The 144179-nt window shown below is 38.4% G+C and overlaps 2 protein-coding genes across 2 annotated transcripts; one reads left to right on the top strand and one right to left on the bottom strand.

Moving 5' to 3' along the window:
- The first annotated feature begins 34016 nt into the window (after positions 1 to 34016).
- Positions 34017 to 108193, top strand: ENPP1 (ectonucleotide pyrophosphatase/phosphodiesterase 1). The gene is made up of 25 exons (XM_031456337.2): positions 34017 to 34262; positions 67705 to 67777; positions 70192 to 70308; positions 71073 to 71198; positions 72029 to 72089; positions 74040 to 74137; positions 76066 to 76145; positions 77041 to 77160; positions 78220 to 78329; positions 79697 to 79762; positions 80175 to 80247; positions 82315 to 82423; positions 83362 to 83493; positions 85333 to 85364; positions 86118 to 86245; positions 87483 to 87552; positions 88256 to 88343; positions 90015 to 90184; positions 90995 to 91046; positions 92358 to 92512; positions 94052 to 94181; positions 95221 to 95301; positions 96164 to 96296; positions 97448 to 97610; positions 100500 to 108193. The coding sequence occupies exons 1-25, from the start codon at positions 34023 to 34025 to the stop codon at positions 100668 to 100670; spliced, it is 2778 nt and encodes a 925-aa protein (XP_031312197.2). The 5' UTR covers positions 34017 to 34022; the 3' UTR covers positions 100671 to 108193.
- A 27951-nt stretch (positions 108194 to 136144) lies between these two features.
- Positions 136145 to 139267, bottom strand: CCN2 (cellular communication network factor 2). The gene is made up of 5 exons (XM_031456339.2): positions 139156 to 139267; positions 138789 to 139011; positions 138217 to 138468; positions 137874 to 138085; positions 136145 to 137491 (listed from the first exon to the last, which is right to left on the bottom strand). Exons 1-5 carry the CDS (start codon positions 139219 to 139221, stop codon positions 137195 to 137197), a joined length of 1050 nt encoding a protein of 349 aa, XP_031312199.1. The 5' UTR covers positions 139222 to 139267; the 3' UTR covers positions 136145 to 137194.
- Positions 139268 to 144179: the final 4912 nt, after the last annotated feature.

Raw genomic sequence — 144179 nt, 5'->3', positions numbered from 1 at the left:
TCTAGCGTTAACAAGCTGTGCACTATTTTATCATGTTTAAATTTCTTAACAGACACACTGCCTATTTGGGAAACGTGAAAACTTTTTTCCAAATGAAATTGTTAAAGGCAAAATCTTTGAACTATGAGTCACCTACCAGACTTCCAAGAAACCAATACTCCTGGGTTTCCTTACATACGGTGATTCACTCTTCCAGGATATTTAAGCAGATCTCCAAGAAGGTGGGTGGCAAAGGGGAGAAATTAAGAGCAGGAACAAGAATTGAAGAATAGAGTGTGTCTTATTTTGCACAAAGATGTTTCCCACCTGAATGTATATTCCTTGTATTTTCACCCATTTGGGGGAACTTCTTGATCTTTTATTTTTTTACTTCTATTCTATGGTCATTCATCTTGAGATGAAAGTTATCAGGAAAAAATGGGACCACTGTGGGGCTGAATCTTTTTTTAAATTATTTTTAATTTTTAATTGAAGTATAGATTATTTACAATGTGTTAGTTTCAGGTGTACAGCAAAGTGATTCAGTATTTTTTTCCATATGGTTTATTATAAGGTATTGAATATAGTTCTCTGTGCTATACAGTAGGTCCTTGTTGTTTATCTATTTTATATATAGTAGTGTGTCTCTGTTAATCCCAAATTCCTAATTTATCCTTCCCCTCTTTTCTCTTTTGCAAAAGTTTGTTTGCAATATCTGTGAGTCTGTTTCTGTTTTGTAAATAAGTTCATTTGTATCATTTTTGAGTCTTTAGCTAAATTTTCCATGTGCCTGGAGATTTACCGTTAAGAAACAATATTTAAAACCCTGCAACCATACTTGAAGGACTACGCTACAAAATGTATTGAAGGGGCCTTTCCTGCCCCTTTAAATAAGCTATTCTAAACATAACCAAATATTTCCCTAAAGACTCCATTCATTTTCATGAACAGTGGTGCAGTCTGCCCTTTGGTCGGTATCCTTTTTTTTGATATTTTGTGTATGTTCTTCATTGAGTTCTTCCCCCACCTCTCTGCCCCTTACATCTGCCCTGTTCTCAACCTCGGTTTCAGGCAGTTGACTGTCATTTCTCTCTCTGCTCTTGCGTGACAACTTTCTCATTTGCATGACAGATTGTATTATAGGCTGAATTGCGTTTCCCCCAAATCTACATGTTGAAATCCTAATCCCCAATATTTCAGAATATAATTTTATTTTGAAATAGGGTCTTTGAAGGTGTAATTAAGTCAAGATGAGGTGGGCGCTATTCCAATATGACTGGGGTCCATATATGCAGAGAAAATTTGGACACAGGCACTTACAAAGGGAAGATGGGTTAGAGATACAGAAAGAAGATGGCCATCTGCAAGTAAGGAGAGAGGTCTGGAATAGCTCCTTCCCACATGGCCCTCAAGAAAGAACCGACCCTGCTGATACCCTATTTAGGACTTCTGGTCTCCAGGAAGGCAGGAAAGGAAATTCCTGTTGTTTAAGCCAGAGTCTGCGGTGCATTGTCACAGCAGTCCTAGCAAGCCAACACGGGTCAACTTGGAAATCATGTAACTGAATTAACTAATACCATGACAACAACCTATAAATAGTCTATGGAGAGAGTTCCAGAATGTATCTCCTGTGAATAGCTCTTACGAACATTATGGTATGGACATTGGCCACCCCGAGTCCTAGTCACTTTATGTTGCCTTCTTAGATGCTAACACTTACTCATCCAATTATTTACTCAATCCATGAATATTTATTTAACCCTTTATGTGTACCAGACATTGTGCCAGCTTACAAGTCTCAGAAAGGGAGCCAAGCATGTAAGAAACTAGCTACAGTAGAATACTGCAGGTGCATAGGACGCTGGTGAGATTCAAAGGAAGAAGTGATTTATTTTACCTGAAATCTGTTTATGGAAATGGTGATTCCTGAGCACACAGAATGGAAAAGAGGGCATTATACTTGGGGCATGATATGGACTGAACTAGGTCTCCCTAAAATGCATATGTGAAGCCCTCATCCCTAATGTGATGGGATTTAGAGGTGCAGGCTACGGAGGATACTAGGTTTAGATGAGGTTAAAAGGTGAAGCACTCATGATGGGAAGTGGCCTTTAAGAAGAGACATTAGAGAGCTTGCTCACTGTCTCTCCTCCCATGTGAGGATTCAGTGGGAAGGTAACCATCTATAAGCCAAGAAGAGAGAAGAGAGCTCTCACCAAAAACTGACCATGCTGGCACCTTGATCTTGGACTTCTAGCCTCCAGAACTGTGGGAAAATGAATTTCTATTGTTTAAACCTCCCCGTTTAAGGTATTTTGTATGGCAGCCCAAACTGACTAAGACAGGGCATGAAGAACAGGACATAAGCAAAGAGTCAAAAGAAACTCATGACAAGAGGGCTTAACTACTCATTCATTTATTCATTCACTCTCCCATTTATTCATTTGCTCTGAACACCAGCTATGTGTCAGGAACTGTATCAAACCTTGGGAATACAGTGATGAACAAGCAAACTCTTTGATCTCATGGAACTTAGATTCGAATGAATAGATAATAAACGAATAAGCAAATAAACAAGATACTTTCAGATTGTGAGAGTGCTATCAAGAAAAGAAAAAAGAATGAGATGCAGACAGGCTACTATGGATACAATGCCCAGAGAAAGTATCTCTGAAGAAGTGACATTTAGCTAAGAGTGTAGGGGTGTTTGTGTGAGATGTGTGTGTGGGTGTGTGTTTGTATTGAAACTGAGGGTGATTTGGTAGTTGTGTAGAACACCCCGGGGCAGGTTCATTCACAGAGGTGAACATATGAGTAAATAAATGAAAGGTGGCCTTAATTTTGTCTGTCAGCTTCAGACACAAAAGAAGCCAGAAGACTTGAAATGTGGTGAAATTTAAGAATAGTTCTGTGGGGACACAGAAGACAAACTAATGGTTACCAAGGAGGAAGAAGGTGGGGGGAAGGATAAATTAGGAGTTTGGGATTAGCAGATACATGCTACTATATACAAAATAGATGAACAACAAGATCTTCCTGTATAGCACAGGGAATAACCTATAATGAAAAGAATATGAAAATATATATAACTGAATCACTACGCTGTACACCAGAAACTAGCACAACATTGTAAAACAACTATACTTCAATTTTTAAAAAATTTAAAAAACTTTAAAAAAAGAATAGTTTTGTGTGGCTTGGAAAAGAAAGTCGACAGTGGTGAGCAGATAGATAGATAGACCAGGTAGTTTTGAGCTCTGGAAAGTGAGTTCACCAGATGGTTGAATTCAAAACACAAGAAATATCATGGTGTGTGTCTGTGTGTGTGTCTAGATATTTATCTATCTTCATAACTACCTATGGCTTCCACATCAGCTCACTCCCTCACATTTTTCCTTAGTTTCAGTGTCTGTTGCGAACCTGTGGAGGAAAGAAGATAGGAGGGAGTGGGGAAGTAGTTACGAGACATGTTTCATGTCCTGCCTCAGTTATGAATCCACCTGAGTGACCACAGACAAGTCACTTAGCCTCTTAAGCTCCAGTACCTTCCAAAGTGGTTGTTCTCGGGGTTAAATGAGATGAACTAGGTCACAGGGCTTTGGAAAGTGTAAGGCCTTAAATAGTAGTCCAGTTATGATTTACTGAAGAAAAAGTTGAATCTGCCCAGAAAAATAAACAGTTAAAATTAACAAATGGCAAAGGAAACCAGGGCTAAATCGGGTATGGGGAACATGTTATCTAAAATTATTTTAGTTATTTTAGGTATTAAGTGGCTTTTTGTGCACAAAGTTCAGTCTTTGTTGTCTTTACTGTGGCAATGCCAGTTAAACGGTGCTTCTTGCGCGACGGGGAAATTGAGTATTTACCACCCTGTATATGTGGGAGCAGCTGGGGATGCTCTTAGCACCATCAGGGACATGCTATGATAGGCAACCTTACTTTGTGCTTAGACATGCAGACTGTCTCCCAGCAAGTTACTTCACCTCCATGTAAAAAAACGAGGCTGACAGTGTTATCGGCTTTATTATAGGGTTTTTATGAGATTTAATGATTAGAGACTTATAAAGTGCTTCAGGTGGCTGGCACATAATACATGCTGTGTAAGTGTTTGATTAATAAATAAGTTCTGCACCTCGGAAGCGTCAACTTTTATCAACTGCTGCCAAAGGGCGTCTCACTGAATGCTGGCTTTTGCTCTTTTTCTTAACATCACTGCATACAGAAGCACTCTCTTCCCAGCAGGCCCCCAGGACTCTCCATTGTTCTGGATAATGATCTAACTCTGCCGCTATCTCATCTTACAGGTTTGGGATGGGGGTAACAGAGTGACAACCGTTCACATTATCTTCGTGACTGTAGGAAGCCCAGGGGAGGTGCTCTTGGCAAGGCAGTGGGACCCTTTCATCCCTTTTCTATGACTATTTTGGGACCATTGGTTTGCTCTGCTCTTTAAGAAAACTGTATGGCACTTTTCACACATCGCTTGTGAACTGTTGCTGGATGGCACCTTTCTAGAAAACAATGTCTCAGAAACCTTAGTAAATGGACTTGTCTGAGCTTTGGTGATTTATTTTGAAGTAATATTTGGCAAGTGCTCAAAAATTTGAGAATGAGCCTGTTCTGTTGTTGCTTAAAATAATCGTGAGAAATGAGGAACTACCTAAATGTTTGACCACATTGAACAAATTAATAAATGACAGTAGGCTCATCTATGGCAATCTACATAGAGGGTAATAAAATAAGAGAAATTTTCATTTTTATATATTTCATATAAGATGCTAAGAAAAACTGCTAAGAAAAAAGCAAGTTACGAAACCGTGTGTAGAATTTGAATTTTTTTTAAAGAGTTAACTTTTATATGTTTATATTTGAATAGGAAAAGCTTGGAAGAATTGGCACAAAATTATTAATGGTAATTCCCTCTGGGTAATGGTATTTTGAGCGGTTTTAATTTACCTATTTTCTTTTTGTTTATCTACATTTTCTAAATTTTCTTCAATGATCATGAATAGACTGCATGAGTGCAGAAAAGGAGAAAAATATTTTAAAGAGGCATTTTATCACTCTGGTTAGCTTGAGTCATCAAATTATTTGGGGAAAAAAGTTCCTATGCATTTCATTACAAGAAGGGCTAAAGGGAGGAAAAACTTTCTTCTTACCCTCCTGGGGTCTGTGGACTTAAACAGACAGAAGACAGAGTCACAGGAGAAAATCACACAAATTTTATTTATTATCTTATATGTTCAAGTGTCTTCAAAAGGAAACTCAGAAACAGAAGAAGCCATTGGGACCCAAAGCTTGTATGCTTTTTTAAACAAAGACGGATAACTTCTGGGGGTGAGATAAGACAAAGGGTTTTGAGCTGGGGGCAGTCAATTGTGAGACAGTGATAACAAATCGATGAGGGAACTGATGCAAGATAAGGGTTAGTTTAGTAAGTTCGTTTATACAACAGTCTCCAGTGATAAGAATGTTCTTCTCTTCGTAGTATGGGGAAGGCAACTTGCTGAAGGGAAATTTTTTGATCTGCTTTTAGGTAGAAAGGTGATGGTCGGAAAGCCCTTCTAACACCTGCTGTTTTTCAGGTGACTTCTGCTCAAAATAATCAATATGTCAAAGCAGTATATTCTGAACCCCTTCAGGCCTATCACTGACTTTAGGAATTCTGTGTTTTTTCCCTGATGCTACTGGTATGGGCCACATGCCTGTGGGTTAAGTGAAGGCTGATGGTGTAAACGCGAGTGCTGAGAAGTGGTACAATGGACTTGGACTTCTTCCTGCCTCCCTCCCCTTCCTCCCCACATTATTCTCAGTGGGAAAGAGGATCTCTGCTGCACAAGGTCAAAAGTATTTTATTATCTAAGCTCTCAGGAGGGAAAAAAAGGAGAGAACAATCTTTATCTCGACCTAGTAATCAATGGTGAGCTCTCCAAACCACAATGGCTCCCTTTTGCAAAACTAATTATCTTGGTTGAAAGAGTATCTCTGAGCTCCTCCCAATGGACCAGCCTCAGTGATGAGGAGAGGATTTGGAAGCTTTTGGCTAACAACTCCTAGGGGTGCTGCCAGCAGGTCTCCTAAGGCTTCTCACAGGCTTTCTGGCTAATTCCCAAAGCCCAGAAACCTGAAAAAATAAAAATGAAAACAAACAGAAAAAGACTCGATTCTTTTCTCAGGGGGGAGGCAGCCAGCCTTGAGCTCTCCTTCCAAGCTGTGGCTGGGGGAGAACCAGCCAGAATAACTGATCTCACACGTGATGGTCTCTGGTACTCCTGCCAGGGGTCTCTTTTTCTAGTGATCAGAGATTCCACTTTCCACTAACTCATTTCCTAGCTGGGATTTTCCTTTTCAAGAGAACACTTCTGATTCAACTTAGGCATCCCATGGACCCATCCTAAGTGGAAGGAACGAGGCAGAGAGAGGCATTTTGGGGTTACGGTGAAGGACTAGGGCTCTGAGCCTGAGTAACCACTCACCAGCCGATACTGTTTAAGCAGAGTTTCTAAGCCTCAGTCTCTGTCTTTGTGAAATGGGAATTAAAATGTTACCAAATTAAATCATATGGACCCTGCTTGGACACCAGCCTAGCCAAGGCTCTGTGCCTCAGTAGGGGAGGATTCTTTTTCCTTTGGGACCTTTGACACAGTGCAAACTTTATTCAGCAGCCAAAGAATGGAAAAGTGGGAACTAAATTCACAGATCAACTCCTGGCCCATTTGTGAGAGGGATTTAATTTTAAAGATTAAAGACAAAGGGAGGAGGAGATGGGGCTTTAGTCTACTGGGGAAAAGGCAGGGCTTTTTCTGAAGGAGGGAGCAGGGTGCCATCTCCTTTTTATTCTTTTTTAGTCCTTAATGTCTGGTCACGGCCAGCGGAAGGTGTGGCATTTAATATGCTACTGTAGTCATATCAGCATATAATGAGACTCAGGGTCTGTTGGAGATCAGATTTGTGGCCGTCTTGGTCCCATTGATTCTATCTGACTTTTTTGTTTGTAGCTTCCTTTCTTATCTCTGGACCCTTTAACTTAAAGATTTCTGCTAACTCCTGCTAAAGGTGGGGGTTTGGCAGGTTGTGAGCAAAGACCTGGAGCAGCTCTGACAATAAAATCAGTACCCATTTCAAGAGATTACTGTGAGGATTACATTCAATTGTGTCCTTAAAAGCCTGGAATATAGTGAGTATTTAATAAAAGTCAACATTAGCAAAGAACAGCTGCGGGGGAGTTAAGGACTGGCCTGATTCTGGCTTGAGAGGTGGTAGAAGGACAGACTGGACTGAGTTTACGACCAGAATCCATCCCACTGGGGACTGTGACCGCCCCTGCCGCCCCCTCCAGTGGAGTCATCCAGGCAGTTACTTCCTCAGTAAAAGCACTTCTTTCTATTCCAAAACCCCAAACCATATTATTGCAAACAGCACTACTGTTTCATGGAGTTAATGTTTTGGATGTCTGTTTTCTCAAATAGTTCTTAAAATTTATACCTATAAATCTATGCCCTTTAACCACAAAACTTCAGATGTGCAGAAATCTGCTGGGAATGTTACCAGGGGAAAAGAATGCTCCTTCTCATGCTCAGTTTCCTTGTAAAGGGAATACCAGAAAGCTCAGAATATTTAGGTTATTTAAGAATAGTAGGAAAAAGTGAAGTATTAAATACTAAAAATAAAGAAAAGCCATTGAATCTACTTAAACTGATCACTGCAGCTGGCAGCAGCTCATTGAAAGTCAGTTTCAAAATGTGATAGCTTTCAAAGAACCTTTTCATATACTTTCTGAGGTTTCCCTGAAAGGATTCCTTTCTTCGTGAACATTGCTGTTAAGGAGGGCGTCAATAAACCAAAAGAAATTTGAAGGTAAGCATAGCTCTTAAAGGAATAGAAGCCCGATTCAGAAATGTTTATCAAACCAGAGAAATGCAACCGACTTCCCATCCAGGCATACCAGTTTTTCTCATTTTCAAAACAGACCCCATATTTTAAAATCCGAAGGCCCCATTTAGGAAACCTGCCAACAGCTCTGTGTGCACAGGCTCGTGCTATGTGCCAGGATAGTTTTCTGTGAGATTAGGCTCCAACAAGTGACATTTCAGGCAACACATACCATCCGTGTCCTTTCAGATGACAAAGTTACTTTTGATGGCTGGAGTGGTTTCTTTACCTGCACTTCTCAGTGCAACATTTGCCCCTTGGTCTAAAATACTTTTCTCTCTCTCTCTCTCTCTTTGGAATCTTCACTGACTTTAAATGCTCGGAACTTTTACAAACAATGAGAATGTGTTAATATAAGACAGTAATTCAGCGTCTCGGAAGAAGAGATTGGACGTACAGAACTGATGGCTTTCGGTGATCCTGACGCACTTGGGGAGAGATGTTATGCTCTTGCCTTCGTCAGCAATCAGGCACTTTCTTGGTAAGCGTGAGGATTCAAAGAGATATTGCACCAGAGGAATGCCTGACTCAGAGATAGGTCACAAACACTACCTTCTCCTCAAATTCCACCCCAACAGGCAGCACCCTTTCTCTAATAGAGGCAGCTGTTCTGTGTCCCCTGAATTTTCTTTTTCCTCAAGGCAAACACTTGGGTTTTTTTCTTTTCAGTTGCTCCTCGTATGAGTCTCTGTACCCCCTCAACGTCTTTGTATTGTCCGCAGATCAGCAATACTCATTTTCATTTCAATTATGGTGCCTGGAACTGAATGAATACTTCAGGTGAGGTGACCGCAGAAGGGAGTGGCCTTTCTGTCCTCTCTGAACACGGTTTCTCTCACACAGCAGACCAAAGCCACTGTCCTGGTTCACTCAATGTGCAACTGATTTACATCAAATCTATTTCATCATTCATTGGTTGGGAACTCATTTTTCAGTCTGTTGCAAAGATAACTGTGTTGCTAGTATCCCATAAAAGTCTACCCAGTGCTTTCTAACAATGAGCTATACCCTCCCCGACGGCCCAGAGAAATCTTAAAAAGCAGTTTCTCTGGGTGCCCACCACTGTAAAGTCTGGGGATGAATTGGCCCAGAATAGTGTCCCTTTCTCTCGCACAGCCTCACACATCTCCTACATCTATGTCCTCTCACTGATGTTTGCTCTACCACTTTGGGTCTGAAGTCCATTCTTCCTGAAAGAAAGCCAAAAAGCAAAATCAAACACATTTTTATTCCTGCTTTCTCTCTGTAATCTGATAACACTTCACTCTTTGCCACGAGAAATGGACCTCTTTTCTCCTGTCTTCTAACTCTGAATACTATTAATAAGATTGTTTTGTTGTCCTTAGGTGTTTGTGGCTTAAGAAACCCCATGTGTCTTTCAGCTGTTGTTACCTTTGTCAGGGAGGAAGAAATTTTCACCTACCCTTCTGAGTTCTTCTGGCTGGTCTAAGAATTAAATTGATACGAGACTGATTAACAGGAGGAAATCAAGCAAAAGTTTAATATCATATGTACAGGGGAAAGACCCAGAAAGACTAACTCACAAAAACGGCGTAGCCCTCACCTTAAGTACCTTCAGCTAAGGACAAAAGGGCGTAGTGGTTTGGAGCCTCAAGGAGGAAGGAAATTCGCAGGGAGATGGAAAAGCAAATGTTTGGTAAACAGATATTTGCTGGGCCACTCAGAGACAATGAGACACTGAAGGATATTTTAATAGACTTTGTTCTGTTCCTCCCTCTCTACACAGCTGGTTCACACTGTGGATATGTGTGGTGACAGCTCCCTTCCTGGGACAGGTCCTCCATCTACATTCTTTGGGAGGAAGATCAAAGTCTCTTCCTAGGACTTTTGGGCCTTGATTTTGGCTAGAAATATCCCACATGCCAAAGAGACATTTTGTTCCCCTACGCCTTCCACTAACTAACTGAACTGCTGAAATTCTTACGAGAAACCAGGGAGAACTTATGCTATTAATGAACATTTTGAGTAGTACCTACAGTGTCAAAATGAGCGAGAATTTTTAAGTATTTGAGTTATAGTTATGATTCATAGAACATTGTTTGAAAAAATACAACATTAAATCTTTTGTTAACTATTTCATATAAAAATATTGTAATCAGTAATTACTACACCTATAAAACCTATGTCACATTGGGTGCTTCATGTGTGATTCTTATAATGACCCTCTTGTTTACATTTTTATACTGGCAGGGACTGAAACTTCAGAGTATGTACTAACTCACTCAGCTAGAAAGTGCAGTCAGGGCTAGAACTCAGGTTTGCTTCCTCAAGGCTGGTGCTCTTCCACAAAATGATCCTGCCTATTGACTTCCATTTACCTATTGAAAAATATTTATCAAGTGCATACTATATGCCAGGCACTGTTAAGAGTGCTTAGGATACATCAGTGAATAAAGACAAAGCTTCTCGTCCTATGAGTTTTGGATTCCAGTGGGAAAGATAGGCAAAAGAAACAACATACTTTTAAATAAAATTACACACATGTTAACAGGTGCGAAGTACTCAGGCAAAAAGAAAAAGGGGAGCAGAATCAGAGGTATCAAGCATGCTGGGCGGTAGGGGCCAGGTTGCCATGTTAAATCAAGGGTGAACCTCATTGGAAAGAGGTCATTTGAGCAAAGATTTGAAGGTGAGGAAGGAATGAGCCATGCAGATTTGTGAGGAGAGGATTTCCAGGCAGGGGGAACAGCTGGAGCAAAGGCTCTGGAGAGGGCATGTGCCCAGCCAGTCCAAGAACCAGCAAGGAGGCCAAGATGGTGCAGCAGATGGAGTCAGAGGCAGAAGAGCAGAAGGTTAGGTCAGAGGGGAGACGAGTTCTGACGTAGGGCTGGGAATTTAACGGGTGGGTAGGAGGCACTGGAACGCTTTGAGCTGAAGTGTGATACATTCTGCCTTAACTTTGAGCAGGGTCACTACATCAGCCACACTGAGAACAGATTCTCAACAGGGAAAATGCAGAAGTGAGGGCAGACCATTTAGGAGGTATTGCAAAACCCAGGCAAGATTTAATCTTACTTGGATTCTAATAATCCAGACGTCAGTGGGATCAGTGGAGGGATTGAGAAGTGGACAGACTCTGCATGTGTTTTAAGGGTAGAGCCGCAGATTTGCTGAAGGATTAGATAAAAAGATTGAAGTAGAGAGAAGTCAAGATGACACCAAGTTTTTTGTCCTAAACAACTGAAAGGATAAAGTTGATATCAGCTGAAACAGAAAAAGCTAGAGAGAAGATGAGGAACTTGGTTTTGACACCTCGAGGTTTAGATGTCTGTATACATATATTTTTATTGAAGCATAGTCAGTTTCTGATGTGTCAATTTCTGGTGTGCAGCGCAATGCTTCAGTCGTGCGTGAACACACATGTAGACACGGATTAGACATCTAAATGCAGTAATTGAATAACCAGCTGGGCACTTCTCAATCAATTTCTATGCATCCTAACTCACTTTATTGATAGAAGTTATTTTCCAGACAAATGATTTGAATTGTTGGTAAGCCCTGGATATCTTTCCCTCATAGTCCTGATTTGGTCATAATTATATTGTTGGTGTGATTAATTGATTAGCACCTTCATTAGACTCTAAAATCCACAGGGGCAGGGATCTCCTTTGTTGGTGCTCATTTCATTACTCTATTTCCGTTGCTTAGCAGTAGTGCCTGGCAGGTGACAGGTTTCCAGGCTCATGTCAACCACCCAGTTAAGTGTTTGTTCAATGAATTGATATTTCTTAAAAGAATGATTTTCTTTTTAATTTAGAAGAGGGATGTTGATCTTCAAATATTTGGAGATAAGAAAAAAAAATCGTTTTTGAATTTTTCAAATATTATTACCATGCTGTTTTACCAGAAGTATCTACCAACTTTAACTCAGGATTAAAAAAAAAACAATTTTACCAGCAATTATATTTGTCTTAAATATGAGATTTCAAAACGTTTGAGGCATCAGGATGTGTGACTATTAATATAGCTTATAAAATAATATATGTATATTAAATGTATGCATATATAAACATATCAATTAAGAAGATGTATGTATATGTATAAATAGGCCTGAAATGACAATGTATCCCCAGGAAGAGCATTAAAAAGGTTTATAAAAATTGCAAATGAGTAAATCAAACCGTTTCTAGAATGTTGCAAGCTCCTACCAAAGAGACTCACTTTATGTAAATGCTATAGGTTTAAGTAGATGACAATGAAATAAAAGAACCGGGAAATGGTGGGGGGAAGTGGACAGAGGCTCTTGATGCAAATACCATGGGGAGTTTGGATTCTGAGATACTTGGCATTCTGTGTGTTCCTGAGTAACCCAGCCATGAGGAAAGTAAGCACAGTGTCCTTGGAGCCACCAGTATCCCCACTGGGGAGCTTTCTTGAGTCTGAGAGCCACTTCTCTGTCTGCTGAGGCTAAGGAAAGGAATGGCCAACACCCTTTGAGTACATCCTACTTATTTCACTTCTTGGAGACCTTTCTGGGTTTCTCATCCCGAGATAAGGAAGAGACAGCTGAATCACAGAGGAGCAGGGCTGCACAAACTCCAGCAGGACCAGTGGTGTAGCTGGGAGTGCCTCTGTTCATTTAGCTTATTTCCATGATTTTTTCCTGGAGCACACAATTCTGCCCTCCTTGGTTGGACTTGGATATGGAAGAAGTGAGATCATGCATCTGTATCTATTTTTACAAGGTTTTCAGGCCAACTGGTGGGCCTGTAAAACCTGAAAGGCCAGGACCAGGATTTCTTACAGCTTTTCTCACCTACACCCAGCTTCTTAAGGGATTGTATCCCTCATCCATCAGAGAAATCCATCAGGGAATAAATTAGGTTAAATATCACAAACAGATCTAGTGATATCAGTCTGCGTATTGCTTCTTAAGATTTGAATACATTTTGCCAGTTCTCCAGGCCTTGCTCTGCAGAGTAAGTGAAAATGTGTGCCTCTGGCAGCTACACATAGCAATGCCATGAAAACTTCTGAAACTCTCTAGGCATCATTTTTTGCATCTATAAAATGATATAACACTAGAATACATCAGTGATTTTTTTATTGGTTAAGACGTGTGAAGAATTAATATGTGCTTATGATAGCATCAGGTACAGAATAAATGTTCTAAATAATTGCTTTTAATACCGAGACATTGTATGAAACACAACTGTGATTATAAAAGAGTAGGATGGCATTAGAATCCAAAGTCAGTTAATCTCCATTGACTGCTACATGCTTCCTAGCCTCGGATTCAATCTGGAACTTTTCTTAAAAGGCATCTCTTCCTTAAAAAATTATAATGACACCTGGACACTATGAAATATAAAATAGTTCAAAATAGTTCAAATGACTACAAACCTTAACTATCAAAGTATTACTAGTTTGCTGAGAAGCAGGCATTTATTCAAAGGAAGAAGACTGAGGTGATGTAAGCACTGGGGACACCTTGAAACAGAGGCAGGCCAGCCGTGTCCCCTTTAGAATGCATCACTGCCTCTCCCATATTCTGAAGGTTATTATCTTATCTCAACATTCTTAGTGATGTGGCTGAAAAACACCTGTATCTCTGATTGTGAATCCTGCTGTATACTTCCTCTGATCGTGAGTTAATTGAAAATCCAACAGCAAACAAATCTCCACAAATTTCTATCTCTGTTGAAACTGAGAGCCAACACAGTTCCTGATGAAACCCATCAATGTAACTGCCACTGAAGGAGCAGAGAAATACGTAAGAATCTTGCCGTAAATGGCAGAGGTTCCAAACAGAGGGCATAATACCCATCTAGAGGGATTCGGGGAATCCTCTGATGGCTCTCAGAAAGGATATGACATCCCAGCGGAAGCTTTTGAGAGGAACGTCCCACATACTCTGCATTTGTGGGATTAGGGGATTCTCAGGCCCATCCTCTCTACCTCTTCCAGCCCATCTGTCCTGATCTTCCCTCACTAACTCTGCTCCGGCCACATTGGCCCCCTCGGGGACATTCCTCGGACAGGCCAGGCAGGCTCTGGCCTCAGAGCTGTGCACTCACTGGGTCCTGCTTTTTTCAACACTCTTCCCAGGTTCCCTCCCTCACCTCTTTCAGGTCATTACCTAGTTGTCACCTCCTCAGTGAGGCCTTCTCTGGCCACCATGATTAAAATTGCAGCCACCTCTCCTTCCTGCCTATTTATCTCCATAGAACTTACCACTGGCTGATCTACTGTATGTCTTATTTATTTTCCCTGCTATCTGCATCTCCCCACTAAAGTCTAAGTGCCAGGAAGGGAGGGATTTGTGTCTCTTTCAGTCACCGCTCCATTCCCAGTGCCAGCCATGTAGCAAGTTCCGTTTCTCTCTGTCTGATACACGGATGAATGCCTATTAAAAATGGGCATAAGTGTCTTGATGGTGGTAGCGTTGGTGGTGGCAGAGATTTCAAATGGTTTCAAAGGTAGTCAGGTGGGCAGGTTGACCATGAGATGGGAAGACTGAGGGACTGAGACGATCTGCTGGGCCTGGAGAGATTAAACCCATTTCTGACCTGCTAGCTCTACATTGAAAGCAGATTGGACCTCTGGTGGGGAATCTTGGGCCACCATGTCACTGCTATAAGTAAGAGCTGCATTTCCTGAAAACAGAACCCTGAGGAAGACAACCCAGGAACCCAAGTGTCATGGGAGTGGAGGACATTAGAGGCTGTTAGAGTTTGGATGTGACAGACTTAAGAGGGTACGAGAGAGAGAGGACACTGAGATGTGGCAGAAACCAGGGCAACCTGAATACTTTGGGAACATGATCATTATTTCATGCCAAGTCTGTGTGTGTTCTTAGACCTTTTCCACACATGCCTTCTGTAACCTCTTCTCCAGGTGGGCCTGGCCACTTAACTGTGGATTTTTTCACCCCTGTTGACCAAGGGGTGTTCCGTTTGGTTCCACTTGCCTCATTGGATGCGGGATCCTAGTTTGTTTCTTCACTAGTTTCTTCTTTTTCTTTTATGCAAATAGCCTATGCTATCCTGAAGGGGGATGCTGCCAGGGGTAAGGTTCAATAAAGCAAGGCTGGAACATAAATAAGCAAACTGATTTCAGAGCCTCTGTGTGGTCACTTTTGTCACAGTTCACGGTCATTTCAGATGCCCTGTGCCCTCATCCTCTCTCTCTTCTTCCCCATCAGAACCAGCTGTTGAGATGTCATAAACCTTTCTCCATTAAGGATATAAATGCTAGATAAAATATACTCTATCATCCCTGTCAAAAATATTTGCATTTTGGTAAATAAAAGTAAATAAAATGTTAATATAGGTAAACAAAGCATTAAGCTAATCAAGGGCCTTCCTAACGCAGTCATTGTGTAATTTTGGCACTTGCTGGTTGGTGGTAGGATACTGCCTGAAACCTGGAGGCTTTGGTTTCTGAAATCAGAGTCCAAGTCAGTGAGCAGCACACAGACAAGACGCAGTCAGCCTCGCTCAACACCTTCAGATCTGTGCTTTCTAAGGCTGGGGATCGTCGAGGCCCTTGAAACACTGATCTTTGTACAATGGCTGCTCCATTTTTGATGTAGAGGCTGTAAAATCTTTAGACTTCACTCTTCTGGAATCAGCATTGATCAAGAAGAAATGTAAATATTCAGTGAAGCTAGCCAAGTCATCATTTTTTGGTCAATTCCCACTGGTCACTCTGTATGGTGAACTGACTTCCATCCTTATTTCTCTGTAAGAAATGGGCACCATCACAACGTGCAAGTGTGAACCTTTCCTGATTCCAGCATGTGTGATTGCAGCTTTGTTCATGGGTTTCTGAGCACACTTAGTGCATTCTGACCAGCAGAGCAATATTCTAGGAGTTGGAGATGAAGAAGAAATCAATCATGAAAAATATTTTCCAGTTGTAGTAATGAAGTCTGGTTTCAATGTATTTTCCTATGGTTACTTAGCAAAAGGCTTAAGTAAGCCCATACTGACAAAAGGGGGCCAGATTTCCCCTCCTCCTCTTCCATCCTACTTCTCTCCCAGGATATTGGTGGGGAGAAAACTGCTCTGCCTGGCACGGCGACTCTCCTTGAATTCGAGCTCTCATCCAGAGCTCCATCAACTCTGTCTTCAGGCACATAACTCAAGCCTCACGCTTGATCCTTGGCATTGGGCTTACAGCTCCTACAGGAAGGCTGACTGAGGAAGAAAAGGGTGCAAGAGACACCAGGTGTTTGTGTTCTGGGCTGGGGAGCCAATGGAGCCTGGATTTCTCTCTCTCACACCCTGGGAAACTGGTGGTTTCGCTGACACTTACTTTTAGCGCAGATCTTGGCTCTGGCACAAAAGTCAGGCAGAGTCTCATAGAGAGCAGAAAGGAGGAAAAAGTGTGAACAGCATTCCAACGTTTCAAAATTTGTGCCCCCTTTGGAAAACCACATTAACAATAAATGATTTGAAATTTCAAAATAAGCATTTTTATTTGGTTTTCCAAATATAAAATTATATCATAGTATTGATTTTTTTTCCAAAACACACCTACCTCCCTGAAAGTCTAGTATACTCCATAGAAGATCTTTGATTAAATTATGTGTGATCTCACCAGGGATCCTGGTTATTCCTGGGACTTGGGAGTGGGGACTGGCAGGTAGGGAATCGCTGGAATTGCCCAGTTTCCTACTCTATAGGGGGCTCATTTTTATAAAAACTGGTATTTTGGTTCCTTTAGGAGTGTGTGGAATGCTGCCCAAGGGAATAGATTTGGCAGTTATCCTAGTGATTTGGTTAAGGGGAACAGTCAACTGGAATAATTCAATTTGATAAGCATATTTTCCTTCGTCCATTCTAGTTTGCCTGCTGTTGATGGAATAAAGTGGATGGTTCCCAAATTTAAAACTTATTCACAGATTGGTTCTAATACTGGTGGAAATTTTAGAAACATAGAATGCTGTGCAAGCCAGATGATTATTTTTTATGTGCTAAATTCTTTCCCATTGTAAGCTGGTTATACACGCAGAAGAATCATTTAAAAGTGCTTTATCTCTAACAGGATGATATCTTTCAGAGACCTCTTTCTACTATTAGCCAACGAATAATTTAAAATCAGCAAAATCTTCAGTTACTCATGCTAATAATAATAATAATAATAAAAATCTTTATTATGTCTAATTACATATAATTAGATACTTATTTCATATAATAATAACACATCCTTGGCAAGCAAGCAACAGGAGATACTGAAAGTAGGGGGAAAGGATCAAGGAGTACCCAGAATCCTCCTCATGAAAGGGTATTTGAATGCTGCTGATTACCTGAAAACTGCTGTCACCTTGGAATCACAGACTCAAGGGCATAAGAATAGGCCAGGATGGGGTAAAAAAAAAGTAATATTAAGCAGCAAACAAATCTTATGTTATTTCTTTGGAAATGAAAGTCATTACAGCCAGGGGAGGGGAGGGGAAAGGCAGGTCTGTTGTTCTCACCACAGATCTTATTAAAAAAGAAAAAAAGCACACTGACTTTTATTTTTAAGCTCAAATTTTACTTTGACATAAAAGGTCATTTTCTTGCATAGTTCTGTATATTTAGAAATTTACTTTGGACCCTCAAACATGTCTACAAATTTATTCATTTATCACCTCAGGATAGGATGTCCTTTGGAGCAACTAAGAAAAACTAATTTGCCTTCTCTGTGGTTATAACCTGTAGACATTTTTGCAGAGTGAAAAAATTGTTTTTCAAAAGTCATGGTATGAAATTCAAAATGAACATTAATTTAAAACATATAATGTTTACAAGTTATGTTTGACAACACTTACTTAGTTCGAAACTAAAAAAATTAAATCCTAGGAATTTTAGACAAAACAAAACGCCACCCCAAAGAGGCAAATTCATGGTTTAGAAATAGTTTGCCTTTAGTTTACAACTACTCCAGAGTAATTAGCAGTAGGAACAGCATCACCAACCCTCGTGGTTCCTTAAAATGTACAAAGTGCTTTTATGTCCAGAATCTTAATTAGTATTTCAAGCAGCCCTTTTTGAGATTAGCAGAACAGGTGATATTATTATGCTTATTTTTAAACTGGAAACCAGAGCAGAAAGGAGTGAAATGACTTGCCTAGGGTCATCCAACCATTGACTAGAGAAACAAGGACTTCAGCAAAGGCATTCTGATTCCAAAGCTTTTCTCACCACGAATGACACTGACAAACAGCTTCAGACCCTTCAAAACAAGGATATTTTAGTGCAGTTCAGTTGGGATTCATGGATATTGGGCACAACCTCGTCATGCACTTCCCTGCCTGCCACTACCTCCCTTTCTCTGCACCTACTCTTTACACAAAAATCTTCTAATAAAATATCTGCAACGGATGAAAATTGTCTGAGTAAATATATTTAGGAATCAGATTTTCCAAACACATTGGGGTCTGAGAAACAATCATTTTTGACAGATCTTGTGACTACCCTGGGTTGCACACTGTTGAGTCCTTAGGATGCATTTAGCACGTTATAGAAATGATACCATGAAAACAACAAAAAAAGTATGTGAGATACTGAAGCAATGATACAAGCATCCTGAGTCAGCAATAACTTTCTCTTCTGTTGCTTCAAAGATGTAATAAATGTAGCTTCCCCCTCTTCCTGGAGATGAACAGGAAAGTTAAGCAGCAATTTTTAATCTGATGTGTCTATATTCTGCTTTGGGTCCATGCCCACTCTCTCAGAAGAATTTATCTTACCACCTTTCAAAAGCTACCTGTTCTCTGCTGGGAAACAGGACTCTGAACTGACAGAATGAGCTCACTCTTCATTTTTAAAGGTAGTACTCCCACCTTGAAGATGACACTGAAGTCTTGTGAGAAAACACAAGCCCACCTTAGGATGTAACTTCCCCTGCCACCTGCTCACCAGATCCATAACTAAAATCAAGTCACAACTTGGGGAAATTTGATAGTCAGCTGGGCAGGTACTTGACCTGCTGGGAAAGAAAGGGACTTCACACCAGATGAGATGTGGAATCTAGCCAACATATACAAGTAGTCTCTCTAAAGAGAAATTTTGGGAGTGTGACAAATCAAGTGGGGTGGAATATAACATATAAAATATAATATTTAATATAATAAGATAAGTTTGTTGATAAAGGAACCCCCTCTCTTGACACAGGACTTAACCCTGGTAGGGGCCATTGAAGATGATGCTAATACATTGCTAGATTGGCTTTGGAAACTTTGAGGAATAGTGGCTCACACTGATTTAAGTAGAAATTCCAGAACTCCCTGGTAAGTGGTTGAGCAAGGGGTCAACAGGCTCACAGAAGTGGGCATGCTAGAGTGAATACTCCAGATAAGGCCAGAAAGTCCACTGCTGTCCACCAGAAGAATGCAATTTACTAAACCCATCAAAGATGCACTGGTGAGGGGTCACCAGTGACGTTCTTTTCTGGATGCCAGGGCTGAGGAGAGGAACAGCTTTACAGAACAGGGCCCCCTGAAAGCCACGGTGATAATGGAAGCCAGGCAATGGCATTTAACCTTCAGAAGCAAAAGTGGGTGTGATTATCGTCATGAGCAGCAAGTAGAGGAGCCTGAATTGCCCAGGGCTATGGAGATCGTTAATGGAGCATGACGTTCCTGGGACAAGATAGCTGGGCAGACAACAAGGGTATTGCTCACTGTAAACCACAAAGTAAATCAAGGATAGATAATTGGGAGGGTGAGGGCAAACAGCCCACTGAAATGTCACAAGTTTCCCTAGCCTAGTTTCCCCAGCTGAGCCTGCTTTCGGACTCGTACCACGTTGGGGGTACCCCATGAATGGGGCAGCACCACTGCAGGCAGATGCCTTAGTGGTTCCTTCCAGTTCTTTTCCGAAGGGATCTACAACCATTTACTAGGTAACTACACTCTGGGAAAAGGGATGCACACGGACATTTTGAGAACTGTTGAATCTAAGATCTGACTGAGTCCAGGAGCTGAAGCCTCCTCCCGGCCTCTCTAGCAGAGTAAGGGCACATGTTGGCCAAGCAATAAATGGAGTCCTGCCTCACGTGCAGCTCATGTGGGGCCCATGGACTGACAGAGTGTCCGGTTCCTCAGTCCTTGATTGTATAATTGGAATGGATGTACTTTGTAGTTGTCAGAAAGCTCATTTTGTTCCTTGGCTGGTGGGTAAGAGCTATCACATCGTGGGAAGGCCAAGTACAATCCTCTAAAACTGCTTCCCCCTGCCAAAATAGTGATCCTGAAACAATTTCACTTCCCAAGGGAAATGGCAGAAATTTGTGCAACCCTTAAAGACCTAAAGGATTCCCGGGTGGTGGTCTTTTCCATGTCCACATGCAGTTTACTGACCAATTACATGCATGGCCCCTTCCTAAACCAGACAGATCCTGGCAGATGAGAGTGGACTGCGGCAAATGTAAACAGGTCAGAATCCCAGTTACAGCCACCGTTTACGTGTGGGAGTGAGAAGTGGGGACCGCTTTAGTTGGTTCGAAGGGAGTTGATAAAGATTAGCACAGAGATGTCTTCAAGTTCATTGAACGATGCTAAGGATCCAGCTAAAGTTGAAGGCCATGAATGAATGGTGGCGTCCACTCTCTGATTATGTGAGTTTTAATGCTCAGAAACCTACATACAGGGTCTAACTTCCTGTATTTGTTTCCTAAGGCTTCTGTAACAAAGTACCATAAACTGGGTGGCTGAAAACAATAGGAATTTATTCTCTCAGTTCTAAAGTCTCAAAGTATCAGGAGGGCCATGTTCTCTCTGAAGGCTCTGGAGGACGATGCCTCCTTGCCTTTTCCTAGTTTCTGGTGGCACGTGGCAATCGCTGGTGTTCCTTGGCTTGCATTACCTGACCCCAATCTCCATCTTTACAAGGTGGTCTTCCCTCTGTGTCTTCACATCGTCTTCTCTCTGCGTGTTTAAGTAGGAAAAACCACACTCCTCCTCCCAGTTTTTCTCCTGTGCTCTCCCACCACTGTTGTACTCACAGCACTTCTGACATCACATGTGTGTGGGTTTTCTCCACACCAGGCAATTCGGTGACACCAGCTGGGTGTCCTACAACTTAACTCATGTCAGACACTATCTATTTGGAGATAGTGTGAGATCTCCCAGGTTAAGGGCTAAAGATTCATCCCACCCTGCTTTAGAGGCCAGTTGCAGGTAGTAGGTTCCCGAGTTACCCACAACCTCTGTCTGACTTGGTTACAAATTGAAGATTCCCCAGACCCCGTCTCGGATAAGATTCATTGGCTACAGCGGCTCACAAAACTCAGGAAAACACCTACTGAGGTTTCCCAGTTTACTAAAGGATATGATAAAGGATACAGATGAACAGCCAGATAAATGGCTACATAGGACGAGGTCTGAGAGGATCCTGAGTGCAGGAGCTTCTGCCCTGTGGAGTTGGGGTATATCACCACCCTCTGGTACAAGGGTGTGTTCACTAGCTTGGAAGCTCCCCAAACCTTGTACTGTGGGGACCAGACATAGGGCTCCAAAAATCCCAGTAAATTCCTAAGTGATAAGAACACTAGGAGCATCCCTTGTTCTAATGGGCTGACTCTGTGTAGGCGGCTGGGTGTGGGCTGGTCCCAGGAGAACCAAACCAAAATTAGAAGCTTGGAATTTTCAGCCCCGCCCTCCTCACTTCTCCAGAGAGGGGAGAGGGGCTGAAAATGAAGTTAATAATTGATCATGCCTACATGAAGCCCTGTGCCCAGAAACTGGAGGCAGAGACCAAAAAAAAAAACAAAAACATATATATATATATATATATATAATATATTATATATATATATAATATACATATATAATATAATATACATATCTCACAGGCTGAAAATTGGGTCAAAGAGTGAAATGCAAAAACTTAACAATGTTACTAGGGTAACATTGGAGAAGTTAAAAAAAACTTAGAAGGAAGATTTTTCTAAGTGTGATATAAAATCCTGAATTTATAAAAAGAAAGGTAAATAAATCTGACTGTATAAAAATATGTTGCCTGGAGAAAAAATCGTAAGAGTCTTAAGTAAAGTCAAAAGATCTTGACTGTATGATGGGTCAGTAAGAAAAAAGACTAACAACCCAGTAGAGGAGGGGCCCAAAGAAAGAAAGAAGTGGCCAACTCACAGAAGAAAAAAAAAAAAACCCCGAAAATTCTTATAAAAAGAAGGTCAATAAATCTCATTATCTGAGAAATGCAAATTTCCTCACCTGTGAAATGGTGATGATAACAATAGTACTTATCTCTTAGGATTTTGTGAGGATTGAGTGACTTAATGTATGTAAGCCATTTGAAACAGTGTCTGGGGGGAGGCTGTAGCTCAGTGGTAGAGTGCCTGTGTAGCATGCACAAGGTCCTGAGTTCAATTCCCAGCATCTCTGTTAAAAAAATAAATAAAATAGTAAATAAGTAAGCTTAATTATCTTCCTCCACCCCAAAAAATTTAAAAAATAAAAATTAAACAAAATAGTGTCCAGAATTAGAGCAGGCATCAATAAAGAATTGCTATTATTATTGCAAAATGGAGAGTTTGGGGTGGGGACAGGAATGTTTCTGCATTGCTTGGGGGAGAGTAAATTCATTCACTCCATGTAAAGGGCCATTTGCCAGGATCTTTAGAAACTAAAAGAAGTGACGATCCAGCATTTCCATGTGTTTATATGCACACTGCACATGTGGTCACACAGGTGGGAAACACAGTACATGCGAAGGTATTCATGGTAACACTGTTTGTAGTAGCAAGATTAGAAACAGCCTAATATCCCACTCCATCCACAGGAATTGGTTTAAATATGTGTTTCCTTGGTACAGTGGAATATTGTGAAACTATTGAAAACATTTTAGTGTCCTCACTAAGCAGAGTAAACAGAGATGATGGATGAGAACTACCTGGTGCACAGGGAGGTGGGGGCACAGCATTCTAGCTGTCACTGTTCTGTAAACAATGAAGAGAAGGGAGCACAGACTCTGTCAGTTACACAGCTCAGTGCCTAGCATCTTGTAAATGCTCCCAAAGTGGTAACTGGGATTACATTATTAGTTGTCATCATTTATTTTCTCCTTATAATAGAGTCACATTGCAACAAAAGCTCCACAAGGCACCTAGAGTTGTTTGTATCAATGCCTATCAGAGATATCATTGGCTTTAAGCCTTTGCTCGAAAAGAAAAAGCAACTCCATCTCTCAGCTGCTCGCCAGACGGGTCTGTCACCAGCAGCTGTTTGCAGCCAGTCCCAGTCATGGCTTACAGCCTGCGAGCAGGAGAGCATGCTTGAGTGAGTCCTTAAAGCCCTTTTCATCTCTGCCTGGGATTGCTTCCCTCGTGTTTGCAGTACAGCCACGGCCAGACAGGAGGGCTGCCCATTTTGCTCACGTGGCAGCCTCAGCTCCAGTCTGGGAAGCCAATTGCTTCCTTGTGGACAGACAGACAAAAGGCCTAACATCGTGACCCACAGAGTCCACGTTGCTTCTGCTTTGAAAGACACATAATAATTTAGTGAAATAAAATTTTGATACATTTTACAATTTGTGACTCATGAGGTTCAAATATCTCTATTCTGAAGAGACTGTAAAAATAACCCATCTTTATGTTGCATTTTTTTCAGTTTGCCAAGCACTCAATCCTATGAAATATCTTTGCAAGTTTAACTTTATATGATTGAAGAGAAGAAGCACAAGACATTCAATTTCCTTATAACCTATTATAGGTCACTTGTCACAGGGTCTCAGAACTTAAAAAGAATTTTGTCTTTCCTGATTTCCTTCCTCAACATCATTCTGTGACTTGTTTTCTTTTTGGATTTCCTTTCAGATGTTTAATTTATTTGCTGGGATGCCCCATATTTTCAAAATATATATTTGAATCTATTTTCAAGTATATATTTTACCTCATTTACTGTTTCCTATGTTTAAAGTGTATATATCTGAATCACATTTTCAAATGCATATTATTATCATCCCTCTCAAGATTTTTTTTAACTTGCCAATTTCAGTGTTCCTCTGTTCTGTGGATCCCAAAACTATTTCTGGCAATGTTGAGAGGCTTTTGAGTTGTTCTCATGTATGAAACGGAACCCATAAAATTAGTGGATTAATTTGTAGATACACACTACTATTTACAAAACAGATAAACAACAAGGTCCTACTGTATAGCACAAGGCACTATATTCAATACCTTGTAATGGCCTAGAATGAAAAAGAATAGGAAAATGAATATATATATATATGAATCACTATGCTATACACCAGAAATTAACACATTATAAATTGACTATACTTCAATAATTTTTTTTCAATTTCTAAAAAGAACTGATGTGTGAATAGTTTCCAGTTCATGACTCATGGTCAAGCTATCTCACTTTTTCCCATACACAGATCTTACACAACCAACAAAAGCCATGTTTCAAAATCATCTGGGTCTTCTGTCTTATTTCCACTTCCTCTTTACCTTTCAAATCTCAGTTCAAGCATCCCTTCTTCAGGGAATCTTTTGCTGACTACATCCTACTCCTACCACAGATTGGTTCAGAAATTCCAGTTATATATTCTGCCGTCTTACATTTTTTCACCATAGTATTTATTGCTATTGTTTATTATAATTCTTGGCACTCATTTGATTAATATCTAGCTCCCTTCATTAGGCTCTTAAACTCCTTAAGGAAACATATCCTCTTACCTATGTATCTTGAGCCAAGACTAACGCTTGACTCATAGTAGGGATTCAAAAAATATTTAGTGAATAAATAAATGATTGAATAAAGAGGTGAAAAAATGAATGAATGACTAAGATCCCCAGAACCATGACCAGTATATGGTGGCATTCAATAAAATGACAGTTAATATTATTATTGTTAGTCTTCATTCCAGATCAAATCAATTTGCTGAGTATTTCAGTTTCTTGAAAACCTGCTTGTGGTTTCAGAGACTGAGAGTTATGTGCTCCTTCATACATGTTTTTTATAGTTGAGTTCTTTTCTATAGTTGTGCAATAGACAAATATGTAGAGATAGAAAGATACATGTGTGTATATGTGTGAATATATATTAATGAAGAATAAATCAGAACCTTTTAATGAAAAATATATGAAATAATTTTTCAATTTAGTAATTGTACATATTAAAATGTTTATTCACCTTAATTTCATTTTATTAAAATGGTACAACTTTTAGGATAAGTTTTATCAATCCTTATCAGGATTTCCACAATCAGGAAATATATGACCAAAAGTAAACAAACTTAATTATTCATACATTTTGGGGAAAGTCCAATTTTCTTCCTTTTAATTTCAACACTTTAATAAAATTTGCAAATTCAAGGCTTTCTTTTTTCTTTAGAATAAAGTATGATAATCTCAATAATATGGGGTTTTCTGGATAATTAATTTTTCTATTATAACAAAGTTTTGATTATCAATTTATTGATAGCACGGACTCAGAATTACTTGATGACAGATCCACATGGGAACTTCAAGACCTGTGATTAATTACCATTCCATTATTACATTTAATTTCTTAAAATGAATTTACTTCTAGCTCATAGACAATGAAGATATTTTGAAAGCATTTTTCCCTACTGAAATAATTTTCTAAATAGAATAATTATACATAGCAATACTTTTGTAAATTCTCCTCCTGGAACCAGAATATCAGAACTCATTCTGTATTTTAATTAGCTTGCCAAACTTTCCAAACTTTCCAGTAAACTTGTTCATCTGTTTTTGAACTTCAGAAACAAATTTTTCAAGACATGGGTGAGCTTTTAGTTTACCCATCACCTTATTCATTCAGTGCCTAGGTACCATCACCTTATTCATTCAGTGCCTAGGTACTATCACCTTATTCATTCAGTGCCTAGGTACCAGTTGCCCATTCCTGTTCTCTCTCTCTCACTGTGATGTGCTCCAGCTCTACTCAAGTGTTTGCATTGCAAGTACACTTTCTTGTGCCTGTCAGTCTTCCTGTGGGCTGCTCCTTCATCCTGAAATACCATCTTTCTCATTCTTTGCCTGTCTAACTCTTACTGGTCCTTGGAAGTAGCAGACTAATAACAAGGAGTCTTCCATGACCCCTGTTCTAGTCCTTTTGTATGAAAGGAAAGAAACCCACCAAAATCAGATCATGGCAAAAAGGAGGGGCATTCTTTTGAGGATACAACAACAGGTAAAATCCAAAGACAGTAAGCAAGGTAGAGCTGAGCCACACAGATCCCAGGTGGGGGCGGTGAAAATCTGGAGTTCACCTCACGTTTTCTCCTGATCCTGCTTCTCTCCAAGCGCCTGCTTCATGCTCCCCTTTCTGTCTCTACCGGAGTCCTCTGTGGACTCAGCTTTCACGGAGTCCAATGTGGTCTCCCTCAGTCACTCTTTCCACATCATAACTTTTCAACTGTACCTGATTGCAAAATTCTCAAGCGAGAGCAAACCTCAGCGCTCAAGCCCGAGAAAACCCCAATCACGGCAGAGTCAATGGATGGGCATCTGTGAGGCATCTGATCAAATCAGTTGTGATCACAGGAGCAGGGCCATGTCCCAGGATATGCAGGGATGCCCTTCCCAGTGGTGCCCGGGAGAATAGGTTTTCTAACATGGACCACAGGAGGTATAAGCAATGATGGTCAGGAGGACTGCGGCCCTCCAATTAGGGCTTAATACTCTCCTGTGGACTCCCCTTCGTGGCTCTCAACATACTGTATCACAATTAACCGTTCATATTCCTGGCTTCCACCCTGGGCTAGGAGCTTCTGGTGAGGATGCATCATTCTTATTTTTCTTTTTTATCCTCTGTTTCTAGTACAGTCCTTGGTATACAGTAGGTAATCAATAACTGTGTGTTCCAGAGAGCTGGTGGATCAGCCTTCAGTATGCAACCTCTCTTTCACACTGAACATATTTTCTGGTAATTATACAGTAATTAACCAAATATGTTAATATGATAATTTCTTGCCTTTCAATCCTGGAGTCCTAGAGTCCAAAGGCTGTTTTATTTTTTCCACAGAATAAACCTCTGGTTTTCTGCTGACAAAGTGGAAAGAGCTAGTCACCAGCTGCATGGAACTGGGGAAAAGATCTGGCCCTCTGAATGTGTCTCCAATAGACTTTGGACCAGTTCTCCCGTTTTCTAATCCTATCATCACACCCTCCAACAGGAGTACATAGTGCAGCCCATATTACATGTAAATCTGGTTGCATCTTGGTTTTCTTCACTTCTGGTTTAAGATTAAGCTTTCTTCGATCTGCTAAAGCATTTACCAGGGGTCTATCTGTTTTTCCATCTATACGGTGTTATTCTAGTCATCTTTTGCCAATTCTTTGTCCTTGTGGATTTATGCTTTTTTTTTTTTAAGAAAAAACATTCCTTTTAGTGTTGTCTTAGGAGAAAGTGAAAGTAAACGTGTATGTTTGATCCATCATCTTTTCCCAGAAGTGCCTGTTCACATTATTTCATTTTTAATTTTTAAAAAAATCAGCTTTATTGAGGTACATTTTATATATAGTAAAGTTCTTTGATTTTATGTCTACTATTCAATGAGTTTTGACAGATATATACAGTCGTGCAACCCCCACTGTCATGATATCGAGCATTTCTATCCATGCAACAAGCCCCCCTGTACCCACTCATAGTATCTCTCTCCCACCCTGATCCTGGCAAAACACAGACCTGCTTTCTGTCACTGTTGTTTTACCTTTTTAGAATTTCACATAAAATTATTTACAATATTCCTTTATCGTCTTAATGTTTGTAGAATCTGTAGTTTTTGTGCCACCTGTTTCATAATATTGGCATATACATTTCATAATTTCATAATAATTTGTGACTGCTGTCTTTTTCCTGATGAGTCTAACTAGCAGCTTATCAATTTTATTAAGCTTTTCAAAGAAATATCTTCTGGTGTCATTGAATTTCCCTATTTCTTTCTGTTTTCAATTTCATTATTTTCTATTCTCCACTTTGTTTCTCTTTTATAAAAGATAGCAGTCCTTAGTTACCTCTTATTAATATGATAAAAAAATCGTAATACATTTTGTCTAATTTTATTACATTACATATAATATTCCTTTGATTGGCAGTTCGCCTATTATTAGTGAGGGCATTGCTTTGAATGTTTTCTTGGCCATATGCTTTTCTATTTCTGCTAAATTGCTCCTTTACTTTTATAAAAAGAGTTGGATTATTTGTCATTTTTTTAAAAAGTTTAAACATTTCAAAATATCATTAACTTTAAAAGATTATAAAGTTCCTTGCATATGAAGAAAGGTCATATTTTATCTCTTTTATTCATTCATTCTTTCAAAAAATATTTGTTTGAAAAGCCAGGAGCTATGAGGAAATTTTCGATAATCACCTATGTATTTTTTTCATATGCATTTGTGAGTTTTTTTGGAGTAAGAGTTTACATTTTTATCTTTTAGAAGTTTATTTTGGAATATAATGTGGCATATAATCCTTTTTTTTGCACTGCTTTTCCATTATTTTGGTTTCAGGTGGCTTAGGGTATAAAGAAATACAAAGCTTCTTATCCCCTAATGTCCGTATTATAAGAATTAACAAATCCATCCTACGCTGAGCTAGACCTCAGCATCCAATGTTCTGGATGATGTCACCAGCACAACGAGAAAGAGGACATTCTTACTGTTTGGGGCCCACAGCTACAACATTCCTCCCTGTCTCCCGAGATCTTAGGCTACCCTACAACAGTGGCACCTCTGCAGCAAATGTTCTCTCAGATGGGTGAGGAGGAAGGCCGTGTGCTTGTCTCAGGCTTGGCCCTCTGTATCCCATGATCACACCTAACTCACTCTGAGGAACATGTCAACAGAAAAAAATGGGATGCCCCGTATTGATGAATTTTGGAAGTTTCTGGATTGTTCAGATATATGTATTATATGTGATTACACACTTGTAGGGGATAAGTGGATAATAATTTTGAAAAGAATGATGAGTTAAAAAAATTTTTTTTCTTGTGTGACTGATTTGATTGAAACTAGAATTATCCACCTGCCCCAGGGCTGGGAAAGGATGATAAGGTAGGCAGCCTTGGCTTTATTATGCCAAATATACAAAGATAAAGGAATTGTTATCAGTTTTCAACTACAAAAAAAAATTGTTAGTACTTTCTGTCTGTGAGTCTGTTTCTGTTTTGTAAATAAGTTCATTTGAATTATTTTTTAGATTCCACATATGAGTGATATCATATGATATTTGCCTTTGTCTGATTTATTTCACTTAGTATGATAGTCTCTAGGTCCATGCATATTGCTGCAAATGGCATTATTTCATTCTTTTTTATGGCTGAGTATTGTTCCACTGTGTATATACCAGCCATCTTCTTTATCCAATCATCTGTCAATGGACATTTAGGTTACTTCCAAGTCTTGGCTACTGTGAATAGTGGAGAAGCATTTATTCTTGAAAAACTACTAGATCTGGATAAGAACAGTGGGAATTTGCAGCCTTTAGCCATCAGAGGGTGGACTTGATTTGGTGAGGTGGTGGTGCATTGGTAAAGTGGCAAACTTTGTAGAAAAGAGCAGGAAAAATCTGTAATTTTAAGTCCAGGTGACTACTGAAAGAAAAAAATTCTCAGAAAGATAATCAGAATCCAGAGTTGCTACAACATATTACCCAAGTCCAATTTTCAACCAAAAAATTTCAGTACTTGAAAGGAAACAAGAAAATTTGACTTGTATTCAGGAAAAAAAAAATCAGTGTGTGTGTGTGTGTATACTCTGCTTTTTAAATTTCTTTAAAAAAACCTAAGGCTTAAAACCATGACTGTGACACTGCATTGTTGACTTTATAACATATAGATTAATATATATGACAATAATGGCAGAAAAGAAGAAAGAGAAAATGAAGGTAAATTACAAGAAAAATGGTATATTTCATCAGAATTGTCAGTATTAATCTGAAGTAGATGGTAAATTAAAGATGCACATTACAACTTCTAGAGCAACTACCAAGAAAATAACTTTTTAGGAAAGCTAAAATTCAACAGAGGAATTAACATGGGATAACAAAAAACATTTTAAAACACAATTTTAAAGAAGTGAGGGAGGAACAGGACAAAAAAAAAAAGACATGTAGCATATAGAAAACATGTAGCAAAATGGCAGGCATAAATTCAGACAATTTGGCAACCCTAGATGTTGCTCGAAATGAGGTATAAGAGACAATTGTGGGGGGGGTGGGTGGCAGAGACAGTGGACAACCAAAAAGTGAAGACTGGACCTGGAGATTGTCATACTAAGTGAAATAAGCCAGAGAAAGAAAGAAAAATACCATATGATATGAATTATATGTGGAATCTAAAAAAATGATACAAATGAATTTATTTATGAAACACAAACAGACTCAGACACAGAAAACAAACTCATGGTTACAGGGTGGTGGGGAAAAAGGAGGGGGAAGGATAAACTGGGAGTCTGGGGTTTGCAGATACTACCTACTATATATAAAATAGATAAACAACAAGGTCCTGCTGTAAAGCACAGGGGACTATATTCAATATCTTGTAATAACCTAAAATTAAAAAGAATATAAAAGAAATATTATATATATAACTGAATCACTATGTTGTACACCAGAAATTAACACAACATTGTGAATTGACTATATTTCAATAAAATGTTTTTAAAAAGAGAAGTTTGGACAGCAGCTCCCTTTAGATGGAGTCTGTATTTTCCATTTTTCAAAGTTTCCATTACTCCCAATTACATCTTACACTTCGGCGTTCATTCACTTCACTCATCTTGTTACCTGACTGATAATGAGGCATCTTTCCTCCGTCCCAGAGGGACCAGTATCCCTTCCTGACTACATGGGATCTCCCTTTGTAGATGCATGTCCAACGGGAGCTCTCAAACTTTCCCAGAAATCATATATAAATCATGCATAGTTTATGTAAACACTATATCATTTAATTCTCTTTCTTAGGGGCATGGATTGGATGATATAAATATAGAAAGGACAGATTTAAATTTTTACATAAATTTGGGGGAATGTAAAACATTTTGTTGACATTTAGAGGTAGTAGGGTAATTTTACGGTATTATTTCTAACATCATTTTATAAATGAAGAAACCAACTCTCAGAGAGTTCTTGTACTTTGTACAAGGTCACATAGTTATCCAACCTTCTTCCAGGGGGCATATTTTTGTGCTCACAAAAAAGAAAGAGACATCAGGATGTCATACAAAATCTTAAAAATAAATTAATATTCTGGAAAAAAATTTTTTTCTAGATCTCATAAAGATGAGAGAAACTTGTGTTTTTTTTTTTAAAAAAAAAAAAAAAAGTTAGACCAGGCAAGATGTCTTCCGTGTTTCACTGGAGAATTGGAGAAATTTCAACTACAGAAGCTCTGGAGCAGCTGCTAAAATAATTACTTTAGTGCATATTTCATTTTTTTTAAAGATAAGAAGAGTTGTTTCTCAATTTTGAGAAGTCATCGTTCAAACACAGATCAAAAGTCGGTTATGTCTGGTGTTTTGGCCTTATCCACATCTAAGGTTTCAGGCACCAAGGGAGAAGTGTTTGCATGTTTACGTATTTCTGTGCAGTACAATGTAAGGAAGCTTGTAAAATGTTACACTCTCACCTTTACTGCTCTACTAGATTAGAGACCTCAGTCACAAAAGGCAGAATGGTTTAGGATGAAGGACGACACATTCATTGTTCACTTTCACACTAACAGGAGAAGTTTTGTTTGTTTGTTTGTTTGTTTGTTTGTTTGTTTTGAAAGCACACGTTTCGCTACTATTGTTCATTTTATGAGGGGGAGGTAATTAGGTTTATTCACTGATTTCTGCTTGGAGCAGGTACAGGGGATGGAACCCAGGACTTCTTGTGTGCTGAGCATGCGCTCTACCACATGAGCGTGCCCTTTATGTTTCTTGACCTTACTGTACTTTGGAGTGTGAAGCTGTCCCTCAGACCATTTCAAATATAAACAAGATAGCAGCAAGATCTGTCTGTAGCTAAGTCTATGGCTAAACAGTATGAGTGGCCTACTCGATCCATTTTTATTCTTCCGATTTTAGAGTTCCAATTGGATTTTTATAGTCACCCATAAAAGCCTCAACAGGCCGAGGGCAAGCCTCAGCATAAGGCAGAGGCCACATCCTGGTAGCCTGTGTGCCAGGTCCACCCTGCAGATGTGCTGCATTTTGTTTGGCCTTTAAAGTGTTTAAAGAAATTGTTTTCCTGGATTTTGTAGACAAAATTTTGCAATCTGGAGAATTTACACAAACATCTAAATTTCCTGTTTCTCTTAAAAATCTATCTGGCCACAGTGGGCACACACTTCCGCTGAGTAAATGCTGTAGCCTTTCACAGGGCACATGCTCACCTACAGGGGGCTGCCTTACTCTTTTATGGTTCCTGCTGGTCCCTGGATGTTTGAGGTTGTGAACCTGCAGACTATATACATTGGCTTTTCCAATAGGTAGAGTCTTTAAAATGTTTTCTTGACTTGGCATATAGATAATACACTTATTCCATGTGTTTTCTCAGGTTCAAAGTCACTTTGGAATATCTCTGTTGAGTTGCTTTTAGAAGGTTTGACATTCATTTGACCAATCTCTATGGAGCAAATCTTAGTCCTTAAATCTGATTTTTGGAAACAGTTAAAGGAAAATTTAGAGCCAAGTTTGGGGTAAAAAATATGTGACTATGAAATAGTGAGAACCTGTTTCTCTTGGGTGGTTTGTAAGCTGACTCAAAGGTAATTAAGGGAAAAAAAAGAGGAGCTCAGTAATGCTCTGAAGTATGGCCTTTACTTCCTCCAGACATCAGTTACCCTTTCCACTATGCTCTCATAACATCCTATGTGTGACTCTATTATGCATGTATGACTTGGGTTTTAATTTTCTGCTTGCTGCCCTCACTCAGTTTGATCAGACTGAGAGCCACTCAGGAAAGATATATTTTTGTTCATCTTTGATATGGTATGCATTGTTGGAGGCCAAGAGATTGAATTGTAGGATTCATTATTGAATGGATGAATGAACCAATCAATCAACATAAATGGAAAGCCTCCCAAGTTAACTAATTTGAAGGGGACAATGCACACTTTATATGTTAAGCATCTGTTCTCATTTTTAAAAATATTGGTGTATATTGATATTGCTTTATGTAACTTTCCTTGGTCACTAAAGTCAGTTCCAAGTATGGCAAAGCAGTTGAAAGTCTGTTTTCCCCTTGACAAGCAAGACTCACTTCACTGTACACTTGTGGTTTTTCTAACTGATGAGCAAGGAAATGTAAAAGTTGTAGAATCAAAGGTGAATCAAAACCCATCAGGAATTATAGCCTACTGTTCGTGTCCTAGTTCAAAAACAAAGTATTCCAAATTGTGTTACAATTTTTCATAGTGCTAACCAAGTATCATCAGCAACCTCAGGCTACTTTGAACCTTGCAATATAGAATGTCTAAAAAACTAACAAATAAATATATTGAAGCAAGAGCAAGCCCCCAAACACAGAAACCACAGAAAACTAAAAGCTCTTATATGCGTGTGTATTTGTAAGATCAAGTATTTTAAGGATGGATAGTGCTCTCTCTCTCAGCAGCGTGGCTTTGAGGGAATCCTTATTTGTTTCTACAAAGGAGAAAAAGAAGTTCGCCGTTCCCCACGTTTGACACCATAGTCTATCCATCCAGAAACACAGGTCTGTCTCGACTCCACTCTCCCGCCTTTGAAAAGCTGCACGGGCCGGGTGGCTGCATCCATCCTCTCTCTCCTCCCGCTCTATTTTGAGGCCCCATGATCTCATGCCCCGTGCAGACCACACTCTGCAATTCCAGTCCAGCCCGCGCGCCGCGAGGCCACGCAGGGCGATTCCTGCAAGTGTTCGGATGGTGCCCGGGGCGCGGGGAGGGGAAGGCTTGTGGGGGAAGTTCAAGACCCGCCCACGTAAAGGACCCAAAATAACCGACACGCAGAGTGCCCGAAATCAGACAGGAAGCCAAATAATCCGGGGCGTTGAGTTGCTTTCCCTTCACTCGGAGCGCTGGGCGGCGGGCGCCGAGCCCGAGGTCTGGCGGCGAGGGGCGGGCGCGGCGGTGGGCGGGGCGGGGCCGGCGCGGAGCCTATTAAAGGCGCTGCGGGGCGGCGGGGCCCGAGCGCCCGGGGCCACGATGGAGCGCGACGGCTGCGCGGGGGGCGGGAGCCGCGGCGGCGAAGGCGGGCGCGGCCCCCGGGAGAGCCCGGCGGGGAACGGCCGCGACCCGGGCCGCGGCCACGCCGCCGAGGGGCCCGGGGAGCCGCAGGCGGCCGCGTCCTTGCTGGCCCCCATGGACCTGGGGGAGGAGCCGCTGGAGAAGGCGGCGCGCGCCCGCACTGCCAAGGACCCCAACACCTATAAAGTGCTCTCGCTGGTAGGTCCCGGCCGGCGCGCGGGAGGGCGGGAAGGGCGGGGAGGGCGGCACCGGCCCCTGCGCTCCGAGCGCGCGCTCAGCACCCGGTGCCGGGAGGGAGGCGCTGCTCCTCTTCGCCTTCTCGCTCTCCTCTGCGGGCTTTATTCCTGCTCATCACCACTGATCCTTCTCTTTCCCTTGAGGGACTAATTCACTCTCACTTGTATTACTGATGCTCAGGAGGGCCTGTTACGAAACCAGGCTGTTAAAAATTGTAATCTTTAGGAGTACCACCTCTTCCCTCGAGAGAGTACGAGGTTTTTAGTTGGGGGGTGGGGGTGGGAAATGGCCCACCCTAAAGTTGTTGGTCTTAAGAAGGACGGACAAGGTAGTGGTTGTTTATGGGGTTTTTTGGGTTTGTTTTTCTTTTAAATTTTAATTTAATCTTTTACCTCTGAATTTAAGTTTTTACCTCTGTTTGCTTTTTTAAAAAATTTTAATTTAACCTTTTACCTCTTCTGGGTGCAGTATTGTGGACTTTCCTTGCATTAACTGATACCACTTGGAAAGATTTAACAGAGCTCTTTAAGTCGTATGGGGAACTTTAAAAATACTTTATATTTTGGCTCTGCTTAGGAATTTCCTTGCAGCTGTTCAGAAATTGCATCAATATTCATGTTATGTGAATGCGAAGAAACGTTTATGATTCTTTGCCCACTCTTTGAACTGTAGGTTACACAGTTTTTGTTGCCAACAAAAGTACCCACTCTTCCTCTGCTGTTTTGTTATGACAGTTGCAGGATCCACCTGAGATGTGGGGTGGGTTTTCGTTCTACATGTATGGCAGGAAGTGCTGGACGGAGAATCAGAAGCCTTGGATTCTTGCTTTCGTGGCCGTTATTAATTGCTGGGGCCTCCCATAAGTCTCCTCAAACCTCAGTTTCTTCTGTTAAAATGAGGACAGCATCACCCCACGGGCATCACATAGGATTATTGTGAGGGTCGAGTGGAACAGTGTGTGTGGGGAAGTAAATTTGAAAACTACACGGAGATATAATCATTTTATTGTATTAAATGGAAGTGACATTTTTATGTTTAGTGTACTCTACATTTTTTTTATGGGGGGAGGTAATTAGGTTTATTTATTTATTTTAATGGAGGTACTGGACATTGAACCCAAGACCTCATGCATGGTAGGCATGGACTCTATCACTGAGCTATACCCTCCCCACTACTGGACCTTAAAATATATGGTCACTTACATATGATTGAACAATAAGATGTGGAGGATATATTTTCTGATTTTTGAAATCTTTTCTTTTGTAAGCATTTCCATTTTCACTATATTTTGGTATCATGGAGATGGTACAATACTTGGAGGAACCAACATTCCTAGACTAAAGAGATGGTGTCATATAATTAGTACTTAAATAAGCCTAAGGTTCAAAGAGCAAGTGTCCCAAACTGCATAATGTTTGTATCTCAAGTATATTTTTGCATCAGAGATTACTTTTTGAGTCAAGAACATCTGATATTGATGAGAAGTTGTAGTCTTTCAAGTCACCTTTTTGTTTTAGTCAATGGGAGACCTTAGCTTTTACAACACAATCGCTTAACTTTCTTAGTATCAGTACTTTCGGGTGTTGAGCACACTATGAGATATTCTAGAGGCATTCGATAATTATACATTGATTCTGTACGCAACCCCAATGTGAAATCATTTCTACATGCTTGTAGTCTTGAAAGTTTGCTGAAGTACCGATTGCTGAATTCAGTTTTAAAATCTTTCCTACTCATTTACTTACAGGTCCACAATAGGTATCAGCAAAGATCCACCTTTGGTACGTACGCTTCAGTCTGACACCTGTAGTCAGCTGGTCAAACAGCATTCTGTTGCTCTCTGGTGTTGCAGCTCTGGGCATTTGACATGGCGTATCTTTAGTACTTCTTCAAGTAGGACAGTCATGAATATTTTTCATACCATTGGGTGGAGTCTTCTGCTGTCACACATGTTGAATTGGAAGGAATTCTTCATGTCTTTTGATGAAATACAGTGGGCCATTAATATACACCAAAACTCACCTTTGTATTTTTGAAACTCTTAGTTAATGATTTCAGCTGAAAGCGAAACCTCTTACTCATTCTTCTTTCACTACTTCAATACCTTTCTTCCCTCTAGACTTTCCCAAATGATGCACTTCTAAAAGAAAAAGTCTCCAAAAGGAATCTGATGGTTGTCTCAAAGAGCTTGGGGCATGTCTTCTAGAAAGAAGCTGCAACTATAGGGTTCCCTTTTTCAGGTTAAAGATCAGCACACTTTTCATAAAGCTGAAGAAATGGGATGACTAATTGCATCTGGGGTTGAGATTAGAAGAATCCAACTACTGATGTGTTCAGTTTATGTGCTCAGCTGCACAGTTTTTATTTTGCAGGATAGACTCAAGAATTGCCTTGCAGAGATAAGCAGTAGCAACATGACTGTTGCATTTTTCTGAAAATATTACATATAAACTTAAATGCTCAAGGTATGTGAGAGTGGATGCAGAAGAGACCATCCTGCCCTCCCCTTGCTGCTTCTCCCCATTCGAATCCTGGGAAGACCAGCAGGCTCTGCTCTGGAGGCTTTGGCCCTGGCCTCCGAAAGTACTCATATCCAGGCACTGAGCTAGACTATGGAAAATTCCAAGAGGGCAAATAAATACATGCTTCAGGAGATATGTTAAATTCTAGATGCCTTTCCTTGGTTCCAAATTAAGTTTTGAACTGGAATGTCAACTTCCACTGAGGTTGGTCTTGGACGTTTATTGGAAATGACTTTCCTGTTCCCTGGCAGGTAATTTTCAACCACGTTGTGGTACATTTCTCCACTCTCCAGTTGGCTCTTCCCCAGCATCATTTTGTGCTTGTGACCTCCTGCTGTACTTATGAAGACATCCCTGTGTGTGTGTTCATAAGGCGCCTTGTGTGTGGGTGGTGGTGAGTGGAGAGAGACAAAGTTCACCTTTTGATGAAAGAGTTCTTTGTAAATGGCAGAAGTTGCCCTTGTGTATCAGAAACTTGGGTGTGAAGGTTATTAGTCCTGTTAGCTTCTCTCTCTTTCTTCTTGCAACATCATCTTATCTCTGGAATACAGAATGGTGAATATTCAAGATTGTTCTCTGCTCTTAATCCACCTTGAAATTGACCTTACTCTTTGGTTTTCATATCTGTCCAGCCAGAGTTGAGCATTTTATTTCAGAATGACCAGAACATCTTAGAGGCCAAAGACACCTCCTGTTTGCCCGTATGGTGTTTGTTTCACATGTTCTAATAAAATGTATCTAAGGTTTCTAGGAACCCAGCAAGACTGCTTTGTTTACTATTGGCTCTCACACTCAGTGTCAGCTTTTTTGGTTGAATGAATGCAGTGTGTTTTGACTTAGACCAAGTAACATTTTGACTTGGAAAAGGGCAAAATAGGAAGACTGAATACACAGCCACATATCCCTATGGCCAGTTGAAAATCAGGAATCCAAATATAAATCCACTAACAGAGATGACATTAGGGTATAAATTCAGGGATAAGGTCAAACTGGGGCATCATTTGATTCACACATACAGAGATGGAAGAGGCAGTGAATGAATGAAAAACAAAAGTTCCCAACTAAGGTCAGTGTACCTAAGAGGCCAACAGGGCCTCTGGGATAACTTGGATTCAGAATCAGTATCTAGCTATTGGACATGCCCTCAGAAGGAATAAACCCAAGTGTGGCCATTTTGCAGGTACAAGTTAAGTTTCCCTCGCTGATACCAAGGCCTCTTCTGTTTTGGTGACTTTGCTGTCACACCCAGATCCAGTCTTTGTGGCTCAGCTGTTTTCTTTAGCATTGCTTTCTATGACTTCCTTTCTTGTGCTTTGAGACATATACTGGCCTTTCTTTCTCTCACCACTTATTTCTGCTTCACGCCGTCTCTGAGGAATGCACAGGCACCCTTTAACGCTTTTCCTTTTTTCTGTTCTTTTCCACTTTTCAGTTACCTCTGGACACTCAGTTTTGTCATCTCCTGCCCTATCATATCCTGATCATGACTCTGAAGAGAATCCCCAGGGTCGTGTTGAGAGCCCGTATGCATTTTGTATAATAAAGAACTGGGGACCATACACCTTTCTAGAATATTTACAGAAATTTTTATCTATCAGCTTCTCATCTTCCTCCATCTCACTTTTTTCTCAGCTATCAGTACTAAAGGCAAATGAAAATAGTTTTAAATTCAGTTTTGTTTTTGAGTTAAATTCCACTGTAAAATATCTCTGTGACTTTTAAGACATAGCAAATATACTTAATCACTATTATGGACTTTTTAGACAAGCCAGAGAACTTAATCATAATTCATAACTTTTTTTTTTTTTTTTGGTAGGGGAAAGGCATTTCAAGTTTCAAACAACTTAGGAACAAATAAGCTTTTGGAATATAACTTATAATTAGAGATCTGCCTCTGGTTAAAATAAACATACCTCCATCAACCATGAAATATCCCCCAAACAACAAAAAATAAACAAGAAGCCTTTTAGCAAATGAGCCCAACGCAGAACATAGAATACTCTTCCAAGCTTCAGTCCTGTGTGACAGGAACTGATATTCAGAATGCTGACCCAGCATGAAAACCCTTTGGCATCAAATAAAAGCTAAGTTATGCATTTACCAGGGAAAGAAAGTGTAATAATATATTTAAATGGCCTTTTCAAAAGAGCAACCAGAATGTTCAGCTAAATATTAACTAGAACACTCTGTTTGCTGAGTATTTTGGTTATCTGAGGTTTTGATTATAAAATTAAGATAACATCTATAATATTTTTCATTTATCTTCCCACTTTCAGTTTTTAGAATAATGTTTAGTGGAAATGTAGGTTGTGAAAGTTTAAATGATTATTATTCACATGGCCCTTTGCACTTTCAGAGGCATTTTCTCGTATAGTTTTAATTGATCCTTGACATATCAGCAACTCTGAAATAGGAAAGTATGGTGACTATCAATCCTAATTTACAGATAAGGAAACTGAGGCTGGCAGGGGTGCAGTCAGTTTTCTAAAACTTTAGGGTGCATAGGAACCAGCTGGAAATTGTTGGAACCCTAACCCACCAGTGTGATGATATCTGGAAGTGGGGCCTTTCAGAGGTAATTAGATTTAGATTAGGTCATGAGGATGTAACTCTCACGGTGGGATGAGTGGCCTTATGAAAAGGGGAAGAGAGAGAAGAGATCTGTGTATGCTTCTCTCTTGGTGCACCCCTGGAGGAAAGACCATATGAAGACATAGTGAGAAGGCAGCCATCTGCAAGCCAGGAAGGAGCCCTCACCGGGAAGCAAATTGGTCAGCCCCTGGATCTTGGACTTCTGAGCCACTAGAACCGTGTGAAGTAAATTTCTGTTAGTTAAGCCACCCAGTCTATGGCATTTTGTTTTAGCAGCTTGAGCAGATTAAGATAGGAATGGACCCAGAGAATCTGCATGTTTTAAACAAATACCTCAAGTTCTTCAGATGTAGTTGGTTCGTTTACTCCACTTCTAAAAATAATGGGTTAAGTTTACGGGCAAAAGGCTCATGATTTGTTAAGTAGAGGACTATGATAACTGAAAGGACTTTTAACTACAGATTTTTATTCTGGACTAACGGCTCCTATTTGTTTTCCTTTTGTCGGTGTGAAGTCAATAATCATGTCATTGTGAGCTTCCAGCGTAAACAGAATTTTAGGAAAGTGACTTTCTTCTTAATTTGAATTTCCTTCTTAATACATTTTAAAATATGTTAGAATAGGAAAATAGATTTATGATAGCCATTTTGGAGGGAATGAGATTTCACAAGCATATCTCGTTTGTGGGGCGATCATTTTCTTACCATAGCTTAGCACTTCACACAGGTTTAGGTGGCAAACATCTTATCATTGATGTGGTTTGAGACCCTTAAAGGTCATTCTGTCTTGGTTTTCAGGAAAGATTCCTGAGAAAGTAGTTTGTTCCTAGACCTGATTTCTTTCCTTTGATGAGCTTTTTGGGATTAGCAAGCATCTGGAGTTTTTGGTCTCATGGAGAGAGAGAACTGAAAAGAAACTCAAGTATTTTTTTTTTTTATGCTGCTGTTATGCAATAAAATGTATTTGTCATTATGAGGTTTTTTTCCAAATAAGAGTTGCATATTACTCCAGAGTACCTTAATGTGATCTTGGATAAATATGTTTATAAGCAAAAGGCAGCACAGGTAGAACAAAGGTTCAACCAAAATATTTCAAGCAGCAGTTCTTGAAGTGTGGTCTCTGGCTCCCTTTCAGGGGGGCCATGCAGTCCAAACCATTTGAGCAATAATAGACATTATTTTCCCTTTTCACTGTGCTGCCATTTACACTGACGATATTAGAGCTTTGGTGGGTCAAACTGCCTGCCCCTCAGCAGGAATCAGGGCAGTGGCTCCAATTATACAAGTAGTCATGAATTTGCAATTAAAACAAAACAAAACAAAAGCCAGTTTCACTTAATGAAACAGTAAAAATGTCCTCAATGAAGCAGATTTTTATTAACTTGCAACCTAAATTACCTGCCTGTTTAATATTCTGTGCTACAAAATTGGAAGTCTGCATTTAGTACATCTGCTGCATACTGAAGTCCTGTTATTTTCTGGAGGAAAAGCTGTTGAGTTGTTGTTTGAGTTGTGAGCAGAACTAGCTGCATTTTTTTTGCATGGAACACCAGTTTTATTTGAAAGGACAACTGACAAACTGATTATTCAGACTTGGGTATTTGGCACATGCTTTCTCAATAATGAGTAGTGCTAGCTTGTCACTTCAAGGAAAACAAAGTAAGGTAACTGCTGCCTGTGATAAAATCTGATCTTCTAGGTAAAAATTTAAATTTTGGAGTATTTATATATGCCATTGTAAGCTCGACATCCTCCCAATCTTTAAAGACTTTCCTGATGAAATTGATGGAGATAGTAGGAGTGTGATTTTTTTTTCATATGGTATAGACATGTGTCAACATTTAGAAGAAATACGTAGTTCAGTGAACCAGTATTTTCCAAAGGACCAATGGATGACTTAACAAAAATTATGCATGGGTTTAAGTTCCAATCAAAGTGCAAGATAGACTAGTGAGTGTTAACATTAACAGTATGAAAACTTCATTAATATTGTTTCAAGTTTTCTGTTACATTTTGCCTTTAAGAAATGAACAGCTTATAGAATTTTGGTGTAGTTTTAAAGAAGAATGTGCACAATTATCTGAAAAAGCTTCTTAGGTCCTCAGTAATTTTTAAAAGTATTCTGAGACCAAAAGTTGTGAGAATATCTGCTTTAAGGAAAGGTGTACATTCAATACTGTTTTAAGAACTAGGGAGAGAGGGAAAGGAAATTAAGACATATAAAAAGAATCAGTTACAACAATTGTGTCTTTGTTTAGGTAAGGTCCTTTATTGATTTAAAAATACTTTTACAGCTACCGCCTGGTTGGGTCCAGACCACAGCTCTGCCATTTATCCCCATGTTAGAGATGAAAAAATCATGCTCAGAGAAATTTGGGGGACTTTATAAGATCACAAAACTTATAATCCTCTTAATCTCATTGCTATAGCTTATTGACAAATGAAGTCAGACAGAATTGGGTTTAAATTCTGGTACTGTTATGAGTTGTTTGAATGTAGGCAAATAACTTAAGTTTCCTGAATATTAGCTTCCACAACCATAACATAGAATGGATAAAGCCATGTTAGGTGTTGTTAGAATTAAATTAAATAACGTATACAAAGTGGCACATAGTTTGCCCTGAATAAGTGTTTATTTTTCTTATCATTACCGATAAGCTTCAGTGTTATTGAATTTTAAAAATTTTTCCTTAGAAGATATGTTACATCTTTGCTCTTCAAAGTGTGGTCTGCAGACTAGCATATCAGTGTCATCTCCTTGGAACCTGTATAAAATGCAGAATCCTGGGCTCCCCTCTAGACCTGCCGTACCAGAATCTGCATTTTCAAAATCCCCAGGGATCTATCTGCACATTAAAGCTTGAGGAACAGCAATCCATAGGGCTATGAGGTGGTCTAGAAGATTTCTTTAGCTGGGGGTAGCATTCAACCCTGTCTTGCCATTGTCTTCATATATGATGCTATGATAAAATAAAAAATATACTGAATGTTCCTTAATGACTTCAACTGTGTTGGCGTTGGGTGGACATGGTGCTCCTGCTGGTTGCCTTTGTCCCTTTTCCTTCCTTGAACTTGAGGCACATTGATTGAAGTAGCCCCATTGCTCTTGTCGTGTGTACAGGACGCTGTATACACAGCCTTTTACCTCCCTTCGTGTGTGCAGTTTCCTTCTCCCAGGAGCCTACCTGTACTCTTATTTGTTTCTTTAATTGTCTTTCCTTACTCCGCCCTGGCTTGTCCTTTAATTATTCTTTATTGCTCTTAGCTCTGCCAATCTTCTCCCTTTGTTGTGATCTGATAACATTCCAGTGTTCTTTCCAGTTCACCCATCCATCAGAATATCAGGTAGATTTCACTTTACATCACACTATCAATAGCACTCTTCAATTCAAAGTTTCCACTTCAGTACCTTCTCAACAATCAACAATGTACTTGACACAAAACCAAAATGGAGGAAACTTAGACCAGAGCTTTTTCAGGTGGTATTGAGTCAGGTTAGATGTCCTTGGCATGGAGTTTATTCCATACTACTTCATCATCCAAACACACTGTCTTCCTGTGAAGTACCACCCACACCATTTAGATTAGAATCTTCCGGAGACCAGGGGAAATAGGTGAATGAAGTATATTCAGGTGGGAAGGGTGTAGCTTAGGAGCACTGTGAGTAGACTGTTGATCTTATCTCTTTTTGGATTAACCAGAGAAATAACTGCTTGCACACTGTTTAAATACCTAACTGATCAGCTCAAAGGAAGTCAATGTGAAGAATGCTGACATATGCCTTTGCCATTTCTTGGAAACTTTCAAAGAAAAAGAGAACACTAATTTTTCTGGGATGATTCAGGCAAAGGTCTTGAGAGAGGGGTCATACAAAGAGTCCTGAATGTGAAGTCACAAGAATGATTTGCTGTGTGACTGTTGGACAGTTGTTTTGCCTCCTCTGACTGAGGGGCTTGGATAAGGTGGCTTTCTTCTAGGTCTACAATCTTTGTACAGAGAGCTTATACGATTTTCCCCCTTGTTATAAAGATACTGCATATTACAGAAAGTGTTCAGAAAATGCAAAAAAAAAAGTATAAAGGAGAAAATAAAGATTGGGTACTTATTATCTGCTATTAATATTTTGGTTTTTCTTCCCTCAGAACTTTTCTATGTGTATGTATCACTTCTTTTTCTTTTTAACAAAAATAGGATCATGCTGTGTATACTGTCCCATTTCCGTTTTTCACTTATATTCCATTATGAGATTTTACCATTGCTAGAAAATTTTTAAGTAAACCTTTCATTAATAGGATTTTGAGACTAATTTTTATCAACCTTAGTTCATGGGATAGTTTTTGAAAGCATCTTTATTAGTACTTCAGATATAATCATTCCCCAAGAATTTAAATAATTTTTAGGACACTTTTTTTTGTTTTACTCGTCCTTCTCCATCTCCATTGCCCTTGCCTCTTCTTATGGTTCAGTTATTAGTTTTTAGTTATTAGTTTTCCTAAAATAATGACTTCCTTGCATTATGGTTCTGCTCAGAATTTCCCAGAGGCTACCACGACACATGTGGGAAAATGTGTATTCCCAAACGCAGTCTTTTTTAGCCTTATTTCTCATTACTTGAGTAAAAGTGTTACCACACAAGGGCTTAGCACGAACAGCTCCGTCCATTCATAGCAATCCTGAAGGCCTGTGACGTGTAAGTGTAGCCGTTTATCAGTCAGTGTTTGTCAGGCACCCAGAGCAGGCCCATCACTCAGTAAGCGCTGTGTGTTTGCTGAATTCCTACGTGCCCTTATTAAGTTTACTCTTTGCCAGACCTTATGTTAAGCCCTTCATTTCCTTTGATTGGCACAGTTGTGTGAGGTAGGAGGGAGCCAGCCTATTGGCTGCTGAGGGGGTATGGTCTGGGATCCACACCTTGAGGGAGTCTGTGTCCACATGCAGCTATACAAATTAAAATTTACATTAATTAAAGTTAAATAGAATAAAAGGGAATTCAGTTCCTCATCACACTAGCCACTTTTCAAGTGCTCAACAGTGGTGTGCTGGCACCGGGACCCTATAGGACAGCACAGACAGAGGGTACATTTTATTGTCTTAAAAACTTGTGTTGCACAGAGATTAAAGAGTGTGATAGCATAGGGCTTTTTTACTTTTATAGTTCTTCTGGCAAGAAATAATGAAAATGTACATGGAACAAATTTTCCTTGTTGAAGAAACATTTATTGGAACAAAGGAATTGCTTAAGAAGGTTAAGTTATGAATGTTCTCACAAATAAAATTTTAAGATTCCTTACCCAAATGAATGCATGTCATTGACTTAATGCATTAAATTGACTTAAGCCTAAATATATACTTTAAATGGTGATGCATTTCTAAAATTATGGTCCCTCCTAAAAAATAAATAAATAAGATAAAATAAAATAAAATAAAATAAAATAAAATAAAATAAAATAAAATAGTGGTCCCTCCTAAATTACAAACCCATGTATCCATTACCAGATTTTAAGTTCTGTGTTTGTAATTGTGAACGAGTGTAATTGTGATTGAGTACTTAACCACTGGGTCTTTACAGAAGGTAAAGGGTTATTGTTATCTCCTTGTTAATCCCACTCCCTGTCCTCAGGAAGAATTATCAAAAGTCCTCTGGAAGTTATCTTTTTGTTTATTTCCACTGAGCCCATTTTTCAAAAATAAATGCAAGGTACTGTAGTCATTATGTTTTAAGAATTATTTCAGGGGAAAAAAAAAAAGCCCAGAAATAAATCGCATAAACTTAACTGAACACGATGTTCTTTCTCCTTTCGTGCTCCTTCATCCCTGACCTACCACCTGCACAGACACCTGCAAGATACCTGCCTAGGCAAGAAAAACGTGTCATTTGGATAAAACCCATCGTGCTTTACCTCAGTCCATCTGTTCTGTTCTCTGCCTGAGGGTGGGAAGGGCTGTTCTGTGCCATTAATAAACTTTTACTCTCGTTTCTGTCTCATGAGCTTAACTAAACTTGAAACATTTTTTCCTAAAATCACTTAATACTAGTTTTATTTAATGAGTCGTGTCTCTAGATTGTAGCTTCAAAAGAAACAGTTTTCAGGATTATTTTAGCAATGCTTTTTTTCCCCCCCTTGGAACCCAACTGAAGCAAGATCTAATGAAAATATTTCTTGCATCTAGAAGATAGAGAATTAAAAACAAGTGAACTCTCAAAATGAAAAGTTCTTTGCTTATATTAGATTTAGTTTAGTTTATGCCTTGGTATATGTGTGTATCTGTGTGCGTGTATCTGATGTCTGATCATTTGCTGTACTGGCGAGGGTCCAATCAGAACAACGGAGTCCATACCTGGTTATTTAATCAAGAGAATTTCATATAAAAAAACAAGTTACAAAGGTGCTGGAAGAGCTGAAAGCCAAATGGGATGGTGTGGCAGTGAGGCAACCCAGGGCAGGGTAACAGAAGGAAGCTTCTACCGCCTTGAAGGCAGGAAAGGCGAAGGGTAAGGCTGATGAAACCCGGAGCAGGCAGCCGTGGCTTCCCTGGAGGAGCTAGGACCCTGGAGAGGTCCAGCCACTGCCAGCGGTCCTGTCAGTGCCCTGGAGAACGGGGGAGATACATTCTGACTTATCCCTTCTTCAGTCTCTGTCAGTGTTTCCCACTGGCTTATCCTGGTCTGCTGCCTGGAGCCAGGGAGCCTGGGCGATGTTGTCACAGGTAATTTCTCTCAAATGGAAGCGCAGGAGGAAGGCAGTGTCAGGGTTTGGGTTTCTCGGGAAATAGAATCTGAGATGGAGACTGGCATGCAGGGGTTTTATCGGGGGGGGGGGGGCTCTTGAGGTCAGCTGCTGTGGAAGGCCAGGGAAGGAAAAGGACTGTGGAGAGGAGGCGGTGAGCTGTGATGCAGTCTCAGTGGGGACCTCAGCCCACCCTACGGGCATTTCTGAGTGAAATACCCCTTTAGAATAGCTGAGAGGGAGCTTTCCTGGGAAGAGGGTGTGGTGGCCTTGGGCACGTACTCTCTTCGGCTGAGGGAGTCCCTGCCAGGTGGCACCCCCAGCAACCAAGGGAGTAATTCCTTCCTTCCTGAAGGGGAATCCAGGCAGCTAACCACAGGGTCCACCACAGACAGGGAGCAGATGTGAAAGCAATGTCCGCACATTGTTTATTTCTTAAAATCATATATTGCTGAAATGTGTGAAGTGAAAGTTCAACTTTTTTCACTTAATACCATATATTGCTTAGATATTTCCATGTCCCAACGTAGGGCTCTACCTACATTAAAAAAAATTTATTTTTATATATATATATATATTTATTTATATATATATATAAAAGATTTACTGATAAAATTTTAAAAATGCTTATAAAATAGTACTGCATGCAAAAAAAGAAGAAACAAAATTGTTTGTAGAATAATTTCTCAATTATGTACATAGATTCATTTGTGTGTATACATGCAATTTCAAAAGATTGAGAAAAGAGACCAACATTTTTAAATAGTGGAAATTTTGTGGTAGAATAATGTGGATTCATGCCTATTTCTTTTTTCTTTTCTTTTTAAAAATAAACTTTATTTATGGAATAATTTTAGATTTACTGAAAATCGGCAAAGCTAGTACAGAAAGTTTCCATGTACCACACACCCAGTTTCCCTATCATTAACATCTTACATCAATACAGTACGCTTGTCACAACTAACGAACCAATGTTGATGTAGCCTTATTAACTAACGTCTGAATTTTATTCGTGTTTCCTTACTTTTTTCGTGATGTCCTTTTTGTTTGTTGTACCAGTATCCCGTCCAGGAATACCATGTCCAGTTTCATTGTCACATCTTGTTAGGTTGCTCTTGGCTAAGTTTCTCAGACATTCTCAGACTTCCCTTCTTTTTGATGACCTTGACAGTTTTGAAGAGGACTAGTCCTGTGTTTTGCGGAATGTCTGATGTTTTTCTCGTGACGAGACTGGGATGATGCACTTCTGGGAGGCAGACCACAGGCAGAGTTCAACACATTATGTCTGTGCTATTACTGTGACTTCATCTTTGGTGATGTGAGATTTAATTACCTGGCTGAGGTTGTGTTTGTTAGGTTTCTCCACTGCAAAGAAACTCTCTTTTGTGCCTTTCTGTTCTGTACTCATTGGAAGAAAGTCACTATGCCCAGGCCACACTTAAAAAGTAGACAGTTATGGTTCACTTCTAGGGTAGAGAATCTATGTAAATTATTTGGAATTCTTCTGTACTGGAGAGTTGTCTGTTCTTCTCCACTTATTTATCTATTCATTTATTTCTTTATATCTATATGAACTCGTTATATTTATTTTGTACTTTAGATTATAACCTAATAATATGTTGTTTATATGTTTGCTCAGATTATTCCAGATTTGGCCATTGGGAGTTGGCTCCTGTGTCCCTTTGATATACACCCACCATTGTGTGTGTGTGTGTGTGTGTGTGTGTGTTTAGTGCTCCTTTACTTTCTGGTGCTACAAGATGAGTCTGAAAGTCTGAAACATTATCACACGTAGTTACAGTTCTTTTTTTCTTGTGATGAAAACTTTTAAGACCTACTCTCAGCAACTTTCAAGTATATAATACAGTATTATTAATTACAGTCATGATATTGTACATTGTATTGTACATGACTTATTACTTGATATTCTTGATACTGTAAAAATAGTGAGTATAGTCAAAAGTCCACTTCTCCACTTGAAAATTAGAAGTATGTGTCTAAACTCTCTGTGCATTTACAAAAGGAAGAAAAGTACACATCACACCACTCACATCCTCATATCACTCTGCGGAGCAGTTTTCAGACATTTCCCTTCCCGTGTGAAGTGAACCAGGACCAGGTCGTTACCTCTGAGTGAAGCTGGCCAGTCGTGCACTTTCAGCAGAGCCAGCTCTTAGATTCCTTCATTGATCATTTTACCTTGGAAATGGTTTAGGCATAAAATCTGGGAGCAAAGGAAGAGCAAGCATGTTATCTTATGTGTTCAGGGAGCCGTATTGGTTACTACCAACTTGATACATTTATCTCCATTTAGCATGTTGTCATCAGCTCTGTAGACTCAAAAACCTCTCAGTTTTACGCAGTTGTGGTCGGATTGTGGCTGGAGTTGCAACAGCAGGGAATGGAGCATCTAAATGCTGGCTGGGCATCTCTTTCCCGCTTCTTGGAGTTTCAACACCTCCCCATGTGGTCCCTATGCGTGGGATAGTTTAGGCTTACTCCCAGCGTAATAGCCTCACGGTGGATTGCTTACGTGGGGCCTTAAGGCTGTAAGAGTGAATATTCCAGTGATGGATTTATATAATTTTAAAGTAATTGGATAGTACTTTATATTGTTTGGATTTACCATAACATATTAACTCAGTTGTTTATTAGCAGAAATGTAGGTTATTTGCACTTTTTTGCTATTACAAATAATGCTACAATAAATAAGTATCTCTGTATATCCTTATCTGCTTATGTGAATATTTCTATCAGGTAAGTTAATAGATTTGGAATTGCAGGAGTGGAGGATATGAACATTTTAAATTTAGATAGATTCATCTAAATGACCTTTCAGAAAGCAGCTTATGCTTCTATGAAGACAGTGTGAAAGTTCCTGTGTCTCCTTATGTCCTTGTCAGTACTTGCTATTATCAGTCTTTTTCAACATTTATCAATTTCATTGGGGTTTAAAAAAGGGATTCTTTGATTTGTAGTTCTTTGATTTTTAGTGAAAGTGAATGTCTGATATTTTTATTAGCTGTTTTATTTATTTAAATAGCTGGTTTATTACTTTTGGTATTTGAAAACTGAGTTATCTTTTTCTACTTTATTTTTATACACTTCTTATCTATCATAAACATTAACATTTTGTCATAAAGTTGGAAAAGTTTTATCCTAGTTTCTTCCACCTTACTTTTGCTTGTGGTAGATTTTCTTTTTCTTTTGGCTTTACAGAAATTCCTAATTTTTATGGAATCCGTTGCATCAACTTTTCCATTATAATTTTTGGATTTTGCACCATGCTTATAAAGTTGTTCATCACCCTCAAATTATAAAAAATATTTGCTCATATTTTCTTCTAGTGATTTCATGTTAAACCTTTAAATATTTACTCCAGCTGTTATTTTATTTTGTTCTAAGGCAAGAGGTTGAAATCTAATTTACGTAAACACTTTCCTCAAGATTTCTTTTCTCAGTAGATTGCTTTTCTTAAGAAGCTAAAGTAATTCAGAAGGTTAGCTAAAAACAGGTCACAAAAATGTATTTTTCAATACTAACAGTCCTGTTGAAGACAGAAGACAGTTAAATAAGCCATCAGACCAGGAACAGTGTTGATACTTAATAATTCTGTGATCCCTTAAGGGCATTGTCCATTTGTAAATTTAACTAGTGGTGGGAGGCTGTTCTGAGGAGTTACCCCTCAGCTGTTTAAGGAGGATCCTGCTTTGTGTTGAGGTGTTTTCTGTTCCTGATCTTGTTGATTATGTGCTTGCTTCTCAAGATTCAGTGGGAGTGTACGAGCCATGGAGCGAAGGCAGCCATCAAAGCAGAATCTCTGCTCATACCATGACTTTAGACTACCAAATGGACATTTTATTTACCCTTTGACCTTTAACTTCAGAGAGAAATGGTCTGTGAAAGCAATCAGTGAGATCTGGAGGAAGTGATTTGCTCACTGAGGCAGAAGTTATGAGTACTGGATATTTTTTTTCCTGGAAAATCCTCCGTGCTCTTGAACCAAAAATAAATGATCATGTATTTCTTTTTATTGTATCCATATGAGGTGACAGATGTTAGCTGAACCCACTGTGGTAATCTTTTCACAATATATGTAAATCAAACCATACTGCTGTATGCCTGAAACTTATATAGTGATGAATGTCAATTATTTCTTAATAAAACTGGGAGCAAGTAAATGAACATGATAGGAAAGGAGAATTACTGCCCTAGATAAATCAGTTCTCTGGAGGCATCACAGGGTCCCAGGAAAAACTTCTAACATGAAGGATACGGCTCAGTTGAGTTCCTGACCCCCTTTCTGCTTTGCCTGGGGAAGTAAGGCTTCAGGGCTGGTATTTCAGATTCTTCTCATGACTGGCCTAATGGCCCCTGTTCAACCAAGAAATCTTAATACGTGTATGTATTTGGGGTCATATTCCTTAAGAGAGGAGGGTACAGGATGTAAGGTTGTGGTGAATCAAATAAAAGTAGGATCAAATATTAGGGAAAAGTAGATTCATAGGTATTTTAGATTATTAGGGACTGTAGAAAATATCCAGTCCAGCCCAGTGAAGGGACCATGGATGACGTGGCTTTCCTGACATCACAAAGTTCCAAAGGTAATACACATTCTAATTTAGGATAAAAAGGCACAAGAATTATTGGTTCCTTTGAGGTTAGGGCCATAATTTTCCATAATTATGTTTTTAATCAAAAATGGATAGAATTTTAATAATTTCCTTATAGTTTATGGTAAAGTTCTAACGTTGTTCCTGTTTTCTTAAGCTAGCTTTTTAATTTGACATTTCGTTTTAACCTGTTCTCCTGAAAAATTATTTTTCAGTTATCATCACCACTCTCATGGGCTACTGATTTGAGCTTCCTTTGAGACTTTTCTTCAAATGCTATTTTACGAGGATAATTCATTGAAAATTAGGGAAATGATGAAATGACTTTTTGCTTAAATATCAAAGGTGCCAAAAACCTTTCCTGGACTGTTACAGTTTAGACAAGAATCTCATAGTTCTATCTGCCTGAGAGACTAGTTCAACCAAGTACGTACCGTGTCTATTCAAAATAATTGTTCTGAACTGCACTTTTTATTACTAGTGACTCCTAGCAGATTTATATTAGATTGGGGCATTATCTTCTCTTTCATGTACATAGTGTCATAACTGAATGTTAAAAAAAAAAAATCTGACTGCAATTATCTTTCTTTCTCATTTAGGAAAGGATTAAAAGCTCAGAGTCCCTGAGTGATTTATAGGAACATTTAAGAGAGCCAGTATTTAAAATAATAATAATTTAAACATTGCATTAAATATTTAAATATTAATTTAATAATATTTTGTGCCTTACAAAACTGCTCTGCTGCCTTCTGATTTTATTTCTCTTCTGTTCTTTTTTGAAAAGATATGAGAAAAAAAGAATCCCAAAGGAAAGTGTGTAGTTTTTCAATGTGAATATATTTCTTTTTACTCATGACTAGAATTCACTTTGATAAAATCTGTTAAGCTCAGCCTGCTACTGACTTCTCCCATTTACTACATATGAGAAGTAGTTAGTATTTTAATAAATGTACCAGATTCATGGTACTATTTCTGACATAAATTAGAAGCAAATACTGTGGGAAATGATGTATACAACCACCAATTCTATTGTTATTGTAAAAAAAATGTGTTCATGGTGGATTCTTGGAAAGTCAACCAAAATTTATGTGATATGTCTTTGAAGCTTGCTTTTGTGGTCTCCTGTCATAACATCTCTCCTTCTAAAGGCAATATCTTCCCTTGCTTGTTTATAGAAAACACTGGTATCCACTGAGCAGAGAAAATCTAAGTAATTCTATAAACCATGAAGAAATTAACCCAGAAAACAATTAACGTCTTGCATGGATCTTTCTAGGCCCAGAGAACTTCCCCTGTTAGTTCTGCTAAACCTTCAAGGAAATACTAACTCTGATCTTACACAGCTTTACTGCTTATTTTATGAAGTTGGCATATCCTTTTTTTTTTTTAATACCATCTATCATTAGGGTTCGGGTATTTGTATCACAGTGATGTGAATAAGTATGAGCCTTTGATTTATTATTCTGGATACATGATGTTAGGACCTTTTGATTTCAAGATTTGTGTGTGTCTTCTTGAATTCCATTGAGGATACTGTTTAGATGGGTTTGTTTTAAATGCGTTTTTCTCTTCGCCTCCCTTTTTTCCCGTTTGTGTTCATCTTAGACCTTTTCTTTCTGTTGATCTCATATTGTAGGTTTACCTCAAATGACTGGTGAATCATGGTGCCTCATTGGTGTTTCAGAATGAGGGATTAGGTAGGTTGAATGGAGGCAGAATTTGTTGATTACAGTTAGCTTAGAATAAGTGGACAGGGAGGAGCTTCTTGTTATGCTGAAGATCCCTGATGTGCCCATGAGGTAAACTTCACTCTGTGCCCCTAATACCCATGCTAGCCCCCTTAGTTCTCCAGTATACTGATTCTAAAAGTATTTGGGTTCATTGTGGAAATGTTCGAAAATAAAGTACCAAGAAGATGACAAGAATCACTGAAAGCCCATCACCCAGAGATAAATTTATAAAATCTGTATTATAGATAACATAAAACTAGGATCATATTTCCCATTCTGTTGTATAATTTTCAATTCATACTCAACAGCGTGTCTTTCCCAACATCCTTATATATTCTTCTAAATTATCACTGTTAATAGCTGTATAATACTCAATTGTATTATATCCATATTCCATATTTTCTTTAGCTATTTTTCTATTGTTCGACATTGTATATATGTCTTTTTTTTTTTTTGCTATAAGCAGTACTGCATGTATGTATTTGTACCTAAATATTTGTACCTAATTTTTTTTGCCTTAGGATAAAGTGTAGGAAGTGTAAATTTTGAGCTAAAGAATATGGATAATTTAAGGTGTTTGTTTCAGCTATTTTTTGTTAAGTGTGCAGACATGAATCTGTAATAATCTCTAATACACAAATTGGTGCTTACCTGGATCCCTTTTTCAGTGTCATGGGTTGGAGAGCTGCTGTGTAGTTATAATTAAAATTACCAGTACCACCATTCCCTGCTAAGTAATAATTTGCTTTTCTTCTCTCTCTGTTACATCATTTTGACATATTTCTTTACCACTGCATGGTCTTCAACTACTGTTGAAAACAGATGACTGTAGAATTATAACCAAAAAAAAAAAGAAAAAGCGAGAGAGAAGATAATGTTAATAGAATAGTTCATGGTGTTTCTTTTAACAGCAAATAAGGAAGAATGCCCCGGGGTTTGATGGAACATTGATTAGGGTTACCTTGTCCCTGTGGAAGACTCTGTAGTGGCTCAGCCCTCTAAGTGAGCTGCATGTTCCTAGTAGGAACTGTCGTTTAAGGAACACCTCAGTGCCCCGGTCACCAATCTGGGCACTTCCTGTACATTATGCCCAAGGCTTGTGCCAATTTTGTGAGGTGGGTATTTTCACGTTATAGATAAAAAAAAAAACAGTATCTAGCCAGGGTATGAAACATTCCTAAGTCACACAGCTGATGTTTGTCTAGAAGTCACAAGAATGTAAGTGCCACAAAAGCACTAAAATCATTTTGTTCCCTGGTGTATACCCAGCACGAGACCCATCTGGACGTGCAGTAGGCTCTCAGGAAATATTTGTTGAGTACTGAAAAAATTGAATGAACGGAGCCCCTTTGAACCGGAAACCCTTTCTACCAGGCAGATGTCAGTGTCTTCAGTTTCCCTGAGAGGTCGAGTGTGAGGTTTGCCCCTCAGCGATGGCTTGACCACTGCGTAGTTTCCCCTTCCCCCATTTTCATTTGACCAGTTATAGAAATTGCTTCACATAAACGTTCACTGCCATTTGGGAGAATCTTCAGTTAAGTCAAATGTAACTAAAGATACTACGTGTCTAAGAGGCTAAGCAAAAGTTAGAACCTTGTCTTGAAAGAGCTTCTTGATCCACTCAAGCAATGCTCTCACTTCTACTCTGAACTTTGTAATGCTTCAAAGTTCTTCAGGAACATGGAGTCATCTTCCTGCATGACATCCCTTTGAGTCTCTGGGGGTAGTTTCTTGGCCCTGGACTTATTGCCCTAGGATCTAACCTTCATTCTTTAGGAAAGAAAATCCCCTGAAGACTCCGGCTGTGCATAGGTCTGAATTCTCACAGACTCATTTCCAGAAAGCTTGCAGCTTTGGCCAAAGGTCAGAGAACTGATAGTGTGGTCAGCTAAGTCATCTTCACATAAGATGGACGTCTTTGGTTTCATCTGTCACATTTGAATACCAAATCCAGCAGCACCATTTCCTAAAAAAAAAAAAAAAAAAAAAAAAATCACATATTCATTTTAGGCACCTTTGTATAAAGCGGACACAAAGGCACTTAACAAACTGACTTTGTTGACTCAGATGAAAAAAGGGGGAGGTTTATAGTTTTCCTCCAAATTATGTTTAATGAAGTCAGTTTACTGATTTTCGTGTCAACAGTTTTTCGTTGAATGTCTGCTGTGTGCTTGGCACTGTGCTAGACCCGGGAAATGGAGGAATGAGTAAATAAATCCGTGCCTCCCGGGAGCACACAGTCCAGTCAGAGACAGACAATAAACAAGTGTCCTGGGGCAGAGTCAGGGCTGCCATCATTGAGCGTGAGGGGACCTGGAGGAGGACAGAGCATCTCCTGAGAGAAGACGGGCAAGTGAGTAACTTGTACCACAGTTTTCCACAGTGCCGCCAAAGGATCTTTATAGAATTTATAAATCCAGTAATGTCACTTCCATGTTTAAAGGCCTCAGCAGCTGCTCACTGACCGCCCCTGAGGCCGCAGCCATCTTTCAGCCACTCCCAGACCCCTCTACTGCCCACTGCCTTTATAACCCGACTGTACGTTCAGATCTCGCCCCTGCTACTTACCAGCTCTGTGATCCTTGACAAGTTGCTAACTTCTCTGCAGCTCAGTTTCCTTAAACTGGGTAAATATGATAATCTATCTTACAGTGTTATTGTGAGGATTAAATGATTTGAAATAAAATTCTTGGAAAAATGCCCAGCACATAGTAAGTACTACAGAAGGGCTGGCTATTAATGTGCTGTAGAAAGGATGGCTCTTACTGTCATCATTGTTATCCGCTCTTTCCCAGATGTGTTATTTTCTGTATTTCCCTGGCTTTGCACAAAGTGCTGTGTATTTGTTGCCAAATCAGACACCAGGCCCCCTGGCTCAGTCAGCGAGTTCTTTCCCACTTAGGCTCTTGCTGCTGATAAGGAAACTGAGTTTGGTGCAAGCAACACATGCTTTTACTCAATGGCCAGAGGACAGAAAGGGGGAGCTTATGCTCCGAAAGCACCGCCTCCCCCAGCAGAGAGGACTAAGGGAATTTTAAAGGTTAGGAGGCAGACAGGTCATCATGCTCCAGAAAAGGGGTGGTGATTTCCAGAGGCAGGGCAGGCACACACAGTTTTCCACACTCCTTTGCACACAGCACAAATTATGCCAGCAGAATACAAATCCCCACTTTGGGCGGCGATCTAAGCATGGTAATGAAGCAAGGGTAACTCTCAGATACCTCCAGGTCTCGTCTGGGCTGGTGCGTTTCTGTGTCAGGTCAGAGCTGGTTCAGGGCAGCTGACTGCTGTATACCTCTCAAAGCAAATGTCTCTTCAAGTACAGCTGGAAAGCATCTCTGCCAAACACCAGGTACTTTTGAAACAAACACAGAGATGAGTCAGGGCAAGTGTCCTTCAGCTCTCAGGAGTTGTATGGAAACACAGAGATAAATCAAGGCAAAGAAAATGAGGACCTTTAGCCTACTTTGTTGGCCATCTTGGATCTAGCCGGTTCAGTCTGGTTTGCCCCAGGCCTTTGTGGCATCCTGTGGCTAAAACACAACTAGCCTGTATGGTTAAAAAACAGTTGATACACCTGGTGCCTGGGCTGCATGGCCTGGATGACACATTGCCACTGTGTAGCTTAATTCTTAGTTTGCTTCTCACTATCTCATATCTTTATTGTCAACAGATTATAGAGTTGTTGCCTTGAGTAGATTATAAACCCAGATTAGGGGTTTCACCACAAAATCTTTTTCAGTTTTATTTTTCGTCTTGTCCACAGTGCATATTGCAGGCACTCAAACATTTGTTTATGGATTGACGGGGAATTCCTTTTTTCTCCAGCTCTCTGTCAAGCCTTTTGTAGCCATTCTCTCCTTTCCTTCTCTCCGCTGTGCTATTAGCATGTTAACATTTTTGTACATATTTCTACTGGAACTCTTGTCCAGTTCCATTGTCATTATTCATTTTAGTGTCCACGTGCTTTATTTCTCTGTCAGGGTAGGAACTGCTTTCATTTGCATCTGTGGCCTTTAGCAAGGTGATTTCACAAAGTAAACACACATTTGAATGAATACTTGATGAAGAAAGAATAATACACATTGTGGTGATGCGCTGTATTTGAGGGAATTGATGAGAAAAAAATTAAGTGATTTCTTTATACCTGTTTCTTTTGGTTCACTAAAAATCCAAGAAATGATTCAGGAACTCTAACTAAACAAGCAGGAAACTCCAAATAAATATTCTTCTTACATAGAGGCAAACCATTCCAACAACACAACTTTTACTTGTATGTTTCCAAGCTTTATGTTTTCTAAGATAAAATGTTTTATCTATAGTTTCTAAGAAAATATCAAAACATGAAAACTACCTAAATTGTTTTAGAGGTAAAAAAGGATGGTGGATTTTGATGTTGTTGGATTAAACCACTTTGAGAAGAAAATTCAAATTGAATTAGATTTCACCTCTCTGAAAATTGTTGGAGAGAAATTTCCTAATAAAAACTATTCTGAGAGGGTGTTGCATAACAAAATAGTAGGTAATCTAAATTTCATCTTTTACAGATATGACTGTTGATGTTAAAATGATTGTTTCTATGGTCATACTTTAGTTTCAGTTTCATGCTGTATGCATTGTCTTATTAAAGAGAAATTTAAATAACATCTTTTAGTAATGAAGAGGTAATTTAAAAAAGTCAGCATGCCTCTTCTGCAGCTTAACAAAAAAGTGAAGACCTGCATATACCATGTGGGTTTTAAACTCATGCTTATGATTTAAATGCTTGCTTCCCACCAGGTCTTTTCACGGTTTTCCTCAAGATGAGTCTTATTTGTAACAGAACCATTAAGTCCTATTTCATATTTAGTTAGAAGAGTAAAGTTATTGGTAATACATCTTCATGACTGGCTTTTTTACAGCAGTGAGGGAATATGTATTGTAAGTCAATAAATTTCAGCATGTAAATAATATTTTTTACTGTGATTTTCATTTACTGGTAAGAGGTTAACTGTGAACTTTCATGCCCTCTTACTTCCAGCAAGCACCTTATGCCAATTTCAGGTTTCTGCTTCTTGTTTCACCTTCTTTCCAAACTGCCCCACTTCTGAGAACTCAGATTCTGAAATTCCCTTCAGGGCTCATAACTTCTGTTCTTCCTTCCTCACTCCTTCCCTCATTCTCATTCCTTCACTCACTCAGGTCGTCTCTTCTCCCAGTTCTCCATTCAGATACCCATGTGCACATGGTGCTAACCCTGTTCAGCCATTGCAGCCACACCTCTCTTGTCTCCTTTTCTGTTTTCACTACCTCCCCATCTCCCCACGCCGTGTTATCTTTTTATCCCATTGCCCCACTCCCACTCTTGGAATTCCAGGCCACTGGGTCCATTACATCCATGATCTCAGTGAAGCTGGGCTCCCGGAGCTTGAGGGTCTTGTCACTCTTCCCTTGGCTCAGTCTCCATTGCCCCCACTGATTTGCTGCCATCCTTCATGTGGGGTGTCCTGAGACCCCATTACTTCAGAGTCCCACCTCGACCTCCTCACTCCCAGCAGATGCTTCTTACCTGCCCAATAAGATTGAAGAGACCCATCATCAGCTGCTTCCAACTTTCTATGGTTACCTCGCAGATTTTATTTTTTAAATAAAATTGAAAGAGAGAATTGGCCTATAAAAATGAAAGTCAAGTTAAAAAATAATAATGCTGGATGTGAAATTCACATCAAATGTAAATGGAGTTATGGAAGAAATAGCTGACGTGGGAATGCTAACACTGCCACTGTTCAGCAGACTCTATAGATACACAGACAAGGGAACTTAGTGACAGCGAATTTATTGACATGGGACGCATGGCTGTGATGAAAAGGATGAAGATGTCCCAGAGGAAGTGACAGTGACACAAAGTTCATATTAAAAGAATTCTTGGAGATAGTTCATGACACTGAAAGTGCAAAAGTTAAAACCCTGGAAATGGATCTAAGCTTAGAAAGGAATGTGACCATTTGCCAAGGCATTTAAAAGATTCTCACTCTGTGTTGTAAGTTACATCATGAGACGTAAATAAAGCACTGTTCAAACTATTCTTGATAGGTTTATTTCAAAGAAATAAAACTTTGATTCTCCATAGTTTAAATTACAGGATACTAAATACAGAGTAGTTTTACTATGTTTTTCATTTCCCTATATATTTATAGTAAGAGAGTTTTTGATATTGTTGATAGATACTTTAAAATTAGCCTTCCATAATTTTGGTCTGTTTACACCACCATCGAAGGCTTAGGTGAAATCCACTAGTACTCTCTTCTGATACCTTACTCTGTTTGCCTTTGTTTACTTCTTTAAGTTCTCCTTGCCTTTGTTTACTTCTTTAAGTTCTCCTTCTGATGGCTCTTTAGTTCACTGGACATACGTACATTTAGGTTTTTGATCTGCTAGAGAAGAGCCTTACCTAGACCCTGTTGCATTTTAGACCCACTGTACTCTCGCTCATCTTTCCTTTACCCTCTTTCTCTTTTGAAATGAGTTAGACCTGCTTCCTCAGTTTACCAACCATCCACTTCCTCTTTAGCTCTGCAGTTCTACTCTGCCTTGACAGCAGGCATCCTGAGGACCGAGGTCACGCCTCCTTTATTACTGAATATCCAGTCCCTTGTCTAGGGACTCGCATATGGTCAATGCTTAAGATGTTTTATTTGGGAGGAAGAGTTCATAGAACGTAAAGGCCTCCAGCCACCAGCCACCCTGTCCCATTGCCCCTGTCTCTCTTATCTCTTCATCTTGGCTTTTGGGAAATACCTCTCCACCTCTATATGGCATCCATTCCTCTTTTCATATGCTTGGTTCCCACCAAAATGGGTTGCCTTTTGTTCATCTGCCATCCTTCCTACAAGCTTGTCCCTGGAATTTGGCTCTGCTCTGTCCTCCTTCCCTTCTCTCAGCTCTGCCTGGCAGCATCACACCATCATTTCCCCCTTTCAGAGCCCAGCCCCAAGACTTTTCTCTTTGAAATGTTTTCTGATCTCCCTCTTCCCAACCACCCCAACCACTCCCCTTGAAACAAGTACAGGACTCTGCAGTCAGTTCCTAGAGCCTGCCAAATACAAGCCATTTATGCTGTTGTTTTGCCATTTCCCACACAAAGAGAAGCTCCCCGAGGTACCTCTTATTCTTTCCTTCCATGCATAACATACTCTTCACACAGAGTTGGTGCTCAGTGCATATTTCCTTGAAATGTAACGTTCCAGAGAGCTGCCAAGGGAGCTCCATTCCACTGGAAAATATTGAGGACATTTTACAGGTTATTCTGCTCCTTTTTCTTCTAACTCACAAATAAAACTTCTGTCATTGTTCGTAGAAGTTATACGGTGTCACCACTTATTTTTAAATGTCAAAGGCCATAAGAAAGTGGCAAAATGTTAGAGCTGGAAAGATTTTTAGAGATCCATGTAGTCCAGCCTTTTAATTTTGTAAGTGAATAAAAGTGATGTCTGGAATGTTTAAGTGATTTGCCCCAAATCTTTACACAACCAGTTTGTGGTAGCATTTGGGTCCAGGATGCAGTCACTTGACCCTGTCCATTACACATTCTCAAAAGCTGTCACAGTGCATATGAGGATAGTGTTAAGTTTGTGTAATTCAACTGTTCAAAGCAGCATCTGATATTCTTATCTTGACTTTTGTGGATTAACAAATAGAAAATTGAATCTCTAATTAGATTTTCCTCTTCTATCCCTTAATTATTATAGGTTTTTAGACTGGATTCACTTACATCAACTTGAAAATTTCTGGCAACATTAATCTTGGATGGTATAGATTCATTAGATAATATTTTTTTTTTCACAATGAAAAAGAAAAACTTTATTTATGTATGTAAAATTTACATACCAGAAAATCCACCCATTAACGTATGCAGTGCTTTTCAGTCTATGTTTTTTTTTAACATTTTTTATTGATTTATAATCATTTTACAATGTTGTGTCAAATTCCAGTGTTCAGCACAATTTTTCAGTTATTCATGGACATATACACACTCATTGTCACATTTTTTTCTCTGTGAGTTATAACATTTTGTGTATATTTCCCTGTGCTATTCAGTGTAGTCTGTTCTACAATTTTGAAATCCCAGTCTATCCCTTCCCACCCTCCACCCCCCTGGTAACCACAAGTCTGTATTCCCTGTCTGTGAGTCTATTTCTGTCCTTTATTTATGCTTTGTTTTTGTTTGTTTGTTTGTTTTTGTTTTTGTTTTTTAGATTCCACATATGAGCGATCTCATATGGTATTTTTCTTTCTCTTTCTGGCTTACTTCACTTAGAATGACATTCTCCAGGAGCATCCATGTTGCTGCAACTGGCATTATGTTGTCGGTTTTTATGGCTGAGTAGTATTCCATTGTATAAATATACCACATCTTCTTTATCCAGTCACCTGTTGATGGACATTTAGGCTGTTTCCATGTTTTGGCTATTGTAAATAGTGCTGCTATGAACATTGGGGTGCAGGTGTCATCCTGAAGTAGATTTCCTTCTGGATACAAGCCCAGGAGTGGGATTCCTGGGTCATATGGTAAGTCTGTTCCTAGTCTTTTGAGGAATCTCCACACTGTTTTCCATAGTGGCTGCACCAAACTGCATTCCCACCAGCAGTGTAGGAGGGTTCCCCTTTCTCCACAGCCTCTCCAGCATTTGTCATTTGTGGATTTTTGAATGACAGCCATTCTGACTGGTGTGAGGTGATACCTCATTGTAGTTTTGATTTGCATTTCTCTGATAATTAGTGATACTGAGCATTTTTTCATGTGCCTTTTGATCATTTGTATGTCTTCCTTGGAGAATTGCTTGTTTAGGTCTTCTGCCCATTTTTGGATAGGGTTGTTTATTTTTTTCTTATTGAGTCGTATGAGCTGCTTATATATTCTGGAGATCAAGCCTTTGTTGGTTTCACTTGCAAAAATTTTCTTCCATTCCATAGGTTTTCTTCTTGTTTTATTTCTGGTTTCCTTTGCTGTGCAGAAGCTTGTAAGTTTCATTAGGTCCCATTTGTTTATTCTTGCTTTTATTTCTTCTAGGAGAAAATTTTTGAAATGTATGTCAGATAATGTTTTGCCTATGTTTTCCTCTAGGAGGTTTATTGTATCTTGTCTTATGTTTAAGTCTTTAATCCATTTTGAGTTGATTTTTGTATATGGTGTAAGGGAGTGTTCTAGCTTCATTGTTTTACATGCTGCTGTCCAGTTTTCCCAACACCATTTGCTGAAGAGACTGTCTTTATTCCAATGTATATTCTTGCCTCCTTTGTCAAAGATGAGTTGACCAAAAGTTTGTGGGTTCATTTCTGGGCTCTCTATTCTGTTCCATTGGTCTATATGTCTGTTTTGGTACCAATACCATGCTGTCTTGATGACTGTAGCTCTATAGTATTGCCTGAAGTCTGGGAGAGTTATTCCTCCAGCCTCTTTCTTTCTCTTCAGTAATGCTTTGGCAATTCTAGGTCTTTGATGGTTCCATATGAATTTTATTATGATTTGTTCTAGTTCTGTGAAATATGTCCTGGGTAATTGGATAGGGATTGCATTAAATCTGTAGATTGCCTTGGGCAGTGTGACCATTTTAACAATATTGATTCTTCCAATCCAAGAGCATGGAATATCTTTCCATTTTTTAAAGTCTTCTTTAATTTCCTTCATCAGTGGTTTATAGTTTTCTGTGTATAATTCTTTCACCTCCTTGGTTAGATTTATTCCCAGATATTTTATTACTTTGGGTGCTATTTGAAAGGGGATTGTTTCTTTACTTTCTTCTTCTGTTGATTTATCGTTAGTGTAAAGAAATGCAACTGATTTTTGAACGTTAATTTTGTAACCTGCTACCTTGCTGAATTCTTCAATCAGCTCTAGTAGCTTTTGTGTGGACCTTTTAGGGTTTTCTATATATAGTAACATGTCATCAGCATATAATGACACTTTTACCTCTTCTTTTCCAATTTGGATCCCTTTTATTTCTTTCTCTTGCCTGACTGCTGTGGCTAGGACTTCCAGGACTATGTTGAATAGGAGTGGTGATAGTGGGCATCCTTGTCTTGTCCCAGATTTTAGTGGGAAGCTTTTGAGTTTTTCCCCGTTGAGTACTATGCTGGCTGTAGGTTTGTCATATATAGCTTTTATTATGTTGAGATATGTTCCCTCTATACCCACTTTGGCGAGAGTTTTTATCATAAATGGGTGTTGAATTTTATCAAATGCTTTTTCTGCATCGATTGAGATGATCATGTGGTTTTTGTCCTTTCTCTTGTTGATGTGATGTATTACACTGATTGATTTGCATATGTTGAACCAGCTTTGTGTCCCTGGGATGAACCCCACTTGGTCATGATGTATAATCTTTTTTTATGTGTTGTTGGATTCTATTTGCTAAAATTTTGGTGAGGATTTTGGCGTCTATGTTCATCAGTGATATTGGCCTATAATTCTCTTTTTTTGTAGTGTCTTTGCCTGGTTTTGGTATCAGGGTGATGGTGGCTTCATAGAATGAGTTTGGGAGTTATTCCCTCCTTTTCAATCGTCTGGAAGAGTTTGAGAAGGACTGGTATGAGTTCTTCTTTGTATGTTTGGTAGAATTCCCCTGTGAAGCCGTCCGGTCCTGGACTTTTATTTGTAGGGAGGTTTTTAATTGCTATTTCTATTTCCTTTCTAGTGATCGGATTGTTCAAGTGTTCAGATTCTTCTTGATTCAGTTTTGGTGGACAGTATGTTTCCAGAAACTTGTCCATCTCCTCTAGGTTATCCAGTTTGGTTCCATATAGTTTTTCATAATATTCTCGTATGATATTCTGTATTTCTATTTTGTTTGTTATAATTTCTCCATTTTCCTTTCTTATTTTGCTAATTTGTGCTCTCTCTTTTTTCTTCTTTGTGAGTTTGGCCAGAGGTTTGTCGATTTTATTTACTTTTTCAAAAAACCAGCTTTTGGTTTGGTTGATTTTTTCTATGGTCTTGTTAATCTCTATTGTATTTAATTCCTCTCTGATCTTTATTATTTCCTTCCTTCTGCTGCTTTTTGGGGCTTTTTGTTCTTCTTTTTCTAATTCATTCAGGTGGTGGGTTAAATTGTTTATTTGAGATTGTTCTTCTTTTTTGAGGAAGGCCTGTATCGCTATAAACTTCCCTCTTAGCACTGCCTTTGCTGTGTCCCATAGGTTTTGAGTGGTTGTGCTTTCATTATCATTTGTCTCAAGGTATTTTTTAATTTCAGCTTTGATTTCCTCATTGATCCATTGTTTTTTCAATAACATATTGTTTAATCTCCATGCTTTCCTTTTTTTCTCCTTTGTTTCTCTGTTGTTGATTTCCAGTTTCATGGCATTGTGGTCAGTAAAGATGCTTGAGATAATTTCTATCTTCTTAAAATTGTTGAGGTTTCTTTTGTGCCCAAGTACATGACCGATCCTGGAAAATGTTCCATGTGCACTTGGAAAGAATGTATATCCTATTTTTTGGGGGTGTAATGCTCTGAAAATATCCACCAAATCTAGTTTTTCTATTGTAGTATTTAATTTCTCTGTCGCCTTGTTTATTTTCTGTCTGGAAGATCTGTCTAGTGATGTTAATGCAGTGTTAAAATCTCCAACTATGATTGTATTCCCATCAATATCCCCCTTTATCTTTGTTAGTAATTCTTGTATGTACTTAGGTGCTCCTATATTGGGTGCATATATATTAACGAGTGTAATATCCTCATCATGTATCACTCCTTTAATCATTATAAAATGTCCTTCTTTATCTTTCTTTATGGCCTTTATTTTAAAGTCTATTTTGTCTGAAATCAGTACTGCAACACCTGCTTTTTGGCTTTTCCATTTGCATGGAATATCCTTTTCCATCCTTTCACTCTCAATCTATATGTGTCCTTCTCCCTAAAGTGGGTCTCTTGTGAGCATATTGAAGGTTCTTGCTTTATTATCCAGTCTGCCACTCTGTGTCTTTTGACTGGAGCATTTAGTCCATTAACATTTACAGTAATTAATGATAGATGTGTGTTTATTGCCATTTTGAACTTATCTTTGCAGTTGAATTGGTATATCCTCTTTGTTCCTTTCTTCTTCCTTTTGTGGTTTGGTAATTTTCCTTTGTATTATCATGGATTTTATTTAATTTTTGTGACTCCTTTGTAAATTTTTGGCTTGTGGTTACCCTTTTTTGTAAATCTATCAACCCATTACTATAACTGTTTTTATTAAACTGATAGTAACATGATCTCAAACCCATCCTACTGTTAAAAAAATTTAAAAAAGAAAGAAAAAAATATTCTATATTTCCCTGCCTCCCTCTCCCACTCTCAGTGATTTGTATGTCTTCTTTTATAATTTCATGTTTACTTTATTTGTAATTCATGAGTTATCACCTTTCCAGTTGTGTGTTTCTCATTTCTGTAGCATCCTGCTGCTTTTCTATTTAGAATAGTCCTTTCAATATTTCTTTTAGCATGGGTTTAGTGTTGCTAAACTCCTGCAGCTTTTTTTTGTCTGTGAAACTCTTTATTTCTCCTTCTATCCTCAAGGATAGCCTTGCTGGATAAAGGATCCTAGGCTGCATCTTTTTTTCATTCAGGGCTTTGAATATATCTTGCCACTCCCTTCTGGCCTGTAGTGTTTGTGTAGAGAAATCAGCTGAGAGCCTTATGGGGGTTCCCTTGTAACTTACTCTTTGCTTTTCTCTTGCTGCCTTTAGAATCATTTCTTTATCCTTGACTCTGGCCATCTTGATTATGATATGTCTTGGTGTGGGTCTATTTGGGTTCTCCCTGTATGGGACCCTCTGAGCTTCCTGTACTTGGATATCTGATTCCTTCTTTAAGTTTGGGAAGTTTTCAGTCATGATTTCTTCAAAAACCATTTCAATCCCCTTTGATCTTTCTTCTCCTTCTGGGACCCCTATTATGCGAAGATTGGGATGCTTTATATTATCCCATAGGTCCCTTATGCTATTTTCATTATTTTTTATTTGCTTATCTTGTAGTTCTTCTGAATGGGTGCTTTCTATTGCCCTGTCTTCTAGATCACTAATTCGTTCCTCTGCATTATCTAGTCGGCTTTGCACAGCTATTAGATCATTCCTCATCTCTGTCAATGAGTTTACCCATTCTACTTGGCTCTTCTTTATAGCTTCAATTTCATTTTTGACATATTTTATATCTCTAAACACTATCTCTTTTAATTCCTTCAGCAATTCGATCACTCCTTTTTTGAAATCTTGATCTAGTAGGCTATTGATGTCTATTTCGTTGATCTTTCAGGGGATTTCTCTTGTTCTTTTAATTGGGAAAGGTTTTTCTGCTTCTTCATCTTGCTCATATCTCTTTGGCACTGTGGTTTATGGAGTTATCAGTTGTTTATTTTGGTCCTTAAGGATTTTATCTATCTGATGCCTATTTAGGAATAGAACTTAGGAAAAAAAGAAAAAGAGAGAGAGAAAGAATTTTAAAAGAAGGGAGAAAGAGGGTTTGAAAACAGTGTATAATGAATAATAGAAGAGTGAGTTGAAGCAGAGTATTAATTGGGTTGAGACGTCCTTTTAAAACCTTTACAAAAAAAGGGGGGGGAGATGATGTATTTGAAACCTGTGTCTAATCAATAGCAGGACATCAAAACCCAAGAGAAATAGAAATGAATTAAGAAGTAAAGATTAAGAGAGTAATAGAAAATAGAACAGGTAAAAACAGATTTAAAAAAAAAGGGGGGGGGGTTTGTCGGTGTTCTCCTGGAGTCTGTGTGCTTTTAATGTGAAGTCTTTCTGTCTTCGTCCTGTTTTGGAAGCTCAGCTTGCTGTTTTCAGAGGCCCTCCGTTGGCGCCCTCTTCTGTGCTGCTCCCAGCACCTGTCGGCAAGCAGATCGCGCCTCCTCCTAACACTGGGTCAGGTGCAGCTCTCTGCTGTGGGCGGGCGGGTCGCTGCCCCTCCGGATGCCGCAGTCAGATGTTGCAGACTGGCCGGGTAGGAGGGCGGGTCGTGCCCCCTCCCAGCACCCCGGTCAGGGGCTGTGTTCCCGCCGGAAAGGCGGGGGGCCGCTCTCGCTCTACCTGCGCCGCCGCCGCCGGTAGCTCCGCTGCTCTGTGCGGCTGCGCGCTCCGCCCTGGTCGGCGCGCCGTCCTGGTCGGCGCGCCGCGGGTGGGCTCGGGGAAGACCGAGGGACAGCCCTGTCCCTGCTGCGAGCCAAAACCCAGCTCCTTGTTTGTCTTTGTGGAGCAAGTTCTCTGAGGGACCAGGATGGAAGGCTCCTATCTGCCCCGGGCTGCAGGCCAGTCTCAGTCTGGCCTTTGAGGCTGCTAAGCCCTTCGGTGCGGATGCAGGTTTCGCCCCCGCCCCCGCCTGAGTGCTCAGCGCAGAGGATATGGCGGCTGTGCCTGAGCCCTGCCTCTCTTCCCCCGAAAACTTTCCGCGGGTTTTCAGAGATGGGGGTGTGCACCCTTCCCCCGAGAGCACATCAACCGTGCTGTTTTATGGAGGGCCCAGGTTGTTCTGCCCTGTGCACCCACAGCCACGGCGCGCAGCCCCTTGTAGTCCCCCAGGGCTGCCTCCGTGCAGCCACTTCCGTCCTCTGCCCGGCTTGTGCAGCCTGGCCCTGCCCGCGGCTGCTGGCCCGCGTCTCAGGCTGGGTGTCGGGGGGACGCTCTGTGCCCGTTTAACTTAGTTCTGTCAGTCAAGGGCTGCTCTGTACAGATCCGAGCCTCGGAGGCTCCCCCTCCGTCCCGCTGGCCTCTCCGTTGGAGAGGGGAGACCCAGCGAGCGAGCGCCAGTCCTCCTTTGCCGCTCCCTCCCCGCGGGACCCGTCCCGCGCTGCTTTGCCTTTTGTTGTTTCTTTTTTCCTTTTCTCCTACCAGATTTTTGGCGTCTTTATCTTTTGAAGAGGGCGATGTTCTGTCGGAGTTCCACAGGTGCTCTGGTTGGCTGAGTGGGTCTGTAGATGTGGGTCTTGGTGTATTTGTGGGAGAGGGTGACCTGCGAGCGTCCTTCTACTCCGCCATCTTCTCCCGGAAGCCTCATTAGATAATATTTAAGTAAACTTTTGGCTGAAGTATAACATGCACACAGAAAAGTACATGAAGCAGTTTTAATTTTTACCTAGTGCACACATCGTCTGACCAGCACCCAGATCAGGAAACACAGCTATACCAAAATGTTGAGAAGTATTAGAAGAAATAAGAGGTTTTTTGAAGCTATATCATTTTCTTTTTTCTCCCCACAGGTATTGTCAGTCTGTGTGTTAACAACAATCCTTGGTTGTATATTTGGGTTGAAACCCAGCTGTGCCAAAGAAGGTAATTAGTACAGTAAGTGTGTGTGTGTTGTTGTGTTTATGGTGGGGTAATATACAGCCTTCTCCAGAATGCGATTGAAATAAGTGTTATGTCCTAATTCCACAGATAGTCTGCAGATATTACAAATTTGATGCTGGTTTGAGCCTTCTTCTCGAAACTCTTTTATTTTTTTGTTTTGTTTTATTTTTTGGTAGGGGAGGTAATTAGATTTGTTTGTTTGTTAATTTTTAATGGAGGTACTGGGGATTGAACCCAGGCCCTTGTACATGCTAATAATCATGTATCTACCACTGAGCTATACCCTCCCTAACTTGAAGCTCTTTTATTATTTTAGCCATATAATATTTTATTTATTTGCAAAACTTTATCCCAAAACAAGGAAGAGACACCCTATGACCAAAATCAAACAAACAAACAAAAAACAAGCAGAAAAAACCTCAAAACAATGAAAAAATTAATTAAGAACAAAGACACAAAAAGCAGACCTGGCTGACAGCTTCTGGTGCCATGCTCCCAGAGCCCCTCTCCCCGACTTCCTCCAGGGACCCCCAAGACATTTTTTCTCCTTAAGGAGTTACTGAAGCAGCCCTGGAGGTTACTGGGCTTATCAGAAACTTATCCTTACGTGCTTGTAAGTCTTTTAAAATTGCAAAGATTTCAAAGCAGTAGTGATATGTTTAAGATTCTAGACATGTATTTTTCTTTATCTTGGGTGCAGAACTCTAGCCAGCATTGACAAGACTGCTATAAATGATAAAACTGATCACAGTACATTGTAGCTGTCATTATTTTGGCTCTGAGGTGGTTTTTACTCTTTCCCCTTTAAAATCATTGATGGTCTTCCTGGGGAATTCAGTTTTGAAAATTGAACAAATGCTTCCTTTCAGCTATTCTGTAATTGTAATATTAGTCATTTATAAAGTTTTAGTGATTGTTAAGCTGTCATTTACTGTTGAAATGAATGGAATGTAGTAATTTTATGTATTTATTCACCAACTATTGAGCAAATGTATGTCAAAATTTAATAAAACTAAGAAGCTGCAGACTTCAGTGTTCACCTGTGTAGCCTGTGGCCACAGAGTCGTTCACCTTGAGTTTAGTTTGATACATGAAAATAAAACTGAATGATTGAAAACAGCAATTTTAATGTGAACTCAACATAGAATGCATAGTACTTTTAAAATTATTGGGAGCATATTAACGAGCTCTAAGTAATAGCTATTATTATAATAGCATTTTTTTCCCCTTGTGTCAGGAAAGTTAGTATTTTTGACCCTAGAAATTATTATTATTTCATGTCCTTAAAATTGCCTAGTTTCCCAGTGTCAAATGGGAGTTAAATTCTGTAACAGTGTGATCTTGGGTCAGGAGACCATTAAAATCAAGAATCAGGATTATTCCTTTTTTCTGTTGAACTTTCATTATTTTATAAGGGATTTTTTTTTCCTTGCCATCCCAATTTTTTTTTTTTAGTAATCTAAAAAAAATCTAGCTTATTCCAGATAACTAGTAAGAAGTTACAGTATAAAATTGTTTTTAATGAAAAGTATTTTCCTTCCATAGCTGACGTTTATCCATTTAACAAAAACTTAGTGGTACCAACCATAGTCAAGGATCTTGCTGGGTACCAGGGATACAGTGTGCTGGGCAACATCCAGATGTGGTCTTTGTTCTTAAGAAGTTTGTGGTCTAGTGTGAGAGTGGGATGTTAACCAAATAATCTAGTTACAAATGGAATTAAGAGACTAAGAGGAAGGACAGGTTTTATAAAGTTTAAAAAATGGAAAAAGGACCTAGCCTGGGGAGTTTGGGAAAGCTTCTAAGAGGGTGTTAAGTTGGGTCTGAAGGTGCAGTGGGTGTTTTAGGTGATGGTGGGAGAGGCAGTCCTGCAGAACGTGTTCCGCACAAACACATTACTACTTCTTTACACAAGACTGAGAGTGAGGTAAGTCAGCTATTCTCTCTTTTTCTGAAATATTCATAGATAATAACTTTTTTAAAATCTTTTTTCACATTGTGAAATTTTAGAGAACTCCTTGGTTGTTTAAGCCAACATTTTCATGGCATAAGATATTCAGAACAAGCTCTTCTCATTTTTCATTTCTTTACTATCCCATAAGTGTCTGACTTTTATTAGCCACGGGAGGGTTTATAATACATAAAAGAAAAAAGTTATCTTTTTTCCTGTGGCAAGAGATAAAATTGCAAACTCTACACAAAAGGTTATTGCCTCATGTTTGCGTCACTTGGTATGTGTGTTTGTGAAAAGGCTTGATTAACATTATTGACCAGCCCATTTGTGTTTTCTAAAACAGTATTTGAACCTACTTTATACCTAACTTAAGTATATTGGTTGTTGTTTGCTTTGTAATTATATAATGATTAGAAACATCTAACTCATTCAATATTTTCAGTTAAAAGTTGCAAAGGTCGCTGTTTTGAGAGAACGTTTGGGAACTGTCGCTGTGATGTTGCTTGCGTTGACCTTGGAAACTGCTGTCTAGATTACCAGGAGACATGTATAGAACCAGGTAAAAGTGTCCAGGGAAAAAAAGATGGGGTCGTGGGTCTTAGTAAAAGACTGAAGGGAAGTTCTGCATCTCTAAGGTATGTGATTTACCTAACTCATTAGAGATTTAAAAAAAAAAATTGGCCTTTATATTCCCTTAGAGAAAAACATTCCCGTATTTAGCTTTTGTTAAAAATTTTATGAACTGGAAAACTGCCTGTCTTTAATATATGCTGAAAGCCTACATAGCATTTAAACTAAGTTCTAAAGGCTGCTTGAAATACATGACTATTTCCATTATGGGTGTATTAAAGCAAGAGTTCTTAGATGTCCACTTCAATTTTAAAATAAAACTATCAAACTATGGAAAGTGTCTCAGTTTGATTTGGTCCTCTCTACATATGACATGAAATATTATTTAAATGGAAGTGAGCCAGATTTAGATTAAGTTTTAAGAACTGTGACAATGGCTGTTGGAAGAAGCCAAGATCTACATGCCAATTGTATAATAATAATACTAATACTAACACTACTACTGCTACTACTACTATTTGTTTACATTGTTAAATAATGGGATTCTGGGGTTTTAGTGAATTGCTGCCTTGCCTGCCTGTTTTCACGCTGTTAGTTCAGACTGAGCACGGTGGTGGGGATGCTACAGGTAACCGAGAGGTAGGGAGCAGTCCATTGTCTCTTGTAGATCAGGCTCCAGGAGACAATTCTGTGTTCACTTTGGACACGTTGAATTTGGGTCCTACAATGTGTCATGTTGATATCTGTTTCTAGAACATATATGGACTTGCAGCAAATTCAGGTGTGGTGAGAAAAGGTTGTCCCGAAGCCTCTGCTCCTGCTCGGATGACTGCAGGGACAAGGGCGACTGCTGCATCAACTACAGCCCTGTGTGCCGAGGTCAGGATCGCCTGCGCTCGCCCGCTTCTCCAGCGGGCTGATGTCTTCCTAGGGCTTAGATGGGCGTAGCATGGGTTTATTTTTTATGTTAGAAGTCATGGTTATTGATCAACAATATTGACTGAAAATATATTTTTAGAACATTTTATTAAAGAAAATTTCAAACACATATACCTGAGGAGAGAGTTTTAATGAAGCGAGTGCATGTCACCCAGCATAATGATTATTATCTATGCGTGGCCAATCTCCTTTTATCTGTAGTCACCCACTCTCCTGCTAGAGCTCTCCCCTCATGTTGTTTGATATTTAGTTGTATTTTTAATGCGTGTCTGCCATGCACTGAGAGGGTGATTGTGAAGTTAATGCAAAAGATTATATGTAAACTGATGTTACTAGGATGTCCTGTCCAGGTATTAACAGGGTTCCTTGAAATTCTTTGGCTGACAGAACCAGTCTCTGTATGGAGGAAATAAGACATCAAGGATTTAATACCACAAGATTTTGTTGGGTGGCTAGAAAAAGGGTTGTAAATCTTGGCTGAAAATATTAAAAGTTTGAAAATGGAAAAGATGCATTGAAGTTCTCACAAATACAGTAGTATGTTTTAGTCTTACAATGATGCATTCATTTTTTTTCTTCCTGATATTAACTCTTATTTTGAAGCAGAATAACTCCCTTTATTTGTTAGATTTGCCTAGAATCATGCCCCATATTATCTATGTATTTGTTAACATATTTTATTCTTGGAATCTGTCCTAATGTGTCTCACAAGGGTCACAATCATTGTTTTTATTGTGTTCAACTCACTTTATTTCTTGAAAATATTTTAGGTGAGAAAAGTTGGGTAGAAGAAACATGTGAGAACATTAATGAGCCACAGTGTCCAGCAGGGTAAGATTATATTCTCGGTTACTAATTTTTTCTTTTTCAAAAGTACCATTTTTTTCTCTTTCTAGTTGAAACGATAAAACTAGTAATTATTCATTGGTTCAGTCAATATTATTTTTAGTAAGGCCTTCTTTTGGCACTGGTGGTACAGAGATGATTACGGCATCACACCCACTCTGGGAGCTCCTGGGAAAAAGGGATGTCATGAATGTTTAGTCTTTCCTATCCATGAGTGTTGGGTAGAAGTATCTGTGTTTTTCTTCTTAGGAAAGGAAAGTATCTGTGTTCTTTTCTTCTTTACTTTCATTTGGAATTTATCAAGTTGAACTTACAAAAACTACTTTACAGCTTCTTTTTTAAAATTTTTTTTTGTATTTTGGTTCATTTATAAATTGGGGGATAAGCAACATATCTGTAAGAGAATTTTACATAATTTCCATAATTTATACTTGTTCTTTTTGTCCTTTGTTTAAATAAGATTTTTGTTTTATAAAGTGTGTTTTTTTTCCCCTTTCGGATGGGAGAGTACTTTTTTGTTTGTTTAAAACAACAGTCATAGCAACAGCAAAAACTAAACCCAAGGCAAAAAATTCCAACAGAAGAGCTTTTTTTTCAAAGGGAACATCTCATGTACCCTAAGCCGTCTGTTAAGTCCAAGGTGTATTATAAATTTTAGAGTTAATGAATTTTAATCTTTCTTTTTTTCTAAAACTTGATCATTATTTTTCAATTGTAACATTGACTCTTTTAGTGGAAACTATAACCCCTTCTTTCTTTACAAGAAGATCATAATTTAGAGCATGTTCTATTATACTAGAAATTCTCATAGCAGTACATTTACCTGGAGGCCCAGTAAACTATTTTTATGTTCTCTGTTGATTGAATAGAAATAATTTTACACAAGTATGGACCATTGAGACTATCTGCAGCTGATTCTGCAGTTTCCCAAGAGAGCTGTGATACAAATATTAGTTCCTGGAAATTATGCACAAATTTTCTCCTTTTTCCGTTTGTATTTGGCTGTAAGAGTAAGCTGGGGAGGAGGCAGAGTTGAAAAAGGCAAGACAAAGTGAGTCTTTGCTCTCAAATTTTAAATTACAGAGTGAACGTTCAGTTTTTTTCATGGTCATCCAGTGATATACAACTTTCCTACCATCTACTGGATATGCAGCTGCAGAATTTCTGAACCATGCTTGTTTTGGTGTAGCTGTGGAATGGTTGTCCACACTGATTCTCTTTTGCTGAGTGTATCACTGTACATGTTTTTTTTGCCTCTGTCTTTAGATTTCCATACCATACATGTAACTCTGTGTGTCTGTACGTTCATTAGTTGCTCATCCCTAGCTTTGGATCATTTCTCTATTGTCTGTATATTTAAGTGCAGTAAATCTCTCTCCATCTTCTCTATGACATATTGATATCTTTTAAATATGGTAAACTTTAAAGCTAAGTATTGAATATCATTTATGTGATAAGAAGTACTCTCTTTTGGATGCAAGTAGAGACAACATCAGAAAAGGGTTTTTTCTGGAAAAAAAAGTTAGTAGAAATAAGAACATAATTTAGAAAATACTGTTTGTTAACATTTATTCTCCTGCAAATTGGGAATATTATTATGTCTTGGTAGCATTTGGTCTAGCTTTTGGAATAGCAGAAATCATGAATGATGGTCTGCGTAGTGGCTCAAAATGGTATGAGTGCGTAATCAATACTATTTGATGATACATAAGATGGTATATAAAAGCATGTATGTGAATATCAATGCTTGTAAAATATCCTTCATGAGGATGCTTGCTCAGCTTGTTAGTTTACTTTAGATTACATACAGACCTCAGTGGAAAATCTTCACTGGTACCTGTGCCAAGGAAAGAGAAAATCCTCACTGGATGTGTGTCTTCTTTCTCTTTCTTTAAACATTTATTTTTCTTTCTTTCTTTTTTTCTCATTACCCAGGTTTGAAACACCTCCTACCCTCTTATTTTCTTTGGATGGTTTCAGGGCAGAGTATTTACACACTTGGGGTGGACTTCTTCCTGTTATTAGCAAACTAAGTGAGTAACTTCAGAGTTTACTATTGGAGTGCCACAATTTTAGGGAAGGACTAAGGAGGCAGCCTTTTTTTTTTGGAAAAATACTGGCAGAATCTAACTGTTTTACTGAGCTTCTCTATTGAAAAGTAGTTAAACCTAATGATAAGAAACTAGTATTTAATACTATAACAATTCTGAAGCTGCTTTTTAAATAATTCTAAGATAAAAGCAGTTATCTTATGATTTTTATCCCTTGGTGATAGATACAGATATAAGGATAAGATATATAAGATATACCTTTTTTTCCCCTTAGGATTTTGGATGCCTTTTGTGGACAAATCATTTATATATTTATTTGTCTAATACATGTTACATCTTAAAATAGAATTTCAGAGATCGAACGTATTTCTGATATGATTCTAATGGTGTAGGCATAGAATATTTACTTGCTAGTTATCCTATAGTATTGTGTAGCATCCTTCCAATTTCTGTATCTCAATTAAAGCCTTAATTGAATGATGATTCTATCAGTTACTGATACAAGAGTAGAATGGTCTTTTTATAGTATTAATGCCGAAGTTTTAAATCACATTAATCACCAGTAATATGGGTATCAACTTGTGTCACCATTGTTACTGAAAAAGGAAGAAAATCAAATATGGGTATAAAAACTGAGGACCATTGCTCATTATCAGGGATCAGTATTTAAGTAGCTACAGTATAATATTGGACTGAAATAAAATTAAGTACATACACCATTTTGGTGATCTTCTGGGATTCTGAAACACTATTTGCTGGACTTGCGTATATGGGATTGGTTTAAATGTCAAAATCATTCTCAGTAAAAACGTATGTACATTTATTGTACTTCTCTTGTGACAAGCTAAAATAATTCTTGGAGAGCTTTTTAAATTTTTAGTTCTGAATTTCTACTTGGAAGAAAATAGTTTTTATACATAATCATTTGACATAAAAAGTCTTTAGCAAAGGGCTTGCATGGGCAAGGAAGGCTCTGTTCTTCCAGCCAAGCTCATGGGCTTTGAAGTTTGAATCTGGCCCTTTGTTATATCATCAGGAGGAAATCTGTTTCGATGGCACCAAATATGACATCCCGAGTTCAGTGACTCCTCACTGTTAAGGAGCAGTAAGTGCCTAAACATGAAGTTGAAAGGAAATAAGTACACAGCTAGCCTGAGTCCTTGCTCTGGGTAACGGGAGAATGTAGCTTTTGATTCTGAACTGTTTGAATATACACATGCCAACCTGAGGAACATTTTCAGGCAATGAGGTATTGAAATGCTAGAATCATTAGTTATGTGTTCCCTCCTCAATGCTAGAGCCAGAAGAGGAATGTGACAGTAGGGCTAAATCAGGAAGTCTGGCTTCTGTCCTTTCTTGTCCTTGAAACCACAAGATGCCTTTTATCTTTAGAGCAACATTGAACTTGTCCAGAGTTAGCTGGTTTGGATTTTTGAGGTGGGATACTGTTACCCTGGCTACTGCTTCATTCTTGTTTTAATTTTGCAGATTTAGGTACTAGTGCAGTTTTCGTTTTTTGTTTTTGTTTTTTATAACTACCTCTTGTAATTTAGGTATGTCACCACAAAGTTGTAGCAGCCAAAGATTTAGCAGGCATTATTATTACTAGTCCATCTGGAACTTAATGTTATTGATAGATATGGGATAATTATTTCATTGGGATAATTACTTCATTGGGATAATTATTTCATTGGCTTAATTATTTTGTTTAATGTTTTTCTAAGAGAAAAACTCTTATCTTAACATTGAATTTGCATCCACAATGTTGCTTGTAATTCATCCTGAATTTTTATATCCCTTCTGGGTTCATTTTTTAATACTATTTAGATATCTGTGGTACCAAAGCGAAATGAGGGAAACAGACTGTCAGTTGTATTTAATAACAATCTTTAATTTTTTTTCCCTTGTAGAAACCTGTGGAACGTATACTAAAAACATGAGACCAGTATATCCGACAAAGACTTTCCCCAATCACTACAGCATTGTCACAGTAAGCTCTGCATTTCAGCTTTTATATGTTCAAAGAAGTATAAATGTAACATTTTTCAATTAGATTTTAGATCAGAAAAAAACAACTTCTTTTTCATTGTGTAGTTAAGCAAGAAAATCTAGGTTCTGGTCCTGCCTCTTCCACTAACCAGCTGTGGCCTTGAGAAAGTTACTTTACTTTCTGGGCTTCAGGTTCCCATCTGTGAAAAGAGGTGACTAAAGACCCCCAAAACTGATTTCTTGATTTCCTTTGAGTTTTAGGGTTCTCTAATTCTTGAGTCTTGTTTTTTTTTTTCTTACTAGTTTTGTAGCCTACTTTATTTGAGCCCCAAACTGTGTCTACACTTGCATGTTCTCAACCATCTTTCCAATCATTTTCACATATGGGTTTAAGCAAACTACTTTGCCTGACTCTAGATAGGATGACAGCCCTATTTTTGTTTCAGTTTCCATGTTTAATTTGAATCTGGAAAGAAAAAAAAAAAAAGAATTCATTAAGTCTTAGAGTTGAAGCCAGAGAATTAATACTTTATCTTGTATTGATATAAGCTATTCTCAGACCTAGCCAAAGATGAGTTTGTTCAGAAATGCTTCACTGAGCAATAGAAAAGGATAACACAGTACTTGTTTTCAAAATTGGAGAGGCTGCTTCTTTATAAAGAGCTTCATCCACAGCATTCCTAGTTTACTTTCTCCTATACTATAAATAAAACACAAATCATACATAAAATCTTGAGTGGTTGGTTGTGTTTGGCAATACCCACTGTTTTGTTCTTCCCTCCTTACGCTGTGTTAAGTTCCTTGTAGTTTTAGTTGTCTGTTTCTCTTTGATGGTTTTCTGTGACTAACATTAAAAACTCTTAAGTCGTCTAAAACTTGTATTTTATATTTTTTAGGGACTTTATCCAGAATCCCACGGCATAATTGACAACAAAATATATGATCCCAAAATGAACGCTTACTTTGCACTTAAAAGTACAGAGAAATTTAATCCTGAGTGGTACAAAGGAGAACCAGTGAGTTGTTTGTTTTAGCTACTAAAATAATTTCTTTTGTTATTCTCATCTGTTTCAGCCAGAGTAGAATACCAGATTCCCTGGAGTTTTTAATAACCTATCTCATTTACTGTGTTTGTGGCCACACTTTTACAAATGGAGATAAATAGCTTGTATCTTTGTGTGGTTTATTTCAGAGCTGGCTTTGGGTTATGCTGAGCCATTTTTCTTCCCTGCTTGATTCTGCCTTTCTGCCCTAGTAGCAAAGAGCAGTAGTCTGTGAATAATATTTTGATCTCTACCAAGCTAATTGTCTCTGCAGGAGTAAACTTAGACGTCATTTGCATTTGCTAATTTAGAAGATTCTCTCTGTTTGTGACTTAAAAGTGTTCTCCTTTTTATTTAAAAAAAAATGCTGTGATAATTCTATAAGGTCTATTTGAATAGTCTTATTCCACTTAGAAGCAAAAGAGCATGATGTTTAATTTGCAAGTTATAAATTCAAATTTTAGCTCTTAACATTCAAAGCTGTGTAACTTTGGACAAATTATTCTTTCTGTGCCTCAATTTTCTCATGTCTATACTGTAGATAATACTGTTAACTACCTCATAAAGTTATTGTGAGGATTATTTAAATTAATAATCTAGGATGCTTATAGGACTACTATTTAGAATTTTAATTGGCAATAAGTGCTTAATAAATGTTAGTTACAGAAGCAGAAATGTCAGTAAGTTAAAGACGTGTGTATTTATAAATTTTTCTTCTTCTTTTTTTTTCTTTCATGTATTTTTCTTCTTTTCAGGGGAACCTATTAAGTAGAAGTATGGCTGTAAAAGTTGCCGGAGTTACCAGCTGACTTCTGTTCCTACTTTTTAACTTAATTTCTGATTATTTAATTTCTTTTTGCTGCTGTTCAAAGTCATATTACACGGTTATTTTGTAGTCTAACTGCTGGAGCTGATTAACGTCCAAAACATTCTAGTACTTGAGAAGAATGCCTTGGTGTTGCATAAACAAATAGTTTCCTGAGTGATGAATGTTTGCATGAGGTACTAACTCTGCTTTACTGTCTCCCCTAGATCTGGCTCACAGCTAAATATCAAGGCCTGAAGACAGGCACGTTTTTTTGGCCGGGATCAGATGTGAAAATTAATGGAATTTTCCCAGACATGTATAAAATATATAATGGGTGTGTATGGATGTGCTTTTTCTAGGACCTATAATATAGAACAGCTTATTATCATTTTCTTAATTACAGCCTGAGTTCTAGCATTTGAGTCATATGTTGTCTGAAAAATGAGACTTGTCAGAATAAGAAGTCTATCTTAAAGAGTTTTAGATGGATGGTAAATAGGCAGTAAAACTAGACAAGTGGTTTTTTTTGGAGGTTTTTCTAGAAAGTAGTGGTAACGTGTTGGAGTTTGCGTTCGGATCTTTGGGCAGAAATAAGAAATGAAGTCCCAGTGAACATTTCTACTCTAGAAAGAAAGAGAACTAGGAGACAGAGATGAAAGTATTAATGGGGCACAGGTAGGAATGACTCTGATGTCTGGAAATATCATTTAAAAGAAGATCTTAATGACATCTCTGGATTTGCATTTCCAAATTACCTTTATAAACATTCCATCTAATGTGAGAAGCTGATTAGAGTAACCTCCCTGTGATATTCAAAATCCATGAGGCATTGAGGGAAAAAAAAAAACAAAACTTTTTTTCTAGAAGACTCCCTGTGGACAATTTTAGGGAGACTACCAAAATAATTTTATCTTACACTTAGGAAATGTATGTCGTAAAATGATTGCAACAACGTATTTGAGGGACGAAAGGAAAAGTTCATAAATTCCAAACAGGAAATACATAATGATTCTCTTTGGTGACCTTAGGCTATTGTTCACTCTTTATGGTTCACATGAGCACCTTGTTATTTGCTGTTAAATTCATTCCATGGATGGTGATTGAAAGTCTGTGTGCCAGGTACTGTCTGAGGGCTGGGGGCTTAAAGAGTAGTGATGTATGGTCTCTGACGCCTCAGAGTTGGTAGAGAACACAACTAAGTGTACGGGGCGTTGGGCAAGCCCTCTGATGGAGCTGTGTAGGCAAAATCCTACACCCAGAGGAAGGCATTATTGATTCTGCCCAGGAAATGTTGCCTGGGGAGCTGTCTGCCCATCAGATGTCCACTTCCCAGTTTTACTAAGAGTCATCAATGAGTGAGTTCTTCATGAGGTCCCCTTTGAAGAGTGTATCGGCACATGGGTTATCCATGCGGTAGCAACTGCTATTCTCAGATACAGGAGTAAGGTCCTTAAGTAGGGTATAGGAAGCAAAGTTTTAATCCCGATTACAACTTTCATACGTGTAATATTTAACGTTCGTTTCTCTGTTGGGAAAATTTACGTTTTCAAATGAAACTCTTCTATTGCTTCAAACACGTTTGATGCCTTGAATTGTTTTAGTTTCTCTGAATACAATTTTTGGTAAGACAGAACAACATTTATATTTTAAACCCAAACAGTTGTCGCAGACTTGTTTCACTTTGTTTATCTTTAAATTTAGTTCAGTACCATTTGAAGAAAGAATTTTGGCTGTTCTCAAGTGGCTGCAGCTTCCTCAAGATGAAAGGTATGTAGATGATTAATTTTCATTATAAGATACTCCTTTGTTTTATAAAACTGATAGAATATTTTAAATAGATGACAAGAAAACTGTGCTATTGGCTATGATGTTTTATATCCAGATGAACTGGTTAGTGAGCCATTATACCGCATTTTGAAGAATTCTAAACATGTAAATTATTTCTCAGCCGTTTTTATTTATTTATTTTAAATGTTTGTAAATGGAGTATTGAACCCAGGACCTTGTATATGCTAAGCACGTACTCTACTGCTGAGCTATACCCTCCCCCTTTCAGCCAGTTTAGAAATGTCACCCCAGTGTTGTATAACTGCTGTTGGCTATCAGTTGTTGATTATTCTTTCTATTCTGTTTTACAATGTGTTCGTAAAATATTACGTTTTGATACTGTTTGATTTAGACCACACTTTTACACTCTGTATTTAGAAGAACCAGATTCTTCAGGTCATTCATATGGACCCGTCAGCAGTGAAGTAAGTGTATTTTTATCAGTAATTACTTCATTAAACCTGGTAGCATCTAACTGAATCTTGCTTTGAAGTAGGTTTCTAGATCATTCTATAAGAATCCACGATTTCTGGAAAGAGTGAGTATTAAGCACATTTTTACTGAACCAAAGGATGCATTTTAATCAAAAAGAGTTGGGAGCATTTTTTTGTTTATGCTGTCAATAGTGCTAAATTGAATCAATGATAAATTAAATTCTGTTTTCAATTTCCAAAGCCTTTGTCCACTCCATATCCCCCTACACTGGCATAAAAACCAAGTGCTCTTTGAAAATTTGTAAATGAGTAAGGTTTCAATCTTCTATGGTGATGTAGGATAATAAGTCAAATAGCAGAAGAAGCCTCTTATGAATTCTCCTCAGGAGGATCTATTTCTGGTTGTCTGAGACCGTGCTTACAACAGAGCTTGGACATTAAAGGATGGGAGTCCTTATCAAAAGTTAGAGAAGTTCAAATAATTGTTGTTCCATTGAGTGGCTACGAGGAAATAGAAATACAGAAACAGTTCATGAACTAACACTCAATGTAACCTCTTGTTTGACCTGACATTCTTTCAAGAACTTAGCCTGCTTCTGGCGATGTTTGTAATTGGGAGTGTTTTAAAGCATCAGATACTACTTTTAGGTTTTGTATGGCTGTATCATTTTTATATCTTAGAGCACAAAAGGCATTAAAACAGAAAATGAGTTGAGCTTCTTTCTTCGTGCCTCTAAGCTGCCTTAGAGATGATTTATATTTTTTCTGTGACCTAAAATATAAAAGGAAACAGTAAGTATGAATCTGTGAATATTGCTGGTCATGATGAAAGTTCCCTTTTGCTCCATGCTGTTCCAAGAGATGAAAGGCTAGGAAAACACACTCTTCCTCAGTGGAGCCACCCCCAAATTTTCATCAGTTCTTGTGCCCAGATAGCCCAGGCTGGATAGTCTGTGAGGCTCAATGACTCTCCAGTACAGAGTTCAGACTAAAGCCTGGCCTGACATGTCTGTTGTGAGCCCTGTTTTTGAGGGTGCTACTTACTCTAAATAAGGAGGAGAGAAAAACCATCTTCATTTTTCTCTCCTGAATGTAAAACAGCTGCTTAAACAATCTTCCCCTATTTTCCTTACCTTAGGTCTACCCATGATTTTCCCCTCTTAAAGAGTAGGTTTCTCTTTGGTGCCATTTCATTGGATAAAGGAGAATGAAGAGAAAGGGAAGTTGACCGTCATTTAATCTGTGTTAACCCTTGTTCTCTTTCCATCAAAATCTATCTGCAGTGGCTTTAATGTAGTTAACAACCCCATGTGCCCTTGCTTTTATTATGTCCTTCAACTAAGCAGAAATGCTCCTTCTTGGAGGTGGGAGATGTGTGGCTAACAATGTGGCCATGTCATAGACAAAGGGAAAAATTTTTTGTAGCTCTTTTCTTGGTTTGAACAATAGGCCAGATGCTAGTATAATTTTTATTCTTTCACTAGCGTCACTGACACTTGAGACCCATGTCTAGGTCAGTTTGGCTACAAGTAAGTCTTTGCAATTAATCTTTTTATAATTGATTATCAGATCATATAAGTTTTAAAACCAGTGCTACTTTTTCTAATTCACTAAACATTTTCCAGAGTACCTGGCTTTTCTGATTTGTCTTCATTCAAGGTTGAGCCCATTGCTTTTCAAGTCATACTCGTCAATTTATAAACTCTGTTAAACTCTAATATTATTGGCTCATTAAAACTCACTTTATCTTAACACTTAAGGATTCCAATCTATGTTGCTCAAATATCTTTTTGAGTGAATGAAAGAACATGTCTAAACAGCTTGTTTCATAGTACAGGGAAATACCCGGACTATAAATAAAGATTAGACTGATGTGATACAGTACAGAAAACACAGGCGAAGCTGCACAAGAATTTCCCTCAGGTGGTTTTGCCAAGAAAAATGAAGAGAGAAATGCCAAAGGCAATTAGCCAAAAACTATGTGCCATTCTGTGTCCTATAAAAAGCAGTTCATGAATACTTTTAACTCCATGACATGAGATGGTTTCCCTTTCTTAGGTCATCAGAGCTCTGCAGAGGGTTGACGACATGGTTGGCATGCTGATGGATGGTCTGAAGGAGCTGAACTTGCATCGATGCCTGAACCTCATCCTTATTTCAGATCATGGTAATCTAAATTGGCATCAGTTATCCTTAATGGTGCCCCCTAAAGTTTACTTGATCGATTATTGTTTTATTATTTCCTCTGGATTTTACAGTTAATTCTTTTTTTTTAAATATGGTTTCTTGTGGATAGTCTTCAGGAAAATACTATATGAAATATAAAGTACAAGTGAAATGTAGAATTCACAGAAACCTAAGAACCTGTCAACCACAATGCACTCATCTCCTGATTTGGGGGAGGTTACATGCTTTATTCCTTATGTGGGGGATACTTACAACTTTTTTTTCAATATTGAATTTTGGTAAGTCTAGTCTAAAATTTTTAAACATAATTTTGAACAGATTATTACATACTTCTATTTCCTTTAGCATGGTAAACCTGACTTTTAAAAGCAGCATATATTAATTTTGGCAATATTTTAACTCTTACTATGACCTGTAGAACATACGTTGGTGTACAGCCTTGGGGCTATAGAAGCAATGTGTACACAAGAAAATAAGAAACAGGTTCTTTTTGTTTGTTTTTTCTTGTTATTATTGTTTGCTTCAGAAATACTGAAAACTGTTTCCGGAAACAGTCGTAAGAAGCTATATCCTAAGGAAGCTCCAGTTCAGGAACGAGACTGAGAGTTTTATGCTCCCAATTAATATGCTAGTTGATTCTGAGAAGATAACTGAGCTTTCATGTTCAATCTAAAACTGTGATATTCCTCCTCATTCACATAAAGATATTGTGATACAGAAATAAGAAGAAATACTAAACTGAATTTTGGATGAAGGAAAGGGGAAAGACTTTTTTTAAGTGAAGTGGTAGATGTAGGTAAAATTCTGTGTCTTCTATTAGATGTTCAACTATCATGAATGCTGACCACATGCTTATTGAATGTTAAATTTTTTTTTTTTATTAAAATTGCAACATGTTTTGGGATTTTTTTCTCCTAGGCATGGAACAAGGCAGTTGTAAGAAATATGTATATCTGAATAAATATTTGGGGGATATTAAAAATGTTAAAGTTGTATATGGACCTGCAGCTCGATTGAGACCCTCCGATGTTCCAGATAAATATTACTCATGTAAGTATATCTCTGTGCTAATTTTGAATATGATTATATTCACAATACATTCCTTTGAATCATTCTTTCTCTAAATTAAAGGTGATAGTTAATTTTCTTTTCATGATTAAATCTCCAGGGCTGATCCTGTGTACCCAAAGGGATTTTATGGGACTGGAGGTGAAGGCACAAGTCTAACCACTTATCTATTTGTTATTCATGGCTAAGAATATTATTTGATGAGCTTAATACTATTTTATGTTATAATGTGGGTTTTGCTTATATTGGGTTCAATATTACTTGTACTAGAAAAAAACTTAAAAGTTCAGCTGCATTTATTCAACTTTAATAACATTTCATTAAAGCAACTTACAGATGTTATAGAGTAATATTCTATTATGAGGAGGAATGCTGGCAGAGATGATTAATTCTATAAGCAACTGATTTCTGTTCTCAGAAATGACTTCCTTAAGCTATTCCAAAAAACAACGAGAATGTGTTTTGTGGACAGAGAAGAAGAAATTTCACATTCTCCCTTGACTACATGCCGTGCCCAAACTGCCAAGAAATTTTAAATACTCATCCTTTTGAAAGTCAAGGCTGTTTCAGAACTGATTGCACCAACTCTGTTACACGCCTCTTTTTGATTACCATCCTTGGTTACTCTCGAATGCTAAAGGCAGTTTTGTTTATTTTTTCACTACAGTTAACTTTGAGGTGAAAAGAGAAAAGAGCTTTTCTGACAGTTACTAGCACTGGATTAGTTTTGAGTACTGCCCTGCTATGCGTGTTCACAGATCTTGTTGAATATGTATGAGGAGAAATAGATTTCCCTACAGGAAAATGGTTATGCAAATACACTAGCATAGAACCCCAGAGCACGGACTCTAACTTGTACAGTGACGAGTTTTAATCAGTATTTTTAAACATTTATTAGAGTAATACGTGATTGTTACAAAACCTGTCATAAAACTACAGAGGCAGTGGCACACTCCACGGATGTCCAAGTGTAAGCCACATCCTCATCTCCATTAGGCCCCTAAATTTCCCAAATTAAAGCAAAAACTGCATATCTCTTTATCAACATTCATGCATAAAAGATACATACAGTACATCTTTTATCTGGATAACTGTCTCACCCTGTGTGAAGTGCAGCTGAAATAATCTCGGAGAGCTCGACAGATACCGACTGGTAGCGCAAAGTGCACTAAGCAGGTGTGCTGTGGACTTCAGTTTCAGAACTGTTCTACCTGCCCTCACTTCCAGATTCCCCTGTGTCCCTCTTATCTGGAAATTTGGGAATTATCCTTGAATGTTAAAATATATAAAGTAAAAAGTAACAGCTATCCACCCTAAATATCCCTAATTCACAGCTCAGTTTCTCTCTCTCGAGATGAACCCTGTTAGATTTGAGATGTGTCTTCCCAGATATTTGCTATGCATGTGTGGAACGAAAGTGAAATTATACAGGATCTAGATAGAGGAATGGATGGGTATTTGGATGCATGGACAGGTAGACAGACGGATGGATAGGCAGATGGACAGGCAGTTGGATAAACTGTCAGATGGATGAATGGGCAGACATATGGATGACAGATGGACGGATAGATGGATGTTCTGTTACTTGCCTTTTCAATATGACATCGTTTCATAGACACAGTGGTAGAGAGGGTGGGATGGTTCCTAAAGATCCATCTGATTCTTGTCAGTGGTCAGTGTATAATAATTTAAATGATCTGCTTAAAACTTGCTTTAGTATTTAAATATAGGGTTTGAGCCTGACATTCTCTACTTTTGTATTATTTTTCTTTCTAATTGTAGCATACCATCACTATTAATTCTTATCTTTGTCCCCTTTAGTTAATTATGAAGGCATTGTCAGAAATCTTTCTGTGAGTATCTTTTTTCCTATTATCTAGTTATTATTAGTTTTGTATAATATATATTTGGAAAAAAGGCTTAGTATTTGCTTCAGGATTATAGGATTCTAATCTAATCTAATTTTCAAGTATCTGGGCCAACATTTAAATGCTCTGTAGTCTTTAAAGATCTTTAAGGACATGTTCCAATAATGTAGGCTTTAAAAATTTTAAGAATTTATTTATTGACATTGTTAAATGTGCGTGATAGTACAAGCAATAATTGAAAACAATAGGAGGGAGAAACCTTAAAGCTGCACTAACATAAATACTGTTAGCATTATGTTACAGTTCCTACCAGTCTTTTTAATGCCTATTTTTTTAAATAACTTTTTGTCCTCGTACTGAGTTCTATCTATACTACGTTGTTTTTTTTTTTTTTCCAGTTGATAGAAAATTCTTAATGATTGTTATAATACTAAAAATAGGATCATCAGTTGTAGCTGAAATGTAAACTGGTGACTGGTGACTCAGTCTGAGCACCCGGGACTTTTATGCAGGAATTATGATTTCCTATAAAAATAGCAGTATTTAATAGCTGGGAACATTCAGCTTGTTCATTATATTAGTAGTAAGAGCTCTTATTTTTGCATCTGTGACTTTTGGGCCTACTGGTTAAATGCTTGTGAGAAGAAATTCATATGGAGCTAGAGAGCAATTTCAAGAGACGTTTACCATTCCAAAAATATGGAAATAATGGTTTTCCTTTGCCTTCTCCAATTTCAGTGCCAGGAACCAAACCAGCATTTCAAACCTTACCTGAAACATTTCTTACCCAAGCGTTTACACTTTGCGAAAAGTGACAGGATTGAGCCCTTGATATTCTACTTGGACCCTCAGTGGCAACTTGCACTGTAAGTTCTGACAGCCTCCCTTCTGAACTCAGCTTGATCTGTTAATAATTCAAGGTCACCTTTGGGCCCTTTCCAATGATGTTATATGAAAGCGACAAATATCCTTTTTATCCCAGGGTCTCTCAACCTTGGCCTGCTGACTTTTTGGATCAGGTAATTCTTTGTTGTGGGGAACTGGCCTGTGTGTTGTGCTATATTTGAAAGCATCCCTGGTCTCTACTCACTAGGTGAAAAAGTACCCTTTCTATACTTGTGACAACCAAAAGTGAATGCAGGCATTGCTGGAAGTCCCCTGAGGAGGGAGGTCACCCTCAGCTAATTACCACTGTTCTGTCCCCTCACCTCCGTATTGATTACTTCTTATGCTCTGATTTGTATAATTGCTTGCCAGAGTATCTCTTCTGCATGTTACAGTTATGCCTGATAATACCTTCAGAGTCTAGCAAATAATTGGCAAAAGCTCTTTATAATAATGAGCAATTACTGTCTTCATTAGACAGAGTTGTTTTTCATTTTTATTACACTAATCCATCAATACACCTCAGTTTATTGGTGTGTTCAGCAAATTACTTGGATGGTTCATATTGTTAATATCTCAAAACTTGGTCATTAACTCTTTTGATGGTTGCCAGGAAACCAGGGATGATAAATACCACTGTCAAGCAAAACCTAAGCAGTGAACTGGAACTCAGTCAACAGAATTGCCCTGTCTCTCCTTTATTAGAGAGCTGTGCTTTCAGTGTTTAGAAGACTGAAAGAAGAGGAGGTCCTTACCCTCAATGGAGAACTCATACTTAGCAAACATCTGTTACACTCCAAGCATTTCTTTAGGCTGAACCTTTTAAATTTTACAAACCTAGCATGACAAAATTGAAACCACGAGAAGATAATTAAATCGCCAACGTAATTGCTGACTAAATAGTATGATCAGTGTTCAAAACCATGCTGGTGGTTTTCTGCTTTGTATCATATTGCTTATAAGTTATTTGTCTACAAAATGAAAGATAAAGGTGGCTGGCCCCTTAATTCTTTTCAAAACCAGTGGCTTTACTTACTTTTTTTTTCTTATTGCTTGCTTAATAGTTACTTATCCTTTATCAAAGAATATAAAAGAATATTTAAAATAGTAAAGAATATTAAATAATGGTTACTTATTCTTTATTAATGGAAATATTGTCATGATTGTTAATTTTGCTTTATGAATGGACTTTATTAATTTATATTATGTGGCAATTAGGAATCCTTCAGAAAGGAAATACTGTGGAGGTGGATTTCATGGCTCTGACAATGCATTTTTGAATATGCAAGTGAGTAAACCTGTTATAATTTTAAAATTATAGTTTATATCTGAAGAAAAAACATAGACTGTCATTACAAGTCTTGAATGAGAATTACTGAAGTGTGTACTTTCATATAGCTGTTTTACTTTGGACATGACATTAATAGAATTTTCTTAAAAATTTAATTTATGTTTCATGAATATGTGGCTTACACCTCATATTAAATTTCTAATTACTATTTTGCATGTATTTGTGCTTCGTTAAGATTATTGTTCCATAGTAAATGAAAGCCACTAATTTAATAGGTGAAAAGATATCATACTTATATTTTAAGTGAAGATAATGCCTTACATTTATGAACATTTTAAAATTTTCAAAATAGACTCACAGCAATTATCTAAGGTGATCCCTATGGGGGACTGTGTGTGGTAGGCAGAGTGAGGTTTATATCCCATTTCATGATTGAAAAAAGATTTCATCATCATTCTTTTCACACTGTCAAGGCAGAAATTACAGTAAAGTTAAGAAAAATATCGTTGTTGTTCTTAGACTAAATGTACAACAAGGGTTAAAACAATGTCCTACGAAGTCCATTGGGCACAGTGTTTTTCCTGTTATCTTAACATAACCAGTTCACATATGTTTGAGGGGATGATATAAAATACCTTTTTTCTCTAACTACATACGTAACTGAAATGAATAGATACTGATACTTTTCTGGCCAACCTAGGCCCTCTTTATTGGCTACGGACCTGGATTCAAGCACGGCACTGAAGTTGACTCCTTTGAAAATATTGAAGTCTACAACTTAATGTGTGGTAAGTGTGAACAGGCGGCTTTCCTCCCTTTCGAAAACAGAACTGGAATAGGATTATCAAAAGTAGGTCGCATGGTGGGCATCTCTGGGGAAGTGATGATAAGGCAAGACAGACCCTCACATTTCTGCCTTTCTTCTTCCTGACCGAGAGTCATTGAGAAAATGTGCGGAACGTACCATCTGATTACGTAAGTCTTCCTTCCCCTCAGTCAGTACAACCCTCAGAGTGGGGAGATCTGTACACTCCAAGTTCCTAGTATTTTGCCAGGCACTGGGTAGATGGCAGTTGAACCTGATCAGGGTGGAAGCCAGAGAAAAGAGTCTGGGGGCTGTGAAATGTAGACAAAACAGGCGGAACCTCCAGTAGCAATAATAGTTGGGTGGATAGCAGTGTCAAGGTTGTAGAAATAGAGGCACACACATTAGATATATTGTTAATTTACTTTGTACCTTCTTAGTACTTTTATGATTGGGTATTGCGTTTTAAATATTACTTCGTTTTTCTGATAACAATACTGGATATTTGCAAATAAATTTGTAGATATTGACAGGCATATGCAGAATAGATAAACAAGATTATACTGCATAGCACAGGGAAATATATACAAGATCTTGTGATAGCTCACAGCGAAAAAAAATGTGACAATGAATATATGTATGTTCATGTATAATTGAAAAATTGTGCTCTACACTGGAATTTGACACAAGATTGTAAAATGACTATAACTCAATAAAAAAATGTTAAAGAAAAACAACTCTAAATATATCCTAAGTATAATTATTTTAGTGGGAGCCTGTATACTTAATGAGTTAATATATCCTAAAGCACTTAAACAGTGCCTGGCATATAATAAATGCTTTACTATGTAAGTGTTTGCTGTCATTATTATTAAGAGCATGAATCTTAGACTTGGACAAAGCTGATTTGAATCCTAGGTCTACTACATTAGTAGCTTGAGACCTTGAGCTAAGCACCTTGATTACAGGCAGACCTTGGAGAAATTGTGGGTTTCATTCCAGACCACTGCAATAAAGCAAATACTGTAATAAAGCAAGTCACATGAAATTTTTGGTTTCCCAGTACATAAAAGTTATGTTTACACTATACTGTAGTCTGTTAAGTGTACAATAGCATTATGTCTAAAAAAAAAATGTACATACCTTAATTAAAAAATACTATATTGCTGAAACATGTTAACCATTATCTGACAATGCTGGGTTGCCACAAACCTTCAATTTGTAAAAAGAAAATGTAGTATCTCTGAAGTGCAATAAAACGAAGTACAATGAAATGAGCTATGCCTGTGCTTATCTACCAAATCTTGACAGTAACTTAGTAAATTGTTTTGAGGATTAAGTAGGAACACTGTATTAGCACAATAATTGGCATGTAATAAGCATTCAACAGGTGGTAACTATAGTTATTATATACATTAAAGTTTAGAAGTTTTTATAAAGAAGTAGAGCATACATATCAGTATTTCCATTAAAAGTAGCAAGACATAAATACTCTAAAACCCAAGAGTGTTTTATAGTTTTATTTTAGGTAAAGAGTTAAGGACTCTCATAGAGATTTGGTTTTAAAAAATAAAATTCATACTGCAAGTCTACTATTTATTTGGTTTTGAAATTTCTAAGTAAATCTTTATTTACCATTTTTGGAATCATGCAGATTTACTGAATTTGACACCAGCTCCTAATAATGGAACTCATGGAAGTCTTAACCACCTTCTAAAGAATCCCGTTTACACACCAAGACATCCCAAAGAAGTCCGCTCCCTGGTCCAGTGCCCCTTCACAAGAACCCCCAGAGAGAACCTTGACTGCTCGTGTGCCCCCTCGGTTAGTATTCCCAAGAAGTTTAGCCCAGAGTGTATGATTTTATAGCACCCTCTGCGTAGCATATGCTATAGAAATACGTAATGATTAAATTGAAATTTATGAGTGGGAATAAACGTATTTATTTTTAATTCTAATGACACATGCAGACCTTTTTATTGTTTTTTTTCCCTCCTAGTTTTTGCATTTTCGCCTCTATTTTTATCCCCTTGTGTTGAGACTTGATTTGGCTGCAGGCTGGGAGAAGTCTATCTGAGTCATGGCACATACTGAATTCCAGAATCTGTCCTGTTATCCTAGCAGTGAGGTCTTTTATTAGCCAGTCACAATATTCCTTCTTTAAAATGCATCCCAATCTATTTTAAATTTAGATGGAAAATTATCATTTTTAGGTACGAAACAGATTCATGGCACTTTTCCTTTTTCATTCCTGTCTTAATACAGAGTTGTTGTAAGAAGAGAAAAATTATGACAAGTTAGGAACAAAATTGATAGTGTCCATAAAAATAGAAATTTGAATAGTTCATTTCATGCTTTCCATTTTGTTTTAGGCTTGTAAAAAGACTAAAAGTAGAGATAAGAATTATAAAGCAGCAATTATATTCTTATTTTTTGATAACTTGTGTTCTGCTATGCTAAAAATTTTGTCTTTTTGCAACTGTTATTCCTGTTCTTCTCTTCGACAAAAAAAATTACAAGGTGGTTTTAATTTTATCTTTGTTCTATGATGGAATAATTAAGCTGTAAAAGTTGTTTATTACAAAATTAAAGCACATTTCTTGATCCTTAAAAATAATATTATTAACTTTTTAGATTTTGCCAATTGTGGATTTTCAGACACAATTGAATCTGAGCATGGCAGAAGGTAAGGCAGGTTTTCTTCAAGCTTGGGATGTGAAAGCAGGCTTTTTCTCAATAATGCGAAGCAAAGAATTGGTTTGGGGTTATTGTTTGAGGATAACTGATAAAGTGAGGTAGTGGAGGACCACTTAATGAAACAGAGATTTCTTTGCTTGACAGTCTAAACTGTTAGTCATAAGGGAAGAAGGGATATTTACAGTGGCAAGCAGCATGTAATAAAATTAGTGGAAGCTGAATCATTCTTTAGGAACTTAGTGGAGGTGTTTTGAGATTTTGAACATGTTTATAGGTTTATATTATAATAGATCCTCAGATTTCCATTTAAAATACCCATTAACCATTTGTCTCACCTGGTTCTTAGTGAATTATAAGAGTGTAAATTGATTTATTTATCTGAAGTTGTTTCTTCGTAAGTTCTGAATGGAAATCAAGATTATGCAGACAACTGATGAAATTTAGATATTTAGCATCACTTTGATGCTGTCTCTGATCCTTAAATTTACTTGGTTAACAGTTTTTTTCTTGCTGAAATAAAAGAGTGAATTCTGCACAATCCTGACTTGAACTTCTCTTTATAAAAATCTCCATAAATGTTCAGATTAGAGAATCTTTGATAGCCTCAAGGTGGCAAAGTTTTATAGTAGAGGATGACACTTCTGGAATTGAGTAGATCTGGGTTTGGATATGAGCTTAGGAACTGTATGTCCACAGAAAATCCATGTAAGTTGCTGTTTTCTCATCTGTAAAATGGGTATATAACCTTAATTCATAGGGCTTTATAAGAATTAAGTTGACAATGTGTACAAAGAACTCTGTAGAGCATCTGACTCTTGGAAAAGGGGCAATAAATGGCATAGATAATATTGTTGTTTTATTCAGTTTAGTCTCATAATCTCAGTTCTGAACTTCTGCTTTCCAAGTACACACATCATCCAGAAAATTTTCTTCTTTCACTATGTCCTGGAGAATAAGAAATTAAAATAATGTTAAAGAATTTTAGGAATATAATTTTAGTCCTAATTGCTGAAATTTCTAGCAATTCCTTGTGATATTACTTTGATCTTTCAGGCACTTCATAAGCAAAAACTGCAATGAATCCCTTTGGTTTTTGAAGAATTGCTTATAGTTTTGCTTTCTATAATTAGGCTTTTGGGGTTTTGTTTTATTTTGTTTTGTTTTGTTTTTGCAATTCCAAATAATTTTTCAATAGAGTTAAGTAGAGGAAAGAATTAGATGAGTGTATCTTTGTACGTTATCCCGTAATACACACTAAGTATGTTTGAATGGTGTTATCGTCTTCCCCCTGCGACCCAAGAGAAGATCGTTAAGCGTGGCACTTTACCCTATGGAAGACCCAGAATTCTTCAGAAGAACAGCACTGTCTGTCTGCTTTACCAGCACCAGTTTGTGAGTGGTTACAGCCATGACATCCTGATGCCCCTTTGGACATCCTACACTGTCAACAGAAATGCAAGTATTTGCCAGCTCTTTAGCTACATGTGGTTATGTTATATTATCACTAAGCAAAACATTGAAAGCATTGTTTCTCACTGTCATTCTTGGCTCTCTAATCATATCACTTAACTGGGAGTCAGAAAAATCAGTTTGGGTTCTAGCTCTGCCGCTAGCTAGCTCTGTGACTCAGAGCAAACTCTGTCTGTGAGATGAGAGCGTGCAGTGAAGAGTTCTCCCTTGCTTTTTTTTTTTCAATATTAATAGTTGATGGTTCTAGTTTCGCATTTCATGAAATCAGATTTGCAATCAGTCACAATTATTTCTCTCTAAATACACAGCTGTGTAAGTACAAGAATTTCTCTCAGCTACTCATATCTTCGGGGGTCCCAATGATGGAGAGGGCTGTTACAGCTCAGTAACCTCACTGATGTACCGTCTACAGAAGGAAGACCCTCCCTCCCCCGACCAAACCAGGGAGAGGCCAGGCATCCTGTCCACCACCCACACCAGAGGGGTTTGGCCTTGAAAGGAGTTGGGGAAAATATCCTAGAATCAGACCACATTCTCCATCCCCCACGCCCTCTGGGTGTGGTGGTAGAAAGAGAAATGATGAAGGAATGAGGCCTTGAGGAAGAGAATGGAGAGAGGAGATGAGATTTAGATCTTACCTGGAAAAGAAGTTTTAAACTAGACGGACCAGATTTTCATAAACTGAAAGTGTCTGGCAAGCTATGGGATGCCCTTAAGGGATGGAAAAGGCATTTGAGAGAGTTTAGTTGAGTGCAGCAGTTGGATTTTAAAATGGAGCTATTGTTAATTCTCATTGAGATTGTGAAGTAAAAAGATAGGGAAATTTGCATATATATGTAATTTTTGTGTTTAAATACACACACACACATATACACATATATAAATAGTACACATACACATTCACATATTTACGTAAAATTTCTACCTTAAACTTGATTTTATATTTTTGAAGACCATCTTTAAACCCTTGGAACACTTTTTACTTGACTTTGCAATATATAGCAGTTTTGTATGTCCCCATCCTATTTATTATTGTTCAACACCTTACCTATGGTATTCTTGGACTCTGTTTGAATTTTCAGTTTTCTTTTATAATGAAAGCTGCAAAAATTCAGTCATCACTCCTCCTGAGGTTTTTGTATCAAATTGCAGTTCAGTGGCTTTTCTCCACACCCCCATCCTTTGGCTCTGTTGAGTATGAAAGAGCCTGAGCTCTAAAAATCAGCTATGTTCACTGCATGAAAGTTTGAAACTGAGTAGAATCAAAACATAATAAACAAAATTAGCACAACATAGTAGGAGAGTATTTGCAGATAATATGATAAGTGATTAATATCCTTAATATTATAAAGAGTTTTTTCATGTTGGTTAGTTGGATACACTAATAGAAAAGTGGAAAACGGTGAGGGGCATGAACAGAACTCCAAGATTTTACGATGTGATTCACCTTTAACTATTTGTAAAGCTCTCTCCTTTTCTTCTGTGTGCCTGATCCCTGATCGTTCTGTTCATTTTATTCTTCAGGACAGCTTCTCTGCAGAAGACTTTTCCAACTGTCTTTACCAGGATCTCCGAATTCCTGTTAGTCCTGTCCATAAATGTTCATTTTATAAAAATAACGCTAAACTGAGTTATGGGTTCCTCTCCCCACCACGTAAGTCTCTTCCTCCCTGACCTTCCCCTTCCCTAATCTTTCTTTCTTCGGTTTCCTTTTCTTTCCTGTGGGGCACTCTACATCTTGTTGATTTATTGGTGAAGACCGTGTGTGGGAAATAGACTACTAGGGAAAATTTTTAAGTGTCTAAAACTTGAGTTTGGGAGAACTTTTTACTTTTGTCTGGAGGATGATTTACTTAGCGCAGGCACTGTAGAGAGAACATTCTTCACTTTCCTATGTTTCTTTTACACAGAATTTGAGAAAACTCCGTCAGGTCAGAAAGATGCATCGGGGTTTTTGGGAAGGAGATACCACTTTGTTGTTTAAAAAGAAGAATGTGATTTTGTCAGAGGATTAGGGAGAGCCTGAGTGTGCTTACAGGGCCCCTAGGGAATGGCTTTTTTTGGAGCGTTCTGTTTTCACAAGTGGCAGATTTGTATGTTAATGAGAAGACATTGTGAAGCCAGCTTTAAAACTGATGGCTTCAGGTGCTCAGATACTCTCAGTATCCAGTCCATTCCCCCGAGCAAGCTTCTGAAGTCAGAACTCGGCTAATGCATCATAAAGATAGACAGGTCCAAGCCAAACGTCCGTACAAAGAAGCCTTTACAGTGTTTAAGGCAGGCATCCTGCGATGTTTTCTCTGCTTAGTAGGTGTTGTTCTGAAGCCAGAGACTCTCTTTTTCCTTTTCACTGTGAAAGAGTTTAAAGAACGAAGATTGTCAACACAATACATGTTAGCTGAAATAAGGCAAATGAGATGAAATTTGAATATGTTTAATTTGGGGCCCTTCATATTAAAGTCTTTGCTTCTTTGGTAAATTCATCTTGAAGAAGAAAAGATCCAATTTTTTTTTTTAAGGGACTTGACCAAACACATTGCATTTTCCTTTGACCCCAGTACCTGGGAAAGTTTTATGAGTTTAAGATAATATTCAAATAATTTTTTTAAATGCTCCCCACCCCCATGAGAAAGCATAATTTCTAGTGCTATTTGTGAAGAATGAAATAGTTGTCCTTTTTATTTTCTTTGTAGAATTAAATAAAGGTTCAAGTCAAGTATATTCTGAAGCGTTGCTTACTACTAATATAGTGCCCATGTACCAGAGCTTTCAAGGTAAAACATTTTAATCTTATATTTCATAATTTCAAGGAATTTCTATAAATTATAGATATGATTTATATGTAATAAGACTGATACCATAATTAAATGTCTAAGTATTAAGTACATTCTTACAGATTCATTTAACTTTGAGAATAACAGTACACATTAAATTCTACAAGTATTAGAATTATGATGTATTCCTATATTATTATGCTTTGTATTTAAATTTTCAGAAACATTTTTGGTGGAAAAAGTATGTAATATATTTCCTGAGTTATCTAGCTAATACAGTCTACTGACATATTAATTTCAGTCTGTTTCCCTATTTAACTATTTGGAAGTTCTTGGTAATTGTTTTTGATTTTAAAATGAAAAGATTTTACAGTCATTATGAATTATTACCACATTTGGCTCTTAGAAGAATAAATATGCATTTATACTTTAAGTGTCATATAGAATTTTAAAATATAGAGCATACAAGGAATTTTTTACTCTGATTTATGTCTAGAATACTTTTGAATATTCCAGAAAGAATATTCAGATATCAACATGAAATCTGAATAACCTGCCTTGTTTGTGTTCATGATTTTTTTATGCTTAATGATGATGTATGATCACAAGTATATGGTGATGCCCATGTGCGGGGATGCTTGAGGCAGAATTGAATCCAGCATTTGCCTGTTAGTCTTTCCAGAGAGCAAACAATGGAACAATTGAACAATGGATTTTTGTCCTCACACCAAGACCAAAGCCAAACTTGACTTTATCCCTGATTATTACAAATGCTAATTTTGAATCATGGTGTTGATTTTATTGCACGTGACAGCATGGCACCCTGTTCTCCTTTGAAACTACCCCATCCTCCTTGTTTCAGTTATATGGCACTACTTTCATGACACCCTACTGCAAAAGTATGCTGAAGAAAGAAATGGCATCAATGTTGTCAGCGGTCCTGTGTTTGACTCTGATTATGATGGACGTTATGATTCCTTAGAGACTCTGAAGCAGTAAGACCATATTTCATTTACTCTTAAAAACAGCTGTCAAGTGAGATTACCATCCAACTGAGTCAGCAGAACCTTTTGTGTCTGATGCTATTCATATTTATGTACATGACATTTCTGATTACGCTGGAATCCTCTTGAAATATCAGATTAATTTTGATGTTTTCCTCCGTGTTCAATAAAATACTGTTTAGGTGAAAGAAGTAGTGTTTCTCCCCGACTCAGCTCAGACGCGTAATTCTTGAGCTCAGATTAAATACTGAACTCTGCCATATGTTAAGATAACATCAGTGTTTAGAAATCTCTCTGCATGGCTAATTGTTAATGTACTGTCTTAATGAGCATACTGCCAGCTAGCAGACGAAGAACGCTGTAGGGTGGCTAGAGGCGTCCTGTGTCAAAGCAGCAGCAGGGTTATACAGCTGCGCTGCCCCCAGTGTCACCTTGGCCGGACGTCATAGCTTTTACCGGGAGGGGAGTAACAGAGTGACCTTCTTGCGAAACCATTAGTGGGGCTGTTTTTATAAAGGAGAGGGGAAGAACATTTTAGAGACTGGTTGATCTTTGTGAAAACAATAATTTCAAGATTTTGGAACCAATTTTGCTATGTTAAAACTGTAAGAAAAGGAGACTGAAACAATTGCTGAGATTCAGCCTTCTGAGAACTACTGTCTCAGATTGACTTAGGGATGACTATTTACACAAACTCTTGTGACCATATCAGTTTGTGAAATTACAACTTTTTTTTTTTTTTTTTACTGTATCTCTATCCACTTTGCTTATAACTACATAGAGTTTAAAAGGCTGTCATTTTAGAACCTTAGCTGTACAATTAAAAATTGGTATTTTTTCTTTAGTGTCTCAATTCCAATTTGTTAAGGTAGAATTACAAAAAAAAATCTAGAGTTTAATAAATTTCCGTAGAGAATAAAATTATTTGGATTGTGTTTATCTCACTGTCTTCTAATTCTTAACTCTTTCTCCACCTGGCAGAAAATGTTGCAGTGTATTATGATGACTAACTTCTGACAATATGTTTAATTATTTGACTGAATTTTATTTTGGGATATATTGTATTAAAAATACGTTGGAGTGAAATATTCGGTACAAGGAAGATAGTTACTTTTTTCTTAACATATTGCCATATTTTACAGAAACAGCAGAAACATCCGTAATCAGGAAATTCTGATTCCAACTCACTTCTTCATTGTGCTAACAAGTTGTAAAAATACATCCCAGACTCCCTCACAGTGTGAAAATCTAGATACCTTGGCTTTCATTTTGCCTCACAGGACTGATAACAGTGAGAGTTGTGCGGTAAGTAGCCTTTGTTAATTTACCTTAAACACTGAATATATAAATATATTTGCATGCATCTTACATCTGGCGTTACTGCGGGAGAAAACATAGCCTGACTAGACGTGTTCTGTGGCATTATGGGATGGTTTTAAATTTGATCCTCTAAGATGACTTATCTTCGGAGAACATCACTCTTGTCTGTTAAAGACACTAACTATCAGATCAAAATGTAAAAATGTAGTGACTTTGTTTGGCTAAGCCACTAAATTTCTAGGTTTATGTGATGTGTGAATTTATTCTTTTTTCAAAACTGAATGTATAATTCCAAAAGTGGCAGCACCGTTATAGTCTTAAAGGTGTGGTTAGACAACATTTCAAATTAATTTTCTATATTATGTCACTTTATTATAAAAATCATACATTTGTCCCTAATTATCTTTCCTTATTCTGTTGTCATTCCAGTGTTTGGAAATCATTGTTTTGTGTTATTTTATTTGCTCAGACTAAAAATTTATAGTCTTTGAACATCGTGACTGCATTAACATTTTAGCAAGTTTTAAATTTTTCCTTATAGTGAGCCAAAAGGTTTTTCTTTCAGAGTACTTGCCAGATTTCCTGGTTGGTTTTTTGTTTTTTTTGTATCCATGAAGTTACACAAAGTAAACCTAGACCTAAGTTTCAAATCAATTTGGCTTTTCCTAGCAGCCTCAAGATAGGTGGTGGATATCTGGAGTCCTGTGGTCAAAAGAACCTTGAGACCCAGTCTGAGTTTGTCAGGAGAGAGTGCTTTGATCCCTCATCAATTCATTCCTTCATTCATCTGTTTATCCCTTCTTCGATCTAGCCATTCATTCCTTTAATTTGTCACCAGATACTCCAGGTCCTAGGGAAACAGTAGTGAATAGAGCAGACAGGGCTCTCTGCTGTGGGCCCAGGAGTGGAATACAGTGCCCCAGTTGCCATCCCTGAGCTGGTACTCTTTCTGTGGACCAGTCATTAGAATTAATGAAGATATGTCTCTCTTTAATTGTTTCTCTGATAAACTTTTGGAATTAATTGACTAGTCTTTGTAGAACACATTTCTCATTGGGTTATTTTTGCCTTAACTTTAGAATTAAGAACAGAATAGCAAGATTTTAACTGTATCTGGATGCCTGTTGAGCATCTAACTCTGCTAACTGGTCAATACTATGGACTGTGTTGGACACATATCCAGTATTCCCTTCTTCATTGCTTTCTCTTCCTTGAAAGATAAATTGTCATTAAAGGTATCACTTAGTGTTGTGTTCTGCAGCAAACAACAGAGAAGCCAGTTATAGTGACTTGAGCAACTAAGGGATTCCCCATGTAACAAAGTCCAGAGGCAGTCTTGGGATGGTCTGTTGGGTCAGCAGCACCGTTAGAGACCCAGACCTTTCCTGTCCTTCTCCACCACTAGTCTTAGCATGTGGCCCATGTGGGCTAAAGATGGCTTCTACTTCTCTAGGTGTCACTTGTCCTGGGTCCTCCGCCCAAAAAGAAGGCAGAATAGGCTTATGCTGACATCTCATTGACCAAAATGATGTTAAATGCCGTGAGTTAGGTACTGAGTTCCTTTTCCATCTGTACTGTTCCAAAAGCTACTGTACCGATATCTTAAATACAAGCATTTTATCAAACTCTCTAATGGCAGTATAAGTAAGTATTGGACTTGAACCAGAAAGAGGCTTATTTGAATGTTTATGATGTTTGAAAGTGATTTGATATCACACATACTTACCGATTTCTTCTGTTTCATCTGTGAAGTAGGGACTAAGGATTAGCTGGATGTTGGCCTGAGAGAACAAGTGCTTTGTGTGCACCTTTTATTTATTCCTGTAAATGTTGGAACAGATGACAAATGTCTACTGGCCAAGTAGTCTCGTCAGTCAGGGCTATTCCCCTGAGACCCAGCGTGAGGATGGCTGCAGAGGAGGAGACTGAGTGGAACAGTCGTGTTGGAAAGTAGACGATGGGAGGCTAATGGGGAAATGGAAATTATTGTTCTGTTCCCTTTTACGTGAAAAGTCTGTATTTATCATTTCCATCTAATAGTGTCTTAAGGGTACATGATCCTTTCTGGAAGGATGTCTTTAAAGCATAGTCAGAGCACACCAACCAGTGGATACTTTCTTCATCTGAGTTTCTCCAGTAGCCATTTTCAGGAAAATTTACAGTAGCTTGTGGTTGTATGATTTCCATTTCTGTTACCTGCCTCAGCTACCAGCTCTGCTTCCATGTGCCAGAGCATAAGCTTTTAAATTCTTCTTTGATCTCACACCAGCTAAGACTTCACTGCCTCACCAGAAATGAAAGGAGTGTTTTACCACTAGCTCCAACCCTTTTTTCATTGCAAGCACGGAGATAACCGATTCTGATAAGAACTAGTGTTTGTATAGTGCATTTGCCCACATCATTATATTTGACCTTCAAAACAACCCCTTAAGGAGGGTGCAGATAAGAGAATTAGGATTCAGATGTTAAATAATTTGCCTTAGTTTACCCATTAGGAGAATGGTAGAAGCAGGACTTGAGTCCAAGTTTCTTTCTGCGAATTCCCATATTCTTTGTACCAGGACATATTGCTTCTGTTTTCCAACATTTTTTAACCCCATACTGTTGAAGTTTCTCGCACCAATGCAATACATGAACAGCTGCTTTACATATACATTTCCCAAGTTTGATTAAACATTTAATTAAACAAACACGCATGGTATATATTAGATGTTGAGCTACTCAAGAGGAGGGATCGTGCCCAACAAACCTTGTGTCATCTGCCATTTAAGAGCCAAAGTGTCATGGCTGATTAGAATGGGGGAGATGGAGAGCTTGCAGAGCAAGTGGGCTGACTGTTCTCCAGTGACTTTTCTTCCTTTCCCACCCTCATAGCACAGGAAGCGTGAATTCTTATGGGTTGAAGAGTTGTTGAGGTTGCACAGAGCTCGGATCACAGATGTTGAACACATCACTGGACTCAGCTTCTATCAAGAAAGAAAAGAGCCAATTTCAGACATTTTAAAGTTGAAAACACATTTGCCAACCTTTAACCAAGAAGACTGATATTTTTTATTCCAAAAACATACCAAAAATCTTTTTGAAAGAACCTTCTGTTTTATATATGCTCTATTCACACTATTGCATTGTTTGGAAACTGTCAACCAGAGTTAGAACTGGGAATCCTCTGTGATACACGACCATCTCAGGGAAACTTGTGGCCTCAGTATAGCAGTAGGAAAGAGTTCCTATTGAGTCTCGCACATGTTTGAATGTGTAAGAATTGTTCAAATTTGGGAATAAAGAAAAACCATACCGAAAACGGCTTTTCTACTTCTCTTAAGGGCAGAAGTAGCTGTGAACATTGTCTGAATACCAGGTATTTGAATCTTACTATCATTAATAAACTTCCATGGAGCTGGGAAACACTAGAATAATGAATAGGATTGGAATAGTCCATGTTTTGTTAGTTTCTTCACAAATATTAAAAAGTGATTCTGCATTCTTTTTAACTTGGAGTTTTAATTATTTGTATTTTAATTAGAAAAGTTAATGGAAGCAAAAATATTTCTGAGGCCTTATGTCTGTCTTTTCTGTATATCTCCTCAAAAGCCAAAATATGTAATCCTGTGTTATTTTTTAATTGTGACTGGGTTTCTTCAGATTTAATGTCTCTTGCAAGGTAAACTTTCAAGGAATATCTATATTGAGTGTATCTATTATAGACTTTTACTCTACGCTTGTACTGAAAAAGAAAAATACTCCCTTCCTGCTCACTGGTAATTAACATAGATTGAAAATAACTACAAAAGTGGTTATTTTAAACTATTAAAAATGCGTCTTATCTTAGTGAAACTGCAGAGAGTTTGTCAACTCATGCAAGGTGGCAGTTTTCCATTTAGGTAGTAGGAATGTTTTCCTCTGTGCACAAAAATGACCCTACCAGTAGCAAAGCTATACTGTTCAGAACTGTTCATTTTGAAGTTTCATCGATTTGAAGAGAATATGTTACCATCACTTCATATCTTCTTGGTGGTCATGGTACATGAACTTATTTCTCAGCCTCATAGACTATATACCCTTTAGTTCCAACCTGTGGACCTTCAAAAGCAACATTCACTTTTAGGCTGCTTGCGTCTAATTTGTGGGTTATATTAGTACACCAAAGGTCTGTATTTGTCCTTCATATGATACTTATTCTTCAAAGAGAGCATAGAAGCCACAAAGACCTTCAGATAATGCAATTTGCATTTGAAAATTATTTAATAATTTAGAAAGTTTCACTGGTTTTTATTTTAGTTCCACAGATCCCTGAGGTTCTGTAAACCTTTTCCCCCAGTCTGTTTTTTTTTTTTTTTTCCTGTTCTTCAGATTGGGTAATTTCTATCATTCTATCTTGAAGTTCATGGATTCTTTCCTCTGTTTAATATATTCTGCTGTTGAGCCCATCCATTGATTTTTATATTTCAGTTATTGTACTTTTTTATTTTTAAAATTTTAATTTGGTTCTTTGTATTTTTTATTTCTTTGCTGAGAATTTTCAACTCTTTTCTGAGACTCTTATTTTTGCATTTGTTTCAGATATATTCATAATTGCTTACCGAAGCACTTTTACAATGGCTGTTGTAAAATCCTTGTAAATAATTTAGACGTGTGTTATCTTTGTGTTGGCATCTATTGTCTTTTTTCATGCAAAAAGATTTTCCCAGTTCTTGGTGTAATGAATGATTTCCAGTTGAAACCTGGATATTTTAAGGTATTATGGTATGAGACTATGGATCTTATTTAAACCTTCTCTTTTAGATGACTTTCTCTAACATCACCCTAGCAGGGGAGTTGGGAGCACTGCCTCATTACTTGCCAGGTGTACTAGAGTCTAGGTTCATGTCTCAGCCTCCATTGATCCTTGGGATGAGAGGGAACCCTTGTTACTGGGCATTCTGTTGATGCCTCCCTGGCTAGAATGTGCAGGGTACCTTCTTATTGCTCCCACATGGTCTCCACTGACACTGTGGAGAGGGGTGGCAGGGAAAGCTGTATTATCACCAGGCGGGGATGAAATTACCAGTTTCCTACTCAGTCTTCTCTGACACTGCCCTGGCAGAGGACTTGGCACCCCTCTTCACAGTCTGCAGAGCCTCAGCCTTTGTCGGCATGGGTGGGGTCAGGGTCTTTTCTGTGGGGTTTGGCTGAGGTGGAGCAGTTATTGTTTTCTCTCTTGCTAGCTACTCCTTTTCTGGTTCTTTGGCTGGAGAGAGAGCAGGTCTTTCTTGCGGTTTCTTTTCATGTGTACTCATTATCGTTTCCAGGTTGCAGATTTTTTTTGAAAACAAGTCTGGGATACATGAGCTAAGAAGAAGACCCAGGGGAACTCGTTATGGTGTTGTTCCTTGGGTCCCAAGGTCCCTAGCCTGTCTGCCTTCTCCTTTCCAAATCTTTCTGTTTTATGTATAGGAACCAAGCTTTTTATCTGTACTTAGCAGAATATCTACTTCTTTGTAGAAGCGTCTCGTTGATTTTTATATATTTGTCAAAATACATGCAGACATAATTACCTTTATGTAAAGCATTTTAGCAGATCTTAATTAAATGAATAGATGCCTCTCCCCTTTGCTGAACACCAGGAATACAGAGAAAAACAAATTGCAGTCCTTATAGTGCTGGCAAGAGAGAGGAGACAGCAGAAGTGTCAATGTTATCATGGAGCCACAGGCAGGGTGCTGGGGAGCATATGAAGGAGGCACAGTGCTGCTTGACAGGATCAGCAGTGGCTTCCCAGAAGTGGTGACGGCTGAGCTAAGACTTGAAGGATGAATTGCAGCTGTTCAGGTGAATAGGTAAAGAAGGGGCATTCTGGCCTCCCTTGAATGGATATATTTTGGGCAATTTTTCATTTACTGCTACTTCTCATATTTTCTACAGGTGTCACTGTGACCAACTTACAATTTGCAACTGTTTCATTTTTCTTACTTTTGTTCATCTTCTGTTCAGAAAGGAAATGTCAGGCTATAAATTCTGTGTTGATTCTTTGAAGGAAAAGGTGTCCACCTCTGTTCCTGCTTTCAGTTTTTCTTATACGGTGTTCTTTTGTTTTCTTCTCTTGTCTTGATGGAGACCCTTTCTTTCACTCTTTCATCAACTTAAAACATATGACTCGTCTCCACGTCCCCAATTTGAATAGTAAATTCACATGATCATATATGGAAATGTCTTTATCTTATTTCAATAAAGTCCGTTCTTTGCTTTCAAATGCGCAGCAAAACCTTTATCCCTAATTTTACTGCCATGCCTCCAGTCAGTACTTCTTCAATGAGGTAAGTAACTTCCAGACAAAATGTTCTACCAGGCTATTCGTGGCAGGGCAAAGAATCAGGTGGAACTTAAAAATATTTCCAAGAATCAGAGGAAAAAGACAAACCTTATGGGAAAGAAGGCAAACGTTAAGGTCCCAGGGTAAGTAGACACATAGACGACAACAAGGCCAGTTGGCCCGGTCGGTCCTGTTGAAGGAGATGGGACAGACGGGGGTGTAGCTGAACCACTGAGTCCTCCAGAAGAGGCTCTAAACCCCCTTGGCTGTCTTTTGCCACTAGCAGGACTGTCCTGCCCAAATCTGTGGTACGGGCTTATCTATAATAGACGCTGTTGTTGGAACTTTGAAACCAAATGTGGTTACGCTTCACACTGAAGCCTATCACAGGAATTTGGTGTGTGGGTGCTTTCAAAAGTTAAATTTTATCATGGCTACAGTCCAAGGACATTTTCCCTGATTTTTGGTCAGTCTAAGTATTGTAAGGTAGAAGAAAAATCTATAGAGTATGTGTCTCTAAGCTAAAAAATGTGGTTTCACAAATAAAAGTTGTATATATAGAAGCTTCGCTGATTTCCTGTGTAGGTGTGTGTGTGTGTGTGTGTTTGGAAGGTGAGGGGCAGGGACGGGTGGCGGTGTTTCTGCAGGGATTGATACTGAGTGCAAAGGTTGTAGACAATTAACCACAGCTGTGTTGTCAGAAGGCAAAAAAAGATCCAAAGTTCATTTCAGGTTCACAGAGTAAACATCCATTTCTGATCTTGGACTATATATATGCATTTTTGACTATATATATGCATTTTTGACTATATTCTTGTTTCTGTTATTTTAATTACATTTGGTCGTACTTCCATGTAAAAAACAAGGGACAGACATGTATAAATCTTCCACTACTTTAAATGGTCTTAAATCAGAGGGAAAGTCTCCAACTATTGTAACTTCCATAGATTTTTCTCAACATTAAATTTTTGAATTCATCCTCTCCATGATATATAAACAGTGAAGAAAAAATAAAAATATTTAATAGAAATTGTATCCATATCAGAAACCATAGATGCATAAAATGTTATAGTTTACTAAAAATTAAAGAATCTTTGGAATAGATATTATATCCAAGGGATGGCGAAATGAAACAATATTTTTAAAAAGGCCTTTCTTTCATCTCACCCCATGTGGTTGTTTTAAATTTAACTTCCTACTTGTCCCCAAATCCTCAATAAAAGGGGCAATTTGAGGATTTTAATAAAAATATCTAAGACATTACTTTTAAAACTCATATCCAATTTCATTATATATCAGAAATTCAAAACTCAAAATTAGAAAAGACATCAGCTTTCACAGAATAGAGATACAGAACAATTTAATAAATACCAAGGAAATGAGATTGTTGTGGGACACAGGTGGTGGTGACACAGGTTGGTAAAAAGAATTTACCAGAGATGAAGGCTGAGAATAGAAAAGGAGTTTATTAGGTTTCGCTGCCATAGACAACAGCGGGACACAGAGGTGCCTGTGTGAGCCCCGAGGGCTGGTTGTTGGGGTGTTTTATAAGGTCGGGTCACAAGGTGCCTGATCAGCTTGTGCACAAGGCTCTGATTGGTTGTAGGTGAGGTAAGAGGTTTAGGGTCCGTGAAGGGCGGTGATGTTTATGGCTCTGATAAGGTGGTTAGCAACAAGCCAGTCTGAGCTATTGTGAGATTAGGCATTACCTAGGGTTATTAGTCTGTTAGGGCAAACATGCCCAGTAAAGAATGTACTTTATCTGTTGAGGAATCACAGGCAGACATCTGAGAGCCCAGGAATGAGGGCTGTTGCACTTTGAAGGATGTCACTTGGCCCCGCAGAGATTTTTACATCTCTTGATATTTTTGCCCCAGGTTATTTTTCACTATAAAAATTTTTTTACACATATACTTAGATGGCATTGTGTTGGGTGTAACAAAATGAAACAGGAGTCTAAGACGTGAAAATTGATAAATTAGTAAAAACTTGAAAGGATTTTAAATAAATGAGAACAAAATTTTCCCCATCCAATAAGTGGATCTCATTGCTCATATTTTTGCAACTTAAAAAAAAAAAACTCAGATAAAACCTACAATTCTGAATTCTCTATCATAATCCATTCTATACCTTGACACAATTTCACTGTTTTGAAGAGCTATTTACTTTTATTAAGGTCCAAACAGAAACATGCTGCTAAATCTGTGAGGCTTTTGTTTGTATACTTGCTGTTTTTAAGACAACAGCACTATTTAACTCAATAGCACACTTTAAGACACTGAAACTAGATTCGATTCAATTAGATCAAGACTGACAATGAATTTCAAAGCTGTGCTTATCTGTGTCAAGGAGCTTGGCATTAGGGCGAAACTGGGGAACAGGACACATGGGATGCCTACCCCTCGGTGCTTATCAATGTCTTTTATTTCAAGGTCTAGCCCCAGGCACATGTCCTTTTGAGTCCTCTTCTCTGTACCCCTAAGGCACTGGGCATGTGATCATACCTTCCAGACCTTGGAGATCACAGATAGGACGTGCCCTCAGGGCTAGACATTGTTATGTAGCTGCAGTCAACTGCTTGTATGTGAAGTAATTTATTCCATAACCTGTACACAATGTTGTTAGATGTTGTGTTCCTGCTAAGAAATTGTACCCAGCCCTTCTTCTTCCTCATGCTAGATCCAAACTCGTGGCTTGCTAAAGGCAGTCTGCAACCATACAAGGAAATAAAATAATTTCAGGGTGGTGTGGTTGTAGGTATGAAAGGATTGTTAGCTTCCACCTGGGGCTTCCAGGGAGGCACCTGGCAGGAGCGTCTCTTAAAGAGAACACATTACCACAAACCTTATAAGGAAATTGAGAAGTCACAAGAAGCTGTACTAACTATGCTTTTCCCAGCCTGTGGTCTTCTGTTAAATTTTCTAAGACTGTATTCTTTGAGCTTATTCCTGAAAACTATAACTTTGATAAGATTTGTGTTAAGAATGTGCTGTTTCACCAGGAGTACAACTCAGTACTGTAGGATTTTCCCCCCAGTGGTGTAACTCTTATTTGTCATTTAGCATGTTTCTTAAATTGATAGATTCCTTTTATATATTTATTTGTTTTGTCTGCAGTCACCTGTCTTTGAGAACAGAAATAATCTTTATATCCACTGTTTCTAGCACAGTGCCTGGTACATAGTTGCACAATTTAAAAAATGCCCAGATGAATAAAAACCAATGAGATGGTCCTAGCAAAACATTCATTGAAGATAACTAAGGAATCACGGGTTCCAGAAATGCACCTGGAGGACAATCTCACTGAAATTAATTATTCTTTATCCCTAGTTTTTAAGTGCCAGATGGAATTTTCATTTGGATGTTTTTGAAAAAGAGTTCTTTCATAGATTTCCTAGTCCACAAGGCAGAATTTTTAAAAAATAATAAAAGATCAAGAGTGTCTTTCAAGGACATTCACAGTTGTTTCATTGACTGCATCCTGTGGAAAGTATGATGCTTGGTGAATTGAAGGTGAAAGAAGGAACTTTGAAGCATTTTGACATGTCAAACGAAAACCTCTCCACAAAGCACACAGTGTTTTTCCAGTAACAAGCTGCTGTCATAAACATTCACTGGCAAAGGGAAGAGATGCATGGGACTGTCACTCATGCTAGGCAGCCCAGGCACCAGGTGCACAAACCATTTTTTTAACCAGACAGGCTAGTTGTGTTTTATCCACAGGGTGCCACAAAGGCCTGGGGCAAACCAGACTGAACCGGCTAGATCCAAGATGGCCGACAAAGTAGTCTAAAGATCAATTCTTTCCTCGCCTTGATTTATCTCTGTGTTTCCATGCCAACCCCTGAGAGCTGAAGGACACTTGCCCTGACTCATTTTTGTGCTTGTTTCAAAAGTACCTGGTGTTTGACAGAGATGCTTTGCAGCTGTACTTGGAGAGATATATGCACCCTGAACTGGCTCTGACCTGACCACAGAACACGCCTGCCAGGATGAGACCTGGAGGTGTCTGACAGTTACCTTTGCTTCATTACCATGCTAAGATCTCCACGCAAAGAGGGGATTTGAATCCTGCTGGCATAATTTGCAAAGGATCATGGTGGAAAGTATGTGCCCTGGCTGCCTCTGGAAATCTCCACCCCTTTCCTGGAGCCCGATGACCTGTCTGCCTCCTGATCCTTAAAATTCCCTTAGTCCCCTCTGCTGGGGGAGGAGGTGCTTTTGGTGCTCAAGCTCTCCTCCATTCTCCGGCCATTGAATAAAAGCACGTGTTGCTTGCACCAGACTCAGTTTCATTATTGGCAACAAGAACCTGAGCGGAAAGAACATGCAGACCGAGCCAGCGAGGCTTTGGTTAAGCTGGGGCCCCAAGAGGGGGGGCCTTGAGTATAAGTCAGTAACAGGAACATCTCTTAGTCCTCATGTCCATCAACTGCAGGTAACACCTTTGCTGTGGGGAAAGCGAATCAGCCTGGAAGGAAATGAGTAGGTGGTGGCAGCCACACTGGAGCATCTGGAACAAACAGATTTCAGGCAATTTCACTTCACCAAAGAGAAGAGATTTTCCTCTTTCCCACCCCTTCCTCCTATCTTTGAAATTTAGGGCAATGGAATCTAGAATTGGCTAAGATAGTAGTGAACTAAGAAATGCTAGAAGTGGGTGAAACCATCCCATTCATCTCTGATGGATGGTTGACAGATGATTAACCTTAATTTTCAAATAACCAATGAATCAGTAATACTATTCTGATAACAAAGATCTCTGAAACTACATCAAATATAATTATAATAACTGCCCATTACTGGGTGCTTATTGTGTTCCAGACATTGTGCTAAATGATTTATAAATATGCTCTCAACAATCCTGTAATGTGAAAATCCTCCTCCTAACCATGGCTAGTGGGTTATCCCTGGCAGGGATTTGAACCTAGGTCTTCGCAAAGTTCATATGTTCAAGCAGTATGTAATTTTGCCTTCTTAATAAACACACTGAAAATTTTCAAGTTCATCAAGTTCTACTCCATCAGTAATTGAGCTCTAAAACAGTTTTTTTTTTTTAAATAGAGATACTGGGAATTGGACCCAGGACCTTGTGCATGCAAATATGTGTTCTACCACTGAACTATTACCCTCCCCCCATAATCTAAAACAGCTCTTGAAATAAATTTATTAATAATGTATTAATAGCATGAAATATCACCAATAAAAAACACTTAAAACAAAACCAAAATACATTAACTCTCATTTGAAGAATGGGCAAAATCTGGATTAAGACATTCATAGGAAAGAAATGCAAAGAGCAAACAAAACACATAAAAATGTTTTAGCTTACTAATTAAATCAAACATATGCACATGACACGTTTTTGTGCTTAGCATACGGGAAAAGATTAAAAAGATGCAGATCTTCAGTGTTTCAAGTTAACAGCCAGTCATACCTTGAGGATGGTGGCACAGCACAAGATGCTATGACATCTCTGATGGCAACTTGACTAAAGTCTAAAAATTATTCGTAAACTGTAATGTCAGTCTTCAGTTTGAAGAACTTTTAGTTCTTCAGATTTACTCTGTGGAAGCCATTGTCCAATTGTAGGAAGATACAGAGTGATGCTCGATCTAAATGGCTGACTTTTACTAGAGAAACAATAATGGTACAGTATATTAGTATAATAGAGCATGCTCTTAAAATGTGATGCTCATCAAAATTTACTACAGTCGAAAACTTCACAACATAGGAATTGAAAATGACAGCTTCTAAAACAGCACATGATAGTTTATCCATTTTGGTGAAAGGAAAAGTAAAATCCCTTTTCCATCTCTTTCCCCTTCCTCTTTCTCTTCCTTTTCTTCTGTTTCCCTCCTCTTCAGTGTATCTCCTCTCATTCTTCCCTCTGGAAGTGAATGCCCTAAAATGTTAACAATAATTATGTCTGAGTGGTGGGATTTGGGGCTATCTTCACTTTCTTATTCCTCAATAATGCGTGAATTTATAAATCTGGAAAAAAAAACAGTAAAATTTGTTTAGGAAAAAAAAAACTTTTTAAAACTCATAAAGTATTTGAAGTGTCTTTACCCATACCTATATAGGTGGCAGTAAGTGTCCAATCAGCAGAAAGTACCCAGCACCTAAGGATGTTGAGTAGGTGCAGATTGATAACGTGTAAATGCCTCATTACACGGCTATTTGCATGGCGGTGGGAACATAATTCCAAAAGGCCCATTCTGACTTGAATTCTGCCATACTGCACAAGACGTGTATCTTTTACCATCTTCCCTTCCATCGTCTGTGTTCTCACCTGACCGGGACTTTCTCCTAGTCCCTCACAGAGGAAGTGTGATCTTTGTTTTCTTCAGATCTGACTCCTCACTTCCTCCAAGGTTTTATTTTCTTAATGATTAGTCCTTCTTTATCACATGAACATCTGTGATTCCTACCTCTCTACTGCTTCCACTTTTCTACTTTGGCTTTGCACGTACCCTTCCATTTTCCTGGTTTGTACCCTATTGCATCTGTCCCCTCTGGCTCTCTCACAGTCTCCTTTCACTGTGGGACAAGACAAACAAATGACTGGTTTTTATTTCCTGACTATATTTCCTCACAAACCTCTCCGCTTTTTGAACTCCAATAAATTGCTTTCAGACCATCTGCCCAGACCTCCCCACTTCTTATAACTTCTCTTTTAAAAAATAACAGTAATTTCCTAATTGACAGATTTTATTTTTATTTTGGAAATTGAAAAAGTATATCATAAAATAAAAGGAGGAAAATAATAATCATCCAATGCAATCTCCCACTACTAACATCCTGTCTAGTTTATTAGCTTGATTATTTTTTTAATTTAATTTAATTTTTTTATTTAAGTATAGTCAGTTTACAATGTGTCAATTTCTGGTGTACAGTATAATAGTTCAGTCATACATATACATACATACATTACTTTTCATTGAATACAGTTCCCTGTATATTAGCTTGATTATTGCATTAATCTTTTTCTTTTATGTTTTCTATCACTGTGATGATCTCAAGCATCCTACGTGGTCCTCATTCCATTTGGGGGCAATATTTATTTTCTCCTTTGTTATTTGTAATTTATCATTTCTCTATTATTATTTCTTTGGGTCTGCTATCCCCTCTTTTAAAATCTCCTTCTATTGTTTTTTTATATCTTCCTTGAGTCTATTTTTATTTTTTGGATTCAAGTTTAGAAACAGTGCTAGTACTGTAAACCTAAGAACTGGATAAAATGGAACGTAGGGAACTCCTGTAGCCAAGGTACGTGACCAACTCTGTAAACTAAGGAGCAGTTCGCCCCCTGCTGAGCGTTTTAGTTTAGTTTTAGGAAATAACCAGAACTGCTGGAATGAGCATGTTCCCTGTAAGATTAGGTGCTTTCATTGACCAAAATAATTTTCTGCGGAGACACTAAAGTCCCATAGCTATTATCTGAAATTATTCACTCATTCTTCCACCTCTTAAAATGAACATTTTGATATAGCTCACTCATCCACCAACCCTTATTTAACCCCTAGTAGGTGCCAGGAGCTGTGCTAAACACAGTTTTCAAAGACTACATTGGTGTGGACCTGAGTTTGACATCTAATAGAGTGACATATACATGCAAATCATTAAATAAAATGCAGTAAAGAGTTATACGTGTGATAGAAATCATCCATGGAATGGAGAATAAGAATTGGGGCATAAAGGAGGCCATAAAGAGGTTCAGCAGAATTATAATTAGTAAATTGGATTCGTACCCTTAAAGTTCACTTAGAAGACGTAAGCTGGTCATACAAATATATTAATTGTCAAAGGGCATCCTCTTTTATCTCTAGTTGGTTTTTTTAAAAACATCTTTTTGATTTGAAATAATTACCAATTCACAGGAAATTGCAAAGGTAGTACCATGAACCCCACTGCCCCTCACCCAGCTTTCCCAGGGATTGCATCTTCGAAACAGGAAGTTGACAGTGGTGTAAAGCGTGTGCACGGTTCTGTGTCACTTGATCACATGTTTAGGTTTGGTAAGCACCACTGCCGTCGGAATGCTGCAGTGTTCCAACGCCTCGGACCAACTAACGCTCCTCCCAGAGACTCACACCCACCTCCTTGACCTCCACCATCCTTCACGCTAGACAGCTGTTAATCTGTAAAAGGTGACATTGGCCCCCAAGGGTAACATCTAACAGAGAGACGTAGATTTGTAAGTCATGTAAATCAAATGGAGGAAATATGCTAAGGTATTTTGTCATTTTGTTATTTAAATGGAATCATATTGTATATAACTTTTTGATACTGGCTTTTTTTTCCCCCCACACAGTACAATGTCTTAGAGATTCATCCAATTTGTTGCATATATCACTAGTCTTTTTTTTTTCATTGCTGTGTAGTATTCTTGTTATGGGTTCACACAGTCTGTTTAAACATTCACCTACTATAGGACATTTTGGTTATTTCCAGTTTTTAGCTATTACGTATAAAACTGCTATGAACAATCATGTGCGAGTGTTTGTGTAGACATGAGTCTTCATTTCTCTGAGGTAAATGCCCAAGACAGTTTCTGGATTGTATGGTAAATGTACGTTTAGTTTTTTTTTGACAAGCTGTCAATCCATTTTCCAGAGTGGCTATACTATTTTATGCTGCCACCCACGATGTATGAAAGATCCAGTTTTTCCTCCTCCTTACCAACAATCCAGGCTGTCAGTGTTGCATTTTTGCTGTTTGGGTAGGTGTGCAATATCTCATAGTGATCTTAATTTGCATTTCCTTGTTTGCTAGTGATGTCAAATATGTTTTCATGTTGTTACTTGCTATCTGTGTATCCTCTAGTGAAATATCTCTTCCTGCCTTTTGTCTATTTTTTAATTAGATGGTCTATTTAATTTTTTACTATTATGTTTTGAGAATTCTTTTAAAATTCTAGATATGAATTCTTTATCAGATCTGTGGCTTGGAAATATTTGCTTTTGGTCTGCAGATTGTCTTTTCAACCTATTAATAGGGTCTTGTGAAGAACCTTTGATGCTTTCATTTATTTATTTATTTTTACATTTACTAAAATGCTTTAATTTTGATGAAGTCTAATTTATCCTTTTTTCTTTTTTTTTTAATGTATCATGCTTTTGGTGTCAGGTCTAAGAAGACTTCACTAGGACTTACATCCTGAAGACCTCCTGTGATTTCTTCTAAGAGCATTATCATTTTACATTTTGCATATAAATTTATGATCCAAAACTGAATTAATTTTTGTAACAAGTGTGAGTTTAGGTTAGGGTTTGTTTATATTTTTGCCTGTGGGAATTCAGTTTCTCCAATACTGTGTGTTGAAAAGACTCTCCTCCTACCACTGCACTGCTTTTGTACCTTTGTCAAAAACCAGTTGGTCTATTTCTGGGGTCTCTATTCTTCTCCATTGATCTATGTGTCTGTCTCACCATCGACACAGCATAGTCTGTTTGCTGTGCTCAGATAGTAAGTCTTGAAACCAGGCAGAGTGAGTTCTCCCACTTGATTTCTTTTTTCAAATTTGTGTTAGCTATTCTAGTGTCTTTGTCTTTCTGTATAAATTTTAGAATAATCTTATTCTTGTCCTTACCAACAAAATATCTTCTGGAAACTTGATAGAAATTGCAATAAACCTACATATCAATCTGGAGAGAATTGACATCTTTCCTGTGTTGAGTATTCCAATCCATGACCAGAGTATGTCTCTTCATTCATTTAGATCTTTGATTTCTTTCATTTATATTTTACAGTTTTTATCATGTTTTTGCTGAATTTATACCCAAAGTGGTTTTTGAGGGGTTGTTTGTTTCAGCAATTGTAAATAGTATTGTATTTTAAATTTTGGTCTCCAAATGTTCATTGCTAGTGTATAGAAATAGTTTTTGTATATTGATTTTGTATCATGCAATTTTGTTGAACTCTTTCACTAGTCTAGAATGTATTTATTTCTTTTTTTAATAGATTCCTTGAGATTTCTTTTATGTAGATAATTATACCATTTGCCAATAAGGACTGTTATATTTCTTCCTTTCCAATCCGTTTTTTTTTTTTTTTTCTTTTCTTTCCTTTTTTTTTTTTTTTTCCCCTTGCTTCATTTCACTGGCTGGAACTTATAGTGCCCATGTTGAACAGCAGCGGTGAGTGAAATCCTTGCCTTGTTCCCAATCCTAGCAGGGAAACATTATTTTTCACCCTTAACAATGACGTTAGCTGTGGGTTTTTTGACAAATGTTGGTATTCTCTTTTGGTAGAAAAATATGTAACAATTTATCCAGCATTCTAAGGAGCAAGAAATGCCATTTTACTTAATTTTTCTCAATAAAATTAAATCTGAATGTTAGTTGCTATGTTTATGATGAGCATCCATCATATTTTATACCATTTTAGGTACAAAAACAGTAGATTTTTAATAAAACAAGTAAAAAATAATAAATAATATTGTTGGGGAGAAAGAACTTTACTCTTCAAAGTTACTTTTAACTCATCTAATTATTCAATTGATATGAAACAGAGTAACAGGAGAAAAAAAAATTTAATTTTGAACATATGAGAACTCCACATACGTGAGAGGTTCAAAGACAGAAGGGTAAAATGAGGTGGACATGACACCTTGGGCTAAGGAATGGGATAGGGACTGAGGCCTCCAAGGACAGGAGGATCTTTCAGGGATGATAAGAAGTGATGTTGGGTAATTAGCAGTTTGTCCTGCCACACACATTGGCCACTGAAATAAAATTTATCTCTGGCAATAACTCTAATTCTGGGAAAGACTCCCAATTTAAATTCTTCTAGGTGGTTAAGGGAGAGGCAAATTTTCTCTTGAATCTGCATCAAAAGTTCTTTGCAAGACCCTGTTAAGAGATTGAAAAGACAATCTACAGACCAAGAGAAAAATATTTCCAAGCCACAGATATGATAAAGAATTCATATCTAGAATTTTAAAAGAATTTTCAAGACACAATAATAAAAGAATTAAACAAAAGAAACCATCCAATTAAAAAAAATTGGCAAAAGACATGAAGAGATATTTCACTAGAAGATATACAGATGACAAATCAGAATAGCAGAAATGAAATATGCCTTTAGTATAAAACAATCCACATGTCAAAGTGACACATTTTTGGGACACTCATTCTGAACCCCTTCAACACAAAGAAAACTCACACTCCTGGTAGAATTTCATAGTAACCCTATTAGCATATTCATAAGTAATTTTAAATTTCACCTTGTAGTGATTATACAAAAAGCAGTGAACACATTAATTAGCTGATCAATTGCCTTAAAATGCCTTTTGTATTTTCGATAGGCTATTTTTTTTTTCTTCTCATAATGAAGTCTTCATCCTTATGAATTAAAGGAAGAAAAGAAACGAAGTCAGCAACTACAGTTGGGCTTTGCAATTATGTTTATGCAGAATTGAGAAGCTACAATCATTCTGCCAAAAAATTGAGGTGACACTCATTGTATTGAAGGATACAGTGGGCAACACAAAACCTTTAAAATATTATTAGCTCTTGTGAAATATCACCACAGGGTATCTTCAGTTTAAGAAATATTAGGGGCATATGATGCCCATGAACTAAATGCACAAATGCTATGGGAATTCCTTGGGAACCATGGCCTGTCAGTTTGAGTACTCCTGAGGGCCCCAAACACTGAGAGGAACTGTTTGCTAGAGCATCATATGGGAGAAGTGCCTTCCCTTGTCACTGAAGCCTGGCTTAATCAGTAGAGACCATCACCAGGCATGTGGATCTCAGAATGGCCAGCGATGGCTGCAGATGCCATTGGCATGTTTCTCTGGACTGTCTGGACTATCTTTTTTCAACTGGCTTTTGCTTTAACAACAACAATGACAAGCAGAGGACAAACAGCCCAGAAATCATGGCTACTTAGAGTTGGCTCTTGAGCTAGTTGCTCCTTGAGTGCTGCACCTCTTCACCCAGCAGGTGGCAGTAAGGGATCATGGAAAATTCCATAATAAGCATCTGTGTGAAGGACCTAAGAGTTTACTGTTCGGAAAAGGACATTCTAAGGGCATATTGGACATCATGTGAATCTAAAGTTACCTTTTTAATTTGAATATCACTTGAAATACTGTTTCATTTGGTGCCTCTAAACTGATGCCTCTAAAGTGGCACCTACTGTTTCAGCATAAAACAGATCTGCAGCTGAGCTAATTTTGTTGAACTGGGTCATGAAGTCACTCTCCCCCAGTAGAGAAGACCTTTGGGATTTCAAAGACCCTGCTTTGGCTCATCTTCTCATGGGAACAACAGGCCTGTAATTAGACTAGGTGACTAACCTCCATCTAGATATCTGACAGTCATCTCAAATTCAGTATGTTCAAACCAGGCAGTTGTGAGCTGGGTCCAGCCTCTACAGGCTCATAAAAGCTGATTGACAATTTGTCAGAGATTTTGCAAGCAGGTTGACTTTACATTTGTAGCTTGCAAGTGGCTATCAGAAACATTTACAGTAGAAATTTTCTGTTGTTACAAATGTACCTTCCACCTGGTTGTTAAACATTTACCAATACTCCACTGATCCAAACACACCTACTTTGTCCCTTAACAATATCTCTTCTCTTGCTCACGAGTCCTATCAATTCCCAGACCTCTGATTATCTCACTCTCCAAAGCCCAGTTTAAATTCTCTTCCTTCCATGGTAGTATTTGACAAGGGAGCCAGAATACTCAATGGAGAGAAGACAGTCCCTTCAATAAATGGTGCTGGGAAAACTGGATATTCACAAGCAGATGAATGAAACTGGACCCCTCTCTTACAGCACTCACAAAAATGAACTCAATATGGATCAAAGACTTAAATATAAGTCCTGAAATCATAATACTCCTAGAAGAAAACATAGGGAAATAGCTTCTTGACATTGGTTGTGGCAATGATTTTTCTTGGATATGACATCTAAAGCACAAAGCCACAAAAGCAGAAATAAGCAAGTGGGACTATACAAAACTAAAAAGCTTCTGTACAGCAAAATAAATGATCAGCGAAATGAAAAGGCAACCTACACAATGGGAGAAAATATTTGCAAAACATATCTGATCAGGCATGAATATTCAAAATATATAAGGAACACATATAACTTAATAGCAATAATAATAGATAATAATGATAATAATAGTAAAAAAACATTTTTTGTTTTTTTGGGGGGAAATAGTTAGGTTTATTTATTTATCTGTTTGTTCATTTATTTATTTTAATGGAGGCACTGAGGATTGAATCCAGGACCTCGTGCAGGCTAAGCATACGCTCTACCACTGAGCTATATATCCTTGTCCCTAAAAATCTGATTTTAAAATGGGTAAATGACCTGAATAGATATTTTCCCATGACCGACATGTACATGAAAATGTGCTCAACATCATTAATCATCAAATGCAAAACAAAACACAATGAGAATAGCTCTCATCAAAAAGGCAAGAGATATCAAGTGTTGGTGAGGTGCAGCCACTATGGAAAACAGTAAGGAGCTTCCTCAAAAAACAAAAAATAGAACTGCCATATGACCCAGATATCCCACTTCTGGGTGTAGAGCCAAAGGAAATGAAGTCACTATTCAGGAGAGAGATCTATACTCTCGTGTTCATCGTAGCATCGTCTACAATAGCAAAACACAGAAACAACGTTAAGTGTTTCAATTGGTAAATGGATAAAGAAATTGTGGTGTAAATGTACAATGGAATATCATTTGACCAAGAAAAAGAACAAAATCTTCCCATTTGCAACAACATTGTTGGAGGTTGAGGGCATTATGTTAAGTGACGTAAGTCAGATAGAGAAAGAAAGGCAAATCTCACTAATATGTGGAATTAGAAAAAAATGAACTTATAGAAACAGAGAACAGATTGGTAGTTGCCAGAGTTAGGGACTGGGAAAATGGGTAAACATCATTAAAAGATAAAAACAAACAAAAAACCAAATTCACCTCCTCCTGCAGTGACACTGAAATTGCTCCCCCACCCCCTGTCCCTTCCCCCAAGCCTCTGGCTTTGTTTGGGCCATGGGGTACAATACTCTTATTTTATAATGTGTGTTTCTCAAGAGTCTAGTGAGTAGATATGAGACCCTGGGTCCCTAGACGGTACTTTGAGGCTCATGTCTGAAACATCATGGGAACCTCAGTGGCTGTGGCAGAACTTGGCACATACTCAATGGTTGTGGTTTTGGTTCTTGCCACAAAATAACTGCAGTTCTTTTACGTTGACCTTCTGACTCCTATCAAATTATTAACATTACTGTTTATTTCTCACCCTCGTTCATCCTGTTAACAGTTGTTCCATCTCACTCCCACCATGACCTTGGCATACCCCATAGCCACCCACCCTGTCTTCTTCATCTTTGCCTGTGCTCTGCCCTGTCCCAGTGGAGTGTCCCCTCTTCTCATTCCCCTCAACGTCTTGCTCAAATCCGTTTTTTCTGTGGAGTTTTGTTCTCCTTATCCTTTCGTTTCTGCCACACTAAGTAATCTGATCTCTCAACAGCATGTCTGCAAGTTTGGCTACTAACTCCTAAAATTCCGTTAAAAGGGGAAACTGAACTAATCCACTGTGGTTGACTGGACCGCAAAGGGGAATGCCAGAGGTCACGAAGAATATTCTGAGACCCTTGCCAAAGTCACTCCCTTGTCCAGACCAAACAGGAGCGGGGATGATGGATAGAGATTTCGGATGTGGGTTATGATGAAGGGATGGGGGCAAGGCCGGCAGGGCTGGGGTTCTGTCTATTTAAAGCGGCTGCCTGTTTGGCAGCTGTCCCTGGAGGTGAGAGGGCTGTTTGTGCCCTCATCCATATCAAAGGTACCTTTAACACCCTACAGCCAGGTCTGCAAGCCTTCCTAATAAAACCATGTTTAGAGAGTTATCTCTGGGGAGGGAACTTTGGTCTGAAACTGGAAGAAAGAAAGCTTGAAACTTAACTGGGAAGTGAGAAATATATGAAAGGGGGAAAAGGCAACAATTTTGAAGTGGAAAATATCTTGTGAGGAATAAAAATAGTAACTTTTAGGTGGTGCATGAGGCAGTTCTGCTGCTAACCCTTTCATTAGTGGACTTCCTGTGCCCCACTGGGTCTGTCCTTTGAGGTCCAGTTGCTGCCTTTGATGCTTCGAACCAGTTGATGTCCCTACTCTGGCCATGCATTCTAGGATTCCAGGAGGAAAGATAGCTTAGCCAAGAGTTAAAGAAGCTTTGTTTTGAAAAGACAGATCTGACAGTCACTTATCAAGAATTCACTGAGCTTCTACTATACACCAAGAACAGTGATAGGTGTTAGGAGAGGGGAGATAACAAAAATAAATAGGTGATTCGAATTTTTTTTTTTTTGGTGCTTCAGAAAAAGTGAATGGTTTCCTTTTTTTTCTGGGAAGACAACATAAAGAATTAGTGGTTGCTTCTGCACAGCAAAGGAAACCATAAGTAAAACAAAACGACAACCCATGGAATGGGAGAAAATTTTTGCAAACAATGAAACCGACAAAGGCTTGATCTCTAGAATATATAAGCAGCTCATACGACTTAATAAGAAAGAAACAAACAGCCCAATCCAAAAATGGACAGAAGACCTAAACAAGCAATTCTCCAAGGAAGAAATACAAATGATCAATAGGCACATGAAAAAATGCTCAGTATCACTAATTATCAGAGAAATGCAAATCAAAACTACAATGAGGTGTTACCTCACACCAGTCAGAATGGCCATCATTCCAAAGTCCACAAATGACAAATGCTGGACAGGCTGTGGAGAAAACGGAACCCTCCTACACTGCTGGTGGGAATGCAGTTTGGTGCAGCCACTGTGGAAAACAGTATGGAGATTCCTCAAAAGACTAGGAATAAACTTACTGTATGACCCAGGAAACCTGCTCCTGGGCATATATCCAGAAGGAACCCTACTTCAAAAAGACACCTGCTCCCAATGCTCATAGCAGCACTATTTACAATAGCCAAGACATGGAAACAGGCTAAATGTCCATCAACAGATGCCTGGATAAAGAAGATGTAGTATATTTATACAATGAAATACTACTCAGCCATAAAAACCGACAACATGATGCCATTTGCAGCAACATGGATGTTCCTGGAGAATGTCATTCTAAGTGAAGTAAGCCAGAACGAGAAAGAAAAATACCATACGAGATCACTTATATGTGGAATCTAAAAAAAAAAAAAAAAAAAAAAGGAACATAAATACAAAACAGAAACAGACTCATAGACATAGAATACAAACTTGTGGTTGCCAAGGGGGCGGGGGGGGTGGGAAGGGACAGAATGGGATCTCAAAATTTGTAGATACTGACAGGCATACGTAGAATAGATAAACGAGATTATACTGTATAGCACAGTGAAATAAATACAAGATCTTGTGGTAGCTCACAGCGAAAAAAAAATGTGACAATGAATATATGTATGTTCATGTATAACTGAAAAATTGTGCTCTACACTGGAATTTGACACAACATTGTAAAATAACTATAACTCAATAAAAAAAAAGATAAAAAAAAAAGAATTGGTGATTGCTTACGTTAAAAATGACTCTACTTTCTGACTTTTAACTCCTATCACTCACAGCTCCTTCCATTTAGCGCACTTTTATAAAACCCATGATCTGTGCTAGGTACTTTGACAGGCCCTAGACATGCACATCGGAATGAAACGTCAGCTGTTTTCCCTCCCAAGGAGCTGACTGCCTAGTGCCGGAGGCAGATCTGTGGACTTCTAATCACCGTTCCTGATAAATGGTAATAAACAGATGTTCAAAGTGCAATGGGAACGTAGAGGAGGCAGTAAGGTGGGAAGGCATTACAGAGGACTTAAAACATTTCACCGATACTTCTTTCTCTTTTAGTCACAGGCTTTTTCGTCACTAAATGCTTGATAGGCCCTGGTATCCCTAATCCAGAGAGATAAACTCTTCCGCTAGGAAGAGAACACTATACGTGACAATCAGGCTTCTCCACTGAGCCTGGATGTGGCCTCAGAATCCTCTCAACAGACAGCCACTTGCAGCCCTTACCATGTGCACTAGATAGAGACCTATTTCTCATCCCGAACCCAGAACTGATGTTCTGTTCTCCATTCTGTTCATTCTTAGGGGTCTAAAATTCCTGTTTCTGTGCTCTAACATTCCCTCGTGAAATTTTTTTTCTTTTTTTATTTTCTTTTTTTTTTTAAACTGAAGTATAATCAATTTACAATGTGTCAATTTCTGGTGTACATCATAATGTTTCAGTCATGCATGTACATACATATACTCATTTTTATATTCTTTTTCATTATAGGTTACTGCAAGATATTGAATATAGTTCCCTGTTCTATGCAGAAGAAACTTGCTGTTTATCTATTTTGTATATACTAGTTAATATTTGCCAATCTTGAACTCCCAATTTATCCCTTCCCACCCTCTTCCCCACTGCTAACCATAAGTTTGTTTTCTATGTCTGTGAGTCTGTTTCTGTTTTGTGGATAAGTTCATGAGAGCCTTCTTTTTTTTTTTTTTTTAGATTCCATATATGATTGATATTATATGGCATTTTATGATATTTTTCTTTCTCATAGAGATTATTTTTATTAATGTTTTATAATTTTGAACTGTGAACTCATCTTTATCCATGGGAATTCTCCACAGCCTAGTTTGGGAATATGCCTCTCCAAAAAGGTTTCTAATTTGCTTTAGTCAGGCACAGGGAAGATATTAGCATCTTGGGACTAACCTTTATATTAATCTCCTAGCTTGGAGTTTCCCAGACAACATAGGTAGTGCTATTTCAAACCTTAAACCAATCACAGGAAGGCTCACAACTATTATTGTCAGAGGAGACTTTTTTCCCTATCTAGGCAGACAGAACTGTTTCTCCTGTGCTAGTAGGCTGATTTTTTTTTCTCTAGTCTACCTTTTGAAGTGGCTTTATTGGAGGAGGGGCAGGGTGGTAGTGGTCTTACTTTCTTCTCCACCTCCAGACATCAGAGCTTCATATTCTGTGTCCATGTGGGTGCTAAGACCCCAGACTCTCTTCTCTCCCAGGATAGCCTCAGTGTTACTATGCACTCATAGCTTTAGTTTTTAATTTCATATTATTTGAAGGCCCTATGGAATTCCTTTTTTTCTTGACAGCTCAACCATGCATTTTAAAGAATGTTGGCTATATTTCATCCAGAATTTCGAGATTTAGACACAGTGAGAGAATCTTCAAGTTGCCGGCTGCCCAGAAATAGAAATCCACCCAGCAAATACTTAACACCTAACATCATTCAAGCAGTCCTTAGCATCCATAGACACACATGACAACAGACTGGGACCTGTAACACTGGTCCCAGCTATAGAGTCTGGAGATAGAAGACTGAGTCCTGCCTCCTACTCCTCATGGCAGAAACAAATAATATAGTTCAGGCATGAACCAATCACCATTTTTTAGTGTAGAAATATGGTCATGTTTGTTTTTTCTGCATAAGCACTTTAAATCTAACTGAATTTATTGACATAGTCCAATGTCTCTCTTTTGAGGCCTCACTCTCTCCAGCAAATTATTTAAGAGAACTCCTACGGATTATTTAATACAAAGGGAGTTGGTCCTCTCCAAGCCCCAGACAGAGAACTGCTCTGTCCCCCAGCACAGCTATTGTCAGTCACTGCCACATGGTGTCGCTGTTGAGCACGAGTCCTGCTGGTTCCAGGGATGGTTGTTTACAGCTACAATTTCTTCCTTGCTGGTACCCTCCTTTGGACAGCAAGGTTACTGCTCTTTTAGTTCACTCTCAAATTTTCAGCAACTGTTTCTAAAGCTGTGACAGAGTAGCTTATCCTGAGGGCCTTTGCGCCTCAGCCAACCACTGTGCAAACCGGCTCATTCTCACCCAGATTCTTGCCCGCCTATTTTGAAAGTGTTTAGACTGCATGTATTTCTCTCAGGGATATTAAGCTCCCATTCTTTTCACTTTTCACTTAATCCAAAATAATAATAACAATAAATTTCATCAAAATTGTGACTATTTCGTAATTTACTTATACTCAAAATCTACTCCATGCAGGCAGCGCTGAGACCCAGAAAGGGGAAGTAACTTTCCCAAGAGAAGTCTACCAATTAATTTAAGAAATTAGAAGTCCGCTGTTCTCTGTACCAATACCACGTCTTTCAGGCACTAACTCTTGCCACGCAGTAAGTGGTTTGAGGTAAAAATCAAATATCTTTTTTATATCGACACACATCCTTACTTACCTAAGAGTGGTTCCCCTCACTTATGGTCTGTTCTTGATTGTCTGTGCTGTAGTAGTCACAACCACAACACTAATGGTGCTCAAAGTGTGGTCCCTAGACTAAGAGTATCATCATCACCAGGGAATTTAGCTATGCAGAGTCTCAGATCCCACCCAGACATGCTGAGTCAAAAACGCAGGGTGGGGACTAATAGTCTATTGTCACTCAAGTCTAAGCAGCCCTGCCTTACAATGCATGCAGTCTTTCATCTGCTAAGTACTCTGATACAGTGCTTGCCCGGGTGCATAAAATTTTGAAAGGCTACAAAAATGCTTATAATTTGAAAAACAAAGTTTTGTCTCCAAATCACAGAAAGAAAATGCCAAACTGTAAATCACAATTAATAAATAGTTCACTATCTACAGCACAAAACAATATGTCAATTAGTCAACTAACCTCAATTCTTATAATTAGCTGTATGTTTAATTAAGAACGTGGGGGTGTTTTATATGTTTGATATGATGATAAAGCCTTCAGAATAAGTGTATACTTTGGTCTTGTTCTGTTATTTACTTTTTAAATGCAGAGACTCAGTGCTTCCTATGGCATCTTTCTGCAGATAATGGTCTAATATGCGGGAGTGACAATCATCAATTTCCAGTCATGTGTTCAGATGCTCACAAATATTGGTGTAATTAAAGGAAAAAGCAAATGACTATGTTGCAGTGAACTCCCACAGAAATGTCTTTCGAAACTAAATTATTATAGGCAAGTGAAATAAGAAAAAAAAAAAAAAAAACCCAAACTATCCGTAGTCCTATTAGTCCACTGTGGCAGGATATCATGCTTGATTTTTATTTTCTTCTTTTCTCTGCTCTTTTACTTGTATATTCTTTATGTAATGGCATTAGATGTTTAGGTAACATAAGGTGGAAAAAAGAGAATATTTACTGATTGCTGTCAGCCACTATGTGCTTAATACATAATAACTGATTGAAAGAATTCATTGAATACAATATTAAAGTTGATATTCACATTGATATAGAAGGCATTTATTATTGCTTCTTTTTGCGGATGGGAAAACTGAGGTTTAGGAAGGTTAAATTACCTAAGGCCACACAACCATAAATGTGGAACCAGGATTTAAATGCCAGTCTTTGTGATGCTAGAAACTCGTGACTTTTCCGCACTACCATGCTACCTCTCTGAGAAGCAGCATTGATAGTGAATGTTGTCTCTGGACAATTTTTGATTGTGCAAGGCATATTGGTGCCATTTACTATTGGTTTGGCATCTGGAAATTCGTGAAGTAATTAAACCTTTCTATGCCAGTGTGTGTAGGCACATGTACAAACTATTCTTTATTTTGAGAAGTCTAGATTTGCTGTATTTGAGTTGAATTTCAAAAGTTGACATTTAAAGGGAAAGTTTCTTATAAGAAAATCTATTTTGAGGCTTTACTAATCCCTGTTCTCTTATAAGACTTTACGTGCAGCAAGTCCCATCTGTCTGTTTTGTGGTGGTTGCTTAGAGGCAGTCTGCAGCTACTTCATGATTTGTTAACTCTACGGAGTCATCTCCTAAAAATAGTATTATTGCTTGATCATAAGCTCCTATGAGAGAATAGCCCATGGCTACTACTGACAGATAATAGTCTGTTATTGTTACTGCAACTAGGGCAAGTGTAATGTGAAAGATTTAGCTCGTAAACACTCTTTTCGTCCAAGTCTCTACTCTGCTTCCTAAAAACACATCTCACCGAATGGTCCATGGCTCCCTCACCTCCTAGCTCTCTGCCATCAATATTTTAAGAAAATGCCTAATAAGGTATAGAGATTCAACTCATTTAATTTGCTTAGTAAGCTCAAGTATCTCATTTATCTTAGTCCTGATGAAGATGTAGATGAATGTCTATTTACACGACAAAATATCCTTCACATACTAGGAAACGGAAAAGAGCTTATTAAAAAGTTTGCATAGTACTTGACTATTAAAAATTATATTTATTTAATAATCTAAAAGATATGCATGAATATGTAATAAAGCCATACTGGACAATAAAAATATGAATTACATATGTAATTTAAAATTTTCTACAAGTCACATTTAATAAGTAAAAAGAAATAGGTATAATTAATTGCAATGACATATTAATATGTTCTAAAATATATTAATTTTACTTGTATATATTTATGTAATAAATGCTATTTTACATACATATATAAATGATTAACATGTTTGTATTTAAATATATATTAATTTATTTATAATATAGTTTAATAATATATGAATCCATATAATCAAATATATTAATGATACATTTTATTTAACCCAATAAAATAAACATGTGAAATCAATATAAAATTATTGATCTATTTTACATGTTTTTCATATTTAATCTTTGAATTCTGGTGTGTATTTTACACTTATAGCCCATCTCAATTTGGACACTAAATTTTGGGGGGAAATATTTGATGCATTTAGATTTCATAACATTTATAGCTAAATATTAGATTCATATACACAGTTATTCCACATAAACAAATCATACATAAAAGTTTTCTGATAACTAAACTGAATGTCAATCATAAAGTTAAGTTAATTAAAATTAAATAAAGTTGAAAAATTAGTTCCTCAGTTCCTCTAGACACATTTTAAGGGCTCAATGCTGACATGTGGCCAGTGGCTGCCATTCTGGACAGTGTGGAGTAAAGTTATTTCCATGAAGCCTTAAGCTGCAGGAACACTTCCATCTTCCTGTTCTGAAACCCAGGACAACTGAGGCTCCACCCTCTGCTAGCTTGTGCTGCTCCCAACACATTTCCCTGTACCAGGCTCAGGTCCCTTTGTCAGGACCACAGTGTACAGTGACACAGATGACACACTGCATAACTCCAGGGGACACCACTCACATGGTAGTGCACCGCTAGTGGCCTTTGATGGTGCTGTCTGCTGAGACGGCCTCCTCACGTAAAGCCTGGCCTGGTGGGTTAGGGCATCCAGAGGACCCTCAGCTCCGGGTTCCCCCCACTAAGCCTCTCTCATGATGTGCTCTGCTCCATCTTCTCAACTTTCCCCACATCTGCCCAGGATCCAGGCCAGCAGCCATGTCTCCTCTGAAGACTTCTTTATCATGAACAGACACCTCCACAGTAGCTCTGTGATCAGAAATTGCTCAAGAAAATGTCCTCATGTTCCATGATGAAGAAGAGACGAGGTTAGGCCTGGGGGTCATCATCTTGGTCCTCATCAATCAGGATATGGTGAAGAAGTATTTTTATAGAAATATGAAACAGTGATTAGATTCCAGAAGTTCTTTGCTTGGATTAAGTGAAAAGACACCTCATTTTGTCATTAAAGAGAAGCTCTGGAAACAATTTTATTAACGGCATATCATCTCTGTTTCAAAATCAAATGGAAACCTACTGGTATCTTCTTCAGACTGGAAACATGAATGCAATGGGAAATGGAAAAAAATCAGAGAGCTGAGATGCTCTATCACGGTCTGAGAAATCCTTTAATCACTGAGGTCACATGACTCTGAGAGTAACAGAGCTAGTGTAGCAGAGTAATAAAGCGACAGTAGGATGTAGACACCACTTTGAACCTTGGGAGCAGTAGCACAGCTGTACCTCCAGAAGGAAACCACTCCTCAACTACTGAATAGACAATCTCCATTCGACAAGTTAAACCAAGAACCGGAAATAGGCTTTTCAGAGTCAGTGATCCTTCATTGAAAGATCAGGACAGCCAACATCCAAGGGAGGAACCCTTGGGGCCACTCAGGGAAGGGAGCAGCTCCTGCAAGGAGCCCAGAAGGGGCACTTCAAAGAACTCTCGGAAAAGTGGAGAGGCTAAGAATACACCAGCGCAGGAGTTCTGGAGTTTGAGGGGGCAGTCATTTAGGATCAGAAAGTACAAGGCACATTTTTTGTCCCAGGTCAACCACAAAAATGTGCTGGACTTAAAAACCAGCTTTTCAGCAGCTCCCACCTCCCCAGAGGCCACAGAGCACCTGTGCCTGCTGCCACCTTACTGCTTAAGCATCTTTTTCCACGCTTCTCCCATTCACTCCTATCCCTCAGTTTCCATCTCAAATTTCCCACTCTTGTCCTGCTGTCTCACACGTAGATTCTACTCTTTGACCTTCGGGCAACATCTGACTTTTAATTTCTTCTCAAAGCTCTGTCTCTGGGCTCCATGTTTTAAGGATGTGTTTTTCTCACCCAGCATAGTTCTGGAATAAAGCATTTAATGCTTTGGGCAGCATGTGCCCAAATCCTAGAGCCCCCCACCCCACCCCCAGAATGTTTGAGTCCAAAAAAAAAAAAAAAATACGTGTGGCTCCAAATAAGATAAGGAAACTGGAAAATTGAAAGCAATAGATATTTAATTAAAATCTCTCTACATAAAACCATGTCAATTGTATTAATTGTCAAATTTAGTATTTATAAAATTTCATTGCATTTGAATATATTTTTGGAATTTGGAATTTCTTACTTTGAAATATTTTCTAAGTAGATATAGTGCTGAGTGACAAATCATAGCCAACCATAAATCACTTATAGCCAAACAATTTCAAAGGTAAAATTATAAGCACCCTTCAAAAAATTAACAACTGAAAATTATATTTAGTGCAGGATGTCACTTTTCCCTTTCCCCTGCATGAAGCAAGAGGGGATTTTCCTCCAATATTCACAGAGCTCCTGGAGGTAAGACTCACAAAAGCCTGGGGCTCCTCTTATGATTGGGTCTGGGATTACTTTCTCTATAAATGTATCTCTAAGTTGAAGTTAAAATATTTGAGTGTGAGTAAAAGGAAAGTGGAGGATTCCATGATAATGGAGTGTTCCCACCTGGAGAGCAAGTAGATTCATAGTGCTATTAATAGGAATGAGGAGTCACAGGGAGAAGTGGGTTTTGAGGGAAATTATGAGGTTCTCTTAGTGTGGAGCATAATAAGACCAATAGCATTTCTCTTTTTTCCTAACATCAATGATGATTCACCTAAGCATGTTTACACAAAACAAACAACCTCTTCCCTCAAAAAACCCTTGAAGCAGATGATCCCCAGACCTAGCTCTCTATTAAATACACCCAATGGTGCTTCCAGTCAACATCTCCCAGGAGAGCGTCTTGGCTGTTGCTCTTGGCAGTGACTACTTCTTGGCCACTACTTCCAACAGTGGTCAGCATGAATTTCCATAGCATCAGCTTCCAGTGGCCACCCACATTATCACAGGTCCCAACCAGCAGCAGCGCCTCCCAGCAGATCTTCCAAGAGATTGCCAGCAGCTCTTGACATCTATTTCCTTGGAATCCCATTATATTCTAAAAGGTTAGTTTTAAAGTCTTCAATCCCAAACATCTTCTTAAAAAGCTGCTCATTTCCCTCAGTAACTATTGGGAACATTAGATTTCCATCACCACTCCTCAAGGCCTCTTAACTCAATAGCCTGCCTATTAAGCCCTTTAGGGGCAGTTAAGATGCCATAATGCACTTTCAAAGTCCTTTGTATGTCCATTGGCTGCTTTACATACCTCTGGTAGGAAAGTCCCACAGACAGAGATGCTGGGCTTCTGGCTTGAAAGACTGATGAGTGTTTTCTCATTGTGGGGTCCTCTGTGTACTCCAGTTAGCTGAGCAATCTCTGTGTGTAGAAGGTCACTAGACAACCATCTTTGCAACAGAGTAACAGAAAGACTACCACGAAAAGATAGAAAATTGACAAAGATTCGTACCAAAAGAATGAAAGCCACCGGAAACTGTATAAGTGAACTAAGAATGTGTATAATATTACTCAGGAGATCATTTTTAGCAGCCTATCCCACTTTCTTTTGCTGTTGACCAAGGTACAACACGTGAACTGACTTCCCTGGAGCTCCAGCAAAGCTCCTGTCTTCTTTGAAAAGTATCTACCAATGGTCACATCATAAAGACCATAACTTTCTCTCCAAATATAGGGAAATTTAGTGTTTTGTTCAAGCCCCTCATGTGTTCCTTCTCTCATCGCATTCTTATATTGTGGTACCTATGCAAATGGAGGTCTGAGAATTGCCTCAGACTTCTCAGAGCTCCTGAACATAAACATACAAACTTGCCTTGAGTTAAAAATTATCAGTGACATGAAATAATTTTTGCACTGGGATTCATCACCCCAAATTATGGGTTAAGTTTAAAAACTAACAAACAAGTAAAATGCAAAAGCAAACAAAAAACAAACAAACCCAGTCATGTAGAAAATATTTCCTTGGCCACTAGGTTTAATGTCATTTTCAGTACTTTATAGTAGCTCACTAGAGAGGATACAACAAATAATGACCACAGATCAGAAAGAATTTAGGTAGAGAGGAATTCAGACTGTGGAGAAAAATAAGGAGTTGGGGCTATCCTCATTAATAATAATAAAAAAAATCCCTCTGGAATAATACAAAAGAACATTTGAAAAAAAAATGAAAGAATAATAGTTTGTCTTTTTTTAATGCTAATAAGTGTCTCAATTTAAAGGACTTCAATCTCAAACAGAATACATCAGTATAGATTGGACAGAAAAATGGAGAATAGTCAACATTGTTAGCAGTCAATGTAGATGTATAAATTAAAAATTTGATCACAATTTCCAATTTAAATTGCTGCACTGAATCTTGGATTTTATATGGTTTGTGTTAAATCTGTCTGTATTTCCCAAAGATTTGGGTACTTTCTAAACTTTCTATATTATTTTTATGAAGATGATTATTGACTGGAGGTCATTTGAAAATACAAGGTAATAAGTAGAAGATGTTTCCCAACCAGTTTGATTCATGGGCCTTATTATTATTCTCCTGGTGTTTATTATATCTTGGACTAAGATGTAATCACTGTGGTATTTCTTCATAGCCCAGTCTTTTCAGGGAAAGGACCCAGATACCCAAAGTGACATTCACAAAGCCTGGTTTCTTATATGAAAGTGAGTCTATACATAGCAACTGTTTTTTTTAAAATCAGACAGCTGGGCTTGGTTTGAAATTGTTATTTATTCCCATCTGAGTAAAAATTATTGAAAATATTACCCCTTCCTCCCTTCTCGTAGCTCCTCCTGCTCCACCCAGGATACTTTATTAGCTGGTGTCTCTAGCTTTTCAGTTTTGTTTGTTTTAATTAGATAAAGGCAGTGTATAAAGGCAATTTTTATTTTTCATAAAAGTGGTATTTTGTATCCATTTGCCTGTCTGTCTCCTGTTGGAATGCACACACACAGATAATAAAATGTGCTGATAACCCTTACTGCTGAAGCAGAACTCACATAGTGAGAAATTATTTTCCACAAGGGACTTCAGACACCTAAAAATCTTGTGCACTCTAATTAAATGATGTTTATTGAGTCCCATTAAATGTATATCAAATATACAGTTTCATGGTTTCTATTTATTAGTTTCATTTTGGAATTATGTTTTAATGAAACACTACTGATAAACTAATAAAAAAAAACCGTTGGAAGACATCAACCTGTCCTCTGAGATTTAAATAAAAATTGGTGTCAGTCCATCTGATGTTAAAAGGGAAATCCAATGGCTCCTTAAGATTTTTGTGCATCTTGGGAAATTTTCTTCTTATAGGTAATTCTAGCTTGGAGTTTCTCTCTCCTTTAATTTCTCAGTCTCATTTTCCATACATATGGTGCTGCAGTAGTTTCATTGTGCAATAAAACTTGTTACATGCACTATGTGTACTTTTTCAGGAGATCATTATCTGAAATATAAAGAAGTTTTTTTTTTCCAATTACAAAGTAATAACTATTTTTTGTAAACAATTTGGAAAACCTGAAATATTATAAGATGGAAAAAATAACCTAGAGATGATCCCTGTTAATATTTTCACAACATTCTTTTAAAAAAATGCTCGAAAGAAATAATATCGCAGATATTATAAAGACGATAAAAGAGCATGCAGAAGGAAAAAAGGGCTTGAATTCATTTATTTAATTTTTAAACTTTTAAACTGAATTATAATATATATATAATAAATGTATGCCAAGTTTTCTCATGCCATCACCTCCAAAATAACCACTATTCTGAATTCTATCTTTGTTGATAAGTTTTGCCTATTTTTCAATGTCATTGTAGGTGAAATCATATAGCGTATGTGCTTTGTGTTGGCTTCTATCATTCAGTATAATATCAGTAGTTCTTTTTATATTGATTTATTTATTATTCTTTGCATGAAGATTCTACATTTTACATGTTCTCCTATTGATATACATTTGGATTGTTTTCAGTTTTTGGGTGGATAAAACTGCTCAGAGAATTTTGTGTGTGTATGTTGTTCATTTCTTTTGGATCTATGCCTGGGAATAGAAGTTTGTTGTGTCACAGGAAATTATGTTTAGCTTTAGCAGATGCTGCCATAAGGTTTTTGAAAGTTAGTATATTTATCCAAGTTACGTGTTTTAACCGTGCTGACAAAAAACTGTGTTGGAGTTTATTGATCTAATGCAAGTCTTAATATGTTTTACATTCTTGAGATGTAAATTCTAATGGATCAATGATATTCTACATTTCTTACTAACTCTTCTTTGACCACCTTTGAAATACCTAACATAGAGGAGGGTCTCCATGTCTATTGCTTTGGACCCTATATTTAGATTTGGAATCTGACTATGTTTTATGTTGTTTACTTTATTCTTAGTCTTAGCAACAGTCTATATATAATCAGTATGATTCATGAGGTAAAGAATAGTTCTTATAAATTTACAGAAGAAAATCTTCCATGATTTTATTTATGGAATTGGAAAATGAGCTAAGAGATTACACTGAATATACACAAATACATGAATTCTCTAGAGGCTATCTGTGTGTTTCACATGCTCCTAGGCACATGGAAAATTAAGGCATAGTGAATTGTATATGTGAGCTGTTTATCTAAATCTGAAATCATGAAAACTTCTAACATTTTTTGGCATAGTCTTTGCTGTTTTTTAAATGAGGACTTAAAACATTTCTTTTTTAAACTTCTGATAATAAAATAATGCATGTTCATTCTGAAAATTTGGAAAATTATAGAACGTTATTTTAAAAGAATATAAAATTACTTTAAATTGAACGTCACAGGGTGAATACCATTGACAACAGGCTTTATGTCTATTAAAAGTCATCTCTGGATTACGTCTGGGGTTGTACAGATCGGGCCAACCCCAGACATAGGCGCCACGAGTTGTGTAGAGTACCAGGGATATGATACCAAAGTAATCATGGAAATGTTATGTTTAGTGTATGATACAATAGATTCCCTATTATTCTCTGGTGACCAATTAGAGTTTTTTTCTTTAACTATTGTGATAAGCTAATGAATTTAAGGATAAATGATAGGCTTAATACACTGCAACTCTTATTCTCACAGAAGCTCAAATTGTCCCACCTTTAGTAGGAGTCTCTTCAATTTACCTCTTAAATTCTTTCAGTATGATCTTAGTGGTCTTTGTTAACTTCATTATTATTCAACGTGAAGAGGTGTTCCCTGCATAAATGCATCTTACACATTTCTTACCCCAGTCTTGGAGTCAGCCTTTCTCCAAGAAGTCCTAGTTTCTTCTAGTAAAAAATGAACATTTCAAGAGCACAATCTGGGCCTGGGGATGCTCATTGCTTTTGAGTTGTCATTGTAGCTAAGATTTTTCAGTGAGCAGACATAGGAAAAAAAATGTATAATATATAATTGTGTGTATGAGTACATGTGTTTTAAAAGATAAAATACATCATAAGTTTATGTTGACATTTCTTTTTATTTCTTTTGTATTTTTTGCTGATATTTCTAATTCAAATTCAGGACTACGGAATCTGACATAACTACTTTTATATTGCATCTGTATTTTGTGACTTCCTCGTGAAGAATCCTAGTACTCACCAACACTAGGGATGGCATTAGAATATCAATAATGGCTCATTTACTTTATCCTACATTACACACCCACAGTCTCTGAATAACACCACTATCAACAATTAAGGGAGTTAAATATTTGTATGTGTGTGTGTGTGTATGATATGCTATGTTCATTCTCTCCCTCAGTCTTTTGTGGTTGCACTCTACACTGTCAGAGCATATAGCTGCTTTAAACTATACTTTCTCCTCTTTAACCTTCATTTACTCTTAGTTCTAAAGATAAGCTATACCACCAGTCCTTAAGTTAACATCTCTCAGATACTTTCATTTTTTGCGCTTCTTCTCTACTAGGCAACTCAGAAAGGGTTCACAGGAACTATATGCCCTAAGTTCTTATATGATTTGGAATATCAGTTTTGAAGGATAAAAATTCTTTGGCTCATATTTTTGTTCCTTGAGTATCTTAAATATGTTATTATAATTTTTGTTATGAAGTGTTTCTATCATTATCAGAATAATAAATTAATTTTCTTTTACTTATAAGAGTCTGTTCTTTTTGCTTAGATGTCCCAACTGTTTTTCCTTTTTCTTTATATTCCAGCAATTTTACTAGACTACGTCTTAGTGTTGGTTGCTTGTATTAGGTATATGGTAAGCTCTTTCAATATGTGCTTTCACATCACTTTTTATTTCCGTTTTCTTGATTTATAATTTTTGTTTTTTTTTCTTCTTCAGGAACTCCTACTATCCATATGTTGGATCTTTTTTGCCTATCTGAGATATTTATCACTTTTTCTTGAAACTTTTTCTTTTTTATTCGAAAAATTCTCCTTTCTCATCATCTATTCTTCTTAAGGAGTTATCTGTTGTGTTTGTTCACTCTGTGTGTCTTCTAGCTTTCTAATATTTCCTTTATTTCTAATTCCTTCTAGAGGTTTGTCACCATTTTCCAAGGTACACTAACTCTGATTTATGTTGCTATTTATGTCATTAGTCATTTCCTTTTAATCATTTATGGCTAGTGTTATTTTCTTTATGTTCCTTTGAAATAGTAGGTTATAGTTTTTTTTTTCATTCAACAAATATTTTTTCTTAAATTTAAATATAGTTGATTTCTAATATTAGCAGGTTATTGTTCTGACATGTTTTCTGGGCACGTATTTCTGGTGTGCTTTTATTATCTGTAGGAATGTTATTTTCTCCTTTATTACTGATTTTCACATAATGTCTTTGTATTTGGTTTTGATAATTTTTTTTTTCAATGTGAAATTAGTTTTCCTGAACTTTATTTGGGAAGGAGGTTTGGTTTAGATAGCTCTTCTAACTTCACAGAGCTCTCTCGTTTGTTGTTTTCATGTAGTATTAAAAATATGGTAGTTTGCTTCTTAAGATTTCGAACCTATTTCTCTTCTCATTTTTACCTGGAGCTTTTCTCTCAATATCTTTGTTGTCTCTGACCTGCTTAATTTTGATTCTACTCCCAAGAATGCAGATTCCTCCCTTGGGAGAGAGCCTTGGTTGGTAAGTTTTGCTGGAATGTGCAAGACCCCTACCAGTTTCAGAAGCTGTCCTCACATTGGTCTCCTCTGCTTCACTGTTGGCTGTTTTGGAGCTCTCCTCTTCTCAGAAGCATCAGATACCCTGGTGCATTCCTTTGCTTTTTCTCATTTATGCTGACATAGTACAGGTCTTGTGGTGGTTGATGATTTTCCCCCACTCATATCTTGGGGTTCAGGGGATACTTTGCCATCTAATTTTGTATAAATATTTCTCATACCGTTTTGATTTTGCAATCTACTCTTTTTTTTTTTTTTAATGTGGAGATTTGGAAAATCTGAAATTCATGCTTCTATTATTATTTCTATCTTCCCAGAAGTCTCAAATTCCTTTTAAAACAGGCTCATTTACCATGGCCCTTCAATCTTTGTAGCTAGGAGTCAACTGACAGAAAGGAAATGTAAACCAAACAATGTGCTCTGCCTGTGAGTGTATGTTTGCATGTGGGTTTATTTGGGGAAGTGGGGTGCAGCTGCTGACAGCGTTGCTATATACATATTTGGGTGGATCCTAAAAATCCAATGTTTTGACCAGAAACACTTTTCACATTTTGAACACAGGAAGTTTTCCCTTTGGTTTGTGGCATGGGCACTGTTTGTAGAACTAGTCTTTATTTTCAGATGTATTTTTGTCTCTTAGAATGACACTGGCTGCAACATTGCTAATTACCTTGTGATGGGTTAGTCTGTCTGCAACTATTTTTTCCCCTCAAATCCACAGCTATTATGATCTGGGAAGAATCGGGCTTCTCGTTGTCCCTAGAGTATTTCTTTTGTTTGCCACTTATTTCAGTTGACTTCTCAGTAGAGACCTAAAGAGGTCCAATACCATTTCCACACAGGGCTTCTTGAACGATTGCATTTTGTCACTTACAAACCACTTGGCAAACTACTGATTTTGAGATCTGATAAAGTGAAAAACTTGGGGAAATGGAGGAGAAGCTTTTAATTTAAGGTAAATTTCTATTATTGTGAATGAATGGAAGATTTGTTTATCCTTCTTTCTCCACTTATCCCATCATCTATTTGTGACTGGTTATCATGGCAACGGAAAACAGAATTATGCAAAATAAGACTTACTAAGTTGTTCCATTTTAATGGAGGTTTTATACTTTTTCTGTTTTAACAATAAGACATTGAAATTCAGAAACAGATCTACAGTAGAGCATACAAATTAAAAAAAATACTTAAAAATTTTCTATGTGAAAGGCATATAGGTTAGTTTGTGATGATGGGTTGGAAATGAAATGCCTACAAGGCCAGAGAGGTATTAAATGTAAACAGGATCAAGCATAATACAATAGGGATTGGTGGAGACCGAGATAATCTGGAGAATTGGGTTTTTATAACGTACTGTGAAGATAACAAAAATTGCCTGTGTGCTCAATGTAGTGCGTATGCCTGCAAATTTTTGATACTTGGTTCAGTGTGAAATCTGTTTGTGTAAAAATTCTACTGAAGGGATTAACCAACTGATTAGAATAGATGATCAAAGATATTTAGAAAATTATAAGTGAATTGTTTTAAGACAAACAAAAGCTTCCCATTTTTACTCAAGAAAACTCAGAAATGTTTAGAGAGTAAATGAATACCTGAGACCTTTATAGAAAAAATATATACTTTATTTTCAACTACAAAGGTGCAAACATGTAACTTTTGGTCACACTCTCAACAAATAAACTGTCCAAAAAACAGTCATAGTCAAATTAGAAACAAATGCTTCCAGGTGGAAAAACCAATCACCTATAGAGAGCCACTTATTTTTTAATAAAGGCCATTTGTTCATTAAAAGTGATGCTACCACATTTCCAACCTACAAATCAGACTTCCAGAGACATTGCTGCCTCACCTTCAGCAAACAACCTGTACTGATGGCCTGTCTCTCTAACTGAAAAGAATTTCCATTTGAATATCCATTTCATGCTTTGAATTATCAGACAAGCTTTACGTCCTACCTATGGTGTTCAGAATTGAGGCTAACACTTGAAATACCAAAGCATTAAAAACATAAACAGAAAGGAACAAACAACTTTAAATTAACTTAGATAACTGTACAAATATATATATATACACACAATATTTACAGTATCAATAAAAAAAATCTGGCTTGTTATAGGCAAATTAGCTTGCCACAAGCTGTCCAGTCTAATAGACAGGATTCTGATTCCTGAACACTGTCATCTGAAATCAGAATGTCAGAGCTGAATCTGTTGTTCTGACTTAAAGAAGACCTTGACTCAGCCTCATGATGGCTGGAGAACACACATCCTAGCTGTTGCCGGAGCTACAGGCAGGTCAATGAGCATGTGCAAGTTTCCCTTCTCAATGACACTCCAAACAGCAGGCACATTACTAGGGTAACATGACAAGATGCCCTCCCACTGCTGCTAGCATACATCCTGGTGCTATATGCTAACACAGTCCCACTGTCAAGTCTTACTTTCTTCAAACCTGTGTTGGGTTGATAGACTATTTGTTTGAATGTCACATGGCACAATATTTTGAATTTGGTGGGAATTTGTCTTTTCCCCCGTTAGAGAAACAGATTTAAATAACTTGTGCTACTAAAATTATGTTTACACCAAAATGAGATGTGAATCAGTTCAAGTGACAGCATAAAGAGTTCATGTCTCTCACACTCTCTCTGGCTTTATGCCATGTCTCCATACATCTTCCTGTAGTACAGTGACTCAAAGATGTCATTGTCTCCGGGACAGTTGTAATGGCAGGCACAGGTCTTGATGAACATCATGTTCTTCTTCATGACCTCCCCGTCCGGACACTTGAACTCCACGGGAAGGGTGGTGGTTCTGTGTGGGGTGCAGCATCGACCGTCTGTGCACACCCCACAGAATTTAGCCCGGTAGGTCTTCACGCTGGTGCAGCCAGAGAGCTCAAACTTGACTGGCTTGGAGATTTTGGGGGTCCGGATGCACTTTTTGCCCTTCTAAGGAAGACAAGGGAGAAGAGAAAAATCAATGACTCTGCAAGAGGGTGTGGCTTTCTTCCACCTCTGTGTGCTCCGAGTCTTAGGGTTGTCTGACTTCTGTTTACATTTTGAGCAGGGGAAGTTTGAGTTTATTTGCCAATTTTCCAAAAATAGACACAGCCTTTTTTGGGATGTCTTGAATGAACTAACACTGGAGGACCTCCCAGTGGAAAAACTGGTGGTTCTTATTACATAACATCTCATTCCAGCAAAACAGCTCAATGGTTAGATAGCTTTGGAGATAACAGGCCTATAATAATAAAGGTGGTAAGAAACCTAACTTTGTCTTGTCCACTCCTGTTCAATGAAAATGAGTTAACAGGAGGAGCAAAACATGTACCTTAATGTTTTCTTCCAGGTCAGCTTCGCAAGGCCTGACCATGCAGAGGCGGCTCTGCTTCTCCAGCCTGCAGAAGGCGTTGTCATTGGTAACGCGGGTGGAGATGCCCATCCCACAGGTCTTGGAACAGGCACTCCACTCTGTGGTCTGGACCAGGCAGTTGGCTCGAATCATAGTTGGGTCTGGGCCAAACGTGTCTTCCAGTCGGTAAGCTGTGAGAGCAGAGAACACAAACACGAGGTAAGACGCCAGGATAAGATATTTCCCCCTCTCCCCTGGTGAAGTCACGACTCAGCCGCTGGGGGAGAATCGCAGGGCTGACTTTGAGGAAGACTCAACTCACCGGCAAGAGCAGGGCCGACCACTGTGTGGTCCTTGGGCTCATCACACACCCATTCCTCGCAGCATTTCCCGGGCAGCTTGACTCTCCGCGGGAAGGGGCAGTCGGGGCTGGGCAGGCGGACGTCCATGCTGCATAGCGGCACGCAGCCCACAGCCCCGTCCAGGCAGGTGCACTGGTATTTGCAGCTGCTCTGGAAAGACTCTCCGCTTCGGTACACCGTTCCTCCGAAGACGCAGGGGGCACCATCTTTGGCTGAAGGAGAAGAAGGGAAAAAGAGGGGGGGACGCAGGGGTCAAGCATCGGTTCCTGAGCCTCTAAGAGGAAGCGCGTCCGGGATGAGAGCTAGAAGCGGGGCTCCAGGGGGCGGGCTGGAAACAGTCGGAGGAAGGGAATCAATTCGAGCGGCTTTATTTTCTGGCGGGAAGGTGGCCGTAAGGAAGAAGGTGGCAGGTCATCGAGTGCCCCCCGGCGCCCTGGCCGGCAGTGGCGGTGGTGGCGGTAGCGGCTCAGGGCAAGGGGCGCAGGATGAGGGGTCCCAGGAGGCGGAGAGCGGACAGGGCTGCAGGTCTTACCGGTGCACACGCCGATCTTGCGGTTGGCCGGGGAGCCGAAGTCGCAGAAGAGGCCCTTGTGCGGGTCGCAGGGGTCGCGCTCGGTGCACAGCTCGCCCAGCTGCTTGGCGCACACGCGGCAGCAGCCGCAGCCGTCCAACACCAGGCTGACGCCGGCGGGGCAGCGCGGCGCCGGTCCGGCCGCGCACTGGCACTGGCCGCCGCAGTCCTGGCCGGAGGCGAGCTGCACAGGGAGGGAGGGAGGGAGAGGGAGGCGGCGGTCAGCCGGGCGCACGCCCCTCGGCGTCGCGGGGTCCCCCCTCCCGCCCCTGGTCCGGCCGAGTCCCTCCCCCCGGCTCCCGCCGCCTCAGGGGTCTCCGGCGCTTACCCGGCTGCAGAGGGCGAGCAGGAGCACGAAGGCGCAGCGGACGGGGCCCAGGCCGGCGGCGGACATGGTCGGGGCGCTGCGGACGGAGCGGGCGGCGGGCGGAGAGCGCGGCGGCGGCGGCGGCGGGACTGGGGCGGCGCGGTGGGCCGGGCGGGGCGGCGCGGGCTCGGGCCGGAGGCGGGGGCCTGGACGCGCCGGGCTGCTGTCTCTGGAGCAGTCGGCCGGGACGGCTGCCGTCGGGCTGGAGGCGGTGGGTCGCCGGTGATGGGAGTCGCACTGGCCGCCTCCTCTCAGCGGGGAAGAGTTGTTGTGTGAGGCCGGGGCGGGCGGCCTGAGGCTTTTATATGCTCTAGGCGGCCCCGGCTCGCCAATGAGCTGAATGGAGTCCTACACAAACAGGGACATTCCTCGCATTCCTCCCCACCTTCCTGCCTCATCAACTCACACCGGATTGATCCTGACCCCTTGACACTCAGCATTCCTCCCGTCTGAAAAAGCTGGCACACTCCAGCTTACCAAAAAAAAAAAAAAAAAAAAAAAAAAAAAAAAAAAAAAAGCGCAGTATTTCCAGTACCAAATAGGATTTTTTTTCCTCTTGCTTGTTCGCACCACTCCTGATTTATATCATTTCAAAACACTCCGGCAATGATTATTTTATTTTTATACCACTCGCTTCTGTTTCTAATAGCTATGCCTTTGCTACCCACTGACATAAATCCTTTGTAGGAGGTAGGTAGCTGAAGAGGCTACCAGCAGGGATTCCTAAAAAATTCGAAAGGGTTTCCTTTTTATTGTTTTTGTAATGGTTTTTCACTTTAGAGGCTGTCTGCCTTTGAAACTCTTCAGAGAGCAGAAAAGGAGTTGGTTGCTTTTAACTGCTTGAAATCCCCAAGAAGCAGAAGCACACCTGCAAATCCCTGAATTCCATACTGGGGATGTAGGAATGTGATCATTTGTCACTTGAAATAACGGTTTGGATGCCCCGGCCCAGACAAGAGAGAGATAAAGCCAGGGGTCTGAGGATAGCTGCGGTTTTCTGGGAGAGGTTTCCAGCACTCTTGCTTTGTTTTCTCTTAATATATGTAGCAGTTTTATTGTTGGGGTATAGGGAGGGAAAAGGGATGAGTGGGCATCAACACTTCCAGAAAGATCGGTCTGTTGTCATGTCAGAGCAGATGATTATGTGTTGGAATGAAAAAGGAGCCTTACAGGAGGGGACCAGCAAGAAGCTTGGGGTTTACTTCGGAAGTTTTAAACACAGTTGTGGGTCTTTGAGAAATAAGTGAGTTTTCTTATACTAAAACCTATAATTGTCAAATGTGAAATGGACTTGGTTTGTATTGCAGTAAAAAAAAAACCTGATTATGTAACAAAAAACACTGTACCCCATTATACCTGCATGTCAGTAAATGATATATTTTAGTAACTCTCTACAGATCAATGAATAGCCATTGTTACTTCTTATTACTCACGGAGTCTGTAGCCTAAAGGAGTGAGATCAGGTCAAGGAAAGAATAGGTTTCGTTCCCTCTGCTTGTGTGCAGGTATCAAATCTGGCGAGTAAAGTCCATTTCTTAATATTGCTAGTTAGCTTCACTAAGGACTCAATTAACTGTGCTTTTGTTTAGAATCTGTAGTTTAGTTGCTTTTTTGCTAATAACTCCAGTTACCATTTTATGCGAAGAGAATGATTCCGGGATTATGCCGATTCTTCCCTAGTGTAGTGCTACATCCCTTGACACTGGTCTTACCAATGAGTAGATTCGTTGTAGTTGTTGATGCTTCAATGTATAGGTTTAAGATCAACACATCTGTTTCAGATGCAAAGACACGCTTTCAGAAACATTATAGATTTATAATTTGAAAACAGCCTGTTTAAACCAGCCACATTTTTTCAAGTTTCATTTCATTCTGTTGAAAAAGAGCCAAGAAAAAAAAATTACTCCAACTTCAGCACAGACCACATCATCTGTGCACAATTACCTCGTTAAGCAATCCACATGTTGTACAGTGCAGTTGCATGTCAACAGTGTGAATGGCCAGCGATGGGGGCCTCTGAAGCTCAGGAAGAATTTTCATCATTGTTATTTAACATTCTTTCCAAACATTCCTCAAAGAGAAGAGGCCTTAAAAGTTCCTATTTAAAGAAGGAACATTCCAAGTTATGTTAATAGCCACATGTGTATTAAAGGCAACTTGGCCCCCAACTTTTTCTTCCCCTGTGGATGATTTTAAAAGTCCAAAATATGTGGGAAGCCACAGTGAAATCTTTCAAGACCGAAACCCCCAATTACATCTACCACTAATGGTTGGAAAGGTGTGGTGGATGGGGAAGGGTAGGGATATGAAGCTGGAACCTCACCCAAGGTGGCATGTGGGCTCTGTGCTGAGCTCTCTTGACTTGCAGGGTGAGGTAGTTGGGAGAATGGTTGGGAATTTTTGAATCCTCTGGAGAGTCTAAGAGCCACTACCAACAGCTTCATGTACAGCCAAGTGGAGAGACTCATTCATTCAGGGGATAAATTGCTGGGCTGGGTTACAGTTGGGTGACCTGGGTTGTATTCTTGGAACTGCCATTCACAAATTTTAGGGAAGTCACAAGTAGGAGCCATTTGCCTGAGTTTCCATTTATAAAATGATGATCATAATGAAAATGACTTATTTCATAGGGTTTAATGATAGTTAGTTAAATTTCAGTTCTCAGAGAATTGGTACTTTTTTTTTTTTGCTCTTTCTTGATTTTTTTCTTTCTCCACAAGCATGACAAGTATATTATTATTTTGCTGTGTTGTTAAAAATATCAGGACATATTATAAAAAGAATTTGGTTTTACTATAAAATTCACATGGTCCCTTGAAGTCTCAAAAGTCCATACTTAGCTCCAGTGGGATGGTTTTAACATTGGCTAAGAGGAAAGGAGCATATTGAAATGTACAGAACATGGAATCGCAGAAGGGAAAAATATGCTGTGAATTGTAAAGTTAGGTTGGGGCTTTATGATCAAAACTCTTTTGAAGGGTTCAAAATAAAAGATTATTAAGAGAGTGACAGAAAGCGGGAGGGAGACAGAAAGAATGAATACACCCAAGACATTCACAGACTCAAAAGTCTGTTTATATTGTGATATGGACCATTAAATGCCAGGAAATTCGAAGGGAAAGGCTGACACTTAGTCCTTCACTCCTGCTATGGGATCTGAATTCTTACACTATTATAAATGACTCAGCAAATGTTTGTGTGTGCCTGGGCGGTAAAGTGGAAATAGTGGCTTCTTATAACTTCTTCCAAACCTGTCTTATCCCAACCCTTTTGATTGACACCAGGTCAGAATTGGGAAAAAAAAAGGTCTTTGAATGTGTGTGCAGAATGGTTAAGATGCACTAATTTTGTCTTGTAAGCAAGTGTTTCTCTAGCAAATGCTTTTTTAGAGAGCTTTTTTTTCCCCCCCTGGTAGAATGAGGAATTCACTGAGCTGGCCACTAAGTCCTATTTACAGAGCTATATAAGGTATGTGTGTGTCTGCTTAGGCCTCGTTTGTACAGGTCATTTGGTTAAATCTTGTAAGATATTCACTGTGGATGCACTACATTCCTTCTCTTATGTTTTGTTGTTGTTGTTGTTATTTTTGTTGTTCTTTTTCCCCTAAAAAAGGTTACTTGATCAGGTATCAGACATAGAGAAAACCTGGCAGGACTTCAGGAAAGTGGCTAGACATGGAGTGTTTGTGTACTTAAAGAAGGAATCTTGCACATTTCAACTTTCAGTCGTGTAGACATTTTCTTATAAGAGCAAGCAGGAGTCAGTGCCAGCCCTCAAAGCGGAAATCAAAGCTTCCAGGGAATGCGACTCAGAGCCAAGCCCCATACGCAATGCATACACTGAGCTGTCAGATTTATAGGAAGTCTGGCCGTATAAGGGCATGTGGACAAGGAGGGATTTGTCGTTCTGGTGGATTGGGAGTGGGCTTCCGGTGTTTGTAGCATGCCTCAAATTCAATCATGTAAATGAATTCCACCAAAAAAAAAAAAAAAAAAAAAAGGTGTGCCAGAAGGCTTTTTGAAAAATAGTAATAAATATTATCCTAAAATCTTCAGGGACCCTGGCTTGGCTTACATTTCCTTATATTTGCTTAAGATGTAGGTTATAGAGAAGGCGTACCCCTTGGGAGTTTAGAGGTGGGAAAGAAGAACGGATGTTTACTATCTAAATTACATTCATTTCCTTCATGCGTTTCCTCTTATAATTAGTCCTCTGACTTTCTAAGGATATTTTCTGATGCAAAGGTATTTGTCAGAAGGAAGTCAAGACTATTCCATGTGGTCTGTGTTTTATGTTTGCCTGTTCATTTACTTGCTTGTAAATGGAGCTGAGGGCTAGAGGAGTGAGGAAGGAAAAGAATTTTTCAAAATATGATATTTCCTTCAGTTTGCCACTTGTCTCACTTGTTCTATTGATTTCATTAGAATCCTGTGTTGCCTGTAGCCTGCTTGCATTAGTCTGAGATGGTACTGGAGAATACAGATGCTTTCAGATGGAGATGTGTCTCTCTAGCACTTTTACTGACAGATTAGTGACCAAATGTATTTACGATTTAGCAACCAGGAGTATTCACAACCCTTTGTTTTATTAGCCTGAAAAGAAAGCGTCCCCTCGGTGATACTGAAGGTGATAAATGAGTCTGGAACTGAAAAAGAAGGGTGGTCAAAAATCTTTCAAATGTGTGATTTGGGGAAACCAGATCAATAGATTTAGGAGGAAGACAGAATTGAGATTAGAGCATTTACTTCAAAGGATGAGAGTAAATGAAAGGATAAATATTTTGAAAAGACTAGTGTAAAATATACATTCACGTGTCCCTAGCGATTTTGCAGGGGAGTGGAGAGGTGGGGGCAAATGAGACCACACCCATCAGTTCAGCCTTTGAAGTGCACTCCCACCTCCTGTTAAGAAGCCTGAGGGCCCCTTCTCACAGCTTCAGGGCTCTGTGGGACACTTTCTGAAAGTCACTAGGTTGGATCCGGAGG

This window comes from Camelus dromedarius, chromosome 6, assembly GCF_036321535.1.
Source record: "Camelus dromedarius isolate mCamDro1 chromosome 6, mCamDro1.pat, whole genome shotgun sequence".
Lineage (NCBI taxonomy): Eukaryota > Metazoa > Chordata > Mammalia > Artiodactyla > Camelidae > Camelus > Camelus dromedarius.
The sequence above is the reverse complement of the archived record's forward strand: the minus strand, read 5'-3'. Positions and strand labels throughout refer to the sequence as shown.

What these genes read in the sequence shown, in the direction of transcription:
- ENPP1 (XM_031456337.2), top strand. Translation starts at nt 34,023, where the DNA reads ATGGAGCGCGACGGCTGCGCGGGGGGCGGGAGCCGCGGCGGCGAAGGC. An exon ending in GGAGACATGTATAGAACCAG is followed by an intron (nt 70,309 to 71,072) that starts GTAAAAGTGTCC and finishes ATCTGTTTCTAG; the next exon opens with AACATATATGGACTTGCAGC. An exon ending in GAGCCACAGTGTCCAGCAGG is followed by an intron (nt 72,090 to 74,039) that starts GTAAGATTATAT and finishes CTCATTACCCAG; the next exon opens with GTTTGAAACACCTCCTACCC.
- CCN2 (XM_031456339.2), bottom strand. Translation starts at nt 139,221, where the DNA reads ATGTCCGCCGCCGGCCTGGGCCCCGTCCGCTGCGCCTTCGTGCTCCTG. An exon ending in TGCTCGCCCTCTGCAGCCGG is followed by an intron (nt 139,012 to 139,155) that starts GTAAGCGCCGGA and finishes CTCCCTGTGCAG; the next exon opens with CTCGCCTCCGGCCAGGACTG. An exon ending in ACCTGGAAGAAAACATTAAG is followed by an intron (nt 137,492 to 137,873) that starts GTACATGTTTTG and finishes TGTCTTCCTTAG; the next exon opens with AAGGGCAAAAAGTGCATCCG.